Source organism: Micropterus salmoides, unplaced genomic scaffold, assembly GCF_014851395.1.
Source record: "Micropterus salmoides isolate LMB-PRFRI ecotype aquatic unplaced genomic scaffold, ASM1485139v1 Ms_hic_scaffold_15, whole genome shotgun sequence".
In the NCBI taxonomy this organism is placed as follows: Eukaryota; Metazoa; Chordata; class Actinopteri; order Centrarchiformes; family Centrarchidae; genus Micropterus; species Micropterus salmoides.
In genome coordinates, this window is record NW_024040596.1 from 22,185,176 (window position 1) to 22,329,354 (window position 144,179).

General features: G+C 40.3%; 6 protein-coding genes and 1 long non-coding RNA gene across 15 annotated transcripts in view; 3 read left to right on the plus strand and 4 right to left on the minus strand.

Moving 5' to 3' along the window:
- Window positions 1–7,618: 7,618 nt before the first annotated feature.
- Window positions 7,619–10,303, minus strand: LOC119904413 (protein DVR-1-like). Its single transcript, XM_038721053.1, has 2 exons — window positions 9,959–10,303; window positions 7,619–8,752 (listed from the first exon to the last, which is right to left on the minus strand). The coding sequence occupies exons 1-2, from the start codon at window positions 10,245–10,247 to the stop codon at window positions 7,899–7,901; spliced, it is 1,143 nt and encodes a 380-aa protein (XP_038576981.1). The 5' UTR covers window positions 10,248–10,303; the 3' UTR covers window positions 7,619–7,898.
- A 1,005-nt stretch (window positions 10,304–11,308) lies between these two features.
- Window positions 11,309–37,775, minus strand: trappc10 (trafficking protein particle complex 10). Its single transcript, XM_038721052.1, has 23 exons — window positions 37,603–37,775; window positions 33,115–33,196; window positions 32,262–32,397; window positions 25,439–25,638; window positions 25,139–25,334; window positions 24,903–25,014; window positions 24,543–24,790; window positions 24,155–24,301; window positions 23,680–23,794; window positions 23,360–23,436; window positions 23,049–23,140; window positions 20,815–20,955; window positions 20,083–20,192; window positions 19,039–19,571; window positions 18,675–18,816; window positions 17,774–17,932; window positions 16,835–17,064; window positions 16,295–16,395; window positions 15,824–15,947; window positions 14,950–15,114; window positions 14,476–14,656; window positions 13,727–13,921; window positions 11,309–12,978 (listed from the first exon to the last, which is right to left on the minus strand). Exons 1-23 carry the CDS (start codon window positions 37,661–37,663, stop codon window positions 12,731–12,733), a joined length of 3,795 nt encoding a protein of 1,264 aa, XP_038576980.1. The 5' UTR covers window positions 37,664–37,775; the 3' UTR covers window positions 11,309–12,730.
- Window positions 37,776–38,744: 969 nt separating this feature from the next.
- On the minus strand, window positions 38,745–51,935 carry cnga4 (cyclic nucleotide gated channel subunit alpha 4). Its single transcript, XM_038719913.1, has 9 exons — window positions 51,929–51,935; window positions 49,132–49,208; window positions 48,949–49,064; window positions 43,587–43,688; window positions 43,376–43,482; window positions 42,061–42,641; window positions 41,703–41,948; window positions 40,432–40,597; window positions 38,745–39,645 (listed from the first exon to the last, which is right to left on the minus strand). Exons 1-9 carry the CDS (start codon window positions 51,933–51,935, stop codon window positions 38,813–38,815), a joined length of 2,235 nt encoding a protein of 744 aa, XP_038575841.1. The 3' UTR covers window positions 38,745–38,812.
- A 7,528-nt stretch (window positions 51,936–59,463) lies between these two features.
- Window positions 59,464–87,674, plus strand: fam160a2 (family with sequence similarity 160 member A2). Of its 2 annotated transcripts, none has more exons than XM_038721054.1 (12): window positions 59,464–59,797; window positions 66,102–66,560; window positions 68,472–68,876; window positions 69,798–70,028; window positions 75,709–75,954; window positions 76,520–76,687; window positions 78,030–78,109; window positions 78,713–78,882; window positions 79,265–80,656; window positions 81,578–81,756; window positions 81,878–82,040; window positions 82,536–87,674. In XM_038721054.1, the coding sequence occupies exons 2-12, from the start codon at window positions 66,432–66,434 to the stop codon at window positions 82,844–82,846; spliced, it is 3,474 nt and encodes a 1,157-aa protein (XP_038576982.1). In that variant the 5' UTR covers window positions 59,464–59,797; window positions 66,102–66,431; the 3' UTR covers window positions 82,847–87,674. The 2 variants fall into 2 exon arrangements, with proteins under 2 accessions (XP_038576982.1, XP_038576983.1); XM_038721055.1 differs by lacking the exon at window positions 59,464–59,797 and adding an exon at window positions 62,346–62,424.
- A 14,582-nt stretch (window positions 87,675–102,256) lies between these two features.
- ankrd50l (ankyrin repeat domain 50-like) lies at window positions 102,257–121,590 on the minus strand. Of its 8 annotated transcripts, none has more exons than XM_038721061.1 (5): window positions 121,261–121,590; window positions 116,445–116,503; window positions 115,732–116,328; window positions 108,297–108,514; window positions 102,257–106,924 (listed from the first exon to the last, which is right to left on the minus strand). In XM_038721061.1, exons 3-5 carry the CDS (start codon window positions 116,178–116,180, stop codon window positions 103,368–103,370), a joined length of 4,224 nt encoding a protein of 1,407 aa, XP_038576989.1. In that variant the 5' UTR covers window positions 116,181–116,328; window positions 116,445–116,503; window positions 121,261–121,590; the 3' UTR covers window positions 102,257–103,367. The 8 variants fall into 8 exon arrangements, with proteins under 8 accessions (XP_038576989.1, XP_038576990.1, XP_038576988.1 ...); XM_038721062.1 differs by having other exon boundaries at window positions 116,445–116,566; XM_038721060.1 differs by lacking the exon at window positions 121,261–121,590 and adding an exon at window positions 116,662–121,238.
- A 10,220-nt stretch (window positions 121,591–131,810) lies between these two features.
- Window positions 131,811–138,533, plus strand: hpxa (hemopexin a). Its single transcript, XM_038721065.1, has 10 exons — window positions 131,811–132,001; window positions 132,100–132,137; window positions 132,277–132,354; window positions 132,526–132,683; window positions 133,570–133,723; window positions 134,359–134,571; window positions 135,420–135,515; window positions 136,144–136,274; window positions 136,371–136,518; window positions 137,979–138,533. Exons 1-10 carry the CDS (start codon window positions 131,826–131,828, stop codon window positions 138,206–138,208), a joined length of 1,422 nt encoding a protein of 473 aa, XP_038576993.1. The 5' UTR covers window positions 131,811–131,825; the 3' UTR covers window positions 138,209–138,533.
- Window positions 138,534–142,879: 4,346 nt separating this feature from the next.
- LOC119903698 overlaps window positions 142,880–144,179 on the plus strand; it is a 1,331-nt gene continuing 31 nt past the window's right edge. The window contains exons 1-2 of the long non-coding RNA XR_005444550.1: window positions 142,880–143,039; window positions 143,695–144,179. The exon at window positions 143,695–144,179 is cut by the window's right edge and continues 31 nt beyond it. This is a non-coding gene — a long non-coding RNA (uncharacterized LOC119903698). The remainder of the gene's footprint in view (window positions 143,040–143,694) is intronic.

Genomic DNA, 144,179 nt, shown 5'->3' on the forward strand with positions numbered 1-144,179 from the left:
TATGTAGTAACCCGGAAGCAGTATAATGAATGATCCAAGTGGAGTTGTATCTGACTGCTTCTTTATGTTTTTCAAAATCAATTCATCATGTCTAAGCTCATTCAATACCTTTTTTTAACTTGTTAAATCTTTATCTGTGAAGTTAAAAGAATAGCTTTTAGAGTAATGTAGCTGAATAACAAGTGCAATAATCTCTGGAATGTAGAGAAGTTTAAGTAAAAAGTAGCACAAAATGGAAATATTAACAGTAAAGTACAAGCATCCCAAAAGTACAGTGCTTGAGTAAATGTGGTTACTTTCCACCACAGTTTTCTGATTTATTGTTTTAAGAAATGTGTGCCTTCTGCCATGTGGTTTGTCTTCAGTAAAAAAGAAAATAATTTAATAATACCTATTTCCTGGTTTTATGGGGATTGAGAGCAGCAGCAGATCCCAGTTGGCCCAACAATCTGTTGTGTCTTCACATCCTGTTCTGTGGGAAGAATCAGTTAAATAACAAGCACACACTAGTTTCAAAATTAAAAAATTTTTCAGTTGAAAGTTTTATGTTAACAATATGGTTTAAAGGGGATTTTTACCCAAACATGGGAACCAGATGAGTAAGCTACACTACATGGACATTGAACGTTTCGCTCACATTATTGCTGAGCATGTCATTCACAAACCATAGGCATTAATCTGCCACTATCAGCCTCCACTCTTCTGGTTTCAGGCTTTCCATCAGATTTTGGAATGTGGCTACAGGGATCTGCTCTCAAGCATTAGTGAGGTCCAACACTGATGTTGGGCGATAAGGCCTGTTTATCCCAAAGGTGATGGATAAGGTCGAGGTCAGGGCTCTGTCAGGCCGTCCCCGAACTGTGGCCACAAAGCTGGAGGCACACACTGAGGAAGGTTTTCCTTCATATTCTTCTCTTGTAAGGCCACAAGAGAAGACAGAAATGGATAGAGGGACTAGAGACAAAAATACAGACGGACAGAAGAGGCCACATCTAGTCTTGATGGCTGGCTCCATCTTGATGGACTTGATTATTCATTTCTCATGGACTGTGCAGAAGAAGGAAGGAAGGTAGAAAGCCAAGCGTTTATCCATTATGTCTGACAACATCCAAACTCTGGTCATAAAACCAGTCAATGAATGCACAGATTTAACAAAAGTGTGTGTGTGTGTGTGTGTGTGTGTGTGTGTGTGTGTGTGTGTGTGTGTGTGTGTGTGTGTGTGTGTGTGTGTGTGTGTGTGTGTGTGTATGGATCCATTTGGATTATTTGTAGTCAACAGATATGAACAGTTGGCCTACAATTATTTTACAAAGCAGAAATGCTACATTGTATTCTTTCTGGCCTAATCACCTACTTCCTGATTCAACCAGCTGTTAGCGTGGGTAGCTAATTCAGTAGCCTGCTTGTCGATTTAGGAAGGTAAATATGTAACTAATGGAACTAGTGATGACGTTAAAATAGGTGCCCTGCAGCTATACACTCTGCAGAACAACTCTTGTTTTTGCCACTAGAAGCTTGTTTTATATCAGTGATCTGATAGACCCCACTTTGATCTTATATATCTATATAATAATATCTAGTTAGAGCCACTACTTGAAAAATTTTCATGTGTTGCTTTCAAACTGTTTATCTCAGGGTAAACAATACAGCTGAGGATGATGGGAGTGTCATGTAGTTTGTAAGGTATTTGTCCAAAAACCAAAAGGCTTTTCTTTAAGATAAACTGTTATGGGATCAAGGAGGTTTTTAGAATTCATCCTCTGTGAACCTCATATATGTTCCAAATCTCATGGCAACCTATCCAACATTTGTTGAAATATTTCAGACAGGCCCAAAGTGGTGAACTGTTCAGCTGGCCAACATTGCCCCCACAGAGCCAGGCTGCTAGCGAGGCTAAAAACAGACTTGTACCCTTTGTCCCAGACCCAGTGACAAAGGTTCAACCGTGGATCCTGTTTTCTAAGAGTGTTGAAGACGCTCAGGGTGTCCCCAGGCTTTGCCACTGATGTGAAGCTTTAATATAATTTAGTAATAATCTTAGTAATCTGAGTGAAGATTCATTTGGGAGGAGAGAGAGAGCGAGTGTTTTAGTTTTATAGACAGGAAGACCCACACTTAGTGAGTCTGACTGTTAGTGTGTGTATTGTGGGCCCCAGAGGGTAAAGTGAATATGACTTTGTCTTTGACAGCAAAGTACTGTTGAACAGCCTGAGGCTTCTTCCTTTTCCTATCCATCTCTCTACTTCCATTCATCCTTTGTGGCTCTCAGTTCACTTATGTTACACATCAGAGGAGAACAAGAAAACAATATGATTAAGGAAATTGGCGGAACAATAAACAGGAAGGGATAAAGAAATGGATGCAAAAAACAAAACCTCCTCATGGTAGAGGAAATACTTCACTGCTACTAGACAACTAGAAAACTGTACTGGGCAGCTCCCAGTTTGAAAAATGTCCCACATTGCTGGTTAAATAAAGTATATAAACATAATAAAATGATTATGTTTTTCATCACACTCACCCTAGTGAAACTAATGAAAACTAAAAACATAACGAGCCATTTTGATGACTATATTTGAGTGCGATTTAGGTCCTAACTTCATGTTGAAATATTGCAATTTAAACGCTGTTGAATCAATTATATGTAAAATACACGTGTAAAAAAAAATGGACATCCATGCATTCTTATCACCTGTAAATGATTAAACCATGCTTATACAGGCACTTTACCAATTTTACACATGAAGGTCAGTTCGCTGGTCATTGTTAGTCTTACTAACCCTCTTTGTTGCATTATGGGCAATGTGGGATCCAATGTTTTTGGAGCCTGACCTGTACTAGGGACAAATAATTGGGGACATTGGCCTCTACAACACAAATCTGGAGTATTCTTCCTTAAATTGGTCCCTTGCGAGCCTGCCAACTTTATGAAAGTGCAATGTTAGAACACTGGAGCTCTCCTTTATTGAGTTATGGGGATGTGAAAAAAAGAAGGAAAAGGATCATTATTTTAATTTCTAAACCTCTACAAATAAAAGTATTTGATTCCTGCACACTGTCAAGTATATTGGAAATCCATTGTACAAGGTGTGCATCAGACAACACTTAATTCAACCTCCTAAACTCTACCTATAGTGTTGGTGGTTAACATGATGTAGGGCCAGGCATTGCAGAACTTTAATTTTAACTATTTGTCAAGATCCCCAAATGTACCAAAAATGTTTAAACTAAGTTGTACTGAAACGTGGATGAAATTATGCTGATGTTTACACAATATTTCTATTAGACAGAGTTACAGCAATAAAAACATTATCTCCTGTAAACTGAACGTTAACAGTGTTGGAAGGTATCAAGAATGTTCAATAACAGGACTGGTCAATAATGTTCTCATAAACTGAAAAGAACAACAGTCAACAGAAAACCTTTTAAAAAAAACTTTACGCCAAACATGTTTTTCAAAGTAACATTATCATAACCCACTGGGGATGCTAGGGTAACATTTAGGGAACCTAAACCTGATTACTGGGTCTCTTCCTCTCCTCCTTCACACCCTAAACTCTCGCCATCTCTCTCACTAATTACTACAACCCGTCAGCCTCTCCCGGTTGCTGTGGCGACCGGCTGTCGTCATGGCAACCCTGGTGGTCTGTCTGGCTCCGTGAGGGAGGCGGTGGTGGGGTGTTATCAGCCAGGAGGGTGAGATAAGAGAGTTAATTTATCCTTTAGTAGATAAAAGAGTGGTTGGTCTCCGTCAGTGAAGAATTTAAACCACAGAATAAACAGTGGTGACACTGTACCTTGAGTTAGGTATGGCAAATATTACATTCTAAAACTTGAGGATGCTGATACTTTGATATATGTTATAGTAAAGCAAATGCACAGTTATTTGAGCATGTGTTTTCCAAGAACATGCAAGTTTTATCTTCAGGCCACAATTACAATTGAATAGTTGATTTATCAGTTAGTTAATCAACAGAAATCCGTTATCAGTCAAAAATGCCAAACATTCTCAGCTTCTCAAATGTGTGATTTGCTGCTTTTCTCAGTTTTGTGTCTTTATAACCTGACCATCCATAGGTTTTGGACTTAAATGCATTTCTTTGGACTCTTGGAACTCCTGATGGGCACCATTTTCTGACCGTTTATAAACTATAAAATCGACTAAATCACCAGAAAATTGACAATGCCAAAAATCGTTCGTTGCAGTACTAATTCTGCAATTCCTGCAATGAAATAATCAGATTTGATCTATGAATGACAAGTCTACCATAGTGCCTTCTTATTGTTATAATTTTAAATGGTAAATAATTACAATATTAAGTATCTAATATTTGCACCCTTCTTTTATTCCCTGTCTTTACATTTCCATAGAGTAATCACTTACTTAAGTAGCATTACTGTACTAAACATGCCGAGCAGTATACTGAGTACAAGGGATAGGAGAGGGAAAGGAGAGTTGCTCAGCTTTAGATTAGCCCTCATCTAACTACAGGTGCTGGTCATGTAATTAGAATATCATCAAAAGTTGATTTATTTCAGTAATTCCATTCAAAAAGTGAAACTTGTATAATGTATACATTCATTCCACACAGACTGATATATTTCAAGTGTTCATTCCTTTAAATTTTGATGATTATAACTGACAACTAAAGAAAACCCCAAAATCAGTATCTCAGAAAATTAGAATATTGTGAAAAGGTTCAATATTGAAGACACCTGGTGCCACACTCTAATCAGCTAATTAACTCAAAACACCTGCAAAGGCCTTTAAATGGTCTCTCAGTCTAGTTCTGTAGGCTACACAATCATGGGGAAGACTGCTGACTTGACAGCTGTCCAAAGGACGACCATTGACTCCTTGCACAAGGAGGGCAAGACACAAAAGGTCATTGCTAAAGAGGCTGGCTGTTCACAGAGCTCTGTGTCCAAGCACATTAATAGAGAGGCGAAGGGAAGGAAAAGATGTGGTAGAAAAAAGTGTACAAGCAATAGAGATAACCGCACCCTGGAGAGGATTGTGAAACAAAACCCATTCAAAAATGTGGGGGAGATTCACAAAGAGTGGACTGCAGCTGGAGTCAGTGCTTCAAGAACCACCACGCACAGACATCTGCAAGACATGGGTTTCAGCTGTCGCATTCCTTGTGTCAAGCCACTCTTGAACAAGACACAGCGTCAGAAGCGTCTCGCCTGGGCTAAAGACGAAAAGGACTGGACTGCTGCTGAGTGGTCCAAAGTTATGTTCTCTGATGAAAGTAAATTTTGCATTTCCTTTGGAAATCAAGGTCCCAGAGTCTGGAGGAAGACAGGAGAGGCACAGAATCCACGTTGCTTGAAGTCCAGTGCAAGGTTTCCACAGTCAGTGATGGTTTGGGGTGCCATGTCATCTGCTGGTGTTGGTCCACTGTGTTTTTTGAGGTCCAAGGTCAATGCAGCCGTCTACCAGGAAGTTTTAGAGCACTTGTTTTTTTTTTATGTTTGTCTCAATTGTGTGTCACACGTTTAGTATGTCTACTTTCTTCTGCTTAGTTTTGTTGTAAATATAATTGTAATCTATTTTATAGGATGTATGTCTATTGACAACTGGCCGGGGACAACAGTTGGAAATTATCCGTAGAGGCTAAAGCTGCTCTTTTTATCAAAAGGGACTGTCCACGATATTATAAACAAATAAACTAAACTTCATGCTTCCAGCTGCTGACCAACTTTATGGAGATGCAGATTTCATTTTCCAACAGGACTTGGCACCTGCACACAGTGCCAAAGCTACCAGTACCTGGTTTAAGGACCATGGTATCCCTGTTCCTAATTGGCCAGCAAACTCGCCTGACCTCAACCCTATAGAAAATCTATGGGGTATTGTGAAGAGGAAGATGCGATACACCAGACCCAACAATGCAGAAGAGCTGAATGCCACTATCAGAGCAACCTGGGCTCTCATAACACCTGAGCAGTGCCACAGACTGATCGACTCCATGCCACGCTGCATTGCTGCATTAATTCAGGCAGAAGGAGCCCCAACTAAGTATTGAGTGCTGTACATGCTCATACTTTTCAGTTGGCCAACATTTCTAAAAATCATTTTTTTGTATTGGTCTTAATATTCTAATTTTCTGAGATACCAAATTTGGGATTTTCATTAGTTGTCAGTTATAATCATCAAAATTAAAAGGACACTTAACACTTGAAATATATCAGTCTGTGTGGAATGAATGTTTACATTATACAAGTTTCACTTTTTGAATGGAATTACTGAAATAAATCAACTTTTGATGATATTCTAATTATATGACCAGCACCTGTATGTATCATGGTTCTGGATAGAGGTCTGATAGAACTGCAACATTTCAGTTAGTTTTTAGTCTCTACATTTTGTTTGGGGAAAAATTTAAATATAATCTCATTGGATGGTAGGCAATCTTAGTGACAAAAAACACAGAACATGATTAGAGTTTCATAGTGTTGTGCTGCTGAAGAGGGCAAGGCCTCTAACCTTCTGATGTAGACGGGCAAGAACAGAGGACAAAGTCTGGCAATACTTCAACATGTCATTTTCACAGTGACATGTTTCAGGGGTACTCTGCTCACTGCCTCTATCCCTGTTTGTAGAGGGCGCCCAAAAAGAATCTCAAATGGGCTCAAACCTTACCTGGTTCTTGCCTTCGTTCTCATGTACGTCAACACCACCGGCAATGCTTTGGTTCATGGTCTCACTTAGCTAGCTTAGCTTTTAGTGTCCTATTCCTTCTCCACTGGTCTTGTTTTGAAGTTGGAAAAACCTAAATCTAGTTGGGAAACACTACTTTTTTCCTTTAGCTAAAAATCTCCCTCATCAGGTGATCAAATGGTTTATCTGGTGGTGGATGTGCTGCTAAAGGAACCTGTAATCCTCTATGTTGTTCGTTAGGCAGATTGAGCATGTTTGACAAAAGTTGTGAGCATACGCTGTGAAACCTTTCATGAACCAGTGTCTTGCTTCACCACAATATTTCATTAGTGATACAGTTAGTTTTACAGCACCAGCCCTCTGTAGTTTTCTAGGACAGCTAAAAAAAAATATATAAATAAATGGCTCTGACCGCTGCTCCTGTTTAGGAGAGGGAAAAACTATGACATTAGATCAAAATGTAGATTTTATTTTAAAAGCGTTACAACAAACAAAAAATAAAATCGATGACTCTCAGATGTGAGTTGAGTTACTTTTGTTTTGGAAACTTTGATTTCCCCCCTCCCCCTTTTTTGTTGCCATTTATGACACTTTCATTGCAAGCTACTACAGTCTATTCCCCCCCCCCCCCCATATGTAGAGTCATTTTACTTATTGTCTTATCCTCATATTTGGGTTACTTTGCCTTTTCTTGTTTTACTGATACTGTGTGATTTTAAATTGTTGTTTGTTTTTATGGTTTTTGTGTGGACGCCAGGCAGACCTTCTTCCTCACTCACTGGATTGCTGCTCAGAGCACAGTCGTGCTTCAGTAGAAATTACTGTGTAGTTTACATGTACTGTTGAAAGAAAAAAAAATAAATAAATAAATAAAACCCACACTGGATTCTTTTCCACCAAGCATCAGTAAAGAGAACTCCACCAAAATAAGTGACTGAAGAGAACTTTAAATCCAGTCTTAAAGTGTGGCTTTACAGCAATATTTATTAACATCAGCCTTCATATTAAAAGAGGTCTACATTTCTGTGAGAACAAACAAAAACATATTTTAAATTCTTTAAAATCATTGATTGCAAAGAACAGTATGAAAACCTGAACTGACAAATCAAACATCATGAAGTCACATTAAGAAAGTATGACTCAACTTTGGGCATAGCTGCTTTAAAAAAAAAATAAAAAAAGGACACTGGGTTTTTGAAAGCCAAGGGCCAATCAGAAAGGTCCACCAACCTCACCGACACCCGCACTCATTCACCACCATGTCCTGGTAATGTCGCAGCACCACGTTGTCGTTGTTGTCGTAGTAGAGCATGGAGATTGGAGAGAGGCGGATGGGGACGCAGCCGGGTTGTGGCGTGCCGTGTGGGTCCAGGGAGTGCACCAGGGTCTGCAGGATGGCGTGGTTGGTGCCGTTCAGACTCTCGCTGAGCGGGAACGGGCACTCGCCGTGGCAGTAGTTGGCCATGTAGCCCAGTGGGGCGATGATCCAGTCCTGCCAGCCCACATCTCTGAAGTCAATGTAGAGGCGGCGGGCCTTGCACACTCTGCTGGGTGTCACCGGGAGGTGGACGGCGCTTCTTCGCTGTCTGGAGCGACACTGGTGGGGGTTGAGGGACACGGCCACCAGTGAGGCCTGGATCAGTGGCAGGGTGAAGGTTAATTCCAGTGGTAAGGAGTTCCCAGGGTGAAAAGGAAGAAGGTCTTCTGGACCTGTGCTAAGAGGTAGCAGCTCTAAAAGTAAACCATAGTTGCGTCCCGGTTTGCGCCAGCTCTCCGACAGCGAGGTGAGGTCCATGGTGATGGAGGTGGGCTCAGGCTGCAGCTGGACTGACTGGGACAGCAGGAGTCTGCGGTTGGCGTGGGGATTGGCTCCCCTCAGCGTGGCTCTAATCACTTTATACAGAGACACGCTGAGGGCCCGGGGGCCCTGCAGGAGGTCTGCAGAGCTGAAGGGCTTCCAGTGGAACTTGATTTCCAGCTGAGCCAGAGACAGCAGCTCCACAGGCTGCAGGACGGACATGTTGAAGAAAAGCTGCTTCTCCAGACAGGCCTGACAGCTGCTGCTCCAGCCAGACACCAGCCTGCCTGCAACACACCAGCAGGGAGAGGAGAATTTTAACTGGGACATTAACGTTTGGCAGGGGTTCATCTGTTTTTTTTTTTTTTTTTTTTATTTAAGTGGAGACGGGAAGCATGATAATCTAAATCAGGGAGGAGAATAATTTGTCATGACCAATTACTTCTCTCTCAAACACACAGTGGTTGAACTCACTGCATTTTTAGCCATGAGCACATTTGCTGTTTTAAAAGAAATTCTGACAAGAATAAATTACACTGATGTGCTGTTATTATTTGCTCTGCCATGTCAGTGAATAACACTTTGATCAATAAATAGCCTAAAAGTGTGTTCTCTTTCTCTCATACCTGTGTGCAAATCTTGGCTGAACTTGCTTTTTTATGAACAAGGATGTGCCCAGCTTTGCAGAAAAGCACAGTACAGAACCACAGCACACAATAAGGCAGGTTAAATTTTTTTTTAACAGTTAAAACATTTGTTTATTTAAATTGATTTGAAAATGTGCCACTTGTGCTAGTCCCAAAACCTTTGAATGTTATTGGCCAAATGGAAAGGAATATTTGTGGTAGGCTACATGAGAATGATGAAGTCTGTCCAAAACTCCTCAAATAAATTTACTATTTTCTATCCACTTTACTTCTTCACACTATAGTATGCAACCAGATGTACCAGGGTTGTCAACAGTTCTTAAAGCGGTTGGTGCTAGTGCAGTTTCACACATACTACTATTCAACCAAAGTTGAATATGTTTGATGTACTAGATTTTTATTTATTTATGTGGAATAGGAAACAACATTTTAGGTGATGTTTAAGTCTGGTTTTAGCTAAATACATTAATTACATTTATCATTTAAAGATGAATCGTGCAAAAAAACAAAAACAAACAAAAAAAAAACAGCATCTTAAGTAGGCTATAATTTTAATTTGAGTAACTTGTACTGTTAATCAGGGAAAGTAATACACTGGGGATTGCACAACCAGATTTGATTGAGTAACTGTAATTGATTTAAAAAAAAAAAAAAAAAATCAGAATTCACATTTGATGTGTTACCATCATTTATATGCAGTCTATGGTTACCATCTGTGTGTTGAGGTCATGCAGAAGCAACTCAATTTCACAGGACTTGTCTAGTTGCTGGGTTTATGAGCATATTGGGTTTTTACACCATCAACATTTTACACTACCATACAATATGATGCCTCTCTCTGCCTACCTTGGTCTTGCACGTATCGGATGATGTTGCCGCGGACTCCGTACTCTGACACCGTGCAGGGGTCGCTCTCCTGGGCCTGGATGTTCTCTGACCTCCGGAACATCCTCCAGAGCGCGGAGGGGACGTGGCGCCGGGACTGGTGGCTCCCTGCGGCTCGATGTCGCCCGGAGAGCCCCAGGGAGCTGAGGAAGAGTCGCTCCCGGCTCTTCATCTCCTCCACATGGGAGAGAGCACACACAACACCGAGGGAACACACCACTAAAAGCAGCAGAGGACTCAAGTCTTGCATCGTTTTATTGAGCTCAGCTCTGCCGGTTCCTCACCTGTAACGTTGCTCCCGACGTTTCTTTTAACCTGTGAAACCTCCCGGTGTGCAGCTGCATAATTATGTTAATGAGAAGCAGGCAATCAGGCCGGAGATAAGGTGAGGGGGCAGGAACACATAGGCCCTGAGATCAGATAGGCGCTATATATATATATTATATATTCGTGGTTACTAAGTATAATCTAAAGACCTCGCTGTAAGATAAGACAACTGTCTAAAGTCAGGCGAAACAAACATCATTAGGACCACATAAGTACACCAGAAGGTCTGTCCCAAGTTTCTCCTCTTTTTCACCTGCGTTTTACGCAGAAGCTATCTAAATGAATTTGTTTCACCACTCACTGCACAAACACTGCTCAGAAATTACTACACTTTATGTAGGATACATGCACAGTAGTAATGTGCCACAACTCGTCTACCTGGTGTATACAGTACACCCATGTAAGATGAGGAGATTGTAGCTGTGGATACACAAACCAAACTGAAAAACAGAAAAAGGGCTAAACTGAGCAGGTCTGCTCCAGCAGTGACTTTTTTACACCATCTACTGTCCATTTTAGGTACTTCCTTAATGTAATTCTACATATCTTGTAATCTTGAGACTGCTTGGAGGGTCCTCACCCCAGTGTTGGAAGCAACAGATTTTAGTATCAAGCTCATTGTTGGCAAGTCAGTGTTCCCAAACCTCTAAGCTGATTTTTTTTTTTGCCCGACTCCTACTTATGCCACACAAATTTGCAGTTACACTCTATGGCCAACAGTTTAAAACCCCTGTCCAAGATGGGGTATACAATTCTAATGCAATACACGTCTTTTTGTCAAATACAGCACATATCTCCTCCTGTGTTTGTACACTGCCCTGGCTCTGTAAATGGAAAACTAAAGAAAAAGTGTCTGGGACTGAGCCACACCACACTATTCCAGTTGTAATTAGTGCGTCAGGTAACTTAAAATGCCTTGCTCATTATAGCAGCAGATTAATGCTCATCTTCCAGCTAACATGCTGTTATAAACACCATTCATCAGTCAGTTCCAATGATTTTTTAATATAGCTGGCAATCAAAGATGATTTTGATTTGAATCATTATGTACAGATTACTATGTACAGTGGTCAAAGAAGAGCAGGAGGCTGTAATTACACTGTATGTGTGAGCCGGGGGGAATAAAGAAGGGGGGGGGGGGGGGCAGCTGACATTCATCCTTTCAAATAAATGAATAAATAAATCCAATAAATGACTTATTTCCTTCATCTATTCAACACCTAATGGTACGCGTGCATAGCTTGGACACGGATTTGGCGACACACACACACACACACACGCACAGAATAAATATGCACACACTGTAGATGAACAATCCACTGATAGGTCAGACAACAGATGATGCATGATGCTGGCTGACCCTTATTTAAAAGTCTCACCTGATCTCACACGCTCGTACAGACACTAAACACAGACCCTCACACACAGACCCACACACACCCACACACACACACACACAGCTAGACTCAGTCTGAGCCTCTCAGGTCATCAATGGTTCTAGATTTGAGAATTTTGTGCTGATGTTTGATTCGAGTCAAAAGGAATAAGTCACTGTTTTTTGTCTCACTGCATTTTTGATAGATATATCCATAATCACCAAATATGTTTCTTTCCTGCAGGCACAAACACTATTGTCTTTACTGTAAACTTGTGATTAAACTGATTCAAAATATAGAACAGTAATGGACATTTCCAATATGTTACCTCTAAGGACTTATTACCAGGGGACCGGGGGGCAACATTATTTAGATGTTCCAGTGCTTTATCGAAACAAAACCTCATTACAGGATGGATATATCTCCAAAGACGCATTAAAGTACCTGCCTGGTTTTGACTTTCTTATATTATTATTTTTCATGAAAACAAGCAGCTTATTTTAGCAACTTCAATTTAAACATCAAGGCAAAAGTCTCAAACGTAAATACGAGGACTACTTGAGAGGCACAGGCACGTCCAGCTGGACACACTCAGTCATAGTTACAGTACTTGAGTAGCTGATCGAGGCCTACACACATCTAGGGCTTTGGTGCATCATGGGACAATCAGGACTGTGATTCTTCAGTTCGAAGGAGCATGACAGGCGCCGATCTGATTGATCAGTCCATATATATTTATATATTTATAACTATAAATCCATCCAGTGAGCTATGTACAAAGTATGGCAAAGAAATTTTTTTTATTTAAATTGTATCAGCAGATGTCATTGGCTCTTCACTGCGTCTAGTCTGAAATGTCTCCAGTGATGTGAACGTTTCATGCTTAGGGGTGAGTCTATACCGGCAACCTGCAGAGGTCTACGACATGGACTCATTAATCCGATCGGCCCCAGAGAAAAAGCTCAGCGGGGTCCATCCAGGGCCTGGGTTCAGTTCTCTAAGAAGGGGGCAGGCGGTCTCGCCACCAGGGTCATGTAACGTTGACCTCCATAATGTGGTCGTCAGTGGAGGGCAGCACTAGGACCTGCCGCGTATGACTGTGGTTGAACACCTGTCCGGGGCAGAAGGGCTCCAGACGCGGCATTGCCAAGCCCTTCTGCTGCTGGTCGCCGCTGCCCACAGAGTGCACGCTGCCCCGGCTGCGGATGCTCGCCGTGTCCCCCTGGTCGTCCAGCGTCTTGTCCAGCAGGGACAGGCTGTCGTTCTCCACACAGCTGTCTGAGGATGGCAAGAAACAAACTAAGATGATCAACCATTTGCTATAATGAAAATATAATTCTGTTGTTTTTCATTTTTAGTTTTACATCCTGGCTCTTTCTAGATTTGGCCATTAACGAAGCGGAGTAACTGGCTTATTCAGGTAACTTCGGGAGTAACTTTGTTACGTCGGGTGTAACTTCCCAGTTAACCCGTACTAAGGTGGATAGGTGTTACCCGAGGTCTGTTGCCACGGCAATTTACGCTGCATCTCTAAACCGCTCCGCGCAGGTTTTGTTCGTGATTATCACGAGGTTACCCTGCACGTGGACTACACACCACATCTGTACTCCGTGTTAACAATGAGAAGTAGGATATTATAACACACCACTTAATAAAATATGTTTAGATTTCTTCCTGATTTGTTCCACTGCGGTTGAAATGACAACAGCATAACGTTCACACAGCGAACCCTGCAGCCTCAGGGGAGTTTAGAGAGGAATCTTTATTAATTAATGGGATAGTTTCTTAGATGTAGCCCATCTGTAGTCTATAATTGAATTATCCTAAGTGTTTTCACATATTTAGATAGATTATTTTACGTGTCCAAAAAATAGGGAGCCAGGGTCGGGGTTAATAACCGAGAAAAAAAAAATTCCTGAACTCCAGTGTAGGCGGTCAGAGTTTGTCAACCCTGAGTTTGCCTGATAACCCCGAGTTAACTCTGAGTAGGTTGAACTCCCTTCGTAGTACAAGCTGCAGGTCTCACCAGGGTCTGGTTGAATGGCCACAGCTGCGGTGTGAGGCAGGTACTTCAGCACTTTGATCTTGGGGAAGGGCAGGTGTCCCGCAAAGAGAGGCATCACCTCGATCTGCACCTTGTGGGTGGCGTCGGCCGTCATAGGCATCACGACCAGCCCTGAGCTCTTCCCGCACACCGCCCAGTTGCTGCTGCTGTCAGCCACTGTGGACGCACACAGACTGACACATGAGCTGAGGTCACAGAGAACTGATTCTGTTCAAGAGTTTGACACAATTCTACACAACAATAGCCTATCAATATTGTTTTTCATTTAACTGCTAAATATTTAGTCTATTAAATGTCAGATACAATGAAAGACTGAAATAAGAACTAAGGGCTTATCAAAAGAAATCAAACACGTGGGCGAAGCTAAACTTACAAATGTTGGGCTTCTTCATTGGAAAATTTGTTTAAACAGGTTTTTAGGCTTTTTTGTCTCAAAATGGTAAAGTATGTGGTTCACACAATAATCATTACATCTGTATCACAAATTACAAGAGCTTAAAGTGATGTTTTGCAGATAATCTTTTTATTCACAAAACACTAACATTTTCCTGGATAAAAGACCAATTAATATTTTGTTTTTCAGTGCCACTATAATCTCCATTCCCTCCGCTTTTAATTATTTATTAATATATTAATATATTAATTAATCTCAGATTTTGTTTATCCGTCTTTTTCGAAAACTCGGATGATAAGTCGTTCTCCAGACATACCTTCATACATGAGTTTGGTGGTTTTGAGGCCATCGGTGTCGGTCTTGCTGTCCTCTCCCATCTCTCCCTCTGCAGGCTCAGTCAGCCGTGTTATACACACCTCCAGCCCACAGAGGAGACCAGAGCGGCAGTGCTGCTCGCCAGCAGGAGGTGAGATCTCAGCTCTCACGCTGTACAATGTCTGACAACATCAAACAGTGGTGGGAAACTCTCTTAAAGTTGTATGAGTGCTTAGATAATCTACAACTCACAATTATAAGTATATGCATGTTTTCATACATTATCTTTATCATACCATTTGTAACATTAACCAGTTTCTCCTGCACAACATAACATGAACAGCTGTGCCTTGCTAAAGAGATGTTTTATTTGCCTGTCTAGATGTATCAAAAAGATCTATATGATTAAGCTGCTGACAACACAATTGCAGCTTCATTTATCAAAGGAACAAAATAAATGTTGAAGTGGACTTACAGTGACTCTCTCGAGCTGGAACTGGTAGTGGAAGGGTTTGAAGGCAGAGATGTCTTGCTTGAGAGGAGAGAAGTTGGCAGAGAAAACACACTGGAGACAGGAGGGCAGGTCGTCCTTCCACCGCACCTCCCACAAGCAGAACAAGCTGTGCTTACTGCACAAAAGCTATATATGCACACAAAAGACATACCATTCATAAATATAATAATGGTTTAAACACATAGACATATATTGTGAGCCAGTGTCCTCACTCGTGTATCATTTTGAATATGCTGTTTATATGACAAACGTGGCTCCGTCCACATTAATGTTTTCAGATTGTTTAAAAAAAAATAAAAAATACCCAAACTTTAACCGAAGCAATTGATCTACTGTAAAACCCCTTCCTCCTGTTTCTTACAAAATGTAGATATAGAACTGCCATCACATTGTAAAGAGTATGGCTGATTAGATACTTTTACTCTGCTTGGTATTTGTCAATTCTGGAGGCATCCTGATGAGTTGGCCACTTTAAGATCCCACTGGTTAGCCGAGCTCTTCACCCTCTCCCTCTGCTAAGAAAACTCACTTTGGTTGCTTGTAAACACATTCCTTATTTCTGTAACTACCCAGAGTTGCAACATACAGTAGATCAACTGGTAAATCAAGAGCCTGATCTTCAGGCTCAGCTTCCTTTCGGTGGAAGACTGAAACTAAGGGAAATAAGATGCTATTTCATATGTATGCTAATAATAATATATATATCATATAATAATATTTCCCCATATTAACCATAAATATTATTAAATGTATGATTTTTACAAACACTAAACCATTTTTTTTCAAATACTGGAAGCAATCGAGTGAGTTTCTGTATTTATTTATTTCAGCTCACCTGTTGTGTTTTAGTGTTGAGGGACTGCAACTCCAGTGATGCATGCTGCTTCTCTGTCAGCTTCACTTCAGCCAGCGTGAAGTTCACATCTGACACATTTTGCACACACACCTGGATGTACTTCCTGTAGGGTCAAGTCAAACGTTGCAGGTCAGACATGTATAAGGGAGTTAGGGGGTGTTGGGGAATGCAATGGTTAATATTAAATAATGTAACTAAAGGTTATTTTATTTTGAGGACTGTATGTGGAAATGTGCACATTTCCTAAAGGCTCCCACGGATGAAAAAGTTGGTTCAACAAAACAAAATGGCCACATCTTGTGAACACGGTTAGGTAAGACTTTCAGTGGCGTCATTTTTGAGTTTCACTTTCATATTTTTCTTACTATGATGAGATCACAAAATTTAACTTTAAATGTAAATGAGATTTTTTTTTATGTGATAGGAATTTCTATGAGAACGGAGGCTCACCTGCTACCAGCAGAAAGCAGTGAGTGTTTGGTCTTGAAGGGGATGTAGAAGGTGAGGGCAAGCAGCGTGGAGTAGATCGACCATGGACAGTCGATGGACATCTGTGGACATACACCAGTGAGAGTTCACTATCAAAGGTCTTTAAGTATCATGTGACAAAACAATACCCGAAAGCCCTTCTTCAAATGTCTTGTTTTGTCCCACCAACAGTTCCAAACCCAAAAATATTCAATTTACTCTAATGTAAAATCCTTATAATCGAGAACCTAATCCTTATAATCGAGAATCACATTTTTTGCATTTTTGCTTGAACAATTACTTAAACAATGAACTGATTATTAAAATAATTAGCAATTCATTTTCTGTCTGACTAATCAACTAATGTCGCGGCTTTAAAAAATGTACAATTTACATTTTCAACTACAAATCCTAGTTGAGCAGCGCCAACAGAAATGGGACATGCCTCCATCAGTATTTCCTCCACATAAGCTGCAACTCATCTCACTCTTTGAAAAGTGTATGTTTGTTAGAAGGCCTCACCCTCTGGTCGACGGCGGTCATGGGCGTGTCTGGGTGACTGTAGCTGCGCGGTCGGTGGCGAACCTCCCCGTTGGTCAGCCTCTCATTGGCGGGCCGGTCGGACCCAGACGGGATGATACACAGAACCTCCAGCTGGAACTCCAGAGTGTGGTATGGAGGGGTGGGGGGCAAGCTGATGCTGGTCACTTTCTCAGACGACTGGATGGACAGGACGCTTTCACCCACCAACTCTGAACACAGGACAGGGACAGAAAAGTAGGCGTGAGAACATGAAAGCTGTATATTTGTAAGTCACTGTGTAAGTATGCATGCGGTGCTCCGACTTTTTCAGTCCTGATACCGATACCAATACCAGGGCTTTCAGTATCGGCCAATGGCGAGTGCCGTCCCCATACTGGTGTAAAATTAATAAGCTACATGTGTTATATTTTGCAGTGCTACTTGACACAACACTGGCTTTTCAGATATGGCAAACTGCTGATGCATCGCGTAGTACACACGTTATTGAGTTGAATCCAGCTTTTTGAGTCAGTATCGGGCCGATATCTAATATCGGATGCATGCAACCCTATTAATAGGCACGCAAATACCTGGTTGTGGTCAGGTTTTTATAAACATATACATAAGAAGCATGGCTTGATTAAGAGAAAAACAGCTGGGAAAGGTAGATTTATGGTGAAGAAATTTTTATTGCCATGTCAGTGTACAACCAGATTTCGAACATGGTTTTTACACATGGTCACGTGCAGAACCAAGCCTTCAGATAGGGAAAGAACGATAGCGGAGAGATGACTTGTCAGGAAAGCCCAAAACACTATACTAAAAAAAACTAGCAAGATAAATTTAATTTTAGGTGTCAAAGATAATCCCTTAAAATATTTGAATCCTCTTTACTTCAATGCAATTGGTTAAATTTAAGCCTTTAAAATGTGTACCGACCTGCAGCAGGGTTAGTGATGCGGGCGGTGCAGCTGGCGGAGGGCAGGATGGGCATGGTGTCTGTGTTGCTGAGCTGCAAGGCATCTCCTTTCTTCACAGCGTAGTGACCCGTCAACAGAGTGAACTTCACCATCTGAGGCAGCCCAGCCAACAGTGGCTCTGAAAAGACAAACACAGCCACAGTGAGCACAACCACACCACCAGGCTGTACTGTTTATATATAATTATAAATGTCTGATGCAAGCTCAGGTGAAACTTGATTTCATAAATATTCACTGTGCTCAGTAATATGTAGAAGCACAATTTATCACTGTCATTAAAACCAGACATTTTTTCAAATCTAAATCTATTGCTAAATAGAATGACAGTAGGTTGTGTATTAATCAGTAGGTAAAATACCTCCTGAACTACCCCAATACTAAAATTCATGCATGATGCAGAAAGTTGGAACTGTAGTCACAAATCAGAGAAGCATCAAATATCACATTATTTTACCCTCACAGCTTTTGCAAGTGATATCACAAACAATTAAATGACAGCTGATCGAGATTCAGCCCTGCATAATTATGTAAAATACAGAACGCAAGCCACTGAGGCTTTCACAGAAAAGAAAGAGCTGGTACATGAGCTTAACTAACTTATTCTGGTAAACCGAAGAAGCTTCGGGGCTTGTGTGTCATGTTTTGGTTTATTTAATAAAGAAATCTACGAGCGCAGCTTCTAATGTAAGCATTGCAAGTGATTTATAATAACACATTTTTAGAATGTCTAATTGTCAAGAGAAATCAATGTGGTTGAGTAAAAATGTGTCATTTTAGTGTTTCATGAAATTAACTTCACAATGTACAAGCTGGAAAATTGCAACCAATACCACAACCTCAGATTTATTCAAAAATCTGACCTGAGAGAGGCTCCACAGTGAGTTGGGGCTCCTGAGAATACACTTCATACTGGACCGATGGGTAGATATGAGGCAGCACAAACTGCACCTGACCCACCGTGGCGTACAGCTGACGCAACGTGTAAGTACCTGGTTGTCCACTCTACAGAGAAAAAAAAAAGATGGAAAGCAAGAAAATAAGAGGTGAGTTTTATGAACTGAGCAAAGGGTTGAGAGAGAGGGAGAGTGACAAACATGTAATAAAAAACTATCAACATATACATTTCCGACCACCGTCAGGTGAAACACCAATGAACTACTTTACCATTTCAAAAGGGCAAATTTTAGTTTTTTTCATTTAAGGCAGAAGCAAAGTGTCTCTCACTGGTGCTGTGAACATGATGCTGTTGTTCCCAGGCTCCAACGTTACATCCTGCACCTTCAGCATCTGTGCTCCTTCCTTCATGGCAACAGCAGGAGGGCTGACACAGTTGGGCGTGTCCGGCGGCGAGTTGCTGTCATGACAACGCATGACCAGATGAGTGTTTTTACACACCACGCCTGTGGAGTTGAGAGAATTGTCCGAAGGACTCCTGTCCTGAATCTCGTCTAGCTCTAAAGAGGGACCAGCAGCTGAAGAGGAAGTGGGACCTGCTACCGAGTTACCCTGGTTAAACTCTATAGTCCCTGGGTTTGTTTGTCTCTGAGCTCCCTTAGACCTTCCATTAGTCCCTCCACGCTCCAGGTCAAAGTGAATGCTAGCAGCTAGTTGCTGTATGCGTACTGACACGGGCATAAAACACTGCAGAGTAAGCTCCACCTGCAGGACGGCTCCAGAGTGCACAGAGGCTGTGGCTGGACGGAACTGTAGCCGTGTGAGTTGGGAAAAAACACCCATGCTGAGAGTCACCTTGTGAGCTGTGGATAAAGAAAATTACATTTGGTGTTACTGAAATAGTTTTTTTTTTGCAGTTTATGACTACAAGAACAAGACTAGAGCTGGACCATGTATGGTCAATGTGCTCCTGAGGATTTAAGTCAAGACTGTCCGCACCGGTTAGTTTTGACAGAGCAACGACCAATGGGGAAACTCCAACATTCGACTGGCCAACAGTTTAACATCCCTCCCTCACTAAAGCCCAACCAACTGAATAAGTTGGCTATGTAGCTTTATATGTCATGTTCCACTATTGAATGAAAGCAACAAGTTGTACTCAGGTTTTTCAAAAGCATTGTCTCAAATATTGTCAGCTGAAGTAGAAATAGAAATGGAAGCAGAAGGAACACACAATAAACTTAATGACCCTTAGAAAGCACTGAACATCACAGAATGATGATACAGAACACAGTACATAAAGATGGTTTTCTTTTCCTTTAAGTATTGTGTTGTAAAGGTAAACTCGTACCAGTAATGAATATGATCACTTACACTGATCTCCAGTGTTGCCGGCAAAGGTCAGGATTTCTTGACAAAAGTGCTTCCTCTCCTCTGTGGTTAGATTCACATCACCAGCCAACAAGGCACTGGTTTGCAGATAGCTGCAGTGGGTTGTAAAGGAAACCAAACACTACACCGTATCACCAATGTATCACCAATGGGCCAGCCTACTTAAATCCTGACAGAAAAGATGGCACATTATTCAAAATGCCTACATGTCCTCGCAGGGACAACATTTAACTTACATTAGTTTTGACATATGTGTATTTTGCTGAAATATTCCCTGGTTGGATACAAGGAATGTAACATTAAACACGGTTAGTAATAAACAGAATGTGTCATAATTGGCAAGAAATAAATTAGCTTTTATTTGTCTGCCTGGATTGTGACAATGCTAATTCCACAACTTAAAATGCATGTGGCACCATATTCGATCTGGTTCATTTTGATCTCGGCTACACACCCGTAAAGTTTTGTGACTGCATCTTACACGGTTGTGACACTATCACGCTAACAAAATCTGCCCACAGACATACAAGCACCTGGCACTACCGCTTCTATGGTAGTGCCAGCTACAGTAGGTAGGTCTCCGGGATCACATTTTGCCATGACGACACACACAAACTCACCATGTGAAAACAACACCAGTCACGCTGCATGTGGGAGGGTTATTTCCTCTTACAATTTTATCTTGGCACTACTGGCTGGTGATTTGAAGGATACTCTTCAGTTCTGCCCAGCAGCTTCTGACACTCAGCAATCTGTTTCCTGGTGTGAGTGACAGGGAGGCTCCATCCCTCCGAAACATATGACTTCAGAGCTTCCTGTAAGAAGGTTTCTGCCCGCTCAGGGTCCCCCTTCCTCCTAATAATACACACGCAAACACACAAACATATTGCCCCGTTTTTCATATCTATAGAAGCAGAGATAATTTATTTTGTCTGTATCATCCATTTACAGTATCTCACAAAAGTGAGTACACCCCTCACATTTTTGTAAATATTTGATTATATCTTTTCATGTGACAACACTGAAGAAATGACACTTTGCTATGATGTTAAATAGTGAGTGAGTACACCCCTTAGGCTCTACACAAACACAGCTTTTTTCAAAACTGTGACTTTTTCTATTCGGTTTGGCCGTTCGTCCATCAGGTCACTAAAACCGAACATTTTTGAAAACACCTGCCAGGATGAGGATTTTCAGAAACGCCGGTTGCAGTGTTGTCGATTTTTTTGCGTTTTTATATAGACAGAGATTTTTTTTTTAAATGAAGGAGGAAAAACTCCGGTTATAAAAATACCCGTGTATGTGTGGACTAGGCCTAAATGAAAAATGTCCAAATTGGGTCTAAGTAGCCATTTTCCCTCCCTGATGTCATGACTCATTAGTGTTACAAGGTCTCAGGTGTGAATGGGGAGCAGGTGTGTTAAATGTGGGGTTATCGCTCTCACACTCCCTCATACTGGTCACTGGAAGTTTAACATGGCACCTCATGGCAAAGAACTCTCTGAGGATCTTAAACAAAGAATTGTTGCTCTATGTAAAGATGGCCTACGCTGTAAAAAGATTTCCAAGACCCTGAAACTGAGCTGCAGCACGGTGGCCAAGACCATACAGCAGGACACGTTCCACTCAGAAGCGTGTGTGGCGGCAACCAGGTGAGGAGTACAAAGACAAGTGTGTCTTGCCTACAGTCAAGCATGGTGGTGGGTGTCATGGTCTCGGGCTGCATGAGTGCTGCCGGCACTGGGGAGCTACAGTTCATTGAGGGAACCATGAATGCCAACTTGTACTGTGACATCCTGAAGCAGAGCATGATCCCCTCCCTTCGGAGACTGGGCCGCAGGGCAGTATTCCAACATGATAACGACCCCAAACACACCTACAAGACGACCGCTTCCTTGCTAAAGAAGTTGAGGGTAAAGGTGATGGACTGACCAAGCATGTCTCCAGACCTAAACCCTATAAAAAGCATCCTCAAAACGTAAGGTGGAGGAGCACAAGGTCTCTAACATCCACCAGCTCCATGATGTCGTCATGGAGGAGTGGAAGAGGACTACAGTGGCAACTTGTGAAGCTCTGGTGAACTCCAAGCCCAACAGGGTTAAGGCAGTGCTGGAAAATAATGCTGGCCACACAAAATATTGACACTTTGGGCCTAATTTGGACATTTTCACTTAGGGGTATACTCACTTTTGTTGCCAGCGGTTTAGACATTAATTGCTGTGCGGTGTGTTATTTTGAAAGGACAGCAGATTTACACTGTTATACAAGCTGAACACTCACTATTTTACATTGTAGCAAAGTTTCATTTCTTACGTTTTGTCACATGAAAAGATGTGACGGGTGTATTCACTTTTGTGAGATACTGTATTTCTGACACTGCCCTGTCATTAACAATACACAAATCCTATACTTTACTCTTTATTAACTAACGTAAAGGTAAATGCAATTTCAAACATATTTAAAAGCTCATCTCTACTCATATTATAGAATAATGAACTATTCATTGGCATCAGGTGATCTGTATGAGTGACATTTTGCATCATCAAAGATTGACCAATAGCAGAGCTGCACCTCACTTCTGATTAGAGTCTGATTACTCTTTAAAGCCACTTCAATCTACAGCAAGTCTACATAGCAAAAAGAAATCTGTCACTGCATGATTAGTCAGAGCTCTAACAAACGTGTCCGAAATGTTACTTTCAACTGCACTTTTATGGCTTCACATTCATTTCAAAACCCTGTCACACCCATCGTACCACATTAGTGTTTTCATTTATTCTGCCCGATTATACTTCTCCGCAGGAGTGTGTGGGTGTTTACAAGCAGTGGCTGACTGACAGTTCTGGAGAAGAGGCCTAATCAGCCAGAATAACTCTGTAGATGTGCAGGGCCTTTAAGACAATTTTGAATCCCATGTGTACCCCAGTGGAACTAGCAGGCTTCCTTACATGTAGAACTCAGCCAGGCTTTTCCCCACCAGTCTGGCAGACCTCAGCCGGCCGATAGCCCTGTACATCTCCATAGCAGCATGAGAGAGTTCCTGATGCAAGAAGTGGCCGACAAGGTGGAGGAAGAGGGTCAGAGGGAAGAGAAGAAGAGAGGGGAAAGATAATCAAATGAGCGGCTTGCACTGAGGTTTCCAGGAGATTACATCAGAAATATTTAAAATTTGGGACAGGAATTTAGAGAATGTGTGTTAACTTCCTGCTTTGCAAACAACTGGAATACAACATCAAGCTGTGGAAAGAAATTGACTTACAAGATAGTGCCTTTCAAAAGCTTCCACTGATGACAAGGCTTCTTTCAGCTTTTTGTAAGGGCTCTGCAAACTGTTGACTGTGGAGGAGGGAAAATAAAAAAAAAAGCACAGACAGTTATTTATTGTCTTTCAAATAAGAGTCCCATTAATCACTTAGACACAAAAACATGGTAACAAAATATTTTAAAATACGGCCAATTTCCAATCCAAAAAACAATGTATGTTGACTATAACGTATATGTTTGATAAAAATGTGGAATTGGTGCTGTACAGTTTTGCACTGCTGATGTTTTCAGCCAATGATCAGTCTGAAAACTCACCAGTCTCAGGCCTCTCATCCCCCAGTCCGGCCAGCAGGTCCACAGTCCTGTTCAGGTCCTCAGATGTGGGTTCCTTCTCTGACACCAGGCCACAGAGTTCACCCAGGGACTTCAGCTGGAGAAGGCAGATAGGAAAAATAAAAAAATAATTTTATTTGAGAAAACTATTTGGAAAAACTGCTCGCTATTTAACTCCATGACCATATAAATTCATTAATCGTTTTCTAGTGCTCTAACTTGAACAAACTGAAATGGACAGACAAGGGATTTGCACAGTCGAAAAAATGCATACAAATTATACGTTAACAGCTTGAGGGTGACAGAAAATGAGTGAAGACAATCAAAAATGTTTAAATTTGTAGTGAGAGCTCCTTTCTATCAATGCCTGTTTCAAATCAAACTGGTATTGTGACACAATGTGGAAGTTACACAAGTGATCAAAGCCAAAGCTACGTGATTCAGTTCTTTTTGTTACCTTGTCAGTCGCGTAAGCCCACAGCCCGACAGTATGGGAACAGTTTGCGGCTAACTGGGCCTGATCACAACAGCCCTCTATCCTGTGCAGCACTTCCAAGCAGCTGAGAAACACCCAGCAGTCAAGGGCTCCCTCCAAAACTGACACCTGATAAGAACACAATGACGACAGTTTCAGTTCAGTTTTCAATGTAGGGTTGTCGGCATCTGTCACAGTATGGATAATGATGACTTCAAATTATTTGGATAACTCCTCGTCCAATCAGGTCCAAACATTTTCAAAGAGATGAACTTATGTAACTTGTTCAAGCCAGAGTTTGAAGAGCTTACATTTTAGTATTTTGCCTGTATAAAGTACACAAAAACTGGCACTGTAGGAGTCGGTTTACCTCCAGCAGGCGTAGCTCCTGGACACAGTTGTGCAGCAGCTCCAGGGCTCTCTGGGTGACCTCCCAGGGCCTCAGGAGGAAGATGAGTAAGGTGCACTGGCGGGAGAACAGGTAGCTCCTCAGATCTAACAGGCTGGCCTCCCCACGCTGGATTCCATCCCTCTTCTCCATGTCAATGGGTCGCCGAAGAAGCAAGCCGCTCCAGCTACGCACTGGGGCGCAGAATGAGCCGAGCCAGTTAGCTGTATCTGTGGACAGAAACATACTAGTTAGATAAAAGCTGACTTGAAGGTCAGAAAATGCTCATAGAACTGCCATATTGAAAACAATACTTACAGTACTTAGGAGTAAGTTCCTTACCTCCAGCTCCGAAGTTTAGGACATATTGGGTAAAAAGAGCATCTAGTTCATCATACTGGACCAAAGCATCTTCAAACTGCTGCAGCATCTCAAAAACAAAGGCCAGCTCCTCCTGCACAATCACACAGAGTCACATGTGAGACAGTTAAGTATAATCTGTAGTAAAAGTGATCTCTACTACGTCTCTTTACTTGCAGACAATCCAAAGTCCACATGGATGTTCTTTTTCTAGGTACCTGGACCATGAAGTATTCACAGAAGCTCCAGCCTGGCTGTGTGCGTTTCTCTCGGAGCGTACGCATGTCGTCTTCGAAGCGTCCCAGGTTCTTAGTGAAGGACATGAGGAGGAGGGTTCGCAGCTTGAGCAGCAAGGAATTCCACGATTCCTGAGACCGAGACGAGTCCTTCAGGGGATCAGACAGCACCACACACCTGTGTCAAAGAGAGATCACCTTTATATACTCAACATAGCTTCTTATATTCAGCTGATTTAGTTCACCTAAATCAGCTTATTTACAGGGAAGTAGTGTCCTCACCTGTCATTCTGCTTGTTGCAAAAGTCACTGCGGATCTTGTCCACGATGGATGATCGAGGCAGGATGTTGGTCTTGTTCTTTTTCTTAGTATCGCTGGTCTCCACAACGATGATGACCCAGTCTGCTGATCCATGAGCCCGCAAGCTGTTCTGCCAGCGCATCATGTCCTCTTTCACAGAGCTCTTATACATTTCTGTATCCTACAATAAAGTAAAATTTATTCATTATTCAGGCAAACTAATTATTCTTTAGAGCGAAAGGCTGGCAAAATCATCCTCTCACTCGGGTTGCCTCACGTTAATCCATGAAAATTATACAAATTGAAGAAATACCGCATGTAAAGCGGAATCATAAAGAGACTGAATTATGAAGGAAAAGGAAAATATGCTTCTTCTTTAAGTGACTTGCATGTTTTACTGAATGAGGATGATGAAGAAGATGGAGGAGAGAAACTGCAAGAATAATGCTGGCCAGCAGGTTCACATATTATGATGACTAAACTTCTTCTAAACATAGGCTCATTAATGTGACAGGGATTTACTGAAGTAAATGAACGCTAGTTGAGGGTACTATTTGAAATTGGCTAGAACGGAGTAGAGGTGGGATGTGATATGATGAGTCAGTTGTTATGTAACAAGTGTCGACTGGCAGGGAGAGGAAAGGAAGCCCTGGGGTGGGGCACAAAATTTTGAAAGTGAACTAGTTACAGTTTGTAGAATAGTTTTTGGATCTTGGTTTAATGACTGTACTAATGAATTGCACACACATTCAAATAAATGTGATATTATTACTTTACTTAGCCCTCAACACCTTTGGGGTGTTTTCTTTGAAGCATTTTTTGTGTCACTGAAGGTTTGGATTGATTTTTTGATCATTTTATAGTTTGCTGAAGACTGTACACACCCATGAAAAACAGACAGTTGTTTTCAGTTTTACTGACTGATCAGCTCTGTCTGACTGTCCTCTGTCAGACAGAGCTGATCTTGGGACTAGCAAGTTCCTAGTCAGCTGATTGTGGATGCTTACTTCCACGGTTGGTGCAGCTTGCATTTACAAGTAAAACAGGTCAGTGCAGAAGCTGCATGTGAACAGGGTTTTAAAATAATTGCCTGTAATTTACATTATTAACATACAAATACAGTTACTGTGTTAAAAGTTGGTGACCCGTGGTTTTATAGCATCTTCAGGTCACAGCTCACTGTTGTGAACTTTGTATACTGCGCAGCCCACCGCTCCTCACCAACTGCGATATTGTCATGCATTGAATATGGTATCTGCCGCTCCTTGTAGAAAGAAAAAAGGAGGGGAAGCTGCAGCCTTTATATGGTACCACTTCCAGTCTGCTACTGTTAAGACTGTGTGGGCATGTACAGACTGTGTTTGACTGGCATCTTCCTGAATCTCCATTAAGCTTTATTACACCTCTTCCAGCAGAACAACCTGCACATTTTTACATCCCAGAGTTTACCTCTTTATTTACACCCTCTCCCTTTGAGAAGAAGTACCCCCTACTGCTGCGACTGTGACATCAAGGTGTGTAAAACTGGGTAGTGAAGTGCTACCAGACAAAACAACACAACTAAACTGTAAATTTCACAAACTTTATCGCAAGTATTGAATTGTGATACTGCACAGGTGCCAATGTTACTGTGTCCATACTGCACACACACGCACACACACACACACACACACAGGTTCACCACTCCCACACTAGAGGCATAGGCCTTAAGAAATGTCATGAGTCACAAGCTGATGACAGCACTTCCTTAAACACAACAGCTGCTCAGTCAGCAGCAGCAGGTTCCTGCTTCCCTTCTTGTTTTTCTCCCATCTGCTATCCTAAGCAGCCTTGCTAAGTAAATGTCAAGTTCAGTTTAGGCTGGTGATTCCAGGCTCCTAAAAGAGTATCAAGTAAAATGGTTTCTCTTCTACAGCCATCCACACAAAGCTGATCTTTTTCACTCCACAAAACTGAGCTCATCAAGATGTTCTACAACTTATATATATATATATATATATATATCTCATAATATGAGTTTGCATAACTTACAAAGCTGAACTGCCTGGGACCTATTTTTGCCAAGATAGGACGCTCATATACACTTGTCTATTCTTAGAAGGAAGATAAGCCTATCCACCACCGCAGACACTGCTCTTGTGACTTCCTGGGTAGAAAAAGTCAGATAGAAACATCATTAAAAAGCAGACTTTGTGTTGCCACCGCTCTCTGTGGTTAATCAATTTGTTAGTGAAACCATTGTGTTCTCATTGATGTGTCTTTATATTCATGGTGTCAGGCAGCTTCATGAGAATGACCATAAAACAATAATTTAATCTAAAGTCTCACTGCAGCAGCATATTAGTCATGAGTCGTTAAGTGTTTCGACTACAAATCAAATCATTATTTGTGCAACTATCTGACATCAATCTGCACTGTGTGTTAGGCTATCCTGAAACCCAAAACAAGTGTTCACAGAGATTCATTATATTATATTATTTTGTTATGGATCTAGTAACCAACTTAGCTGGATAGGCTAGGGTTGTCAGCACAATAGCACTCAAGTTTTTGCATCTGATCTGCTAGCAGGATAGAGTTGAATTGAATAGGATTTAATACAACCGTTCTTAATTGTCCCGCTGGAGCAAGAAGTTTGCCTCTGGGAGAGCTGTGAGCTGCAAAAAATTAAAACATCCCTTTTATCGCAACAGTCTGATAATGCACAGTGCAATAATTAATGTTTCCCAGTATTGTTGATGAAATTACAGAGTGGCTGCATGTGTGTGCATGCGGGGACGTACTGCGCAGCAAATATTCTAATGTTCATTTAGCTCTTTAAATCTGAGATTACAGAGTTGAACTTGTTGAAGTAAACTGAAATTCACTTAATTTTTTACATTGTAGGAGGAAGCGCATTTCTGTCTCAGCCACATCTGTCCAACAGTGACCACATATTCTGCTTTTTGAGATGTTTATTTTTACTGCAGGCACTGGTAAAAGTAAATACACTTTAGGTAATAAAATTATGTCCAATAGAACATGTTTTTTGTTTGGTCTCCATGTGATGATGATTTCTACAATTCTAGAAATTCAGAAATATTTTTAATTTAAGTAATTTCAAGTTCACTACATGTCCAAAGAAAAAAAGAAGAAAATCGTATTTACGATGGAATCAAGGTGCAGGTACATCTACAAAAGTACAATAAGAATAAACAATAATTTGAATATTAAAGAAATAATATTACAAAATTGAAGTTTCATTGGTGTGATGTAAAAAATATAATAAATATCACATCTTTCATTGTTGTCCTACAACTGCAGTTCCTGTACACAGCAGACGTCTTCAGGCCTGGAGTCTGACATTTATCCGAAATGTTTGTGATTGTAAAACACAGTGGAATCTATAGTGTCCAAGTGACGCTGTGTCAATGTAAATGCTACAGGGTCAAATAATTGTGGAGTTGTCAATGAGGCTGACAGCCTCAGGGTAATAACTCTTATTAACACTTGAACCATTTATAGTGAGGAGCTGCTGCACTATTGCTCTCCACAATCCTCAAAAATCCAGCTCTTTATTCTTATCTTTATTAAGATTCAGCACAAGCAGGAGCCAGTAGGGATTAGTGCAGCCTGCAAAGCACTGCAACTCAAAGTATCAAATGTGCCTGTGAAGAATGACATGCTGTCAATCCCAGCCTGATCTAAAGTCATCAAATCTCATTTTTGGACCCAAACCAACAACGTGGTTCCTTATAAAACTTAAATAAACCCTCAGAAATATATAGTTTACAAAAAAGGTTCTGTGATTTTCTAAAACAGCTTCTCACTGTAGTTTTAATCAAACAAATAGGAGGAAATAGAGCATTTGTTGGGGACTATTTTCAGCAGCGGTTGAATCCACATATCCACAGGCTCTAGTGAGTATTTGGGGCAGCAGGACGGCGTATGTGGGACTGAATCAAAATAAACTACAGTTTATTCTCTAGTATGTTATTTCTTATTTCACCATTTTCTATTTAATTTTCTACATTATTTCAGTGTAACGTCTCGCTCTCTGTGTTAGTCTGCAAATGCTAAAATGTGTTGCCAAATATACTTTGGCTGCTAATGCACCTGGGCTGCCTGCCCAAGGTAAGTCTATAGGTGGGAAACACTGCACCCAGTGCAACAGTGTGGGTCATTAGTGTGTTTTTGGACAACAACGAAGCTCTATGGCACAGAGGAATAATAGGTATCAGGCTGTAATATACACACAATACTTGTCAGGAGATACATTCACTGTTGCCTTGAGTCTGATATAAAATATATATAGAAGATCACCAAACTTTTACTTTAACATGTCTTTGTCACGATAACAAACGCTTCACTGCTGTTATATATATGCGATAATAATGCGATGTCTTCTGGAAGCTGATATTTCTTTTTCTTTCCCAAAGACTCAGCTGCAGTCTAACATCCTGCTGGACTGTAGTAAAATTCAACAAAGAAAAGATGAGAACTCCCAACAGTCCAGCCTGGCTTAAACTGGAAGTGCACCTGAACTGGTCAGCAATCCTGCACCACAATCCAAATAAAGGAACTATTCTGCTTTACCAAGACCAGACCAGATAAGAGAGCTGTCAGATCAAAACTGAGGCGCAAAAGTTTCTTCAAAGCCGTTAAAGAAAAAAATAAATAAATAAAAATCTATATATTTTAATCATGCCTTAAAGTGAAGATTCAGGCATCAATAATACTCACCAGAAACACTTGAAGCACAAGACAGATTTATCCCAATGTCTAAGTTTCCTGTGGTGGGTTAAATCTCTATGTCTGATACCTCCTGCCTGCCTGACTCTCTGGAGCTCTGATCATCTCCAAAGGGAAGCAGAGACTCCTGCAACCCCAGATATGATGCTCGGTCTTGGGTATGTTTGTGCGTGAGAGTGGGAGTGTGTCTCTGTCTGCTTGCTACCGTGGAGCTTCGGCATTGGCTGTCTGTACTGAATACCTGCTTGCCGGCGAATGCATTGGAACGGACACGCACGCACACAGCAGAGAGCAAGAGAGTGACTGAGCAGTCGAGGGGCGGGGGGGTGAGACGCAGAACACTAGATTAAATCCACTGATGCCCGAGAGGAAACAGAGTCACTGCAGCAAAATAAAAGAATGATTTCTAGAAATTAAAAAGGCAATAAAATGATAAAGATATTACAGTAATTATCTGTAGGTGCTGCTGAATTATTCTCCCTGCAGAGGCTGGCAGGTTGTACAAAAACCGGGAACTGTCTGAATCATGCAACAGAGCTGAAATGATACTCCACTACAGTATTTAATGATTTCTGATTAACCGATTAATTGTTTGGTCTAAAAAAAGGAGTTTCTTGGAGCCCAGTGTGACAGGACTGTTGCATTAGACTGCATTAGTTTTAGCTAATCAGGTGTAACTAATAAACTGTTAAGTGAGCCGTCTCTTGCTGGTTTCTCCAATGTTGCATAACCAGCTTTAAATAAACAGACATTTCTGAACATGGTTTGTTACTATTTAGATTTAAAGAAAACAAATGAAGATGGGCAAATATTCACACAGTATCTGTTAAGTATTTGTAGCACATTTACTTACTTTACTTTCCCCATTCTGTACGGAACCAATCACAATGTTTGTTTACAATAGCATCAAGGAAGAACATACTTTTTAATGGCAACATACTTAATGTTTTTCTTTATGCTTTGATATCTCACATTGACTAACAGAAAATGAAAGTAAACCTGAAACTAGTCAGACGAGAAGTGAATTGTCACTTTTGGATACATTTGGTTAATCAAAGATGCTAGCAAAGCAACAGTGCATAAAATTAGCACAGCTGTAATGTCAGATAGGTTGGACCACTGTGTTTACTACATATATTTGTAAATGTTACAGTTACAGCTGAAAAAAATGCCAATTTTACATATCTCCGGAATTCAAATCAAATGCCAGTTGTCTACCCAGAAGTGAGAAGTTGTTAGCGCGACAAGTTTATGTTCTTGTGGGGGAATATACTTCTCAGGCTTAATTCGGGTGAGATACCAGTCAAATACAGGTCACGCTCAGGTTCAATAACTACCCCAAAACTAACTGCTCTTTGGCCCAGTCCCTCTCCCTGACAGCTCGGGTGACAGGGAGACACTATAGGCTCAAGGCTAACACAAAACTGTTTTCTTACATTCTCATATGTTGACAGACTCACTGTCTCAACTTAAAATGCAATGCCTAAGACCTCCAGATTTCAACGTGACTTACATAATGCATTTTAGTCTGACATCCAGCAGACTGGCTTTTCATATTTAGGCCGGTTAAAGAAAACCTTGTGGGGAAAGGGCATAGACACTATGGGATTGCGGAGCGATAAATATTATGGACCTAGAGGGGTACTTCAGATTTGGTGTTGGCTATGCATTGTGTTCACACTCTGTTTGCTGATGCTATAATCTCCTGGGCCAAGATTCAATAAAACAATGCTGTGTAAGACATCCTGAGTTTTCTGAAACCTTCTTCTGAAATAACAGAAAATGACCTGATCCAAGAATTTCTCTACAGTTCTAACCACCAGTTTAAATTATTTTTACTTTCTTGGAGGTTTATTTCAGCTTGTTGGACGGATCAAAATACCAATGACCCTCGTCCGCCATTGCTATGGAAAGGAAAGTGTGAATCAGAACTCTTGGATTAACTAAGTAAAAAATGACTTTTAATAAAATAGAAAAAAAGTAGACTTGAAGAGAACTGCATAAACACTGCAACAATTCTTATTATTTAAATTAATGTAAGTGTGTGTTTGTATGTGTGCGTTTTCAGCTACTCACACAGCAGTCAGTCCAGTAAATGTGGAGGAAGGGGAAGGTGAGAAGAGCCTTGTTGCCCTCCTTGGGAAGGAGCTCCTCTTTAAACTGGACAAAATTAGCTTCAAGGTGGATCATTTTTGGTGCACGGCCGTACGTCCTGCACAGAAAAGAAAGCAGAGAGTTTTAAGGGATCAATTATATGGTATTTATGATGAATATTATTTTCATTGCCCCATCACTGAAAATACGGGTATATTGCTATATTATAGCCAACCTACTTTTTAAATTTATTTAAACTCCATTCCACAAGTTCTAAAATACATATATCCACCGACCCCTGAATCAGTCACTGGATGAGCAGCTTTCTCAGAAGCTTAATTTAAGAGTTTAAAAGGAAATTTAAGTTGGTCTTATTTTTTATTAATACTGTCCTTCAAATCCCTCACCTAACGAGAGAACAAGGCATTTCTTTGAGACAGACTCTCAATTGAGAAATAATTTGGAGTATTTCTAATATCATCTGTCAGTATATTTCTTGTTTGATGAGCATATTATGATGAGCATATGAACAATCTGTACTGTACAACAGTGACAATAAGCCCCAGAATGTAAAATATCCATTTTTTCTACACCATTACATCCTTCCCTTTAACTTTCAGTGCAAGAACCACAGGAAATCTGTTAAAATAACAAAAATGCAAGGTGTGATGAACATAATTTTGGACCACGTGTGCCAAAAGCGTACCCCCTTAATGGGAGTAGACAAATGTTCAAGAGCAGCAAATCCGTTACTACATCATCCAAAAAGAGCATAGACCTCTCTGACAAAATTTGAAATGTTTTTCTATCATGCATTCACCAGGCCAGTACTCACCTCCTCCACTCCATTGGCTCCCTGGGAAGTTGTTGGGCCAATGAGGTATAAAGAGACGTAAACAAGCTCTGGTCTCCTGCACCTGTGATGAAAGGGGCAGGACAAAGAGCATTTAAAAATAAGGTCAGAAATTAAGCGTTCAATAGGCTCACAGAGAAATTGAGATCCTTCCCATTCTCATGTCCTCGTAAAAATAACTCTGGGGAAAAGATCATTCTCTGATTTTGTGCCTCAAATCTTTCCAATTTTTCCAGTGTAAAAGGACATGGATGATAATGAGTTACACCTGACAAAGTGCAAAGTCAAAGAACTGAAAATAAAAACAATCTGACTGACTAAAAGAAATAAGATCAATTAAGAACAAAATGGAGAGATCTATACATCTAATACTCTGTATTGGAACAGTTTTGTTGCGGCACTGCACTCTAAAGTGAAATTATGACTATGAGATTAAAAGGTACTGACGTTCAGCTTTAAGACCGAGGGAGGGCGAGACCGAGTCAAGACCAAGACCGGTTCCCCACGGTTCTCGTTATTCTCAAATTGTTCTGAAAGATCCATTCCCATTAAAACACCCACATACAAACACTAAGAGCTGAAATCAACGTAAGCATCTTTATTCAACACTCACACTTATCCATGCTTACCATTGCAGGTAGGATTGACAGCAATACGTTTCAGATCCAATCAAAGTTAGGATGTTAACAACTAAATCAGATAATGCAAAAGGAATTTCTTGATATTCCCAAAGTAACACCATTTCAGCAACAGCTATAAAAGGTTCAACTGCCAGAAAACAGAAAAAGTCAGGGAAACATCAAACAACAGTTTTGTTGTGGCACTGCTCTCAAGCATATTCTATTTTAAAGTGAAATTCTAACTATGAGACTAAGGTGCTGACGTTCAGTTTTTTCTTTTCTTTTACATTGTAGTACCTTGGCTGGTGACTTGGCAGTCAGTTTTCTCTCCCATATACTCCCGATCATAAATCAACAAAAAACACAGTTAAAATAGACAAAAAAGAACCATTTATCTACTTAATCATAGAAGAAGCACAGACATCAAGCACTGATTACCAAATCAACAAAATCTAAACACGTCAGCAAAATCAGGCAGGCAAAAAGCTCTGATTCTGAAATGCTCCCTGTGGGATATGCAGCCTGCAGATAACCGAACAAAAGCGGGTCACAAAGAGCCATTGCTGGTAAGTAGACTAGAAGGTAGAAGCACAAAAATGACAAAATAACAACAAGCCAACAATATGCTCAGCTCCTGAAATGCGACACTTCCAGTGAAAGTTAATGCTGTGCAGAGGACGGGATAAAACCATGGTGCTGCAGTAGCCAGATTCAGTGGACTTTCCGGGTAAAATGTTATTTGTATTTTGCTTCAAGGAGATGATGCACTTTAAGGACCAGTCTTATTTTGGTGCAAAGATTTGTACATTAGCACAAATGCAGCACATTGTGGATGTGAAAACAGTTGCCCGTTTATTTAAATTTGAAAGTGCAATAAAAATATGTTGATTGGTGATTATCATTTTGGCCATAATCGTACAGCCCTATTCCTAAGCTGTGCAGATCCACTTTTGAGGTCGGCCCATCTTCCAAATTATCACCAGTACTGTGGACCAGGCCCGTCACCTTGCCAACTATGATGAAATTTCACAGCTGGTGGCCCATTTCAGAAATGCTTAAATTGTTTTGCATGGTAGCAGTGTGTGTTTTGATAAACAAAAACTTGTAAGACTGAGGTATTTGTTCATGTTACACTAGAAGTGGGTCACATCCAATGAACCGCATAAAAAACCCTTTTCATAAATACCCCCCAAGGGTACACATGACTACTACTAGCCCCACGCTGTTCAGCCAGTGTTAATGTAAACACTCTCAGACACCCTTCAAGATGAACGTCAGCACTGAAACCTCATAGTGAGCTCTATCTGAATCCAGTGTGCTGGAGTTGGGCCAAAATATTTCCCTGTGCTGACAGTTTGACTGCACTGTAAATCAATTAGCCTGGCTCCTCACTGTTTAACACCTGGACATATACAAATCATTACTGGATGTGGAGCATAACTATTGCTCCATATGCCCAAGTTTATCTATATAGCACATTTCATACGCACGACAGGCATCCCCTCAATGTACTTAATGTGCTTCAAAATAAAAATAAAAAATACATATAAGATAAGAAGGTAATACATATATAAAACATATACAAGATAAAAAGCTATAATTATTATTATTAAAAGAAAACATTAAAAATAACTAAAATAAAAACGGAACACACTTAACTAAAAGCTTGCGAAAAAGATAGCCTAGTTTAAATGTTTTTATGGTTTTAGAAGAAGACACTGTTGTAGTAGACCTTAGTTCATGTGGTAAAGAATTTCAGAGAGTAGGACCATAACAGCTGAAGGCACCACAAGCTGATTCAGAATTTATTCTAAGTACAGTGAGGAGACCTTTACTTGATGATCTAAGGCAGTGGTTCCCAAACTTTTTTAGCTCAAGACCCAAAAGAGAAAACTGGTGTCTCACTGGGACCCACATTTACACAAATTAATCATGAATTGCTGTATCATCTACATTTATACAGATAAAAGACACAAACCAAGAATTTAAAATGTATATGAAATGTATTTATTTCTATATAAAAACAGCAATGGTCTGTTCTACTTTCTGTGTCTCAACTCTCATTTTCTTTTCCCCACCCATCATCCCTCAGCATCAACACCAGCGTGTCTTTTTTTAATGATGCTGACATGAATTTAATGAGAGGTATGTGGCTGGTTAAAGTTTTCAACCAGCTGATCTATACTCTGGGCTCTGTTTTTTAAAGTTCCATTCTGAGGTCGTGCTGAGCATTTAGTCTGTTTCTGTGTTTGTTTTTCAGGTTTGTTTTTCAGGTTGTACTTTAGTTTGGACATCATAGGATCCACAGTGACTACGGACATAAATATTCTGTATGAATGTGAACAGCAAATCAGGTTAGAGAGAAGGGAGAGCAAAAACCTGCCATTTGGCAACCCAGTAAAAACTGGTCTGCGACCCATTTTGGGTCCCGACCCAAAGTTTGGGAAACATTGATCTAAGTGATCTGCCCCGTGTGCATTTAATGACCATGTCAAAAATGTAGACTACAGGTCACTCTTACAATTCATGGCAAACACTCTAATGTGGTCGTCTTTTCAATTTGGCATGAACCAGTGTGATTTAGTGGTACTGATCTGAAACCGGAAGATTTTTAAAATTCAGTGTGCATTAACACTAGTTGATGTCATTAATCTTTCCAAGGTTTTAAGGCTCCAGTCTAAACTAGACTTCGAATGCTCACGAAGGCTATCAAAAACTGCTATCAAATACAACCTTGCAAAGCAAACACCAGTATTGGGTCTCTCGTGTGATTATCAGTTTTACAGTAAGAATTTGCATTGATAATTACACTGGACTCTCAGAAATAAGCCACAGTTTGAAAATCCAGACAGGTGTTTGTTTCAACAGACCTTACTTTATGTCCATAATCTTAACAAAGACACTCCTGACTCATTGTATTCCCTCCACAATAAAGCAAATAAGACTTTGAACCATTCCTTGAGCGAACAAAGTTGACAACTGGAAAACATAACTGTTTACTTGTCCTGTTGCCATCTTTGCGGGTCATAAATGTACCAAATAAATCACTAATGTTTGCTTTACAATGTGTGAAGTTGCTTATTTCTGAATGTAACCATCAGTGCAAAAGTCACAAACGTAACAAGGGTTATTTCAGAGGTATACACGTGAGTTTGGACACCTGGCATCCCCTCAAGAAATCCAGGTGCACCCTGGATCTCTCTTGGGGCAAGCTTTTGAATCCACCAACAAATCGCACTGTTTAACTATTGATTTCCCTTTCATATTCCGATTTCCCTGTACTGGGGCAACTTTGGACCACTGTGTCCTAAAAATGGGGCAACCTGCGGTGTGAGGTGAAGCTGACACCCAGTACCACAGTCGGCTCTGAAAATAACCCCTCCAAGAAAGCTTCTTCAACATTAGGACTCCAACAGATTTATGAATGGCAAACTGACCCCGATGCCCAAACATCATGTGGAGACTGTTGCCTGAGCTGCTAACAGAGGAAACGGTGGATGTCCAGCAAGGAAACAAGGTGATATAAGGATATCACCCAAAACTGCAGCAACTAGCCGTGACGTTTTATCGTTAGCTAGGCCTGTTAATCAAGGTAGCTCCTAGTAGCTGAGATATGCTGTTTTCAGGAAGAACAATGAGGACAGACAGCGGTTTCATATATAAGTATGGAAATAGTATAGCATTGACAAGTTGAAATTAAGCCACAAATCGCCACGCACACAGCGTCTACAAGCTGGTTAATATAGGTACCAGCTAGCCTAGCTAAAACAAGCTAATGCATATAGCTAGCTGGCTAACTGTCAAGACCAGAAAAAATAAGACTGAACGTCTCATTTTAATAAACACTCACATGTCACAATCGGCTTGTTTTCCATAGTGTAGATGATCGGCTTTTCCTCTTGACACTCCATATGTGTTAGCGGTAGTACTCCATGAAAATGACATACAAACGGAGCTTTATTAGTAGTAAATGCTTATGTATGCAGTTGTGTTGAATCGATGGGGCCTGTGTCCCCTCTGCACTTCCGGGAAGTGCGTAAACTGTGCGTCATTAAAGGGCCAACCCGTGTGTTTTACACACACATAACAGGTGTTTTCATAAAGAGTTTTACTTGGAGGTGAAAAGAAGTGAGCTTGTAAGTGTTTGTTACTTACACTAATGGAAGACGTATTCAGATCATTTACTTAACTAAAAGTATGAATAACACATTATAAAAGCCCAGCCATCAAACATTTACAAGTAGCCTACAGAGGTATGCCTTTTATCAGTAAAATCTCAACTAGGCTTCAATCAAAAGTAAAAGTAGGCTACTTATCATACAGAAGAACAGCTCCTGACAGTGTTTTATTATTAGATATTATAATATTGGATTATTACCAATGACTGTATGTTCCTTTTATGGTGGGGCTATATTTGTTTCCATTTGACAATACAGACTACAGATTGTGCCTTTAAGAAGTTAAACAAGATTTATTTTAATTTTTAATGTGATGTAAAATAACCGGTTGAAATGTATTTTTATGCTAGATCATTAAGACAGAAGTCTCAGCAAATGATCCTGCAGCGAATATGGTTAACTGAGGTATTTTCATTGGAATCAAATTATTAATAGACTGGTCAAAAATACTTTCAGCTTCCAATTGATCCCCACCAAACAAGCAACTATTCATTTTTTAGTTTTACCCCTTGGACATAATGCATAGCAATGATTTCACCTGCAATATGTATAGTCACATAGGCTACAGTAACAATACTGAACTTACAACAGTGTAAGTTCAGTATTGTTACTGTACAGTGAAATTAGAAACAAAAGTGTGATTAAATAAATAAAACATTAAAATACTGTACCATCTAGTAGCACCTTGTTCCATTTTGAATGGCACGCACTAATCTACAGTGATGAAAATACAATGCTTCCACCTAGAGGTAGGACGTTGGATTGCATAAAGTGTGTTAATGAGATGTTGAGGTTTTCAATATTTTTATTAATATAGAACAGACAAACGCCTACAGACAAAAATACACAGATTTTTTTTATGAACTTCACTTTCCCTTTCAGTTATTTGGGTTTTTCATTAATTTCTTCTGCCCTCCCTCTTTCTGGCTCCTCTCTTTTTTCTGAGTCTTCTTCAGTCTTTTCTGACCCCTCTTCAGATTCTTTCTCTCCACTTTTCTCTTCTTTCTCATCTTCAGGTACAATCTCAGCTCCATCTGCTTGCCCAGGTCTATCATCTCCTTTCTCTCTGTTTTTGTCTCCATAGTCTTCTTTTTTCTCTTCCTGATCGTCTGGGTCTTTCAGTCCACATTTATCGCCGTCCAAAATCCTTTCCATTTCCTCTTTTGTACTTTTGGTGCTCTCTCCATCTCCTTCTTTTGTCACATCATTGCCATCTTCTCTCTGTCCCTGCTCTTTTCCTTTTGCATCTGAACTCTCCTCTTCCTCTCCCTCTGCCTCTTCTCGCTCCCAATCAACCTCCCCTCCCACACCTTCACATCTTCCCTGTGCTCTTTCTCCTTCGCCCCAATCTTCTGGCAGCTGAGTCTCCAGTACTGCCACCTCCCACTCCAGCTGCTCCACCCTGCCCTGCATCTTCCGGTTGGTTGACTCTAATTCCACCATAAGTCGAGCTAGTTTTGTTTGCATGATTTCCAAGTTGCTCTCCAGCCTTTTGATCTTGGTTTCTACTTTCTCTGCCTCCCCCTCCTCTCCTTCCCGACTCTCCTCCAACATGCCCATCTTGGTGAGGATCTGTCTGCCTTTCTCCTCCAGGTGACGTTTGGCTGCAGGGAATTCAGATAGCACGTCTGTCAGGTCTTCTTTGGACAAGCTGAACACGTCAGAATAGCCGATGCTGCGAATGTTGGCAGTGCGACGATTTCCTGATTTGTTACCTAGAAAGAAAAAAAATCCATATAAAGGATATGATGTTCAATTATCCAAGGCAAATCCCCATTTCAGAATTTAAAGACACATCAGGGAACATTAGGGATTATTCTTGTTGCCGTCTTAATAGCATTCATATTCAAAACACTCAGTTTACAGAGTCTCTCAGTTTTGTGCTGCATGTTTAGAGTTTGATTCTGAACTATTAACATTTTATTAAGATTAATATTACGGATGTTAACACACTGTATCTACAGTTTGTCTTATTAAGGCTGCTCTGCATGGCTAATTTGTGCAAAATGTCGTTATTAAAAGCATTGCTCATTTGTGCTTTGCAGTAAATAATGAACGTTATTATATTATTGAGGCAATGTTTTGCTGCTTTCTGTTGAAAATAGAATAGCCAGCTGGTTTACACCGGCACATTAACAGATGTGTTTATTAGTGCAGGTCATCCAAAATAAGTGAAAATGAAAATAAATTAGATTTCATCACATCCAGTGCAGGGAGAAATTCAAGATGTGTTTAATTTCAAAACTGCATTTAATTGTTGTTGATAGCTTGAGTCAGCAAACTAACTTACTGAAGCATATCAAGCACATAGAGTTTTAATTATAGAGGCTAAAGAATGAATCCTTCTGGGACTCCACACGGAGTTTTGCAAGTAAAATTAAAAAAAAAAGCCATTCAGCACCACCATTTTTCACTACTGTGTCAAGAATTGGCCAATTTTCATCTGCATGAATTAATAAATGTCATATGAACATGTGCAAAGTACTTGAAACTTGTCTTACCTTTGATGTTCAGGATACTAATTTCCCCAAAGAAATTCCCTTCACTCAGCACAGCATACTCTGTGACCCCATCATCTGCTACAACTGCAAGTTTTCCATCTTTGATGATATACATTTCATGGCCCACATCTCCTTTCCTGCAGACGTACTCTCCTGGACTGAACACCTATAAGACAAAAACCATGAGAAACCTCTAATGCATGAGAAAGTAAACTAGGCGCAGTCACTGGGTTGAATTTGAATCTATATCACTAGAATATGCCTGTAGGTGCCATTTCAATGTTTATGTCCAGGTTTGGCCAGTAGGTGGTACTAGGGTCATGGCATAGCTAAGTGGGACTCATCTATTTAGGAGGGTAGGTGTAATTAGACACAGGTGCTGCGGCTGTATGTTTGATATTGTGACAGTGTCGATGAAGATGGAATATTGTTCCATTATGGAAAATGAAGACCTTGTGTAACAATAAATCATATCTCTCACGACAGAGAAGAAATCAGAACTTCTGTTATATTATTTCTGAACCGAACAAAGCGGCCACGGTAAGCGCATCAACTAGCCTACTTCAACCCTCTGCTTAGCCCTCAGCTGCTTTAAGCTTAGGCTTAGCGGTTACTATACCATTGAGTAGTAGGTTCAATACAGGTTGCTATGTGCACTATAAACAAAGCAGCATTTGTTAAATATAAATATACTGTCAGGTGAACTCCACAGACTCTCTTGTCCAGTCCCGAGCCTTGGTTTTCCCATGCCAATCCCATGATGTGTTAGTCCTATCAGAAGCACCTATCATAAGTACCATAACCACTTTTTCAATTAGACAAAGAAGCCCACAGTATAATCGGGACAATGGTCAGAGACAATATGCTCATAATTGTGGGAGGAATGAATCACAATTAATGCTGTGTTACCCAGACCCCTCATACCCTTCATTGTGACCACTGCATCAGTGCAGTGAGGATGCCAATGTACAAGATCCTGAAAAAATGAACCCAGCTCAACTTTTGCTGCAATGCAATGTGATGTCATGTGTCATGTGCTACTCACTGCTTTGGCCAATCAAATCTGAGCAAACAACATTCCTAGCAGATTAATCACTGCCAGAATGAGTCTGATAACCTTTCAACTTCTGGCATTATATGTAATTTTCTCTCTGATACCTGTAGCTACATGGTTACACACCCCCATCAAAGTGCAGCCCCTTGCATTTTTTTTTTTTTTTTTTTTTTTTTAACATAGTGCTTTTCCTTAAGGCACCCCCCCACCCCCTGACCTGAGGTGTTAATTTAAGCACCAGCTCCTCCAGCAGACTTTTCTCACAGTTCTGGAAGATGGTGACTTTGGAGAGTGTGGGAAGGTGAACGCTGACAGCGATCTCGGTCCTAAGGTGTATGGGCAGCTGCTGCAGGATTTCATTCTCTCGCATGATCTTCTTGTTGATGTGAAGATGCTGGTACCAGCTGTCGATACGCTGTCGAAGCTCCTTGGTAATGGAATGGCTACGCAGGTATGCCTTCACCTGAAAGATGAAAAGTAGTATTGTATTTTCTACAATACAGATTACATTAGCACCTACCCAAAGAATATTATTGACATGAAGCCATCTTCAATTCCCTTCTTTCCCATCTTACCAACTCATGGTTAGGGAAGAAGACATTATCACGGTCCCTTAGGTTTGTGATGACATTGCCAACATTGCCAACAACTGATGCAAACACCAGCACGGCAATGAGAACGTCTGCAATCATAAACAAGTACTCCTCTTCCCTTGTTGGCAAGGGAGTGTCTGCTATTGTAGTGAAAATGTCGGCTGAGAACCAGAAGCAGTAAATGTACTGACGGTGCATTGGGGCAAAGTCATCGGTGATGTTGGGGTAGACCCAAGGATCACTTCCGAAGCCAATGTAGCTGGACAGTGCAAAGTAGAGACAGGCATTCCAGTGGATCAACACAAAGATGTAGACCATGAGCTTGGAGATGCGGAAGGTGTTCGGGTAGGAGGTCCTCGTCTCCATGCGGTCCAGGGCCTCATTGAGTCGTGGCATCCGCAGAAGGCGGTTGATCCTCACCAGCGGAGTTTGGATGCCAAAGACAAAGTAGAGGAAGTCAGTGGGCAGCATGGAAGCCAGGTCCCATAAGAAATGTTTAGAGCGCAGGTAGCGCTTCTTCAGCTGAGTTAGGTCCTTAACCAGGATGCCCTGATCCAAGTAACCTAGAGAGGGAAAACCAAGGTGTAACAAAGAGTACACTTCACACAATGGTATAATTACCTACTCAAAAGCATAGGCTGGCACTAACTATAAATAATATGAAATTTCTCTGACTTGCAAGAGTTAATAATGCTTTCACATCATGAATGGAAGATAGAAATGGGACAGAATTGTGAATTGAGTTTATGAATTGTGAGCTTTTTCATCATCTGACAATTCAAGATGATTGTTTGTGGGGGGTGAAATCCTGTACATGGCCAATATGGCACAAAATCCATTGATTGTTAAATTAAATTCATTATCTTGTATCTCATCTTTCTTGCAGTACTTACTTAGGCACTATACTGATGATATTTGGAACTTTATACATACTTTTCTAACTTTTATAATGTAGTTATGTATTATAATTTGATGAAAATGAGCTATTTAGCTAACTTAATGTGCACTGTCCCTGTTAGATAAAAAAAATAGCTAAACAATGGACTAGGGTTGATGTGAGGCATACATGCCCATTAAAGTCTGGTAGTTTGTATCTCAGCCAGAAAGGTGTAAGTATAACTTGTAGCTATATTTGTTATGGTCATATTGTTCTAAAGCTGCTTTATTACCAATACTGGTTTATGTGTAGTGTTCCTCTATATTTCACATTTGTATGACGGCGTATGTGACAAATAGAAGTTCAGTTTTAAGAGTCATACTCTCAATCAAAACCAACAAAAATAAAGAAAAAAATTACCTGTGTGAACAGTGATAATCATGTCAAGAATATACATGAGGTCTGACAGATAGTCCAGTGTAAGCCACACAGGTAGGTAGCTCAATGCTATTTCATTGAAGCATGTTCTGAGAAAACATAACCAATGGATTTCAAATCAAAGATTACTGGTTATATGTTTTTTTAATATATATGTATATGATTTGATATTCATCATCTCTCAGGCATTTACCTCAAAATGATGATCAACCAGTTGTAGACAATGGGGAGGATCATGACCTGGAGCCACATGTAATAAAACTGTTCTGCCGGATCAACCAACCACTCCTTCCAACTGGTAAATGATGAAGTGAGAGGGAAATGAGATGTAGGCTAATCACTACTTTATCAGTCAGGAAAATTGTCATAGATTTTTTCCACCATAAGTCGAGCTAGTTTTATTTGCATGATTTCCAAGTTGCTCTCTAGCCTTTTGATCTTAGTTTCTACTTTCTCTGCCTCTCAGACTCTCCTCCAACATGCCCTCTATCTGAATAAGTTAAATAAAAAAGGAATTACAAATACAAGATACTTGAAATAATACATCTGAAATGTATGTTTATTCTAAAAAGGCAGTTATAAAATGCGTTGCTTAATTTGTATTGCCTATACCCTTCATGTTTTTAAGTAAATACCTCTCTGTAATTTAAATCAGGAGTCTCAGAAAAAAGCATTTGATTTTGCAGACCCCTCTTTTATATCCCATAATGCATGAATATACTGAACAAGAAGAATGCTGGAGGATACAAATGTTATGGAACAAAGAAAGCTTTCTGCAGCAGATTACAGTAGAGTGCATCAACTGGATTTTGTCAATCCTTCACCAAGACAGAAATTATGAAGTGTATTGAATACATCCATCCATCCATAGCCAATAGCTTATCCTGCGTACAGGGTCGCGGGGGTACTGAATAAATTCCTTATATAAATACAATGTCACTACTATGATAGATTTACTATGACGGAGACTGTTCTGGTGATCAAAATTTTTTTGCAAACACATCCATCCCAACCATTAATTACTCACTTAACTTTCAGCTTCAAATCCAGATTGAGGTTTCGTTTCCCTTCATCCTCGACTCCATCTTCTCCTTCCTTGTTCACTTTCTGCCCCTGTTGCCACCTGAGCAGTCTCTGCCATTGGTTGCCTCTAACGCTAACATCACCTGATTTATCCATTTTGTATAGTCTTAGACTAACATTTTTCTAAATGAAGATGTGCTCTCGATCTTGTTCCCTCCTATATGAGCGTTGCACTTTCTTTGCCAATAATTCAAACAACCTCATTGACTAGCATCAAGCAGTACTGCGTGGTTCAATTAGCAACAAACCAGGCCTACCTGAGCGCTGCCTGGTGATGCAGATCTCTATGGAAGAAAACCACAACAGATGTCATGTGTCCCCTGGGAATTCTTTCCTTTAGAAAACCAGAGGGATCTTCCTCTGCACATCCCAGAGGCTGAGACAACAAACAATGACTGCAGTATAGAGCCCAAACTACAGAGAATGTGTCACTTTCAATAAACGTACAAAGTGCACTGTATGTTCTTAGAGATGATATAGGCCCAAGTATGCCACATTAACAGAGAAAACTGAGACAACGGTGCTTTTTTAAAATTACATTTATTCATATTAGTTCTTTTTAGTTATTATTCTTACTAGTTTAAATAGGAATAATCTGGGCAAAATTAAATATTTGCAAATAGTGACTTTTGAAAGAAATTGATGTAGATACTGAATGGCAACTTTGAAAGTGAAACTGTGAAAGTAAAATTTAAAAACTTGAAATGGGAAGCTCAAATGGGACACATAAGAGTTGCCTATTATGTTGATTTCTACATTTGTAGAAATTAAAAAATAGGCAACATGAGAACCACCTCCCTTCTGTATTACTAAAAGCATTTTACTTGTACATCAAAATCCAAAACCACAATCCTCCTCATTAGCCTAAAAGGACTAACGTTAGTTTGCATCCCTAATTTGCTTTAACGTTACTAACCTCAGCTCCTCCGTGGTCAACTCCCTCCTCTCTTTTTAATTTAACTATGAAGATGTACAGTAGAGGACAGAGCTGTAACCTGACAACTTAATGCTGATCTTATCCTCCACTAACTTACATACGCTCATCATTTGAAGAACGAGTAGAGGAAGACAGCCATGCGTTGAGTGTTACCGTAGTTTAGTGATCACACACAAAACGATTGTGTCAAATTTTAATAGAGGAGCTCATTGATTAAGCAGCGACAGTAGGCTTCAAATACGTTGCTAGAGACTGGTTTTAAGACCTCCCCATAGCTGAAGAGTAAATCTGTTTTATATCTGTGGTACAATCCAAAAGAGACTTGCGGCAATAACACAAAAGCTGCCTGTTAATCTTTGTAGCCGTAATCAGGGTTCTTGGACCATTTCAAATTTAATGCTTTTTAAGACCTTTTAAGACCTCAACAAATATAAATTTAAGACTTCTAATTTTGAAACAATTTCTTTGACAGAAGAGAGACGCACGTTTGATCTCTTAATGAACAATGCAATGCCATATTTGGCAGTTTTTCCATCACAGGTGAATGACTTTGCATATTCCGAATCGGGGAACAGAGGCTGTTTACACCTGGCATTAAAATGTATTTTGGGTGATCAGATTGTGATCGGGTAGCACTTGACCACATGAGTAGTCTTGTGTGACTCCGTTCTTAAGCCACTTAATGTTGTTTTTAACTCTGTGTAGATGTGTTCCAAGGTGTCCTTTTAAAAATCATTGTGTAAAGTATGCATCACTAAATTGGCTTCAGCTTAATTCAAGGAGACTTTCACTGGTTTCCATTTTCAAATGTGCCTACTTCGATTGTCCTCCATATCTGAAAGAACTCTTGGTTCCTTGCAGTTCTATGTATCCACTTAGAGATATGCAATATCTTGTCTTTACTGTACCAGGAGTCTTTTCCGTTGTTGGACGTAAAGCTTTTCATTATAAAGCTACTTGTGATTGGAACAATCTCCCTCTTTCCTTGAGATCCATCTCATCTTTTCGCAGATTTAGGTTATTTCAATATCTTAACAATGTGTGTGCATGTTACTGATGCTGGACTAAACAGTATTGCTTGTAATAGTATTTTGCTTCATGTAATGGTTTAATTGATTTACCTCCTATGGATTCAACCTCTGTCTTCTTATGATACCTTTTTGCATTGAATCTCTTATGTATTATGGGTTCCAATTGTGTAATGAGGTAAATGAGATGTACTTATTGAGCTAGCGATAACATGTCTGAGCTATAATCAGTCTTCGGTCTGGGGTGAGGGTGTAAGCTGCCTAGTAACAATTGTTTTGAGCATTTGTTTTATGTTTGTTTTTCCTGTTGTATAATGTGTGTATTTGGACCATCTTGAAAACGAGATGCTGCATCTCAAGGGGCTATCCATCAATAAATTGAATGAAGCCATTGGAAGACCCTAAGCAGTAGCCTGACGTGCACCTCCTACTCAGGCTAGAAGGAGCACGTACTGGTACACCGGCATCCTCTGCCTTGAAAATCTGCATCTTTCCACTGCAGAGGTTCTTTCTACAACATGGAGTATATTAGTATAATGTTATAACATTAGATATATATATATATCTAATAGTATACTGCTAGTATGTTAATACATTATTTAATTTACTATATTTTCTGTTGTCATTTTATGTTAATAGTGTACTATATAGCTCACCACTAGCATAAGATTAATTCCAGTTGGACAAAACAGCAGTCTGTTGTCATTAAATGCTTGTGCAAGAAAGATGGCCCACTTAATTTATTAATGCTACCATCTCATCAATAATCAGAACCATTCATGCAGGAGGAGTTCAATATTTTAAAGTTTACTGTAGCACGTCAAACCATATTTATGTCCCGCCCCATCCAGGCTGTGATTGGTCAGTTGACGAAAAGTGAATTGAGCACATCGATTTTATGAAAAGTTGAACACGTTTCAACAAAAAGCACTTGATATAGTGAAACCCACAACTTCCTTATCTTCTCCCTAGTGTCTTCTGTCTCACCACTCCAGCTGTTGACATCCGTCTTTGTTTTTATAACAAGCTGGCTTTTCCCCCTCTCATTTGACTGCAGGGTACCCCCAGGAGTAAACTCAAAGTTAAATTTAAGACTTTTTAAGACCTTTCTAATACCACCTAGGATGAAATTTAATATCAACTTCACTGCCGTTTAATGAAAAATCTGTATTAATTTTAAGCCCGAGAAAATTTACGTAGTTAAATGCAAAACATATACATAATATATTCATATTTAACACACTATAGCTTGGGGTGTGTTCGTACTTTGATAAGATAAAATGAGTCAAGGACGTCACTTTGTGTTAAAAAGTGGTGGGGACATAAGGGTTCAGATTAGGGGTGTGACGATACACTGAGCTCACATGCACAATTCACAATATTGGGTTCACGAGAACAAGACAAGATGATATTTTAACACTATTTGATGAAATATTCAATGTTGAAATATATTTCAATTGGAGTCTGGGGGTCCCCTAGTAATTTTTGAGCACTAAACACTTAATTTCCTGCTTTCTGGAGACATTTTCTGCACCAGTTTATGGTAGAATTGTCTTTATTTAAATAAAGTGATTCAGATTTTTTTTTTAACATATTTAACACACGCTTTAAAAAACAACAAAAAAAAGTGATGGAGACATGTCCCCAGTATCTACAGTGTAAATGACAACTATGTAATGAATACAATATTTGTGCACTAAGAACTCTTAAGGGGTGAAATCAAAAATACAAACAAAGTGTGGTATGAGTTGTTGCAATTAGTTACACCTTGGCTAGATATGGTAATGTAATATTATATGCCAATTGCTTCAGTGATTATTCATCCTGTTCTGTTTTCTAAAGCATCTAAAGGCTGCTTGAAATATAGCATTATATGGTATTGGCTTGAAAGCAGCAGGGATAAGGAGTTGGCCTCCGGTTTGTTTTTCCCTCCTTCCCGTGATATATCTGGGTGATGTAAGTTTAATGTGCATTAAGTTTGATGTTTCCATTCATAACGTTAGCCTACAACAGTTTCTCCGTTGCTGTTGTATCATTCACTGACCAGAAACCTGCAGCGGGTCTTCCAGCTCTGCTGTTCCATTAGCGCTCGCCACAGTGTGACTGGCTCGCACGCCGATCAGCTTATTGTGCTAACCTCAACGACACTGCCCTCAGCCTCATCCGCCAACTTGTACTTATCTCTGGCTTTCTGAATTTAGACACTTGCCCATTCTGAGTCGTCGAGCTAACGTTAGTAGCACGTCAGACGTTTTCTTTTCTAACAACGGACTGATTCGTGCAGAGCTGGATGCCAGAGCTTGTGCACCGCGAACACTTCACAGTTCAGAGCGTAAAGCTAAACAGTGACATAAACGGGGGGTTGGTTACTCGCACATCTTTTTTCCTGTTGGCACGTATTGATTTTTAGGGGCATATGCGAGCAGAATGGTTGTACTGTAGAGCCCTGGAAACGCAGATTCAGGTTGTCCTTACACAGAGGCCCAGGTGGAGGTGGGGTTACGTACCTGCTGGAGGCGCTCGCCTCCTCATTGTTGGGCAGTGCTGCTACTTTCTGGGAGTGAGGCGAGGAGGCCAGAGCCTTACGGCAGGACTTTGGAGGCTTGGTCTGGGAGTCTTCCTCCTGCAGGAGGAGAAAGTGATATCAGCCACCGCAGTGATTTCACCCGTTACTGTGTATGAGTTCGTGCCTCCCTCATCTTGTGGATCTCGTCACAGTTGGCCTTAACATGCTGCAGAGCCTGAAGGATCGGGGGCTGAGTGAAGACTGGCAGAGACAGACACAATCAGTTATCAATCCCTCCTGAAGCGATCAATAAGCCTGTGTGTGTACTGACAGCTGTTCTTGGTGTTGCTCAGCCTCAGGTTGAGGACAGAGACACAACCTTAAGTCTGTGTCGTGCAGAAGTAACGCAACAGAAGAGAATATTGTGTACATGTAAATATATAAACTGGCAACATAAAAATATACAACAACAAAGAACAACAATCAAGAACAAATATGTGCGACATGCCAGGTCTGTGCCTGACACAAGATGAAACAGTATTTACATGTACATGCAAACTGTTTTTGTGCGAGAGGTTTTGGTCCTGATGGACTGCAGCCTCCTGCCAGAGAGGACAGTCTGAAATAGTTTGTGTCGGGGGTGGGAAGGGTCAGCTGCAATCTTTCCTGCTCGCCTCAGAGTCCTCAAGGCGTACAGGTCCTGGAGAGAAGGAAGATTGCAGCCAATCACCTTCTCTGCAGAGCGAATGATACGCTGCAGCCTGCCCTTGTCCCTGGCAGTGGCAGCAGCGTACCAGATGGTGATGGAGGAGGTGCGGATGGACTCAATGATGGCGGTGTAGAAGTGCACCATCATTGTCTTTGGCAGGCTGAACTTCTTCAGCTGCTACAGGAAGTACATCCTCTGCTGGGCCTTTTTGATGATGAAGGTGATGTTCAGCTTCCACTTGAGGTTCTGGGAGATGATGGTGCCCAGGAAGCGGAAGGAGTCCACAGTGGTGACTGGGGAGTCACACAGGATGATGGGGGAGGGTGGGGCTGGGCTCTTTCTGAAGTCCATGACCATCTCGACTCTCTTCACAGCGTTGAGCTCCAGACTGTTCTGGCTGCACCAGGTCACCAGATGGTCGATCTCCCACCTGTAGGCAGACTCATCCCCACCAGAGATGAGCCCAATTAGGGTGGTGTCATCCGCAAACTTCAGAAGCTTGAAAGACTGGTGACTGGAGGTGCAGCTGTTGGTGTACAGGGAGAAGAGAAGGGGGGAAAGAACGCAGCCTTGAGGGGATCCGGTGCTGATGGTCCTGGAATCAGAGAGATGTTTTCCCAGCTTCACTTGCTGCTTCCTGTCCGTCAGGAAGTCAGTGATCCGCCTGCAGGTGGAGTCAGGCACGTCAGCTGAGAGAGCTTCTCCTGCAGCAGGGCCGGGATGATGGTGTTGAAAGCAGAGCTGAAATCCACAAACAGGATCCAGGTGTAGGTTATTGGGGAGTCCAGGTGCTAGAGGATGTAGTGAAGGCCCATGTTTACTGCATCATCTACAGACCTGTTGGCTCTGTAGGCGAACTGCAGGGGGTCCAGGGTGTCTTCTAAAGACTTATTTGTTTTCTTGTAATTGTCCACGGGGTCACTGTATTACCTATATAAAATATAAAATCTTGATAATGCACACCAAGATGATTTTCATATGTTTACAAAAGGTATTTGCTGTTATGTTTTTATGCAAATAAAATGGCAATTGTATTTGTAGTTTAATATAAAACTTGTTGAAATGGTTTCAGTGTGTGTATCAGTACATTTTAATATTTTATGGCATGTTTTTACAATACTGTTATAATACTAATAACCATGATAATTTTGGTCACTATAATCGTGATATGAAATTTTCATACCGTTTCATCCCGATGAATCACTGAGATGGACAATGACATTGACAGGCTACATAATTAACAAGCTGGGATGTGGTGCACCTGCTGCCGTGAAAAAGGATCACAGGTGGAAATATCCAGAAAAATGAGTTCTGTGTCTTTTCTGCAACTTTATAAAACATAACCTACTGCTTATGGAGAAACTCAGGGGAGCAGACAGGGAGAAGGAATTCGAGTGAGTTGAATATTTTCATGATGTTGCATGATGCATGAAGCCTATCAGCGTTGAGATTGTTTGTACGTCACCAACGGTTTCACAGCATTGTGGAGAGGGCCAGGCAGAGCGTACAACTGAAAATCTGCTGGCCGGCTGAGAGCTGTTAAACTTGTGGGAGAGGAGCAGCTTTTGGACAAATAAACGCCCGTAGTCTGACTGGATTATGCTCAGCTCTGTTGGACTACTACTTCATATTTATATAAAAACCAGACAAAACTGGACTACCTGGTGAGTTCAGAACACAAATTTATGTAACTTTATTCGAGCTATCGTTGTACTTTACTGTGACCAAGTTAGCATAGCCCTGATCGATCTGAACTCCATTCAGAAGACAAACATTTTAGAAGTTGTTGTCCTGCCGTCTTGCTGACAGACCTGACAAAGCATGAATTCATATGTTTAACAAATCTGCATCATATTGTAGTTATTGCTATTTAGTCACAGCAAAATGTTTACAGATGTAGTAATGGCGAGTTGTGTTTATTCGCGTTATCAACGCGAACATAAAACCCCGCGTTTGGTCTGAATGCTGCATAAGAGACATGCCTTTGGTGTGAGAGACCTGCATTCAATTTCAACTGTGACATCAATTAATGTGTCTCTGAGCAAGACATTTAACTCCTAGTTGTTCCAGAGGCGTGCCACCTTTAACATATATAGTACTTGTAAGTCACTTTGGAATCTTTAATAATTTAGCCCTGGGGCTCATTTAATACTCATTCCTAAATAATTTTTACATTTACTCATTTGGTAGATGCTTTTATCCAAAGCAACTTACATTTCAGTAACATACAAGCATTAACAAAGCAAGATTAATTTAACTAACGTTAACTTACCTAACATGACTACCAAACACACTTTTGAAAGGGCTGTGAAAGTAAATCAGTAAGGTAACACTACTTACTAGTTACTTACTCATGCGACACTCATTTCCGACGTCCTTGTAGGAATGCCCGCTAATTTTTTGCCAGGGAAATCTACAGTACATCAAGCTAAAGTTAGCTTGTTTAATCTTAGCCAAGTCCTCACACGTGGACTCCAAATATTACAACAAAATTACTCTTCCACGATGACAATGTTAACGTTAACTCTTGCCAACACGGTCTAGTTTGACATTAACTAGTAAGTTACTTAACGTTAGCTTCTCAATTGAGTGGCACATTTAAGCTAGTCATCAACTCGGGTCACGTTAGCCCTTCGGGATTCTGTTTAAAGATAAAACCAGCCAGCTGGAGTTACATCAATACCAAGTTATTCTACAACACTGCTTCTGTTAAAATACAAAACAATGGTTTAATAAGGTGGAGAGACTTACCCTAGGGATGGGACGCTGGATACTGACGTTTCAAATAGTGATGTGCGGTTCGATCCTAAAGTATCGATATTTCTGATACCAACGTTTCATGCACTAGGATCGATACTCATATAATAGGATCAATATCTAAACTCAGCAATTTGGAGTGAGTGTGTGTTTTATCATAAGTATCTTACTATCACAAGGATGGTCTAATTATACTCGGTTGATAGGAACTACTTTTCCTTTCGCCTGTCAAAGTCATGCTTGCACTACGGCTCTGTGATGGAGCTTCTTTGAAGTGAGCTGCTGCAGCCCTTTACATTTCCCGCCACTGAATACTGACTCTGGCTGACTGTAAAAGCAGTCACGCCTGGCTGTATTTTAGCTGTGAAGGTAATAATGTTGCTCTGTGTGATGTGTGTGCAAAGACAGTGAAATACTTTGGCAACACTGCAAACTTCGCTAAACATCTGAGATTAAGTCAAAATAATAGGATGATGTTATGAAGCGGCGGCAGTTCTGAGCAGGATATTTTTTTTTTTAGTTTGATGTCTTGTCGTTATGCAGCTATTATTTTGAATTGGTAATGCTACAGCCTACTCCTTATTTCTCTAATAAATATAGAAACGGGAGGAGGGAGGTCACATTAAACTAGAAATAAAATATGTAAAATGTATTGGTATCGGTATCAGCAATACCAGCCTGCGTATTACTTGGTATTGGATCGGATAGGAATTAAGTGGTATCGCACATCACTAGTTTCGAAACACTGCTCCAAAGCGTGGTTCAAAACGTCAATGTCACGTGACCGTAGTGAAGCGAGGCTTCGGTGCGTTTCACCCCTGTTTCGACAGGTGGCACACCTGCCGCCTCTACGCTTGATTCACAGTCTTTGGAACAAACCACACATCAGCCACTAACTCTCAGAAGGCTTAAATTTGACATGTTGTTTTGGTCCCAAGGACACACGATCCTTTGATTTATTGTAGTATATCCGCACCTGTAGGCCTGTGATGGCAAAAAAATACTTCTTTGCCAGCAACAAATGTTCCATGATGTGACCAAATTTTTCGAAGGCTGGGGATGTCACTTATGAAAAAAACAGACTCAGCCCCAAAACAGCTGAATATTTCTGAATAAAATTCTTGACATATAACAAATGTGAGACATTGTTCCCCTTTTCTTTTATCATTCTTGACTCAGTTACGGATTTTTAATCCATTACACCTCATTACTGCCAGCGCTCATTATTTATTATTACACTAGGGCCTATATCTTTCCTGCTATTAATTAATAATTATTAACACAGGTGTAAGCTACTGTATCATACTGTAGATATCCACATTTATTATCATTTATCATTATATTCTTGGATTTGTATACTTTATTAAATTCTCTACCTATTATTTCTATTCCTTTTATGCCTTGCATGTCTAAAGTAGGCCTATTCCGATTCTGAAAATGAATAGGTTGTCTCTATGGGGTAGTGGTTAAGACATATGCCTAGATGTGAGAGACCTGGGTTCGATTTCCCCTGGGATACATGTGTCCCTGAGCAAGAAACTTAACCCCTAGTTGCTCCAGGGGGGCGACTTCTGACATAGCCATTGTGATTCGCTTTTGAGAAAAGCCTCAGCTAAATGTGTGATTACTTAGGAAACAACACACAGATGTATTTTATTTAAACACACTTTTAATGCAATCCCCATCTGCTGTCTCTGACAATCTGAAAGCGTTTGTTTGTTGTATGGTGATTTCGCCAAAATCGTGTTGGTCATGTATTGAAGACGTTTAGAATTGTAAGAGCGGGTCATTCATTGTTTCAATGAAACCCCTACCAAGATGTGTCGATATCAAAAGTGACCAGTAGGTGTCACTACATTCCATGTGACCAATGATGTCCGAGCGTCGTACGTCATGAGATTTTGGCGCCAAATGATGCTGAATTATGAAGGGGGCGTGGTGTGAGCGAGGACGCAACTGGAGGACCTTGACGTCACCATTGGATCCAGGCTGAATTCAGTGGACAAAACCTAGCAAAACATATATTTTTAAACAGAAACGGTGGTGCCTCGAACATACAGTTGTTTATGCAAGCGCACTGATTTTTACTTCATTTTTAACCACAGCTATGTTTACAAATGTGTTGCAGCTGATTGGGTAAAACCTCTGACTCTCCCACCAAACGTGAAGCCCCTCGCCAAAAGTTGCACAATGTTGAAAAACTGTTAATTATTAACTAATTTACAAAGTTCGAGAGAACCCAGCTTTCTTTGCAGCACTGTGAAAGTGTTTTTTCTGTTCTGTGACTTTATTTTATAACCATACACTGGGATGACCAGAGGCAGTATGTGGAGTCAGTTTGCTGCATTCCTGTTATGCTAACGTTAGCTATCGTACGCTAACGTAACTTATCACCAGTAGCTGAAACCTTTCCAGACAGTCGTCAACACTTACGAATTTTCATCTTGGGCTGCTCCTTGTTACATGCGCTTTGGTCTGGTAAGTGAAAAGGTTCTGTTTTCGGGCGCAGTAATGTTACCAGAAAGACTAACGGTAACTTTAACTTGAAGTTAGCTGGCTAACACAATGAGGTAACGTTAATTTTCACTTTGTGCTGAACTCCTGTTACTTAGTTAACGTTACTTTAGTCCTATAACGTTACTGTGGAGACAGTCATGTTATGCCTTCATATAAGTTAACAAGCAGTCTCTGAACGCAGATTTTCAAGTCAGATCAGTTGTAATTATTATGTTTGTATGTATGTAAGTATTTAATATGTTTATATTTAACTTATATGTGTTGTAATCTGTTTTAATAGATCTGTCCTCTTAAGTGTACCTGAGTACTGAGTAGTGTTGCCAACTTTGTCACTATGAAATCAGGGACAAAAGGTGGCACTTCTGTAGCAGTGCAGGTATGGTTTTGTGTGAATATACAGTGTATTTGTCATAATGATAGCTACTCTCAATTAATTATTTGGTTGCTTTAATAATAGTTATTTACAGCTGGTACATTAAGCACAGCCCTTTAATTAAACCACTAGTCTACCTGTTACCTTTACTATTTGTCTAATACTAAACACTTGTGACTCTTGCACTATAGGTTTAGAGAAGGTTATCCCCTTCATGTACATATGACACACTAAAAAGAACATATCTACTTAATGTGTTTTATTTCCAGTTCATGCTTTTTCAGGCAGTTCATCAGATCTTGACCAATACCATTTGCAGTTTCATCACTGTCTTCATAAAAGTCAAGTAACTCGCACTCCATCAGACACAGAAAAACCTGCGTTAGGGGGCGGACAGACTGTGATTCTTACTGCTGAATCATTAATATCTGCAAGCAAGTAGGCCTGGGGCTGACTGTAAAAGTATCAGAAATGTTTGTCTTAGAATTATTATCATCAGCTGCGGTTGTGTTTGCGACCTGACCTTAATTTCCCGCTTTCCCGTAGTTCGCACCCTGAGCGTAGTAGTCATAAAACGGGACAAGAGAGGTCACGTATGGGACAACTAAATTAGGCCCAATATAAGGGACATCCCGGCTAATAACGGGACAGTTGGCAACTCTAGCGCTGAGTTTCCTCGAGCTTCAAAGACATTGTTCATTTTGGCAGATGTAGATGGTCTGATGAACTGTATTGCGTTATAAACAGCTGAGTCCCTTTTATTTAGCATGGCATCACTAATATAAATGGGATAGACAAAATATCAGAAACTCCGGTCCATGTGATCCAAAACGGTACAGTTGCAACAAAAACTGAACATTATCATTTTTATGAAGGGAGGATTTATTGCAGAAATGTTGGATTAGACTGCATTAAATTTAGCTAGATGTACCAAATAAACTGGTAACTAAGCCTAAGACTAAATACATTTTCACAACAATAAACTCTGCCCATATCACATGTTTGTGAGAAGTGTTTAGCCTACATGACCTTTATTTTGTAAACTAATCAAACGTTGGTGTTCATATATTGTGTCCCCATTAATTTCATAATGCCCATAATCACCTAATTTACGAAAGCAGCTCTGATATTGGTGAGTCAGAAAAATTATAAAATATTATCGATTTGCATATTTCTGTGTCAATTGCTGGCTTGCTAATCAGACATACTGAGAATATAAAAAAATACTACATTGCTAGAACTGGAGTCAGCAACATTTCACAGTGGATGACATTTTAACATGAAAGAAGATATTTTAGCCCTGACTTGAGAGGTAGGGGGGATATTGTACTGTTTTAGAAAAGTGCATTAGTCCAACTGTAACTGTGAAATTTTATAATGAATATGTATATTTAGCAATTTAAAATTCTGATTTCTTTCAGAAATGATTGGCAGTGATCAAAAGCTGAGAAAACTGTAGATCAATTACAGCATTAAGTGTAAACATTTTTCACTGTAGGCTCTGTTAAAGGCTGTTATAAACCTATGATGAGAGGGTTGAATGACTCCTTTATGCAGGGCTCGACAGCAATGAGGGCCCGATGGCCCGGGGCCAGTAAAAAGTAACGTCGGGACAGTTGAACTATAGCAACTCAAAAAACAGCCTATTTAAAAAATAATAAGAATTAGAAACTCTACATCCTGCAGTTGTTTTGCAGCTCTTGGCGCGCACCATTGTCCAATCCAGAGTTGTAGTTACGTGAGTGGTTGTCAAATGTTATTTCTCTAATCTCAATCATGCTGCAACCTCTGGGTCTGAAAGTGAAACCATGCAGACGGAACTTAAACCTGCATTCTCTCTAACGGCCAGCAGGGGGCGAGTCGGCTGGTTGCATAAAGAAGTCCTGTTCCATTAGAAATAATGGTTAAATGTTGCTATTTCTCAACCGAATTCTTACCTCAATAAACACTTTCATAACGAGTTTATGGTCTCAGTCGTTAGTTTCAAGTATTCTTCAACACAGCGTGATTCTCGTTTAGTAAATGTTGGTGTAGCTGTCGCAGTAAAAGGTACTTGTTTACTGTGTCATGTGTTCAGAATTATGTTTTTTGAGTGTAATTTGGTTTCTCTTGAGTAATAGTGACACCTACTGTTTAACTTGTGAATTACACCAAATGAAGCGCATGCTGGGCTCACATGATCAATTAAGTATAATTGATTGTTAAGCTTCGATCAGAAGCAAAAAGGGAAGAAAAGAGAGTTTCAGAAGGCTGTGCTGCGACATTGGAAAATTGTAACGGCTCCTAAATGTCTGTGCAGAAGGCGCACATGGCATGTTCTTATTTTATTTTGAACTGATGATATTTTGTGATTATATTTCATACTGAAAGTGATTGTGTTTGTGATTATATTATTTCAGTTTTTCACGGTGTTTGCTGGTCAAAAGAAGATTATTTGTGAAAAGGAAAAAATAAATACTGGTCAAACATCAGTTGGAGCGTGGCTTATCTGTAGCAGAAGAAAAGCTTGGGAGCAGTTATAGTTGGTCCTATTTAGGGAAAAATACCTTGTGATTGACATGTCGCTACCATGGCGACCTGTCAATCAGGAGAGAGCCGACTGGTGTCCGCTGCTCTGTGTCCACTTTCTTTATTAAATGGCTGTCAGCAGGAGTGAGAGCACGTCATGTTTGAGTCTGTGTGTTTGTTTTAAAAGTAAATTGTTTTGTTAACCTTTTTATTTTTTTTATAATTTTAACTGTGATTACATTTTAGTTTAGTTTTTTTATATCCAGGATGTATTTAATAACAGATTAAACATGTTATCATAATAACATAACTTAAGTCTTTGGTTTTGTTGTAACACTGATAAATAACTTTTGGAGGGAGGGCCAGTAAAAACTGTCTTCGGGCCAGTAAGTTTCCAACCCACTGGCCCGGTGGGGCCAGTTGCAAAACAGTTTAAGGTTGAGCCCTGTTTATATAAACTATTTAGTACCTGACTGAAATTCTGTCTCAAACTTGGTCAGACCAAAAATGGCACTGTTGAGAGAAAACACAAGGGTCTGTGTTGGTGTTTGTTGCTTCATATAGAAGCTAAATGATGAAATATTATACAATTAGTCTAATTTAAAATATATTTGATTGGCTTACTCAATTCCTAGCCACATAATCTTTCATTTTGATACAGCAAACCTAAGTTAGGTTAAAGAAATTTGCAGGATGACCCTGCATTTTCTTTTCTTGTCAATGCAGTGGTCCATGTCCATTTCTCAGGTAAAAACTGTATTCTTTTTGCCATATAGTCAGCCATCCTGCTTAAAACAAGGAATTGATGCATTGTTTTTCAGTCAAGGCCCAAGTTGGAAACCATTAATCTGCATACATTTATGTGTTTGCAGGTGTTTGCTGAGTTCATCACTTTACAAATGTTGAACCTATGCAACCAATTCTACTGCGAGCTTGAGAGATACACATCACAACTGATTGCCCTGTACAGGCAGAAGGCCAAGAGAGCAGAGGCCCTGCAGAGATCCTCAGGATTTATGACCTTCAGGTGAGTTTAAGATTACCTTTGCCATAGCAACAATGTTTATCACATAATGGCCAAACGGAAATCAAATCCTGGTTCTCTTGCAACTTCCTCAGACTTAACAGTGACAAAACCGAGGTTCTCCTCATTGGCACCAAATCCACTTTGACTACATCTGACAGTTTTTCTCTCACCATTGACAACTCCACAGTTTCCCCCTCCCCTCAGGTCAAGAGTCTGGGTGTGATCCTCAGAGGACATTCAGTGAAATTCTGTTTACTTGTACTTTTCAACCTATATGATGTCTTCTAAAGTTTGATCCAGGTGATGTCATACTGATGGTATCAGGGTTACCTCAGCTTGAGCTCGAGACCTAACATTTTTAACAGAAAACTTGCAAACATTACGAAGTGTGCGCGGTTTGAATTTAAGAAGTGGGCATTAAGGAGGCAAGTGAGACTCTAATAAAACATGTATTAGCGGCCCATCTTGAACCCTTATCAACAAGCACACAGTGTACAGTTAAAAGTGTTTGTATGGAATTAGGTCACAGTGTTCGCTCCTTAATTCTGGCACTTTAAACCCTTCATACAGCAGTGGAGCGGCGTGGAGCAGCGTCGGTGTGGTGGGTGTGAGTCAGAGAAGTCGTGTGGGAGGAGTTAAAGTAAGATGGCTGCGGGAAAGGGAATACTGTTTGAGAAATCGTCAAATGGGATGTTTATCTGTCGCTAACAGGATGCACATCAGCCCGAATGAAGGAGTGGTTAATTTGTTAGCTTCCCAGGCTCAGTGTGGTCTAGCTCGCCGGTTGTCTCCAGGTTACTTGCACGCTGATCATCCGTTTACTGCTCTGACATTGTGGAATTCATTAGCAGCTAGTCGTTAGCAACCCACCAGCGCTAAGTTACTAGCAACCAGCTAACCAGGTATCTGTGGAAATCAGCGCCTCGCAACCACTGTTAAGACTCCTACAAATATCCAAGGTGAGTAACTTCGAATTTAACTTACATTAAAGTGCACTAGCGCTTCAACGCGATATATGAACTATATACACGGTTGACATGTCAAAGCTGGCTAATCTTTGCTGTATCAACTAGCTTGCTACATCATCTCGCCGTTGACATGCAGTGATTGTTGTTTTCCGGCGGACCTCAATGTAACGTTAAGCGGCTTCGGCTCGCTAAAATGAGATCTGGCACAAGATGATTACTTCAAGATCAGATGTAAAGCCCAAATGCCGATAAGATAACGTTATGTAATTAATAAGTTTAAAGACAAGGTCGAACTACTTGATGGTTGCGTTCAAGAGCTGGGTGCGCTAACAGTCTGTCAAACTGAAGGGGACAGATGACCCCAAAACACTGCAGTGACTGATGTCTGACTTTGCATGATAAGATCTGTCATTTCATTTCAATTAGATTTATTGACATGAATGTTTAGGTAAACAATGTTGCCAAAGCACAAATTCACATATAAACAATAAAAAATGATGTACTTAAATAACTCAAACAATAAAATGACATTTTAAAAACAAAAGAGAGAAAATTCTAAAAGTAAAATATGTCATATGTTTTCTATGAAACTCAGCCACAAGGACTGAATTAGTAGCCATCTTAACCCTTGTCAACTGTGGCTAAAGCATTTAAAGGTGGGGGTATGCCATTCTGGAGAATACCATGACGATAATAATCACTTCAGAATAATACTAACAGTAATCTGTACTCACAATGCATCTAAAGATTAAGTAAATCAGTTCTCTTGATCAGTTTTAAATGACAGAAGTTCACGGCACTGTATATCAGGGAAGACACGCATCATCTCACACCAGTTACACACAGAAATACAACTAACGGCACACAACAATGACAGGCAACAATAACATGAGATCAAGGATCATCGTTCCCCTGCGAGTGACTCTGTTTTGGACTGCTATTGCGGCCAAAGCGGCAGACGGATTAAATTATGATGGACAAATGTTCTCAAATGTAGGGCTGCATTTTGAATATCAGTACTCCGAGTATTGGCTGAAATGTGTCTGTAGCACATTGTATTAAACAACTATATTCAACTACACTTGGCTTGTTGTGTATTTCACTTTTTCTAACTTATTTTTAAATCTCAATATTTAAAAAAAAAAATGGACAAATGGAACTCAGTGTCCTCTTGCTAGCCTCTTCCTGTGTTGTTGTTTTGTTTTTGTTTTTTTTAACCTTGTGGCTTCCATTAGCAAGGTCAAGCATGAACTTTCATACTCAAATAATTCAGCAAATGTTTGACAGCATTAGATCTGAAACAATTAATTTTTAATTTAATTATCAATCAGTCTTTTTATAGACAAAACGCCATAAATTCACTCGTTTAACCATCTCCAATGGGAATATTTGCTGCTTTTCGTCTTAGTCTTGATACAGGGTTGTTTATTTGTCACATGTGCTACACACGGAACTTAACGTGTAATTAAGTTCATATTAAAAAATGGTTTCATCAAAAATAAAACTCAACAATATACACAGTTATTTATATACATATATACATGCCGAACATTCACCTTCTCATTAAAAAGTCAGACTTTTGGGGAACAGTGTCAACCTCCTCCCAGAGTCCACCTCCTGTCATCGGGCCGGAGTCTTGCGCTGACAGCTCGGTACATTTAATGTCTTTGGGTTCTGGAGTGTTGGTTGCACAAAACAAGCAATTCAGAAATGCCACCTTGAGCTGTGGGAAATTGTGATGGACAAGTTTCACTATTTCACTTTATCAAGAAAATAAGACTGATGTTAATTGATAATTAATCTGATTGCATTTTATATGGGCAAAGTTCTGCCTTGCATTAAGACAAAATGACAAAATGATGCATTTATAGTTTGTTCTGTTTCACTTGGGTACAGTCACTGACATCAACAGAGAACTAACTGAAAGTGACCCACATGACAACATTTGTGATCAGTTCTCTTTTAAGGCTAAAATCTCTCTTTTTTTTTTTTTTTTAAGAGCTGCACATTAGCCTGGGTTAGGGGGAGTCGGGATCAGCTCTGATCTAAATATCAGCTATGAAAACAAAGAAGTAGTCAGTGAAGTTAAACATTAAAAACAGACAGTAGAAATGGGAGGAATTTGAAGGACAGAATTAGCGGAGACCTTGGAGCTCCACCTATTTTCACACTAGTGTACACCTGGACAATTCCTGCAGAAAGCAGGTGTGGCTGTCAGGTTGTCCGTTGCAGGAAGTCGCAGAAACTTTGGAAGTAAGCTTTTCTAAACTTTTAGTCTGTCTGAACTGAAGTATATCTTGGCCTGTAGACTTTGTAGTGTGAGATTATAACAGTCAGGGCGAGCTGAAAGCGTTTGATCACTAACCTTTGACAAATTCTCTTCAGCTTTATAAAGGCAGCCTCCTTTTAGTGTAATCTGTAGTTGAACTTTGAACTCATTTTATGGGTGGTTTTTATGATGCGGTGTGTGTGTGTGTGTGTGTGTGTGTGTGTGTGTGTGTGTGACCTGAATATAAAACATCTTGAATTTCCGTATGTGGTTTACTGCGTATTAACCGAGTCCTGCATGTCACAGTCGGCAAGTTTTGTCGCTGAAGACTGGCTTACGTGTGTTTAAGGTAATTGCTTTTATGGTGAGCTTATTTTCAGTCTTGCTGTAGATGCCTGTTTTGACACCTTGTGGGTTGAGTTTCTTCCCACTTTAATGTCTGGATATAGATTAATTTAGTGCATTTAAAGAAAATTTGGTTTTGTTTTTTCAGAGCAACATGAGTATCATTAACTTCGACTAACCTGCTGAGGGCTGGTGAATAATTAAAAAAAGTGTGGACATTACATTTTACCTGCAGTTTTCAGTGCTGTTTGTGTAAGGATACTCAATAAAGAAAAGCATTACCTTAATGACTTAGGGAAGCTGAGCCAGAAGAGATCAAATCTGTTACTTTTGTCTGACCCAAGTCCACATCATGTGGCCACAGTTAATAACCGATAAGTTTGTAATCTACTTTAACTTTATTCATCTACACTTCCTTAACAATGGTGTTACCCTCAACTCAATTACTGCGTTGAACCTTGCTGTTGGGGTCTTATGAACTATCTTTTATTCAAACACTTAGGAGATAAAAGAAAACAGCTTCACAGAAATAGGTTTCAAACTCCATTAACCAGTGCTTGTGACATTAACTGTGAGCTAAATGCATTACAGTCAAATTGTGTTTCTCCAGCAGCAATCTATCTCTGATAACTTGTGTTTCCCTTAAAGGAATACGTCAAAAAAATCTATCTTTTAAGTATCAAATAGGCCTGTTGGCTTGAAAGGTGAGTCTCAAATGTTTAGAGTTTGCCCCTTCATTGATTCCAATGGCGACACAGAGCCACAGCAAAAAAAGGCATCAAAACCACTTGTGCAGCATAATCCACTTCTCCACTGTTGATCCATCTGTTCAGTCATTTCCAAGTAATCCTCACAATAAATCACTTAATACACTGCTTCCGGCAGATATTTTTGGAGCTATCAGGATGTGATAGCCCAGCACGGAGGTAGTGTATTTAACTATATTCTGGAAAAACTGAATGTTTTTCAGTCATAGGAGTTTTTTGTTATTATTTGATACTCTTACTGAAAGTCAACAGTAACCCCATTACTTAAATGCATGTTTTGACATAGAGAGAAGCACCTTTCTATTAGATGAATCATTATAGCAGTTAAATAAGGGCTTTGGGATGTTGATGATGATAATGAATGAATACGGTAACTAGCAGTGCACAAAGGTGGAGCAAAAGGATGTGTTCAGCCCCAGGACATCAGAAATCCGAATCCGCTTTTTACACATACAAGGAGTAGGTGCCAGACATAAACAACATGTATATATGCATTAAATCATGGAATAAAGAAGATGTAAAAGTTAAGAATAAATAAAATAAATAAAAGAGACTATGTGCAATGTGGCAGTTATTTACATGTGCTATTTAGTTGGATTTGTATTGTAGAAACATTTACAGGGGGAGACGTGGGAGGGGGTTGGGGGAATGCGAGTCAGACATTAGTTCAATCCATGCAGGTGTTTTCAACAGTTAGACTTGCATGCTGAATTTCCATCTCTTCAACATAACGGCAAAGATGTCACAGATAAAAATGACATGTTGGAGGTTTGAGTTGTCAAAACTGAAGAACGAGTGCCTGTTCCCTGGAACTCTTTATAACTTCACCGTGGCTGCTTTCTTTTTTATCTTTGCTTTTTGCGATATTATGCAGAATGGATCAACCTTTTTTTAATATCAACAAAGACTTCCAGAGAACACACTTGTCACACAGTGTAACTCTGAGCATGTTAATCCTCTCATGTTCCCAAATAAAAACTACTAAGACTTCAGTTTGTTGTCAGGACATCCTATTTCTTTTTCTTGATGTCAGCATTTGTTAGCTGGATCCTTTTAGTTGATACAAGAACAGATTATTCTTTGTTTTAAATAGAATTTCATCTTATTTATGCCCATGAGTACAGCCTCTAAATTATACAAATTTTTTTGTTTAACCTTCCTGTCTTTCAGTTTGATGTATAATGGGCAATTTTGATTCAAGTTCTGAATTTGCTATGGTTCTGGGGCAATAATCCCTCAACATGATAAAATAAAGCTTTCACTGATGAAAAGCATATGTCATTACCTTGACTGATGATTGAAGCAAGTTAATTGCTTGGAATGTGCATCCATAATAGAGAACAGGCAGTTACTCCCATGTTGAGCAGAAGGTAGATGGGCTCTAGCTTTTCCACAGAAGGACTGAATGGCTTCCCCACTAACTACATACTGTAGGAGCTGACTTAGGTTTATTTAGGAAAACACAGAAAAAAAACACAGCCGGTCTTCAGCACAGATGATATACACTCAGCCAGAACATTATGACCATCTGCCTGGTATTGCTGCCAAGTCCTGACCCATTGAAGCTTGGACCCTACTAGACCTCTGAAGATGTGCTGGTGGTATCTGGTACCAAAATGTTAGCAGCTGATCATTAAGTCCTGTAAGTTACGAGGTGGGTCCTCCACGTATCGGACTTGTTTGTCAAGCACATCCAACAGATGCTCGATTGGATTGAGATCTGGGGAATTTGGAGGCCAAGTCAACACCTTGAATTTACTAACCATTCCTGAACCTTTTTTGCTTTGTGGCATCGGCATTATCGTACTGAAGGAGGCCAGTGCTTTCAAGGAATACAGTTTCCATTGAAGGGTTTACATGGTCTGCAGCAATGCTTAGGTAGGTGCTAAGTGTCATAGTAACATCCACATGAACTGCAGGACCCAAGGTTTCCCAGCGGAACATTGCCCAAACACACTGCCTCCGCCGGCTTGTCTTCTTCTGCTCCGTGGTCCAGCTCTGATGCTCATGTGCCCACTGTTTGCACTGGTCTGCAGATATGCAGACCCATACGCAACTAACTGCAAAGTACTGTGTGTGCTGACAGCTTTCTATCAGAACCAGCATTAACTTTTTCAGCAGTTTGACCTACAGTAGCTTGTCTGTTGGATCCGACTATACAGGGCTAGCCTTCGCTCCCCACGTGGATCAGTGAGCCTTGTCTGCCCATGACCTTGTTCACTGCTTTTCATTCCTTGGACCACTTTTGATAGCTAATGACCACTGTAGACCAGGAACACCCCACAAGGGCTGCAGTTTTGGAGATGCTCTGACCCAGTCGTCTAGCCATCACAATTTGGCCCTCATCAAAGTCGCTCAAATCGTAATGCTTGCCCATTTTTCCTGCTTCTAACACATCAACTTGGTCACTGACAGCTACCATGGTAACGAGATAATCGGTGTTGTTTACTTCATCTGTGAGCGGCCATTATCTTATGGCTGGTCGGTGCTCTATTTTATGTTTGGCTGTATGGGACCATTTCACGCTATACAGGAAGTAAATGAGTAGGGCTGCTTAAAGGGAAAAACTGAATTACATTTGATCCCATTTGTGTTTAAATATTTAATTCAATTCAAATTTAGTGTCCTGATGCAAAATTAAATATACTGTAACTGAATATTATATCCATAATTCTCACCTGAACTGCTGGCACGAATAATATGCTTTCAGAATTTTATTGATGTGGTGGGCTTCGGACGTGTAGAATTTTAGGGTAAAACAGGAAGAAATTCATGTAATATGCACTTAGAAAACACACAAAATAACACAGAAATATTTTAGGAGCTTTAAAAGAATGGTTTGGAAGGTTGTGAAATGTCTTATAGATTCAGGTTTACATATTGATGTGTATGTCCTGTGTTTTTGTTTACACAGTGCAGAGTGCCCGTCCTGACTGGCTATGGAGTGGTGTTGGCTTCAGACTGGATGACAGGGTCTACAGGGAGGAAAGGGTCACACAGATTCTGAAGCAGTGGCAGGCTTTGCCTAGACGTACACTGACTGGCAGTGACAGCGCGTTTGCAGCTGACCTCCTTCCCCTCCGTCTCTCTTGTTAGATACACTTTCCCTCCCCTTTATCCCCCTCTCCTCCTCCCCCTTTCCTTTTCTTCCCTCTTAATTTCTTTTTGCCCTCCGTTGCTTCTATTTTTACTGGAACTCCTCTCGTCTTTGAGTTCTTGTGACCTGCCTCTCACTGGGTCCAGTATGAGCTGGCTGAGCAGGTTGAACCCACGGGGTCCCGGGAGTCGGTCCGGCCGGAGTGCCGCCCCCTCCAGCCCCTGCACTGCTGACCCGGAGACTTGCCTCATGGTGTTTGAGAACCACTGGAGACAGGTGAGCCAGAGACACACCAGGCCTGTTCAGTTTGCACTAGAGCCCGACCGATTTATTGTTATTTTATTATTGGCCGATATAAGCTACTTGCAGGTATATCTGCATCAGCGTTTATAACAGTCATGGTATCTTGGTATTGTCTCAACAACAAATGTTATAATCTTTGGGATAATCTTTGTTTATATCATGTGTTTCTTAAAATAAGGGTGGAAAAGAATATTGGCCGATATATCGGCATATTGGATTTTAAAATCCTCAAATAAAATGACAAAATAACTAACCAAATATCTTTTTTATTATTAACAGAGAATTCATTTTCCTGTTGATTAATCTGTTGCACCTCTGCAATTTACAATAGTTGAGAAAGTATTTGCACATTTTGTTTTCTTTGTTTTGTCTTCAACAGCACACAAATGAAAAGTATGTGTTCAATTTTGGTCAACACTGAATGACAACAAGATCAGTTATGATGTTAAGGTTCTTTTAGTGAATGATTATCTGTCCAAGTGTGAATGTTAACACATTCAGTTGGCTGTGCCAGTGCTGATGAGAGTAGTCAGTCAGTCGACTTTAATAGTGTGACTGGCTCATGTCCAATCTCTGGCTTAACGTTTTATAGGTTACAGAGCCTTGCCACTTCCTAACTGTTGAATTGAGGCAACATAACTCAGAGGCTGTGTGTGTGTGTGTGTGTGTGTGTGTGTGTGTGTGTGTGTGTGTGTGTGTGTGTGTGTGTGTGTGTGTGTGTGTGTGTGTGTGTGTGTGTGTGTGTGTGTGTGTGTGTGTGTGTGTGTGTGTGTGTGTGTGTGTGTGTGTGTGTGTGTGTGTGTGTGTATGTAAGCTTTGCAACCATACTCTTTCTAGACAGACATTTTGCATGGAGGCTTATTTTATTGTTCAAGGAGGAATCCATTGTTAAACAGTAGTCTTAATAGGTGGACATGTTTCAGCTGAATTACAACATGATGTTACAGTTACCCCTACATATAGCTGCAGTTGTTCTAGTACTAAGTACCTAACATGCATGTGTTCAGGGTGGATGGAAGCTGGGGAACCCTGTCAGTTTTTTTGAATAGCAATCATATGTTCTCATAGCTTTTAAGAGGAAGGTAGAGGTATATGTCTAGATTGTCGAGCTATGTGTAAGTGGAAATGAAATAACAAGTGGTTTTGTGGGAAGGCGTGTGTGTACAAACACAAATAAGCGTTGTGCAACATTGCAACATTTACCGCACTCTTCTAAAGCTGCTAAAACACAAGAAGCACATCCCTTATCTGAATTATCTAAAATTCATCATTGCTGTAGTCATGCTGACTGCTGGACCTCTTGATAAATGTTGTGAGACCTCTCTGCATTTGTCAATTTCTTTTTGACACCACTTTTATGCTATTATGTTACATTGTTATCTATAAAAAAAAACAGCGTTGCAGTGCCAGTAACAATTTCTTACTGCTTTTATAATATCTGTCAATGCATTTAAAAGTTCAGTAAATTAAATAGTTATTTTGTACAAATTTCTTTTAAATGTTTATATAACACTTAAGTATATTTTTAAGGGCAGAACATGCAGCTAACACATTAAAAAGGGGCAAAGATCTTCAGATTTGACAGTGCATTATATCTTAAATCCATGACAACTAGGCCTTTTTCACAAAGATTATGTGTCTGTATTGACTCCAGTGTTCACTACTCCCCATGTAACAAATACGGTTTAATCTGTCGTGAGCAGTAAAGTGAGGCACTTCTGTGTCATCTGTGACAGCTGTTGTGGCGCACAACTGTAATTTTCATTATCTGTATAAATGGCATGAAACGCCTTTTAGAGGTCACACTTATTTTTATATGTTCTCATAGAAGGACAATAATTTAAAAACGTAAACATTACACTACAACACTGTTCCTTTATTCAGGTCTCTTGGGTGTTGGAGCAGCACGAGCCTTCGTCCTCCAGCGATGACCTGACGGCAGTGAGGAATCACACCGACCAGATGTTGTGTCTGCTGGCGGAGGAGCGGCCTGCTGAGAGCTCAGAGGGCGGTGCCGGCGTGGCACTTATGGGCCCCATACTGGAGCTGGTGGTCACCGAGAATATTCTAGAGTGTCTGGTTCAGTGGCACCTCTGCCGCGGCCTGGACCCAGACAGCCAGGGGGCGCTGCTCAAGTTGTTTGAGATGCTCATCGGCCAGTCCCAGCAGCCTCTTCTGCAGCACACAGCCGTCCTCCACCCCCTATTGAGGCTACTGGGAGCTTGCGCTGACCCAGAACTTGGTTGTCCTTCAGCCCTGGAGAACAGTCTGGTACTGCTGCTCAACCAGGTATATTCACTTGGAGCCTATATACCTCTCTAATGTAGTTACCTACAATCTACATAAGAACTTTTCGTTGTTAGCCTTTGAGACAAATTTGCTAAATTTTATCTAAAGCTGAAAACAGATCATAAGACCTACAAGGACTAGATACCCCACATGTAATGACTATTTTTACCAACATTACACAGATTTTTTAGTCTTGACGGTCAGAAAGGAGAAATGACTGAGGAGGACTATGATAATTTTGGCAACTTTATGGGGAAGTTTTCACTGGAACACACAACTGAACTTTACCTTGCTAATTTAACTGCAAAAGGAAAGAAAGCGCTTAATTTCAGTGAAATCAGCTTTCCTAAAATCAGGAGAAAGTGTTAAAAATGTTTGACCCATACCTGGCGTGCTTGTATCTCTAATTTATTTACATAGTGGCCATGGCTGTTTTCTGATTGACTTGTGGCTTTCTGTTAAAATCATAGTACAGGACACCACAAACATAGTTTCACTAAGGAGTTAACCGGTGTTCAGAATTTGAGAATAAGGTACAGTGTATTGCAGGCATCCATTATAACAGTGCTTGTTACTTGTTAGTGCTTGTTAAAACTGGCTGCTGACTCCCCTGAAACATGGATGATGATTTGAAAATAGCTTTTTTTTTGTGATCAAGGCATACGAGCAAGTTATGTGACACTGTAATCCAACACTCTGACATGTCCTGATCCAGAACAATAAAAATTTGGCCGGGGCTGAAGCTATAGAAGTTGGTGGTCTGTTCCATTATTTTTATATATCAGGTTGCCTCAGAAGGGATTATCTTTCATTATCAGACATAATTTCCTAAAATTACAATCAAATAGAACTGATTTTTCATCAGTGTTTTAGACTTCTATGGTTCTGTTTTTAATTTTGAGACTGTAAATCCCCCACCAGGTCTGTGTGTCCATGGCCCGGCAGCCTGTGGTTCTAGAGATGTTGTTCCAGGCGGCACCGGCCCAGCAGGGCTCCACCAATCTGCTGATCTTCTCCCTCCTCGTGCCATTCATACACCGGGACGGAGCCATCGGACAGCAGGCGCGAGACGCGCTGCTGCTGGTCATGGCGGCCTCGGCCAGCCACGAGGCTGTGGCACGTTACATCGCTGAGAAATCCTACTTCTGCCCAGTGAGTGATCGTGTTCATAAAAACTATGTTGTTATAGGAAGCATCATGCTGAATTTATCGTTAGTATTGTATAGTAGTGCAGTTTTTTTTTTTTTTTTTTTTTTTTTTTTTTTTTTAATGTACTCCCCCCAAGTTTTTATCAAACTGCAGGCAACCGTAGCACCGGTAGAGATTTGGCAATACTGTTTACACCGTGGGAGCTATCTCTAGTATATAGTCGGGACAGCTATGTAGCAAATCATGACTGGATTCTCACGATTTTCATGTAATCTCGTGAATCCAGCTGCCTTGCAAGGTAACTTGATTTGATTAGCAAAACTGCTTACTAAATTCTCAAGTGCTGTCAGAGCTGGTAACAGTTGGTAGCGTTAATGCATCTCTAAGCTGGTTTGCCAACCACTGCAGAAGAAGAAAACATGGAGGAGGTGAGTGAAATTGTAAATACATTGCAGGAGGAGTTGGGAAAGTGGAAGGTTCCAAATAAAAGAAGAAGATAATCAAATGTGATGAAGTTATTTTTAACCATTTCTTAATTGAATTTACAGAACAATATCGTTACCATGATTACCATGAAGTCTTTGGCCATATTGCCCATCTCAATTTAGCAACACTAATAGTGTTGATACTGATAGTTGACAGCTGAACTTGTAAGGGCAAAATCAAACTTGCATCTAAACCCCTTACAAAGCCAGTGTGGTAGAATGTCTTGACTCATATTCAGGCATTCATTATGTTGTAAAATTGTTAATAACTCACGACTGGGTTTGACAGTTTATGAACATGTTCTAGCTTATTTCCAAGGGAAATATTTGAAAATATAAATATGTCTTCCAAAATCTTTTCCCCCCACCCTTAGCTGACTTAACTGTAATTCACATTCATATACAACAGTATGCATAAAATGGCAAGACCAACTCTATTATTTATAGTCACTTTTGGCTCAGAGAAAAGGGCCATCAGTATTACATACACATTAATATGACCTACTCTTTAATGATATGATAGTTGAGGACAGCTTTTGATGGATTGCTTTCAACACTGCTATTAAGAAAGAGGTGTGTGTGGGTGTATGTGTGTGAGAGTGCCATCTACTTCTGATGCATCAATGATGATGTGTGATTATGGAAGGGGAAGGACATGACTATGCACTCTTATCTGCATCCTCTCAGGTCCGTCTTAACTTAGAATTCATCCTGCAGACATCTTAACACATTTACCACATTTAAGATCAACAGATTAATCTGTCACAGGCTCTTTAATGCTGCTGCTGCTTTACACACATCAATAATGTCTTAAGTGTAGATGAAAACAAGACAGATCTCTTATTAACTTGTGACCTCATTTTACTTTAATTTTAGATGAAATAGCAAAAAACAACAAGGCTTTTTGAAGTCTGTTAACTGAATTGTCATTTACAGGATAAACATGGACTATGATAACTAATTATATTTATTGTGATGGAGACGTCCCACCAGAAGTAAAATGGTAACAGCTACGAGGCCTGAAGTATGGAAGGATAAGTACTTAGTTAATGCAAAAAGCCAGACTGTCAGCAGGAAGATTATTCAGAGAAAAGAGGAACGACAGGAAAAGGTCCTTAAGCCAACTGACTTCACAGAATGGGACATAAGGTTTAATGAGGTCTGAGATGAGAAGGGGCGAGTCCATTTGATTTTTAGTCATCAGAAGCATCTTAAAATCTGATCTGACATGGATAGGGAGCCAATGAAGTAAAGCTAAAATTGGTGAAATATGGTCTAAGGACCCTAGAAATATAGATATATAAATATATATTTTTAAAATGTGTGTATGGCATATTCAGTTCGGCTACAGCGCTGTGAGAGGCTAGATGCTCATGTTGCAGCCTAATTTTGTTAAGGTTGTGTATTTTGTTTGCTGCTGCAGAGGAAATAAGCTTCCAGTTCACAGTATGAGCGCCAACATAACATCACAATGCGATCCTTTATTAGCTGAGTGGTACAGTCTGGGGGTGTCGTAAAAGAATGGTTGAATAGTTCCCTGTGACTATCAAATTGTATTTTTGCTTGAAATGCCCATCCCTAATATTGTCAAAATTTCTGTTTTTTAATTAGCATTCTGAACCATTTGAAGATGTTTAGTAGAAGTGCTTAGTAGGACGGACAACAAAACGTTACAGTAATCCAATCACATTTTCAAGTGGCCTTTTATTGTGGCCAGCCGAAGGCACACCTGTGCAATACCCATGCTGTCTGACCACACCTGTGAGGTGGAGGGATTATCTCGGCAAAGGAGAAGTGCTCACTAACAGAGATTTTGACAGATTTGTGAACAATATTTGAGAGAAATAGGCCTTTTGTGTACATAGAGAAAGTCTTAGATCTTTGAGTTCAGCTCATGATGAATGGGGGCAAAAACAAAAGTGTTGCATTTATAATTTTGTTCAGTGTAGATGAAATAAAGACATGAGGATCTCTGCATCAGACAAGGACAAAAATACCTCAATTTAGCTATGTTGCATAAGTAGAAAAGGGCAATCTTCATGTTTTCTTTGTGTGTGATCAAAAGAGAGGGTAGGATCAAGCATGACACCAAGATTCTTGGCTATTTGAACTTTTAGACATAACGTAGTTGTCAGTTACTGTTACTTGATGAAACTGGTGTCTATGTTGAGCATAGCCAATGACCGGCATCTCAGTTTATTTTACATAATATCCATTTCCATTTCACAGCAGATAAAACAGGCCTCTAGATTTCTAATTTGAGGATCGTCTTCTGTCGTTACAGGCACGTACAGCTAAATATCATCAGCATATCAGTGGAAATTAAATAAAAAAACGGCATACAGCTAAATTAACAATATTCAGAATTCTAGGTCCCAGAGATTGTGAGAGAAATTTTAGCTGTAAGAAGGTCAAGGAGACAAGTAGTTTGTTTTGAAGTTTAGACAATGTCTCGAGCGAGAAAATGTGTAAGAACTGAGACTAGCTGGGATTCAGCATGTGAGTATTGTATGGCCGATTCTGCAGAGGTAGCTGGAGAGGAGGAAATAATTTTGTGTCTTATGTCATTTATTTTACTACAGAAAAAATCTAAGAAGTCATGAGCCGTAAAGGATGAGCAGCTGACAGATGGCTGCTTTTGAGTAAGTTTAGCTACAGTATCAAAAATAAATCTGGGATTGTGTTTATTGTTACTGATTAAGCAAGAGAAATAGGTTTTTGTTCTTGCTGCAGTAAAACACCTGTGAGGTAGAAAACTGGTGAAAGTTTCTCCTGTCTCTTCCAGGCCTGCTTAAGAGCACCTGTTTTATCTGTAAACCAGGGTGGTCATCTATTTTTCCTTTAAAAAAATTTAATTAAGAAGCGGCCCGACACCACGGATGAGACAGAAGAAACATTCAGGTCAGACACCTCTGTCCCACAGGAGAGAATAAAGTACAGGGTGTTACCACTGCTTTGAGTAGGTTCATGTACAAACGAAGTGAAACCAAAAGTATCAATAAGTGCCAAAAAGGCTTTACTTAGAGTATGAAAGGCCCTATTTAAGCGAATATTGAAGTCGCCAATAATGAGATCTTGTCAGAGTGAATAATAAGAACTTAGATACAATCACCAAATTAGCCTGGGATAGACCACGACAAGGTACAGGCAAATAATTAATTAAAAACAGCCTCAAATGAATTACATTTATTTTGGAGTTTAAGTTGAAAATAGATGTAAAGATTACAGCAACACCTACCTGTTTAGTGGCCCGAGCAGCAAGGGAGTAGGTGAACTTATGTGTGGAAGCTTCATCTAATGGTAAGAAAACATTTGGTTTTAGCCATGTTTCACATAAACCAATCATATCCATATTTTGATTAAAAATCAAAGTATTTATCTGTAAGGCTTTGGTAGATAATGAGATCCATAAATTCAAATTTGAGGGTCTTGTTTGGGCTGTCGTTGTGCTGCTAGTAGATAATGTCTTGATTGGAATAAGATACCTTTTGTTATCATAGAAGTTTTTAGAGGCTAGTGTATGGGACGTTGGAGGGATACAGTTGTGATTTTGTTTTTTAAGAATTTCCCAGGTGCTTTCTCAGACGTTTGATCACTGCCAGTGATGGGGATGCTAATTAGATTATTGTGATTCACATGTTTAAGGGAAGTCTTATACTGTAAATGACAAAAAAACATGTAGAAGATTGGGAGCTGTGGCTGCCTGTATTGTTGTAGTTTTTCCAGCTGCCACTAGGTGTTATTAAAGAGCCATATTTTGCTGATTGCACTTTTAAAATGTATGTCTACTAAATTCGATTGTGCCTGCTGAATTTCATTTTGATAGTGACTCAGAGCGAGGAGAAGGTGTTTGTGCATCCATTTGAACGTCAGGACCACGGTTCTAAATCCAGTCTTGACAGCCAATATCTGGTCACAAGTTACAGCAAATGAGCATCAGTTAGCTTTTAGCTAAAACTGCATTATGAGGGTGAACGGTGTTGCGTGATGAGTATATCGGTATACTATAGTTTATGCTGTGGTCAGTGCTCTTTTTCCTCTGCCTATTCACTCTGGCGTTAAAGAGCTGGCTCAGCTATTTTTTGCTCGTCCTACTTCCAGCAGCTTGAGTCTGACCTACTTACAGGCTAGAAGGGCCAATGGAGGTAGAATCAAGAACCAAATGTTCCCCCGCTTGAGTCTCACTATTTTCTGCCTGTGCATTCTCAGAAATTCAAATCAGCTTTCGACATGTTTGGATGTAGCAATAGTTTCTTAGACAACTGTAACAGCCCTCTTAATATGTGGTACTGTTAGCTCATCACAAACACACTACTCTTTTCTCCCATCCTGCAGTTTCAGTGCATAGCTCTTTTTTGATGAATTTGGATTGAGTCGTTTGCATTTACTTAGTTTGGCGAACAGGTTCAGGTTTCTTTATTGTGTATTTTCACTGGTCCAGCAAGCAAAAATGCTAAAATATAGTTTTATCAATGTTATCGGCTGTCGTTAAAATCACCAAGCTAAATGAGGGCTTTAACTTCGACTGTAAAACTGGAACTTGTCCATCATGTCTGCACATACTGTGTGGTCAGTTTGCTTATCCAACTCCGTTCTCAAGAGTGCAGTAGATAAGTGAGCTGTTGTACATATCCGTAGAGTCATTGGTGGTGTTATGAAAACGAAATGTGTTTCAGCCAAGGTACAAGAGAACACAACCAAGTAATGTGTACATTATAAACATGTAGGATCTATTATAGGCTGCACTTCACTGTTACTTGAATTATTATTAATTTTCTGAATATTTTCTTGATTTAGTCAAGAGTAAAAATCATAACGCCCATGGTGACATCTTAAAATTACTTCCTTAAATTACTTTCTTTGTCAGACAAACGGTCCAAAACCCCAAATAGTTTGCTTTAAAAATGACATAAGCTACCATCAAAATAGGCTCTGTTCTGTTTCCATCAATCTACTAATCAATGAATTGACTAGTTGTTTCAGCTCTAGTTTTTGTTTGGGTTTTTTTTTTTACATTGTTACAAAATCAAGCATTTTATCTGTGAAAATCTCCAAAAAACAATTAGTATTATAATAGTGCTTTAAGGAGACATACAGATTTTTACCTGAGAGCTGGCCAGCACCTCAAGTCACCTACTGGCCCACTGGGGCTGTTGAGAATCAGCCATTTTATCTGAAGCCTCTCTGTTTCCTCTCAGGTGTTGGCGACGGGCCTCAGCGCTCTCTACTCGTCTCTGCCCAGGAAGATTGAAGTTCGAGGAGACGACTGGCATGCCCTGCGGCGGGAGGACTGGATGGGCGTGTCATCACTCGTGCTTTTCATGAACTCGCTGGAGTTCTGTAATGCTGTGGTGCAGGTCGCTCATCCCCTGGTCCGCTGCCAGCTCCTGGACTACCTCCACAACGGTTTCCTCGTACCTGTCATGGGCCCCGCGTTGCATAAGGTAGGAAAGGCATCAGATATTCTGGATAATCACAGACCTCCCTGAATCCAATTTACATTCAAACCAATTTTATTATTACAAAATAGTTCCCAAGGTTCAGTTTTGCAAGGCTTTGAACAACACAAACTATCTGCATGGCCAGATACCATTATGGTTATGTAGGAAAATTATATTTTTATTTTTTTGAGATTTGGGCAAACTTGTCCTGTAAGAAAAACAGGATAAGGTGGACCACAAATTGTCTACCAGATGAAAATTGACCACTCTGTTTTGGGTACTTTTGAGTTACTGGAAGACAGTTTTTATTGTGTGTTTGAAATGAATCAGCAGGAGACTTAAAACAATTGTGCAAACTGGTTTGTTTGCCGAACTTTCTTCAACAGATGAGTCAGATTGTGAGTCAAACAAAAAGTGATTTCACAATATTTAAAGAAATTATCTCATCTCCTGTTTTTAATCTTAGACTTATTCATAGGACAGTTGTCACACTGCCCTCTTTTGCAGTTTCAATACGTGTGTGTGTGTGTGTGTGTGTGTGTGTGTGTGTGTGTGTGTGTGATTGTAGTCGTCAGTGGATGAGATGATCGCCAGTACCGCCTACCTGGACCTTTTCCTGCGTAGCGTGTCAGAGACTTCTCTCCTCAAAACCTTCCTGCGCTTCATCCTGCTGCATCGCCACGACAATGACACCATCCTGGACACCCTGCTCACACGCATCAGCAGCAATTCAAGGGTATAAAAATACATGTGTGTCTGTGTGATAGAGCCTCAAGGCACTCATATGAACTCAGTGGTGTGGGTGGTGAGTGGGCTGAGAGCAAAAATTGATTGAAAGTGACTCCAGCAGAATACAGAAGTATTGTGTTACACATTGTTTGTAGTTGGTAATTCAGTCCACAGTCAAAGGTGTAAATAATCTTAAATTCCCTCCAAATAAATACATTTCATTCACTCTGAGACATTTGTGGTGTTTAGAAAAAAGAAACAGGATTTCATCACTGTTTTGATGTTGCTTTGTTGTAGTTTAAACATTTCAGAGGGATGCAGAGAAAGAGAGAGACTTCTGATTTAACCCTTTAAAAACAGTCCTCCTGGTCGCAGGAGATTGTTGTTTGCATGATTTTGTTTAAATCAATCTAAAATAAAATAGCCTGAGCATTCATTCTTTTTTGCAGCAGAAAGGCTCCTGCCATTCTGGTCATCACGTTGTACTCTTGTGATGATGTCATGACGTTACATTACATGCGGTGAGATATCACGTGACAAGTGATGGCCAGATGAGTGGTGCCAAAGGAGCAGCTAAGCAGCTCGATAGGAATGTCAAAGAGATGGAGAGAAACATTAAGAGTTAGTAGTTTAGCACAGTTAGCATAGTTTAGTTTATAGTTAAGATAGTAGGCCTACGTATAACATACTGTAGTAGTAGTAGTTGACAGGAAGTACCATGATGACGATGTCAAGTGAACATACAGCACTTGCACAAATTAAGTGCCTTTACACTCAAAACAAAACAAAAAAATGCACATAGTTCAAATAACTTATGGAGTGTTAAGAAACAGAGAATATGTTTTGTGTGTTTATTTTGTAAGTTTATGAGGAAACATGCCCTGATTTTTGTACTTTTATCAATTATTATGTTTATTGACTTACATAACCTTTTAGCATAGGTTGTACAGATTGTATGGATATGAAGCATTTGAAGATACTCCAAGAAATGACATCACAATAAACAAAAATACCAATATAGGCACTGGCAGACTATTTGTATTACAGAAGTGTTAAAGGAAAGCTTTGGTTTTTGACAACTTCAGTCCTATCTTTGTAGTTTTGGCCATCACTTACATGAATACATTTTAATATGGCAGCACTACTGAACACAAGATTCCCACATGTCCTGGAAAATGCACAGTTCATTCCTAGAACACACCTTGAAATTTCATTTGCGAACAAATTACAAAAAAACAACAACAAACATCCATTTCATTTACCATCGTATGCAAGTTAGCATACAAATATATTATCTCTCCGAATAATAACCGTTTCCTAACTAGTTTCCTTATCTGTGTGTGTTGCAGCTCTGCATGGTGTCGTTGAGCCTCTTCAGGACTCTTCTCTCTCTGAACTGCGAGGACATCATGCTGCAGCTTGTTCTCAGGTACAGTCTGCAGATCTCAGCATGTCTTCCCAAGTGTTATATTTTTAATGGGCTCATTTAACACGCAAAACACAGATCTACTTTTTTTTCCTCCATGCTCAGTCATTCAGAATTCAAGGTTACTATTGGTCCTTAGTGGTCATTGGAATGTATTTTAGCCCCTCCATCATCTGTTTTTAGACATACAATCTGGGTCCTTTGAAATATAATTACATATTGGCATGAAGCAGTTTGTGTCGCTGAGATGTGTGCCCTTATTTCAGGTTGTTGAAAAAAAATGAACATGGGGATAGTTTTGTTTTCCTCTGTCCCCAAACTGTCATTCATGGAGAACATATTGTGCCCACATTTCAAATCTTTACAAGCTTTTTGTGAACTTAGACAATAATATTGTCTAAAGTACTAAAACAGCACATCCCGCTGTGACTTTGTACGTTGATTGTGGTATCAAAAATGACTTGAATGATTTACATTGATTTTACCACTACACAAACCAGTCTGTTAAGGTTTCCAAAATATTTATGGTTTACTGCCTGAAAAGGGATTAACTATGTGAAACCAGATTAAATGGTTTGTTCAAACATGTGTGTGGTTTGCTCCCAGGTATCTACTACCCTGTACCCATGTAATGCTGAGTCAGCGTCGTGCCATCAGGGAGGCTGATGTTTACGGAAAGTCGGCAGACAAGTTCCTGTCGCTGATCCCAGAGTGCTGCCGGCTGAATGCAACGCCCCCTGGTGAGCGGGACGATGACAGTGCATTCTGGGGCAAAGGTGAGCCAACACCTGTGGAAAAGAAACAGTTCACACTTGGGAGTGGGATGGATATGTGAACACTCAAAACGTTTTTTATTTTTTCATCTATTGGGTGAAATTATAGTTTTTCATGACAATAATTATGCAACCTCTTTTTGCATGCTTTGTGAGGACCATTAGGCATAGACCGAAAAAGGTGAACTTGCTTATAGAGCCCTCTAGCATATCGGATTAATATTACATATTATGCAGTTGTTGTTTTTTTTTTCTACACAAAATTTTAAAATCAAATTAACACAAACTTGGGTAAAAGTTCTCTGTGTGCTTTTTTTAAAATGTGTAAAGCCCATACATTTTATACGAACTCACCCGTGGTTAAAGTTATTCTGTCAACCTGCAGTACTGAACAGTCCCAGCACAGAGGCTCCAGCCCCACCCAGACCCAGCACCCCGTCCCGCTTAGCCTTCTTCATCCGCCAACAGAGCAGTGGTGGTGGATCAGGAGGAGGGGCTCCCTCTACCCCCACCAGCATGGAGCCATTGCAGCCTTCCAGCTCCCGCTCCCTATCCCCTGACAGCCCGATGCATCATCAGCAGACTCTTACAGAGAGTCTGGACTGGGATTCGGGTTACCTGGAGTACCTCAAGGACGCCCGGCGAGGCATCGAGCTTTGCTCCTGGGCCTGCCGTGACTGGTCGGCGCCCTACGATGGAGAAAACCCCTCCCCAAACACAGCCCCTCCACCCCCACCTCCCCCTACCTCCAACCCCTCCATGGCTATGTTCCCTGAGCACTTCTCTTTCCAGCTGGGAGGAAGCAGTAACACCCCTCCAGGCCAGCAGAGGGCAGCCATTGTTGCTGCAGCACGGTCCGAGTGGAGCAGCTCAGAGCGGGACAGCGGAGAGTGGGACGTTACAATCGGCAAAAACAACTGCATCAGCCTCACACCACGCTCCAAGAAACGCAGCCTGCAGAGAGAGGAGCTGCTGCCAAAGCCTGTACCTCGTCTCATCCCCTCCTCTTCGTCTTCAGACACCCCTTTATCGACGTCCCACCCCGCCTCATCCCCAGCTCCTCACATTCCGGCTTCTCCCATCACTGTTAGCTACGAGGCCATGTATAACGGAACGATGGGGCAACAGGACAGGTGCTCAGACAATCGGGACAGAGGAATGGAGGTAAAGAAAGTGAAGAGAGACCTGGGGGAGCAGCAGTATTTGGATGAAAATGCAAATCAAAATGGATCCCTTGTCACCTGCCCCTCCGAAAGCTGCACCACTCTCCCACAGTCCATTTTTAGCAACAGTGAAATAAGTGATGCAAAATCTCTTAGCCCTAACCAGATTCCCTCTCAGAGCTCCATCACCCAGCCAACGTGTGACACCAAACTCTTGAACAGCGACACCTCAAACCCACACAGTGCATCCTCAGATCTTCCAGAAGGCAACCAGATGCAGCAATCTGTAGAGAGTCTAATCCAGGAGCTGCTCGAGCAGGTACCAGGAGAACCACAGCTCCCTGGAGACTCCAACGGCCAGGGCATCAGCATCGAGGCTTTCACACAGGAGCTGAGGGAGCTGGAGGACCGGGTGAAGGAGCGTAACAGAGGAGCGTTCCAGCCGGAGGAAACAGCCGGAGAGTCCTTGTTTGCTGAGCGACAGGAAGAGGAACAACAGCTGTCCTCGACCCTGGAGGTGAAGCCGACAGGTGACGCAAAGGGAGAAGGGTCTGTGGTGGGCTTCTGTAGTCCTCCTAGACCACTAAATCAGCCTTCCTCTCAGCCGTACACAGGTGAGACGGTTGATGTCATTCTGTTCCTGCATGTGTGTTTTCAACCTAGACTTTTTATTTGTGTAGGGGCACTGTTAGAAGTGTGATGACTTTATTGGTTGTATTTTTTGTATCTATGTTTACTTGTGCAGCATGAGGTCATTGTTAAGGGGGGTAATTGTTTTTAATTTTTAGTGGGGGGTGTGTGTGTGTGTGTGTGTCTCTCTTTCCGACTATTCTATGCCAGGATCCAATACAAAAATGACAGATACATTTATACTACGATTCTAAACCAATTGCAAAAGATATAATTCAGTCACAATTACAATTTTAAATTTTTACTTCTCTGATAATAACAAAAGTGTCTAAAATGGATAAATTATTTCCTTCATTGTTATTTTAGGTTCTGCCACACAAATAATACCTTTTAGCTATAATGGCCAAGGAGATCAGTCTGATCCTCCTGAGTTTGGTCTTTTCAATAACACTGTTCACGCATGTCCCTGTTAATAAAACAGCACATGGCTTCAGATGGATGACTTTAGAGGCCAGTTAGAAGTAGCAGTTGCTGCTAACGCTAGTGTTACATGCCTTGGGTTAACTGCGTCTCCTGGTAACTTTACTGTCAGTTGCACATTTGACGATTGCTTATGCTTGGCAGATGTATGTGTATTTTCAGTCATCCAGGTCATAGTTATCCTAAGCTAGATTTACTCTAGGCAGCGTTATACACTGTAGTCTGATTACCAGCTTCATGCTTCAATAGCAGTTTCAATAGTTTAACCTCTACAAGCTGTTAAAGCACCCTGTTGCCTTTTCTTCACAGTCACTGCCTCTTTGCCACCTCAGTTCTGTTTTCATCCCTAGTTTGTTCACATGCAGCTGAGCTAAAGTTGTCTCGTATCTTTCCAGTCAATGATCCATCATCGTTTCTCTTGGCAGGTCCATTTATGGTGGTTCTGTTTGCCAAGCTGGAGAACATGCTCCAAAACTCATTGTACGTCAACATCCTGCTCACGGGCATCGTGGCCCAGCTGGCCTGCTATCCTCAGCCCCTCCTACGCTCCTTCCTGCTCAACACCAACATGGTCTTCCAGCCCAGCATCAAGTCACTGATCCAGGTACACTGCTACATGCAAAACCTGTTATACATATGTTGGTATGGAATGCTCTCTTGACCTTACCTGCATTGCATTTTTAAACCAGGTGCTCAGTACAAGTTTTGTCCCCAACTCATCTCAGGTTCTAGGTTCTGTGAAGAACCGCATTGAGGCGTTCGCAGCCTCCCACGATGACTTCCCTGCCATGCTGAGGAAAGCTCAGCAGTACCTGGTGGCCCGAGGAAAAGTGGACTGGACTGATACGCCTGCAGCAGTTCCTCCCCTGCGGCGCTCTGATTCACTAGGTGAGCACTGCGTGTGTGAGCGCGTCGCAGGGTTTCTGGAATCTAATCTGGCAAAGTAGAACTGCTTTTATGCCTTTCATGTGTAGCTATTAAACTGGAGAAGTGTGTGTACAAAATTTAAGGGAAAAAAGTAATAGAACACATTAGAATGCAATCTGCTAGTGTAATGACATTTCCTACAATTGTATGACTTTTGTAATATTAATTTCCTTATTTTGTCTTGTTTCAAGATGCTGACATTCATGCAGAATTGTTTTTCATTTAGAAGGTTTAAGAGCAAAATACTTATTCTGTGTGAACATTCATGAAAACAGTAGTTTTTAATAATTTAAACTCACAGTCCACTTAGTATCTTTTGTCTTTATGGAGGTTTCAGTTATCTTTCCACCTGGAAAAACCTTGTAAGTGGACCTTGAGTTCAAATAAATTTCAAGTCACATATCCTTGTCATCACTGTGATGACTTTTAAACTTGTAAAATGTTTCCTTGTTCCAGTGAAGAGTCGTAAACCATCTCTCGGAGACCTGATCCTTCGTCACACCAACAGCCCGACCCGGGCTCGACACGCCGCTCAGCTGGCCCTCGCACACGTACGGGACGGCGGCCAATCACTGCACAGCGCTCTGTTCAAGGGCGGCGGAGGCGGAGGGGCCTCTGGCCTGGAGAAGCAGGCCGAGGCGCTCCGAGTGAAGAACGCCGTCTACTGTGCCGTTATCTTCTGCGAGTTCCTCAAGGAGCTGGCTGCCCTGGCTCAAGAGCACGCCGTCACTCTGCCTTTTCCCCACAGCCAGGAGGCAGAAGAATAGACAACTCCTCCAATCTAGCTCTTAGCCTCCATTTCTTTTTTAAAAAGAGTTATATAGGATTCTCCTATCACCAGAGGACAGACTGGAGCACTGAAACATTTCTGTCACTGAGGTGGGTCGTTTGCAATGACACAGACAAAAAGCAAGATGGAAATAGTGTCATTTTTGTACCAAAATCATTATAGGATAACTATAGGACTGGAAGAATTTTCCTCATCTGTAAACTTATATGATATTGTGCATATCATGTGTTATATTTACATTCTATACACAGAATATCTCGGTAAATGCTTGAGATTTGGGAGGTTGTACATACACATACCACGTGGTATAATGTGACACAGTAAAGCCACAGATTAAAGAAATAGGTGCACATATTGGTGCTAGTCAATACTCTTTATCTTTTAAGTTGGAAGGGTGCTTTCAGGCAGCACAGAGGAAAAGACTGTTTTGTCCTCAACAAAATTATGACACCAACACCAAAAATTGTTTGGCAGGAAAACACTGAAAGTTTAGACTTGTCAATCAACTATAAGGTGATCCAGTCAGCTTCGGCCCTTTCTGTACGACAAGCTAGTCTTTGCTTTTGTCACAGAGCTTTTCATCCTATATCAAGGACTGGCCAATAGAGAAAGTTCACAGAAACACAGCAGGGGTTCCTAGTAACATCTCAAGTGTCCATTTTATTTTTAAAAGGCTGCACTGCTGCAAAGACTAGTCATGAATGAACGAGCTGATAACTGGAACACGCAGGTGAAGGAGAGGGTCACTTTCTCTCCTGTGAATCAGCACGACCACCACAAATGTACTGGAAAACTTTGGATAATTAATGCCATTTTAAAAAAATATTTAGTTTTAAAACGTGTTTCTTTTGCATTTGCACCATTTTCGAGACATATCAGCAACACGCGGGAACAGGTGTCTGCCGTCGTGTGTGCGAGTTTATTTTAACAAATGGCTCCTTTCCAAAAGGTGATGCCAACTCTTCAGGCCATCGGTAAGCCATTCACCTGTTGCCATAAAGGAGAGGCTGTGGGATTGAAACGGCAGCACTGCTTTACGATTCGTACCTTTTGTGTGTCATTTAGTTTTTTTAAAAGACCTCAGAGTCTGCAAGGAAAAGGCGAGAAGGGACGTTTTTTTGTCTAGGGAGAATTTGCATGATTTCCATTTACTTTGAACTGACAGTTGAAATAGGTCCTCATGAGGCATTCACTGACCCTTCTTTAACAGATCTTTATTTAAATGGATCTTTATTTGTGAGCTGAAGCTGAGGCTTGGATGAAGCAATCTCCATTTCAGTTTTTCCATTTCAGCTTTGAGATGTTGTCTCTTTGGTGAGACAGACCAAACTGAACATACAACTGTTCAACTTGGAACTTAACATGCTGCTATTTTTTTTTAAGTAACACCCATTTTTTTACTAGTGTAATAGCTACTTTCTCTTCATTTCATTGTTAGGTACCAAGTATAAAATGTGTATTTGGGGATGTGGAGGAATCTTTGCCAGCGTTGTGATCGGCGTTTAATTTATTTTGTTGTGTCTGAGGTTAAATGAAGTAGCAGCCACACAGTGTTAAAAGCTTTTGCCAAGACAAAATTCTCTTTCAACCTTTCCCCTCAACATTAAGCAACCTTTTGAGGGGTTTAAAGTAATTATTGGCAGTTTGTTAGAAGATGGTAATTCTTCATTTTACAGGTCTCTAATTTCTTAATAATTTCCTTGTTCTTCTGTGAAAATGATTAGGAAATGAAGAACCTGGAAAATTAAGCTTTACATGTATGACTGCAATGCAAAACTCATCTTTCGCACAGCTTTTTTGTGAAATGATTTGGTTGTCTGCACACACTAGCCATTATCTCAACTTTTAGCAGTAGAGAAACTGCTAAATGTGCCTGCCATCCTGCAAAGTCTTCAATCTTTGAAATTGAATACTGCATAATTTTTTGACAACTGTTCCGTCTTTCTCAAAGTTGAAGCCTTCTCAATTTGTCAAAGCCATATCCATGGTCGTCATGTTTGTAAATGTAGTACTTCATCACTGCTGTAACTCACTTTTGTATGGAATTTCTAGACACATTTGGTAAAACCCCAGTTTGTTTTTTAAGTACCATTAGTTAAGAGTTTTTGCATGCCAGATAAGGCCGGGTGTATAGTTAAGTAATATTTAAGTAGTATAGAGTAAGTTTTCTTTGGTTTGTGCAATAGTGCTGAGCTCAACTTAGGTTCCATGCTGTAGGTTTTAGTGGTTAGTGAGTCATCCTGGTGCCTGCAGAGATCAGAGACGGCATTTCACACTGAATGTTTGCTCTCGCCTAATCAAATTGGTAGAGAAATCACTTCTGTATTTTACCCACTGCCATCCGTCCGTCCATCTGTTCACCTAGTCTGCTGTACATCCGCGTGCTTAGAACAAGATTAATGTTTCCCTTGCACAGAAAGAAAAGGCCAGGTTGCTTTAGTTTTCCACTCAAGATTGTGTTTTTTAACTAAACTATTTTTACAAACTGTTTCTGTTAAAGATAGGTCGAACACTAAATACTCAGCTTCTCAACCAAGCAGTTTCAGTCAAGTTATCTGTATTTCTGTGACACATTTGTGGACACCAAAGACAATCTCTCTGACAGTACCTGAAACTCCAAGTGTCTCTGTTTGAACAGTGGACAGTTTCATGGTACATAATCCGAACACTAATAAACCATGTTCATGTAGCACTTTTTAAATGCTAAAAGTGCTTTCAAATAACCCCAATGCCTAATGTAATACACCTATAGTAAAAGTTACATGGCCAAATACAAGGAAAATGTTAAGGACATATGATTTGTACTCACTGATGATAGAAGTGATGGCCAAACCTATGAAATAAAACCTAAGCTGTAATTGTCCTTAAAAAGATGATTGTTGCCAGCTGAAGGTTATTGATAAAAGGGAGCTGCTCTGTAACCCTGAGCTGCAAAACTTAAGTTGTTTTCATCGGTCCTCCGCGACTTTTTCAGATTTGGGATTTTAGCCCATGCACATCATGTCTACGCTTCCTGCAGTCATTTTTCACTCCTTACTGTTTGTATTTTTATTTAAATATACTGCATATTTAATTGTGTTTCATTTTTAAGAATACAAAAGACATACATTTGACAGAGATTGTATTTGAGCGTTTTTATAAGGGTTTATTTCCTACTCGGGACTTTGACTTCTTCCTTGGGTTGTCATGACAGACCATGAGCTGAGCTTAATTTAGTGCAGCGCTGATATGGAAAAACACAACTCACACACAGTGAAATAAAACATCTGTAATCAAGGGTGTACCGGTTACTGTGATGGATTTCCTAGCTCTATGGAAGTTGTTTTTCATACTCCACAAGAATGAACGGCAGCAAATTGCTTCCTGGAAAAGTGAGCCCTCCCAACTGTTCAGACACCAGTAGGGATTGTGGAAAGGAGGACAGCCTGTTTTAAAATACAGAAACACCAATACTGATTTAAAATTTTTGAATTTACTGTTGGGAAAGGGATTTTGGCTTTTGACTATGCAGCAACTACCACGGCTGGATGCTGAAGCCAATGCACAATTGTCTTTAACTGCAGTTCCTGTAATGGCCACCAGAAACTGTCACCCAAAAAAATCTTCCTGTGATAAAGTGACCGAGAAAAACAAATGAATGAACTCTCTAAAAAAAATAGTTAATGTATGGATGTACTTACCAGAACGAGTTAGGGCCTCAAAATGTATCCAGTCTTGTTTGTGAATTTGGTGGATTGATAAGCTGGCATCTCAGCCGTGGTGGTTTCTGTTTCCGACTCTGTTAACTGACAAAGCTGATGGTGAGTGGTAAACCCAAAGCTAAGCATCACAAAATGTTGTGTAATGTCACAGGTATTGTTTTTTTATTTTCTTCTGCTGTCTGTGTTTCAGACAGATGTACTTGAACACTACAATTGATCTGTCACTGAGTTAAAAACTGAATATTTCTGAATGTTTTAGTTATGGCTAAATTCAGAGCATGTTATGTTTTGCGTTTCTGCATTTTGTATATTCATGGTGTTACAATGGAAACACTCTGCAAACAGCAAGCCAAAGTGTTCAACTGTCGCTGACTTTCATTTGAAATGAAATTGTTTTGTTTCAGGATGGGTTATGATTGGCTGTTCCATCACCACAACACATAAGTGGGTGAAAAACCTTCATACTCACATTGCAATCAGCAATGCAACTCACATCAGCTGAGCTTTGCATAGCAAAGCTGTGTGGCGGATGAGACTTCCACTTGCACATATGGTTTGACAGTTTATTCTGCAAGTGACTTCAACTGAAACAGTTTTGGCTATATAGCTTTGTTTTCACATCAGATTTTTTTTAACACATCACACACACTCTGTGCCATGTTTTAAATAGATTTTCCATGTGTTGATTTGTAATGTGTATCACGGGATGTACAGCATCTTCTCACTTTACCTTTTTCTTTGAAAAGCTTTGACTTTTTACCCCTGACTTATTCCTCCCCTGTGATCTATGCAAATCATGCTCTGGTGTCCCCTGTTTGAAGCTGAAAGATGACGTGGACAGATTTAATATGTAAATAATGTAAAAAAAAAAAAAAAAGAGAGAAAAAAAAAGTGATGGGTGGAAAATGCAGAGGTATATGAAATAACCAACAGGACAGAATGAAAATCATGCTAAGAATGATGAATGTTGTCAGAAATATTTTTCTATATTTTGAAATCATTAGGGGAAAAAAGGACAAAATACACAGTGGGGAAAAGCTGTGAGAAGAACACTACAAAGGGAATGTTTTTATTAATTTATAAATTCTTTGCCTAGCAATATCATATTTGTCATGGTGTCCTTTTCTTTGTTGTCTTGTGACTGTATGAACTTCACCCTGAGTGGTGGAGTGTGTGAATCTGTGTTCCATGTAAACAGCGTATATCCAGTATGGTAAAACAGTGGTTCCCAACCTTTTTGGCTTGTGCACTAACTATTATCTACTCTGACCTCTTGTCACAGCTTACACATGGCTTTAATGTGGACTTACGTTCACCTGAAGACAGATTTTACTTTCAAAGATTTTTAGAGGCCAGAAAAGGTGAAACTATCCAGTACTTAACTAGAAAAAAAACAAACACTAGACGGGCAAAATCTAAAATGTGCCTTATTTAGTGTAAAAGATGTATATGACCCCTCACATCAAAAACACTCAAACAGTGTGTCGCTAACTGGCTCAGGGAATGTGACAAAGAGGGAGTCCACGCAAAGTACTTACTTAAAGTATAACTTAGCAAACTAAAATAAACACAAGTACAAAAGAAGATGCCACAGCATGGATGTAACCTGCTAGAAGGGAGAGAGTGAACTGAAGACATGGGCCAGCTTTTTGGCCAATTGTCTGCTGAGGTTGGCAGGACAACCTCCAAACAGTGGTGGGGGGGGGGGTCACACTAGTAAGCATGTTGACATGCACGCTGCACAAATACTAAGCAACATTTATTATTTATCCATTTTGGGGGCTGGAGCCTGACCTGGCATGTATTGAAAATGTTTACCTCCACACTAGTATCTCAATTGAGACACCTGGAGAAGCCTATAGCCCTCTCAGATAGAAACCAAGACACTGCCATTAATGCCTTAACCAGCTTTCTGATCTTTGTCTGCGTCTTCACACCGGTAATGTGATCAATTATTTGACAGTCTTCACTTTCGTTCTCATCTTCTATTACTGGTGAAGAGCTGAAGAAAACAGCAGTGCATGTGGATGTCGAGATGTCGAGGGGCCAAAGACACACCTGCACTAGTGCACATATGATCAGAAACCTGGATAATGTTAAGAGCTACAATGATTAGTCAATAACAAATATTGTGCGACTACTTTGATATGCCAAATATTCCAGCTTCTCCAATGTAAGGATTTGAAGCTTTTCTGTGTTTTATATCATCTTAAATTGAAGATCTTTAGGTATCTGTAAAACAAGAAATTTTATGACATCATCTTAGGCTCACTTTTCACTACTTCCTGACATTTTAAAGGCCAAATGATTAATTAAGAAAATGATTACGAGATTAACTGAGTATACTAATCAGTAGCAGATTATATAATGTTAGAATCATGTATACAAGGATATTCCAAGTGAGACTTATAACCAAGATAAATATGCACACTAAAACAACAACAACAAGAAATGAATCTGCAACAATTCTGATAGGCAGTTAATCATTTGTCATTTCTTAAGCAAAACTGAATTGGTTCCAGCCTCTCAAATGTGATTATTTGCTGTTTTTTTGTGATGATAAACTAAAAATCTGTGGGTTTTGGAGATATTTAGAGACATCGCCTTCGAGTCAGGGAGCTTATGATGGCCGTTTATCACTATTTCCTGACATTTTATGGACGAAACGATTAATCAATCAATTAAGAAAATGACTTGCAGATTTACTGATAATGTAAATAATTGTTAGTTGCAGCCCTAGACTCACCAGTACACCACAGAGACTCAGAGCAAATAAAGTCAATGCAGGAAGAACTGGCTGAAAGCCAGAACTGAATACGTACCAAACAGTATTCCTGTCTTCGCCGACCTTCAATCAGTGTTATATGCAGATGGCCAAGTAAATTACCCAAAACAAGAACACACAGCACATCTATACAAAAGATCACTGGTGTATTTCACAACATAAAGTGTTCCTTAGTGCTCCTCAAGCATCACCTCAGGTGGTTTGTGTTATTACTGAATTTTCTCCCCACTCTGACTCTTAATAATTAAAGTGGTATCCTCTAAAACACAGCAGGATTCCAAGTAAAGTATAAAGTACACAACTTGAAAGCCAAAAAAAAATCTATTGAGGGTGTACATTCTGAGTTTGCACACAGAGGAAACTGGAGTCGGCTTGGCGGTCTCCTAGCAGCAGCCAACAAGAGGGGAAACTGCACAAAGGGAGGGCCAGAGGGTGATGGTAAAAGTGAGGGAGTGGGGAGATGTGGTGAAGAAGAGCAGAGCATGGGGTCGTAGCAGCGCTGTTTTCTGACTACAGGTAAGCCACAGTGATGGTGTTGTGTTTTTTATTGTTCTACAAAACCAGATTTCATTAGTTTTCATCATAAAGTACAGTTTGATCACTATTCTTTTGTGTGAAAATGCAAACAGAAGTGTTCGGCAAGGTAACGTTTTACAAATACTTTAAGAAATGTTCATATGTTCATCACAGTCATTTAATTACTTCTAAAATTTTGTCTTGTTTTTTGAGACAAACATGCAGTAAGCAGTAAGATTGTTTTGCTCATTGCTCATTCCTAATGTGACCCAGTTACCCCACAGCACTCGCAAGATGAGCAACTGGACCCTCTTCATCTATAATGTAGTTTGGTAATATGAGTGGAAACCTGGTCTGTGACACAAAGAGATGGGACAGGCAGAGTGCCTCAAATACACCTGTCACTTATCTCCAACATAAATAAGTTCACTGGCACTGATGGTGGAAGGAAATCTCAAAATCCATTTCTAAATACAAGCAGCTACACCACAATGAAAGAAAAACAGCCCATTGCAAGTAAAAGTTCTGCATTCATCATTTTACCCAAGTCAACAACAATGTCCTTAAGTATCAAAAGTACAGTACAAGAAACTCATATGAAGAACGGATTCTTTCAGAATGTTTAATTAGTAATGAGTTAAGAAACTTCAAACTTCAAACTGCAGCAAGTAGACAGTAGGCTATATAAATAATTAAACTAGTCATACCCCTGATACAAATGTCACACTAATTCAAATATATTAAATACACTCCCTCAACTACAACATCAACTGCTACTCCGACAGCTTTTTAGTATTGCTGGTATTACATAATCTGTTATAAACCCTTTAATTGAAAATATGTGTATCCATATTACAAATGCTGCAACTTAAAATATCAAACTCAAAACTCTTAAGTTGTACAGTGCATGACCATTACATGATTGACATGTGCGTCTCTCCCTTTACACCTCACGCGGATAAGGCTGGTGATAGTCAATACTTAGTTGGGGTCTGCAAATCCCATGAAATTCAAAAAAACAAGAAATGTGTTAGTCCACTTTTCAGTACTTTCAGACTTCCTTGTCTTGTCTGTGACACTCAACCCCAACCACAATGGTTCCGGCTGAAGACTTGACCTTTAAAAAGACACTGGTCACAGTGTTTTTTCCTTTTACAGATGAAAAGGCTCAGTGAATTCCAGCTGAGTCCTGCAGTTTTCAGCAAATGTTACTCTAACAGGTAGAAAAAGTATATTTGTTGAGGACTATTTTCGTCTTCAGATTAATACACATATACATTATACATTTGGTGCTCTAGTGGGGCAGTAGGCCGGCTTGTGTGGGATTGAGTCAAAATTTATTATTAAATTACAATGTGCATGGTAAAGCAGAATATGTCAGCCAGTGCAACGGTGTGGCTCACTGATGTGTTTTAAAAAGTTCTGGGACAATAGGCTAATGGAGGTCTTTGGCAAGATTATGAAATGATAAGTCAGTAACATTAATATTTGCTGCTAACTTTTACCATTACAATAATAAATGTAAAATCATGAAATATCAAATGAACTACCAACACTGGCTATATATAATGTTATTAATTGGACAGTCTCAGTAGTGTTAGCTGCAAAGTTTTGCCATAACAAGGCTAATACTAAGGTAAAATGAAAACAAGAATTTCAGTAGGTGCCTATTGAAAATTTACATTAACTTTAATTATAAAAAACTTCTCTTTTTCCAGTGGCTGCAAGGTTTGACCATCCAAAAGCTAATTATTGTATCACAAATAGCTTATTGCTTTGAAAATCAATGCTTCAGTGAGGTGTAAAATGATGGTGTCAGAGGTGTAAGAGTATCTACTAACTGGTGAACGCCAGTGTACAGCCTTTTGGTGAGAGTACATGCAAGACATTACATGGCAACAAACCACAGCTACAAAAAGAGATTAGAATTACTCAGAACGCAAAACACCAATTTTTCCACACTGTGAAATTGCTCAAGTCCATACAAGCAGAGCCTGATAAATGATGGGCTCATCCCTGCTCCTCCCTGTCCCAAGGTCAGACCTGCATCGATCAAGGTACCCAAACTAACACCTTACCCAAATTTTCACCAAGCGTTACCCATTTGTTAAATGTCTTTCATGCTCACTCAACACTAAACTAAAACAACAAGCTAAACAGGACACAAACTCTGAAAGGAAGACGATCCAGATTTACACCTAAGGAGACTTTAAGGAATTCTTAGCAGAACTATCCAAACTCAGAGATGGCACTTTCTGTGACAGTACAGTCAATAAATTATAATAAATTAACGTATAGATTAGATATGTGGGTTATGTCAATTCAAGTGCAAGAAATAAAGCCAAGAATAATAATTACCCAGAATGCCATTTGCATCTTTTTCTTCTCTAACATATTCTCCCTTTGGCTAAAAAATTCATTGTCACTGAATTAAGATATGGTTAGACCCGTTTTCCAGTTTTTGGAACACTGCTATAATGTGTTAATATTAATAACAATACTTACTGTATTCAAACTGAGCAGTATGGCATAGTTATTAGCTTATGTTACACTACATGCACCTCACCAATTGGGCTGTATTTTTTCTTTAGTTTGATGAAACAAACTTCTCATGGAGCAAATATAAAGTACAATATGTTGTTTGCCCTTTAGTACTGGCCACATATTAAAACATGTATGTATGTTGAAGCTACTTTTGAGCTTTAACATACAGATTAAAACACTTAAGCCCTCAGTAACATGAAAAGAACCAAACCTATAAGAATGGGTCTGTCTGTGATAATTTTTGAATACTCGTGTCCAAACCAGTGAGTAATAAAAATTGTGACAAACCAAAAGACTTAATCATTGTCATTTTTAAACTGATATTTTTCAATTTGCTTATTTCAGACTGCATGTATTACAGACAAAGAGCTGAATTAAATTCTCATAAGTAGCTTGTTTTTGTCCATTTTAGAAATAGCATTATAAAGCACTCATGCATAGAACTGGCAACCATAACCATTCCGCTAAGTGAAAAAATAGTTTGGGGCCATAAACTTACTAATGTATTCCCTGTAAGAATGCTACTTTCTGTTTATTTTATGATGGCTCCCTGGGGTTCCAGTATTATCACAATACATCACACAAAGGACAGAAGTCTTTCAATGCCATTTCTCTACATCACTTTGTTCAGCTCATGAATAAAATATCAAAGTGGGGTCTGTTGCAGACTGGGGAGTTGGGAAGTATTGTTGTGTAGACACTTGGGCTGTCTCTTCACCTCCCACTCTTGCACTCACTGTGGATGCTTCTGGCTGTCTGCCGCCATTTGAAATGCTAATAGGTTTCTCAGTGTAAAACTCAAAACTTTCTTCCTCCTCTATGCTAGTTATTTCTGCACAGAGCCTTGTCTCTCTTATGGCCTGCCTTTAAAGCTGTATCACCTTTCCATACGCATCTGTTCACTTAACAGCATAGAAAAAGCTCTGATAAAAGATCTAGTGCAAATAGTAAAATAAGTGGTTGCTCAGTTGCCTTTGACTGGCTGAATTAGAGTATGCCAGATTCAGCAAACTTCAGTAAAGTGTGTGTCACCCATTTCCCCATAAAGAGTCAGAAATCATGTCTGATGAAATCATACTTTATAGATTTGTGATGCACAGTGTTAAAATGACAAGAATAGGAATAGCTTACAGTACATCGTATGCTATTTTAAAACATGTAATTTTAAAAAGATATATCAATAAAAAAATTTAAATAAAATTAAAAAATATATTAAGTATGGAGTAAGTATATATAAATATGTATATATACTGTATGTATATATATATGTATATTTACACACACATACATACACACACATAGTATACTGTATATTAAATATAATAGTAATTCATTTTAGCCTAATGGATTCGGTCAAGAAGGTCCAGGGTCGTCCCAGGCCTTTCTGTGAGGAGTTCTGTAATGAACTGGCAACAGGGTATATCCTGCCTACTGCCCCTCTTTAAGACCCTGCACAGATAAGCGGTTGAAGATGATAGATGGATGGATTCACTCAACAGATCTGCTGATGCAAATGTTAGCTAGCTTACTATTTACCTCTATAATTCTCAATGTTGTGTTCACACAGAAAGTGAAGCAAATTTGTCATGCGATTACATACAAAGGCAATGCAAAGACACAAATTTGCGACTGGCAAAGCAAATAATACTTACGCAAAATATTATTATAAAATATTATATTATAATCATTCACATATTTGCATAATTTGTCAGGTAAAGATCCTACACAGCACAAAGGTACAGGAATTTTATGTATTAATTATAATTTCAGGGCGGTGCAGTAGTTAACACTCACAGCAAGAAGGTTGTGGGTTTGAACCTTGGTCGTCCCAGGCCTTGTGCATGTTCTGCCTGTGTCTGTGTGGGTTCTCTCTGGGTGCTCCGGCTTCCTCCCACCGTCCAAAGACATGCTGACTAGATTAATTGGGGACTCTAACTTGTCCTTAGTTGTGAGCATGACTGGTTATTTGTCTATGTGTGGCCTTGCGATGGACTGGCGACCTTTCCAGGGTATACCCCGCCTTTCGCCCTGTACGCAGGATAAGCGGTTGACGATAGACAGATAGAATTAAGATTTCACTTATGTTAAAATCTTAATTACCTGAGATACCATGGTTCATTAGGCATTTATTATGTATTATGATTCTTTTGTTTGCATGTGTGCATTTATCTTCCCGTTCCCTTTATGTTTTCTGCAGAAAATAAAGATCCATCCATCCATCATGATGTTTGTCAGAACTCCTTTGGGTAGCAGTCCCACCTCCCCTACCCTAGCCCACAGCCCCAGTCCCGATCGTCAGTCAGAGGGTCCTTCTCCTGCTCTCCTGCCTCAGTCCCCTCCATGCTGGGCAACACAAGCACGTTGCGACCTTGCCCAGGCAGAGGCAGAACTGCGTTGCCTACAAGAGCGACATGCAACTGAGACTGAATCTGTGAAGCGGGGTCTAGAGCGAGCCATCCTGGGTGCACGCAGAGAAGAGCAGCGCCTGCTCGAGAGGGTCGAGCAGGACCATCGGGACGCTCAGCAGCGACTGGAGCAAGTTCTGAGGGAGAACATGGCAGCAGCCCGGGTCAGCCAGTCCCTGTTGGACCAAAGGCTCCGTAAACTTGATCAACTTCAGCAGCGGATTCAGGAGGTGGGTCAACAGTCAGGTCAGAATGAAAGTGGGTCACACCACAACCTGCTGCTGAAGGAGGTTGCAGAGTTCCTACAACCCTGGGAAATCTCAGTTTCCCTAAAGAAAGTGAACTTCAAACCCAGCTCCCAACCTAATGCTGTCGCCTTTGGAGATATTCGTGTGCAAGAACAAAGCATGTGCCTGCATGTCGGAGGTTGTGGGCCACAAGGGCAGCGATGTGCTCTTCATTCACATGGGATGCAGTGTGAAGACACAAACCATCATGATGCTGGGGGAGAAAATAGCTCTGTAGGACAGGGGTGGACCTCACCAACAGGCAGGGTTGTTAGAAAGATCAGCCTCTCTGGCCGGAGTGATCTGGAATCAGAGGATGAGCAAAGGTTATCCTCAACAAAGATGTGTCAATGGCTTCCAAAGTGTGAACAGTCTGACTGGGAGTCTTCACAGGATGAGGAGATGGAATCAGCCTCCTTTCAGCCACAAAAGGAGGACATATTTCTGACTGTCCCTACGGCACTTAGAAACATGGATACAGAAGGCAAGAGGCAGGTGATCAAGATGAACAGTAATGGAAAACACTACTCTCCCAGGAATCAGAGGCTTACTGTGGTCTCTGGGAGGAAGCAGTCCCCCTCACCTGAACGAAGACGGGAGAATGCTAAGCTGAGTCGCTGCTTGAGTTTAGACAACCCGGATAGTGAAAAAGGAAAAGAGAGTCAACATTCCAATAGTAGACATTTGAGGTACAACAACAAAGCCCTAACATCTCCGAGGATGACTCCAAGAGAGCCTCTGACCAGCCAAAGCTGCCTAGACCTCACTTCCAGGGGCCGACCTCACTCTCGCCTCAGCCAGTCCTCTGATGAACACTCTGTAGGAACCCACGATGACTCTGGCCGAGCTCCATCCCCAACAGACAGCCTTGACTCTAGCTATACTTTCATCGTTAGCCAATCACATGACTACATCGTGAACAGAGGCTCTTTGAACTACAATTGCCGTCTATCAAAGTCTGCAGTGGACCTGACACACAAGACACGCCCACTGATCAGTGGTGGGACGAATGAGCATGTAGGAGTTCGGAGGATGAAGTGTGGCAACTTCAACTCCACGTCAAGCTCCACCTCAACCTCACCAACTCTCAGTAGGGGACCTAAGGTCTCTGACATGGGACAAACCCTCTTGTACCCCACATATAGAAGTCATAATATTTTCCACCAGCCACAGAAAAAAATCACAGTGGCTGGTTCAAAACAACCTCTGGTGGCTAGGTCTTTATCCATGTCTGTCATAGATGGCTCCTCTCAAGAGACAAAAAAAGTCAGAGAAGAGAGAGGAGAGCCAGCCCTGGTGGAGTTGGAGGAGGAAGGAGACCCGTCCTTGACATCATTTAACCCCAGAGGAGTCCATCTGATCAGGCAGTTTGGGAAGCAGGGTTCTGGTCGGGCTGACTTTACCCTGCCAAGTGGTATCCATGCCTCACCACAGAGCCAACTCTTTATAGTTGACTGCGGAAATGCACGTGTTCAGGTAGGTATTGTGTGAAACGTCTTTCAGACATTTACAACATACAGTATATGTGCTAGGAGTAGCAAATTAAGTTGCCACCAATGTTAAATCTAAATTTAAACTCTGAAACAGGTGACTGACCCTCGGGGCAATGTCCTCCAGCAAGTGACCTCCCCATCTTCTGATGGCTCTGCCAGACGATGTCGGAACTACTTTGACATTGCTGTCAATGCTAAGGGTTTGATTGCACTTAGCTGTGCAGCTGAGAGAGCCCTACTTGTGTTCAGCCGGCATGGTCGCTTGCTCCAGACCTTTGGAGGGTCAGGATTGGGCTCCGCAAAAGGTGAGCTTGAGGCTCCCAGGGGTGTGACAGTAACCAGACTGGATGAGTTCTTGATAGCTGATATCCGGAAAGGTTCCCTCATTGCCCTGAAGCTTGACCCTAAAACAGGCTCCCGTCTTGAGCGCACAGTGGTGACCGGATTCCACCGACCTTACTTAGTAGCAGCTTGCTTGAGCTCAGGCATGGTAGCTGTGTCCGAAAGGGGAAATGAAACAGGTTGTGTGCCTTGCATTAAAGTGCTGGAGCCAGGATGGAACACAGTGAGAGTTCTGGGGGTATGTGCTGGTATGGGACCTGTCCTGGCCTGCCCCTGGGGCATCTGTATAGATCCAGATGGTAATGTGCTTGTAGCGGACTGGGGGGAGCAGCACAGAGTCCTTTTATACCCAGCACAGGGAGTGGGGAGGTCCATGGTAACTCATGGACTGAGTAGTCCACGTGGGCTGACCCTGCTACCTGAGGGCCAACTAGCAGTGTCTGACAGCATGCACCATTGCATTAAGATATACCAGTACAAAGCGACCCGGGACTAGAAAAGGCGAGATAAACAATAACACTTGAGACCTATCTGAGAAATGTACCAATGTGACTGAGAACAACTGCATTCTATATGAAACACTGATATATATGAAAAATCAGTCACATTTCAAAGATAAAAGTTCATTATATTTACGTAATGCTTCCTGTTGTTAGTGTTTTGTAGCTCAGTGTGTTATGAGTGACAGTGTGTGCTTTCTGAGTTGCCAGTGATTTGGTTGAACGAGTTTATTTTGAGACTTGTATCAAGTGTTTTGGGGGTTTGAGTGACTTTTGGAGGAGAGCATAACTGTTTGGCCAAGATGCATGTATGTAATGCAGACTGTGTGAAGAGTGACTGGCTTCAGTTTTGACCATTGCATCATAGCAATTGAAAAAATACTGTAACATGAAAATGAGAAAATGTTCTCGCATGAGGCCCAATGTTTCAGTTGAATCTTGACATGATTAGCTTCAGTAATTCCTGCAAATTCTACAATTTTTCACGCTGTCTGATCTTTACTGTTGAGTGGAGCTCAGTGGCTTTTTTCAGTCCTCCCACTCCCTTCTTTCACCAGCAGTGTCTGTCACATAAATCCACCACTCTTTCATGGATTCTGTATTTAACTCGTGGGTTGGTGAATCATCAGCTGTGGAACCATAATGTCATCCAAATTCTCCTCTGTGAAATGTGTCTGTTTATAGCAGATGTTTCATTCAGGGGACCATTGCTTATTTGGGATCAGGCAGAGGTGTGAAGTTATTATAATGTTGCTTTACTGCTAGTGTTTTTGATGTTTGGGATACTTTTCTACTCCTTCACTCCACTACCACTCAGAGGCAATTATTTGCTACTTTTCTGATTAAGACTTTACCTTCAGTATGAGATAAAGTCACATTACTACTTTTGCTCCATTAATGCATTTCTTAAATGATCCAATTAGTTTTGGAAATGGAAAGAGGCTAGACAGTTTTCCAAAACTTTGGAGGATCATGTAATCCTTCACCTGATATGAAAGTAGCCCATTTCAATCCTAAAAAATGAGACATGTTTTATTTAACGCAGACAGCAACAATATGACACATTAAACCCCCTAAACTGTATAATTAAATAGTAGCTCAAATACTATACTATACTGTTCAAATGTTAATGCATCAATAATTTAACCCTGTGACAGAGACCATCCTTCAGTCATTCCTTTTACTTTTGATACTTTTTGCAGCTAATACTTTTTACTTTTTCTTATGTCCAGTTTTTAATACAATACTTCTACATGTTATGAAGTTTTTAGTTTTTCCATTGTAGTATTGCTCCTTTCAGTAAAGTAAGCAATCAGAGTTTTTTTCTTTCATTTGGGTTACATCCAAAATGTTCCCATGTTCTCTTAGATGACATATTAATATGGAAATCTGGGGAAATCTTAGTAGTGCGTACAGTTGTGGGTGTGAGCCATTGTTTGAAAAGAAAAGCTGGTTTCATGTGTCGTCATTTTTGTTTTTATGACTATAGAATGAAGAGTGATTATAGATATGTTTATTCCTGGAAAATCTACTGTTGTGATGACTGCAAGTTAACAGTAAATAAGAATAAAATGAAAATGTTGGTTGAAATTGTGTCTTTTATTTTCACTTTTCCTCACTTGGCTTTTTTCATCTCAAATAACAAAAAAAATTAAAAATAAAACCTAGTAAATCCTGGTAATATGAAACTGATTTGCCTTTCCAGAAATACCCTGGTTGAGCCACCACATAAAATATAGCTTACAGCTACAAATTAATTTACAGAATGGAGAATGTGATTATCTTTTTAATAAACTATATCAGCCATTTTCCAGTACTATTTGACATTAACTTACCAATCATTTGCGGTGGTGTCGTCTGTCATTTATTTGACACAATATACCAGCCATTTCTTGCACTTGTGGGAAACCATGAGTTAAATTCTGCAGTACACTGACACAATCAGAATTGAAATGCTGATGAAAACGAATAACCACAAATTGCACACAAAATTACTGAAGGAGGAATCTCTTGAGTCTAACACCCACTTACTCATATTTGTTGCCAAGTGAAGAATAACACAAGGGCTTTGTTTGCATTTTGAGTCAATTTCCTGCACATCTAAGAGATTCATAGCAACCTCTTCACAGATCAAATAGTTTGTTCAGACATTTTCTTTCCATCATTCACGCTGGTCCCTTTAGGATCTGGGCTCATGCAGTAAAAACATGGGTTTATATATCAATACCACATAGCCAAATGTAAAACAGCTTTTGTCAAAATGAGATTTGTGCTGGGTACTTTCTGCACCACAAGACTTCCTGAACTACCTGGCCCAGTGCTTCTGGAATTAGTCTACATCTCAGGCTGCTAGAATAAACTAACTAATAACAGTTTGCTCTTCACTTGATAGAATTGACATTATGTTTGGTGGACAGGAAACCCATGATGTAAGCAGCTAACACAAGCTCGCAAGCTATTTTTTGTACATTGCTGTATTTTTCTGCCACTGCCACTAGATGTTACTAAAGAAACGTTTTACTAATAGTACCTTTAAAACCAAGCCTGGGGTGACTCCCTCCCCATTTTTTTGGTCTTTTCACAGTGAACTTGATCTCTGTCTCTACAAAGTGCCTCTTCCTGTTTCTCGGTCAGTAGGTCCACCTGTTTCCCAACGGATGAACTATCTTGCTGCTTCATTGTTCTTCAGTTAGCAAGCCTTCTTGTTTCCCAGCCAGCTGGTCATCCTGTCATCCAGCTTTCCTATTCCTCAATTAGCTTACCCCTATTCCCAGTGCACTGGCCCTCTATTCCCCCTTTCACTTGTCCAACTCCATAGTCAGCTCTTGTATTTTATTTAACAGTAAATGGTTCACATGCTTCCAGACAATCTAGATATTCCCTAGAAACATTCCATGTCCAGCAGCACATAGATCAAGTTGACAAATGATATCAAGCTTATCTCACAAGCTGCCTAAATTATTAGATTTATTATTATTTTGCACTAACAAAAAATGTAACTGTCCAACCAGTACATTAGAGATAATGTCTTAAAACTTTATACTTGTTCAGTTTGTTAGGAGCAAACATTGTTTAAATTACAGATTATTCAATTTATATAAGAACATTGTAACCTTGTGCTCACTGTATTCATTGATGAGCTGCGGAGGAAGAATTATGGAAATGACTGGGCTCCTACGCACAAGATGCCAACATAAAATGACCCGATTATTTACAGAGTAACACACATTTGTACAGTATAAGAGGCTCATAGTCTCTGATTCTCACAGTGTAAAGCAAATACCAATATTGTTGTATTCCCTCAGCACTTTGTTTTATGTTTCTGTACACCTGTGTATACCTGGTGTTTAGCTTTGGATCCTTTTCACAAATATCACACAAACACATTTCCAAAACAAGTTGGCTTTTGTACTTACCTTACGTTACAGACCATATAGACTTATGTTTCTTCTAGAGTGATTAAAGAGAGGTAGAGCAGTGGAAAGCCACTGCTGACCTTTCCAGCTTGTCCTTATAAAAGCAGTAACAGAGCTGTCTGCACGACTTGGGAGTAGCGTGACTTGCCTATGCATACAAACATCATGTTAGTCACCTTGGAGACAGTGCTGAGTATGGCACTAAAATAAAGTTCAGTAGTCTGCTGGATGCCCAGTACTACTTACGAAAATACTAATGTCTTCACTGATGTGTATGATTTCAAAGACCATCTTTTTCTCTTAGTTGGCCTTTCTGCCACACCAATGAAATTGACTTTTTTCACCACTGAAAATTGAGCTTTTCAAAATGTTCTTCAGAAGTGGGAGAAAAAAGGGAAAAGGAATAGATGCTTGGCTGTCAATCGTCATATACATTCTTGAGACATTCTAGGTATATCAAACAGAAACATTCTGCCTCCAACTGCATCCTGTGCTCAGCTACAGAGAGCTTAAGTCCCACCCCACATCTGGGTTAGCATTTATATGTAGCTTTCTCAAAGAGCAGTTCCTTCATAAATCTTCCTGAAAAACAGAATGTTTCTGTCTGGGTTTGTATCCATATTCTAAGCTATAAGAGTATGTATTGCATATGTAACATAACAGCTAACATGAGCCAATTTGTAGGACTCCTAAGGAGCTGAAAAGTAGCAAAATATTAAATATTAAAGATAGGAGCCTGGTCTTGTCAGCCCAAAATAGCTGGCCAGAGACATTGCCAAGATGGTGGCCGAGTGGCATGACTTGCCAATAAGGACTTTGGCTGAAATCAAAGATCTAAGACTTTCTCTATGTACACAAAAGGCCTATTTCAAGTCTGTGTTAGTGAGGACTTCTACTTTGCTGAGACAATCATTCCACGTCACAGGTGGCATATCAAGATGCTGATCAGACATCATGGGTATTGCACAGGTGTGCCTTAGAATGGCCACAAAAGGCTATGCGAAAATGTAGACCTTCATCAGGGCAAATGTTGACAGAAGAGCTTATAATAATCAAATAGAGCACACATGCTTTTTCATTGAAGTGCACATGTAAAATTTAGATCAGAAATGTAGTTCAAATACTAAAAAGATTTCACAGATACAAAATATCCAAAAAATGGAGGAATAATCACTAGTGGACCTGTCTGCAGAGCCTTCCTTTCTCCACTTTCAAAACTGTCCAAAAGTGCTTGGTTTTATTAAATCTTAGGTGGCCACCATCGGCCCGCTGCTAGTCTTTCATCTCTGCATGATGCTACCACATTAGAAGCTCTCAATGACATTTAGTTGTAAAATGCAAGAAATAAAACATGTACACACACATTCACAAATAAGCAAACAGAGCAGAGGTAGACAATTTTATGGCACCGTTTGTCATTTTAATGAATTAATGTAACTGAATATTAATCCAATGAAAAATTATAAAGAACTAGGCCATTTCTTTAGGCCACATACACGTTTGGAATGAACAACCCTCCCACATCCACCCTCAGTCCTTAACGTCCAGTTTTCACTTTCCTTCCTGCCTGCCTGCCTGCTCAGACACACTGTGAGTGAGCCAAGTTGATTCAGTAAACTTGGCTGTCTTTTATAGTTTGTATCATAAACCCCGCACTCGGGTAGGCTTTGGAAGACTTGCTTTTCTGCAAACTGGTTTGGTTGTCAGCAATGGACCTATGGGACATGAAGGCCAGTATATAGTAAATATCAAAGGCTTCAATAAAGGTCAAGGCCACAAATTGAAATCTCTAAAACAAGGTTGTTTACTGCCTAAAAAAGGGATCTTTACTTAATAATTTAAAACATAACCCAACCTAGACACTTGTGTTCCATAATAAAGAGTGTTTTTTACTGTGGAGCTAACACGGTCCCCAGTACAATGGTTTACATAAAATTAAATCAGCTTGATCTTGTCTGTGAGAGCCCTGCTCAACACACAACAGGAAAGGCAGGAATGTAAAGCTTTGATGTCATTCAGTTGGTTGTTCCTCTGGTTTTCTGAAGGGGGGTGGAGAAAGTGATTACTTCCTCTCTAATCTGAACCCAGAAAGTCATTGTACATGGTGAACATGTCTTCTCATTGAACTGAACAAAAATGTCCAACTCCCCCTAAAACAAAGATATTGTCATTAGAATTTAAATATTTGTGAATGCCCTAAATGCATGCCACCTGGGGCAACTATGTTTGTTTGATACCACAAAATAACCTGTTAATTTCCAGATTGGGACCTCTGCAATATATAAAATGATATTAAAAAGAGAAAAGCAGCAAATCCTCATATTGGAGATGCTGGAACCAGAGAGTAGGCAGTTTTGCTTGATAAATTACTTTCTCTAAATTATTGAATTTACTGTTGATGAACTTTTTGTTTCAGCATTAACCCACATACTCTAACAAAGTAAAATAAAAAGTTTTAAAGAAAGAAAGTGTAGCAGTAGATAACTTTGGACACGTACTGAAGCACCAATCAGAGGGGTGTCTCTCTCTTGTATAAGGCTGCACTGGTGGGACCCTCAAACTGCAGTTTGATGGCTTGTTTCAGATTAAGCTGCGGGTCTGTGGTTGTCATAGTGACCATAACATCCTCTGGCAAGGCACTGCAAGGTGGGACTGGGGTAAAACTGTAGCAAGCCGGTGACAAAATGTTCTTCTGGGGTAGAGAATCCCAGGCTTCCCCTTGAAGTGGGCTTTGTAGCCCATATGGGTAACCCAGAGGAGGACCGTCCCTGTTTTTAGGACCTACTGCAGGGCTGTCTTGGCCAGGCATTATCCCAAGGGAAGCCATGACTGTATGCCATTTGCCACCAGCATAAGTAATTCTGTCTGCTTTTATTAAGTTTGAGTTTTGTTTGTTCATTTTGTCATGATATTCAAGCCCAGACGACAGGTCATTCTGAGACAGTTCACAGTCGTGCACCATGGCAGTGACAGTGCAAACAGTGGGAGGAGGGATGCCTTTGGGATGCCTCTGGCTGCTTCCATGGTGGCTGCCCATGCCTGAGCTCCCTGGTGGGGGGAGGGTGGAGTGACGGCTACGACTACGGGGTAGTGAGTGCTGTTGGATCTGCTGAATAAAGCTGAGGCTGTCAGCTGGCACTGTCTGCACTGTCGCCAGGGAGTGGCAGGTAGATGAGTTTTGGGAGCTTTGCATGGAGTGGAATCGTTCTGCAGTGGAGCCGGGAGAAGATACTGAAGAGGAGGAGGTAGCGGCTGTTATGTCACCTCCATTACTCACTGAGATGCCTGAGGAGGGGATCCTGTTGGGTTTTGCAGGGGAAAAAGTACCGGTGCTAGACAACAGGCCTACATATGGCTTGGCTCCGTAGCTCTCTAAGAGCCTGACAATGTTAAAGTGCCCGTGTTTCCCAGCCACTTTGACTGGACTACGGCCATATCTATCTACATGATTGGGATTTGCACCTCTTTCTAGAAGCATTGAAACAATGTCAGAATGTCCCTCCTGGGCAGTGATGCTCAAAGCTGTTGCCCCTTGGTGGCAAGCAAGGTCTATATTGACACCACTGGCTTCTAGGAGACAATGTCCTACTTTGGCATGTCCCGTCCAAGCCACTGAATGCAATGGTGGTCTCCCCTCTGTGTCCTGTGCATTGGGGTTTGCCCCATGCTTTAAAAGTAGGTCTACCATCTCCACACATCCCTGCCAGGAAGCCACATGAAGTGCTGTGCGGCCCTCAGAGTCTCGGGACTCCAGAGGCACCCCCCCTTTCTGTATGAGGAGAGTAGCCATGTCAAGGCGACTCTCTAACACCAGGAGGTAGAGTAGAGGCCTTCCTTCTGCATCCCGGACATCAGTATCAGCCCCTCGCCTCATAAGCAGCTCTGCGACTTCAGCATGGCTCCCCAGGAGGGCGGCACTCAAGGCAGAATGTCCATCATACGCCCTGTGGTCGATGGGGGAACGTCTGTCCAACAACAGCCTTACAGTGCTCCAGTGACCTTCCTGGGCAGCCAGTATAAGAGGGGTGCGTCCTTCAATGTCCATATCTCCGACACGTGCCATGCTGCCTTGCTCTGTCAAAGCAGCACACACAGCCCGATGACCTTCACAGGCAGCAGCGTGCAGTGGAGTCCAGCCAAGGTCATCCTTATGGTTCTCGTCCAGGCCTCTATCCAGCAGGGCACGGACAACCTCAACACTCCCTCTTGCTGCTGCCAGGCAGAGTGCCGTCCTGCCTTCACAATCAATGGCATCCACAGCTGCTCCCCAGAAAAGCAGCCGTGACACTGTTTTCATGTGGCCCATTGCTGCAGCTGCCAGCAGGGGAGTAACAGCGGCTGCAGCAGGAACATTGCCATCAGGGCCAGCAGTCTCATCTACATCAGCACCTGCTTCTAACAGAAGCTCAACTACGTCATCATGGCCCTCATAGGCTGCAAGAAGCAATGGTGTCATTCCATCATGGTCTCTGTGTCCTGGATCTGCTCCACGCTCCAGTAACAGACTCACTACCGCACCATAACCTTTCAGCCCTGCTGCTGTAGGGACACAGAGGGCAGCGACTGACAGAGCAGTGCGGCCATCTCCATCAGCTAAGTCAACTTCAGCATTGTGGTCCAGCAATATCTCTACAGCTTCATGATGTCCCATATAGGCAGCAGCAATAAGCGGGGTGCGGCCGTTGCTGTCAGCTTTGTCAACCTGTGCCCCATAGTCCAGCAGGGTCAGAACAATTTCCTCATGACCCCCCCATGCAGCAGCTCGGAGAGCAGTCCGGCCCTCACTGTCGCATCCATCCACAACTGCTCCTGCATCAAGCAGAAGCCGGACAGCCTCACTGTGTCCTCCCCAAGCTGCAGAGCGCAGTGCTGTCCAACCTTCACTGTCGACATGCTCCATCATCCGTGTTGCAATTTCTGGCTCCTGGTTCTTTGCCCATTCCAGGAGCACAGACAACACTTTCACATAACCCTGCCTGGAAGCCAAAGTCAGTGGTGTTTGACCCTGATGATCAATTTGCAGTGGATCATAACCTTGTGTTAAGAGAAGTTCGGCTACATTTGCAGAACCCTCGTGGGCTGCACTGGCAAGCAAAGTCTTTCCATCTGTAGAACCAGGCTGACTTACAGACACCCCGCTGTCTAGCAGCTTCTTCCCAGACCCCTCCGATTCAAATGCCTGTTGTACAGTAGTTCCCTCATCACCTATACAATGTAATCCAGCACTTGGGCCTGCATCTGAAAAAAAGTCTGCAGGAACAAGCCCACTCCCCATTAACAGCTGAAGAACTTCTTGACTGACTTGAACAGGAGGCTGGGTTAAGGATGTGGTGAGGGCACTACTGCTGCCAGGAGTAAGTGCAGGCACCCCTGCCCACAGCATCCATAGTGCCAATAATGGGAGGTTATCTTTATGGTGACCTGAGCAAACTAAATGTGTGGCTAGCTGGCAAGTATCCTCAATATCCAGGTGGGGTCCCTGCAAAGTCAGTGCCATTGCAAGCATACCGTGACCCTCTGTTCTGCTACACAGGTACTTCTGTGTGCAATACTTAACATCTGTCAGCCACTCAGCAAAGCTGGCATGAAAGAGTAGTTTGGTGCCCTCAGGGCCATCAATCAAGAGAGGAGAGAGGGTTCGGAGCTTGTTTTGGAAGTCCTGGAGGCTGAGCAAGGTATCATGTGACCATACTGCTGTGAACAGCTGCTGGGGCGTGAGGGGCCTTGGGGCAACCAAGAGGACATTGAGGAGAGGCCTGACATAGACAAAGAGCCCCCGGGGGAACAGTCTCTGGCACAACCACAGATAGAGGCCATTGAGAGTCCCAGGGATGTCCCGAATCTCGCGGAGACCCACCAGTGCACCTGCCACACCATCCAGCACACGTTCAAGGAACAGAAAGCATCCGCCGCTCTTTATGTGCAGCAGATTCAGCATGTCAGCAGTATCAGGGGTGAGCTGACGGCGAAGTTCCACTTCTTCATCCAGCCGGCAGAGGATGTACTGCTGCACGTCACGAACAGGTGGGGGCTTCCGCAGATCATCCAGACAGAGTTTACGAAAACCTACAACACAGAGAGAGATAGGGCAGGTTTTTAACCCTAATATAGTTCTGCATATTTTCACTCATCAGTCATACATTATGTGATTTTGGTTCTTTTCTTTGTGTCTCCCACTGATCATCAACTTGCTATTAAATAATAAATTCTATTCCCTGTGGGTAATTTCTTACTTCACCATTTTAATTCTGCTACATATTCCACCTTATTTTAGTGTTTATTCACTTCTTGAATCTGCTCCCTTTCCCTTCAGTTCTCTTTTCCCCCCACACGCACCCAAATGCACACACACCTCTTGTCTCTTACTGCAAACCACATATGCCTCTTTCTGTCTCTTTCTCTTTTCCCGTATGTGTCTCTAAAGTCGGCCATTATTCCGATTCTGTTTTTACACAAGCAGGAGCGCCGCATGTGGCCTGTTAATGGCGTATCCTATCGATTCATTTAAAACGATGGTGATGGAGCAATGGATAAGACACATGCCTTTGGTGTGAGAGACCTGGGTTCAATCCCCCACTGTGACCCATCCACCAATGTTTCCCTGAGCAAGACACTTAACTCCTAGTTGCTCCAGAGGCGTGCAACCTCTGACATGTATAGCAATTGTAAGTCGCTTTGGATAAAAGCATCAGCTAAATGAATAAATGTAACAAGTACTGAATGACATCCGCACTGGTGTGTTACCTGGTCTGTGTTAACCACCGTGTCCGCGTCTTGTAACGTGATAAAATCTCTCTCTGCAAAATGCTAAATGGGTTGCCATATATACTTTGGTGTTCATTAATATACCTGTTCGGTCTGTCCAAGTAAAGTCTATATGTGGGAAACACTGAAAATAGGAAACAAGACAGATGGCCCAAATCACTGGGATCTGCTGATGTGATCTCATTTTAATTTTGCCTCCTCTTTCCTCTCCCCGTCTTGCCTGACCTGTCCATTCACTTCTTTATCGTTACATGTATTTTCTTGTTCTGTTTTGTTTTGTTTTGTTTTGTTGTTGCACAGGCACATCTAGTATTATTTTCCCCTCAGAATGGGATGGCTGACAACTGGCTGCTAGATTACTTAAAACCCAGATTTTGCAAGTAATTTTCATCTCAAAAACTAATTTCTCATCTACTATATGCCTTGGGAGTAATTTTGAAATGTTGTGTATTTATTGAATGTCAATCAGTGGTCATTAAAAGTGATTTGATCAGTGTTAAAATGTTAGATATAAAAACAATGATTTTAAATCATAATGTTTACCAGTCACACAAACAGTGCATTCACTGCCCAATCATGGCTGCTCAATACCAACTGCACACATGTCTAAGGTAGCAGCCCCACACAGACTACAATACATCACCCTTTAAGATGATTTCTTCTTTCTTCATACCTGAGAACATCTTGCACACAGCCTTGCTGTGGCGTCGGACGGAGCAAACCAGCAGCAGCCAGCCAGGCAGGAGGTGTTGATTAGCGGCCAGGAGCTCTGCAATAGAGCCACTCTTCCCACCTCCTTTGCCTGCCTCATATCCCACGTCCAGGGAGTCCACCAACACCATCAGAGTCTGGGCAGGAGGCGGAACATCTAACAGGGGTCTCAACACAGCTCTAAGAGAATGTGAGAAAGACAGACACACAAAGGAAAATATGAAAATTTAGACAGCCTTGTAAAAAATGCAGGAGTTGTGGGAAGATAAGGGAGTTCAAAGTGAGAAAGTGAGAACATTTTCTTTTTTATTGACTGCAGTGCAATTACATCACAGATAAACACAGCAGGTCAAACTCTTTTGCATATAAATTCACTGACACTGAATGAAATAAATGCCATGACTTCAGGCAATTCCACTTCAAGCACAGAAATGGTTTGTTGAGGTTTTGCATTTTGTTTTCCATTTCACCTACATTAGAAAGAATCTAATTGTAGCCCCCAGGCTTTTAGACACAAAGTAAGCTCAAAACAGTATAAAAAAACAACTTGATATGTTTACCCGGAAGGAATTTCATAAGTAATATTGAGCTGAACGTTGTTTAACTTTGTTAAAATCACAAAAGGTTTTAATTCCCTTATAGCAACTGCTGTAGTGCATGACTGTTCGTGTTTTTAGACAGACTGATGAAAGAAATGCTGTTAGAGAAGCTAGTGGAACAGAGGCTAACCCGGATGTGACGTGATGATCATGGCTCTCTAATCCAATCAAACAGGAACAATAATGGCAAATATTGTATATTCTACTGTGATTGAACACTGAAAAGGATGTAAAACAGCAAAACAATGCTACAGTAAGTCAACTGTCCTTTAAAGAGCACAGTCAGCACCCACACCCGGCTTTGATCTGATACTGACTCAGGTTAAAGGAACTTCTGAAATGTCCCGCTCCACCCTGGGTGCACACTATCTTACACACACGCACACTTCTAACCAACCCAAGCATACTTGTACATCTCTCCTTCTCTCCTGAGGTCCTTCCACCGACTATATTCATTTCCTGATCCCTAAATCTTCTTACTGTAACATGACGGAGCTTTGATGCTAATGTATGTTTCTTCTTACCTACACTACTGTAAAAACCGTTTACTCCTGACCATAATAGCAACGATAATAATAGTAATAATATTTTCAGCATAATTCCTTCATGCAGAGATGCAACCTAAAGTGGCTTATAAACCTTAAAACAAACTATAGGTAAAAACTATAGGTTTAAAAGACAACATAAAAAACGTTTGTATATTAGGCATCAGATAGAATAAAGCAACAAATGTCCTGAACGAGGACCTGAACCCAGCGTGGGAGTACAGACAGCAAAGTTGTTTTGGACCCCAGCTATACCTCCAGGCTCTTATTTCTGAATGCAGACTTAAGACCTGAGACTGGTTTATCTGCATGAAAAAGTCAACATGAGGTTTAGAGGTGTTGGAGCATGAAAAGTTAATAATGAAAGTGCTGTTGAAAGTTGAGTGAGGGAAGGAAAATATGTCTGAGCATAAGACAAAAAACAACCCTGTTTTCTGAGGCATGTAATAATGTCATGGTAACTTCATAGTAATCCTAGTTATTATAGAAACCTATGTTCACCCTGACCTAACAAAGCCAAGCACTGCAGACCTGTGTTTAACCTCGGTCAGGAAAGGGCTGTAAATCAGTTATTATTAAATTACTGACTTACTATATAGTTGATATTATTTTCTGTTACATTTTTTTGCCATGGTAGCGGTATGGTTTTGGACATGAAAACACTTTAGCCCAACAACTACTGGACTCCCATTCATGAGCCCCAGGGGACTTTGGTGATCCCGTGACTTTTCCTCTAGCATCACCAAGAGGTCGAAATTTGTCCCAATACCCTTACAACCAAATGCATGCAAAAAATATTCCCATCAGTTGTACTTTGTGCTAACTAGCTAATATTAACATTAACAGTACATCAGAATCAGAAATACTGTATTGAAATTCTTTATACCTGTCTTGTTTAATTCTGTGTTCTACTTATCAGGGATTTGTAAAGAATAACACTTATAGGTGACAAACAGTGATTAACCTGTGACAGCCGTGTGGTTTGAATGGGTCACACGGAGGCTGAACTCAAGTCAATTATCCTGCAACAACCACAGGGTGTGTTTGTGTTTGTGCTGTTATTAGTGTTAATGTCTATGTTTAAGAATGACCAGACGGTCCAGTCACCAAACAGGTTTTCTTTGAACCTGAAAAACCTAAAAAAAAAACAACTTTATTCTTTGAAAATCGGCATCTTTTCAGCTTCAAAATGATCAACAGTATAAAATGATCAACAGTACGAGGCTTTTTGTTTTTCTGTTGCCTAATAATATAAAAAAGCAAGTAACATTTTCAATCTCGTAAAATCAGAATATGCTGCTACAGCAGTGTTTAAAAATGGGAAGAGGTCATACAGTCTATGAAAAGAGCCATTATGCCAGAAATGCCTGGATTTTACTCTGGCTAATTAAGAAGTTTGGTGAATTAACCAAACAGAATTCTGTTTAGTTGAAACAGTAACTAAAAGTGGCAGGGTCAACAACTGAACTTGTTGAGGTCAACCACAAAATATCCGCCTCAGGATTAAGATTTGTGCTTGTGGAGTATGAAATCAGTCATCTTTAATGATTAGACTTTGGTGAATGATGCATCCAACAAACCTGCTCTGTTTGAGCCACTATCACGAAATCGTAGTACTATGTTCTGAAACATGCAAATTAACTTTTAGCTCTTCCTTTAAACTGTCCACAAGTTAATAAATTGTCCCCACACAATTGACAATTTAACTAGTGCCAATTATTAGGAGGCGCTGCATTGTATATTGGTGCCAACATGTAGTTCAGGGTTTACACCAGGAAACTATTCAGTGGAGTTGATTAGCCACCCACATCCTGAAACATGCTGTGAGAAACAACACATCTGCTCTTCTCCCCCTGGAGGTTAATGGTACATAATGGATTTAAAGTGTTGTTTATTAAATTGATTTTGATTGATTGCTTGTTTCATTACTAAACCTCATTTATGAGGAACGCAAGGCAAGACAATACAGGAGAAATTTAATGATCAGTAGTAATTCTTCAGGTTCACATTAATCTAGTATCTTCTTCGGAAGATATTTACAGACCAAGCCTGTAATGTGCATGAAATGTCTCATTACCATAACACATTACCTTACACAGCAGCCTTGGTTGATACCACTGAACACATCCTACAGTTAAGCAGATATAAACCCTACCCTGGATGACCTCTACATCTGGGTTATAACAGGTTTATCATACCTCTGTGTGGTTTAGTCATCTGATTAAAGCGACACTCCCTCACTGGGCACACAATCAGTACTGCGGAGGAGTAAGTGTAATGAACCATTTATTGCTGCTTGAAGATTTCCGCTCCATTTGACTCACACAGCCCTGGACACCAGGTCTGTGGGTGGTCTTTAATTGGACTTGTAGAGAGGAGCATGCGACAATCAAACTTACAATAATTAGGAGGTTCCCTCAGAGCCTAATGAATTACTCCAGTACTTAAACGACTTCACTGTCCTTCTGACCATCTCATAGACTAAAATTCAGTCAGATCTCCATCAGGTGGTGGATTTCTAACTTAACCTACAATAAGCTCAAGATTGGGTACTTTTGTTTACTTTGGTCCTGTTCTCTGGCACAAGCAGTCTGATGACCATGCTGAAAACCAAACTGAAAAAATTTACTTCACTATTAGATATTGTACTATACTGTCTCTCTGTGTCTGTATGTGTCTGTACATGTCTGTAGTTTAGGTTTGTGGTCTTTTTTGTTATTCCATGTTTGGATGTATTATTTTTTCTCTTGTTACTGTTGCCTTTTCTTGCATCTCATTTATTTCATTCTTCTGTTCATGCTACCTGTTACTGCACGCATTTTAATGTAACTAAAACATGGTGAGTTTACTTGTAATGAAATGTTTGGTATAACATTATACATTATACATACATATAACATTGTGGTGCCTTCAAAGATCAGTTAGAAAACTTTACATTTGCAGCTCTTAATTTTTTACAGTCATGAACGACCTGGCAGTAAAAGTCCTTTCGACTAACACTACACTGTTAACTGGTGTAAATGTCCTCATTCATTCATTTCATATAATTTATTTAAACTTTACTTGACCAGGACAGCCTTATTTAGACAAAAGTGTCCTGGCCAAGATAGGTGGCCATAACAATGAGCTACAGACTTCTGGTTAAAAGAAAATTAACATCATCAGCTCACAATTGAACATAACTACAACAGTTTATGGCAAAGTGGGCCAACCACAGGATTACAAGATAATAGTAAGGAGATGTTGGACTGAATTCAAAAGCTAAGCTGCTATTTTATCCATCTGCTGATTTTGAACTGTCAAGCAAACTATTTCTATAAGAAATCTAAATTTGAATATATAATATTTGTATATATAAATATCCCATCAATAGCATTACAACACACAACGCTGTTTCATCCTGTTTACCTTTTCATCATTATTTATAATTCATTTTTCAGTAACAGTTTCCACTAATAATGCTTGTAATCAGTGATGTTCTCGTGAGCTCTGGCATCAGAGAAGACTGAGTGGTAAGGACATGTAAGTTCATATGACTCATATGATGATATGTTTACTCCTCTTGGTATGTTTTTAATAAGCAGGTGAGAACATGAACTGGACCAGAACTATAAAGCACATTGGATATTTTTTTCCCCAGGCAAAGTGAACCGAACTGCAGGTGTGAAACCAACCTAACAATATCAAACAATATAACATCCAGTTTTTTCTGCAGCTGCACCAAGACCAACTTTGTGAACTCTAAATCTGAGTGTTGATGGTTTCAGGCATAGGGAGCAGCACCACATAAAAGTTCACCAAAGAGTTAATGGCTTGCCGAGCAGCTGATTCAAGGCATACATGCCATGTATGCCCTTTCACTGCCAATTCAAGCCCATGTTTCATGGGTTTGTCAACGGCTGTTCTAACATGGCAGTGTTTCGCCCGCAGCCACTTTCTCTCACAAGAGCTACAAACACAAACAGCAACTGGCTGTGAGTCAGTCTGAGGGGAATGTGGAATCCAGCTTGGTACTTCACACCAGAGGTAAGCAAACACAGGAGGAGGGTAGAAGGGCTCAGACTCATCGCAAAGTAAACACACCGGCAGAGAGTGAAAAAAAGTCCTGGAGAGGAGGGTGACCTCGCTGACTGGTGCTGAGATGGTCACTGGGGTACTGAAGGCATTTTTCACTTCTTTGTTCTTTTTTCCCCCTCTCTGAAAGGATGTCATGTTGTAAATAACACTGTAGCATTCATTCACACTGGAGGCCCATTGTGAGTGCTGTGAATGGGCTGCATTATGAAAGGAGAAATAAATATAAGATGAGGAAGAATAGCTGCTGCCGTCATTTTCCTGTGACTGTCCGGGCCTCTCTTTGATTTAGTGATGGCCACATGGTTCTGCGTTTACAGGCTTTAAAACGCTTTTTTCCTGTTGACAGTCTAAACACCTGCAGAGAATCACCTCTATTTAGAAAGAAGCCTAAAGCTTTCTTGGATCCTTTTCCCCTCAACATGAGCAGGAGCTGATGTCATGTTTGACAGTCGCCCATTTTCCTAGGCATAGTGGAGAGCTTTATGTGTGTGGATGTTTAATGACAGTGTTGCTGACGCTGCAGCTTGGGCTGATAAATCAACATAATGGTTTATCAACTTCCAGTGGAATTATATCACAAAAACATAATTTATCATTTTACTAACAAAATCAGTTTTTCTTTTTTGTTGTTTTTGCACACGTCATGCAAAAGCATAGCACATGTACAACAACCAAACAATACAACATGTTTCTTTGTATTGAGCATCAATTGACTGCGTTTGCATTTATGGATCTCAGTCATGCAGGTTATAGTTTTTCAAGGAAGGTTGAAATCAAGGGGAAGTGGACTTGGTTGAAGATATCAGAAGATGTTTCGTCCCTCATCCAAGACAATTCTTCAGTTCTGATTGACCGGTGGGGAAACTCCGCTATTTAACCTCTGTGGAGTCTAGCCAAGATGACCAATACAAATATATCTGAAGGATAAGGTTTCCCTACCAGTCAGTCAGAACTGAAGAAGTCTCTTGCATGAGGGACGAAACGTGTTCTAGTATCAACCAAGTTCAGTTGCCCATGATTTTAACCTTCCTTGGATATCTATCACATATTGTGATATCCCTATATATAATATGGTACATTTTCTGAAAAAACAAAAAGTAAAAAAAATTATGAACTGTTAATGGGTAAAATAACCTGACAGAAGTCTGAGATTTTTGTGCAAGACTACTGTATTGTCATACATCCGCCCTGATCATTGATTTGCAACATTGCTCACACTGGCCTAATGACAAATATATTTAGTCTCATGGTATACTATAGGTCATATTAGCCAATTGGACTGATGGTAGAAAAATATTCTTATTGTGATACTGATTTCAAATATATCATCCAGCTCTAGTTGGAATTGTAGGTTATAATAATCAAATAAATGGGGTGAAAACCAGTCGGTATCTGGTGTCATCGCCATTTGCCTCACGCAGTGCAACACATCTCCTTCGCATAGAGCTAATCAGGTGGATGGATTGGATAGATTATCTCAGCAAAGGAGAAGTGCTCACTAACACAGATTTTGACAGATCTGTGAACAATATTTGAGAGAAATAGGCCTTTTGTGTACATAGAGAAAGTCTTAGATCTTTGAGTTCCGCTCATGATGAATGATGGCAAAAACAAGTGTTGCGTTTATAATTTTGTTTAGTGTATCTATGATCTCAAATCGATGCTTGTCTGGTTCACAAAAGACCAGATTACATTCTTATGACCAGCATTATCATGTCTAAAACACCTACAACCCGAACGTCTTTGGTTACCACAATGTTGTAACTGACACAAAAAAACAAAAAGTAACCTGTGGAGCAGGTTTACAATTCTGACTGAATCTGATAACCCATTTGTTGGCCTGCTGACACATGTTGGATGTAACTTTGTTCAGCTGCTCTTAATTTCATGAACAATACCACCATTTACAGAATGTGATACCACATAGATTTTGCTGTGTTGAGTTGGGAATGAGCCACGCTTCTGAACATGCACACACACGCCGAGCGCCTGGATGGGTTTCATGCTCTCATTTGACAACCTTGAAATCTCCCTCAAATCTGCTTCAACTAAGCGCAACCCTCTATATCTATCTATCTATCTATCTATCTATCTATCTATTCTATCTGTCCATCCATCCATCCAATGACACTTTGAGAATTTTAAAAGTAAAAATAGGAATAAATGTGACACAAACCTCTTGAAGGTGTCATCAGGGTTTCTTTGACAGGTGACAGGCTCCAAAGCAGAGGATACAGACAGGCTGTTAAGGATCTTTTCATACCCAGGAGAGAGGAGAGGTGAGGCCCTCAGCTGCTCCACCAGGCCCAGGACAAACCTCCACACCTCAGTACTTCTCTGGTCCTCCCTTTGGCAGAAGTGGGATGCCAGGCAACGCGGTGCCAGCCCGACTGCCAGCCCTGTCTTTGAGGTGGGCCACACCACCTCAGTGCACAGGGCAGTTTTCCCGGCGCCAGGGCCCCCAGTCACCAGCAGCCCTGGGGGCTGTCCCGGCACTGTGCGGGTGTCCAGGTAGCGCCGCAACTTGTCCAGGGCCCATTCCCGGCAGTAGAAACGCCGACCCTGGAGCAAGCTGGAGCTGCTGCCAAATCCACTGCTACTCATTTGTTCCTGGTGGTCTGACATCCAGGGGACAACTCACAGCTCTGGACTCTACATCCCATGCTCCTCCAGTAATTTTACTGTGACTTTTAGGCTGAGCTGAAGCTGGTGACACCTCTGGTTCCCTGACGGCTCTGGGCAATGCCTGAGTATTTCCTCACACTGCCAGTTCCTGAAAGTGTTGCATCAGGTGATAATTATCAGTGGCCGTCCTTTCCCTGCAGGTCTTGTGGTGTAAGGCTGACAAGAAGAGGAGTCAGTTAAAGGTTATGTCAGCTAATTGTTTACCTCTTCTTTATCTTCATTCGTTTTTTTCCTCATTCTTCTTCCGGAACGATATGAAACACCTACGCCAAGAGGAGGATTCATGGTTACCGTCATTCATAATGTCTAAACTGGAGATCATGGAGCTGTTCAGTCAGAAATCAATAAGAGGGAAAATTAATGAGTCAAGAGAGAAACTGACATGCATGTTTTTCACAGATATAATGACACAGTATCTCACCATTCCCCTGACTGAGTCGTCCTCCCTTCTTCCAATTACAGCTACAGTCTTGCCTCATCTCAGTTTCTGTCCCGCTACAATCATCGATCCCAAAGCTTCAGCATGAGATATCCTTTTCCTTTCTCATGCCCCCAGCTCTTTACAACCCTCTGTTCATACCTCACACCTCCTTCTCTCTCTGTCTCTGTCTCTCATGGGCTCCAGTTTTTCTTGTTTTTTTGTCTCCTCCCTCCCTTGGTGTTTCTCGGCATGTCAAGACATGTACAGGAGAGCAGAGAGAGAGAGGAGAGAGGGAGGACTCTTGTGGCTGTGAGCAATTTTACAGCGGATAGGTGGGAGGCGTTACCTGGGGTCAAGGTTCAGTCGCAGGGCAATACTACACCTCAAGCTTTAGTTTTAGGTGATTTAGTCTCATAAAAGCCACACCAAGCTATTGAAGTTTTGTTTTATGAAAATTATTTATGTTATTATTATATTATAATTAAATTCTGTAGTTTCAGAAGTTTCTGAAATGTAAGGATGTACTGCTTTTCCCTGTTTCCTATTATTGTAAACTGAATATCAAGCAATTACAAAACATCATCTATGATTTTGAAAAGTTGTTTTCACCATTTCTTAGACAAATTATGATGATTATTCAATAATAAATTATATCTTACCATCTAGTTAAGACATAATTTATTTTGTTTATTTGCATTTATTTTCAATTAATAGTTTTTTGCTGTAAGTTTTTTTTGCCCACTGTAGTGATTATAAAATATAAACGGTAAATGGACTGTAGTTGTGTAGCGCCTTTCTAGTCTTCCAACCACTCAAAGTGCCCGGGGATCAAAGCGCAGAACATGAAATCCTTGTTATTTGCCTTAATATGAAGTTGTACATATATATTTTCTAAACTTCTCGCAATTTTCCTTCTTACAAAGTAGACTGATGAAAGGCTAACTAAGCCACATTAACCCCATTGTACCATTCTGTATTAAATGGAAATTAAACTAGGCAACTGATATTTCCCCACTGTGTAAACAGCTGTGAGTAACTGTATGCAATTTTCTCATTGTGTAAAATTTTTAGGTAATACACAATGTGTTAATCAACGGCACATTCAAAATTCAGTCAGTTTTAGACTTCATGCTACCTCTTTTAAGTGTATTTAATTAATAAGTCACTTATACATTGTGCACACATTGAACACCCACACCCAACACTGAGCCCTGTCACCTGTGACCGAGTGTACATGGACCATGTGGTTATAATTGAGAAGATGTGATAAAACCCAGGCAGCACCCACACCACTCAGCTCATTCGGAGTTCCTGACAGTTTTATACTGTAAATTAATTAAATGAATTTAACTAGGAAAGAAGGAAAAGAAAATAAGAAGTCCATACAAGGTGGTTGGATAAAATCTATCCAAACGAGGAGTGTCAGAGGCTTCTGTGACAAAGTTATCACGGTGATGATGGTGCACACTGTTCTGCATTTAAAGTCAATGACTAATCAAACATAATATACACTAAGCTGAATCTGTCAGAGTACAACTGTTTAACACTTGAAGGAATTGAGCAGAAAGAAACTCACTGCTGCGCCTATCATTTGCAGCACGATAGCCTTGTGACAGTATGATTCAGAGAGCTAATTGGAAACATAATAAGTCAGAACAGCCAGCTGAATTTTCTCATGGGCACATTTCACATTTCGCCTATATGGTTTCAACGCCTCCTACAGGTGGATGACACAAGTTGTACACTGTCAGCTGACAAGTGCCAAATACTGAAAATGGACTGAAAAATGAAGAGCTGTGTTGTTTTAGACAGACACTGAAAACACTAATAAGGAGAACTGACACCAAGCAGTGAAGTTGTCTACATTCTTGTCATTACCTGTGGTATTTACAAAGCCCTCTAAACCTAGCATGTAGCCTGTAATGATGATGGTGCAGCCAGCAAAGCCTGCAGCAGTGTCTTTATAGTGCTTCACTGACTTACAGAAGTCAAATCATGTCAAATCAATTAAATTTATATAGCCCAACAGCCAGGCACAGTGAAGTCATATGGCCAGCATGCGCGTGAAAGAAACCAACTCAACAGAAAAGTTAGGTTAAGGTAGAAATGTGTAGATGTGTTGTACGTTTACTGTCAACATACAACAAGGCAGTAATCACATTTCTCTCCTGCCTGAGACCCTTATTTATTTTATTATTTACCTTATTTAGAAGCTATACTTTTAATTATTATATAACTGTGGTTGTTATATAATAAACTGCTTTCTAGTCCTTACAGTACTTATGTGTCTGAATTAAACAAATACTCAAATGTTAAGTGGTGGATTCTTTAGACTTTTAGAGGCTACTTTGTGTCAGTTTCCATTTAAGTCTTACTTCAGATGGATTTATTTGATATACAATTATGCATCACTACATGTACCGATCTCTACCTTGATTCTGCCACCCTGCTGTTATGGCAATAATACTCTCTTTGTCTGACCCAGATTTTATCAGGCACATGCGCACACGGACAAGCTGATAAGAAACCAGACTATGACAGACTCTATCTTGGCCAGGACCATTTACTTCCTGGAGTCTCTGCTGGTTACCTGTCATCTGGTCTCAGCCTAGCTGTTTCCCCCTCCTTCGAGTCTTTATGCGAACCGATAGGCCCATCGCCTCCTGGCTCTAGCTCCATATTCAAAGAAAAGGAAGTTTGACATTTTGGGAAAACGAATACCGTAAAACTTCAGTTAAAAGCCTAGTCCCAATTAGACGCCTGTCCATTTTACTGGCCTGGTGTGGCTACACATTTTGTCAAACAAATGCAGGTCTCAATAAGACGCCTGGTGTGGTTTTTATTGTCTCCGTAGGGCTGAACAATTCGTTGAGAAACTCGAGTAACTCGATTACTAAAAAGCATCTTTGTTTAATCCATATAACTATATACAGTGCAGTGTTTTGGACAGATGATTATTACTGTCACACAATGCTCTTATGCTGAGGAAAAATGCAGATGATGTGATTTAATGGTGTGAATAGCAAAATGGGGGAAGAGAGTGTCTAATGTATGGGATTACTTAAAAAAATAAAAATAAAAAAGATCACACACTGTCCTACTCTGTACAGTGTGTCTACTGTACAATGGATCTAGTGTACCACAACGGCACGACGGCAATGCTTCAGCATCTGAGCAGTAACCATCCAGTCTACACATCGAGTCCACAGAGCAGACTCCAAACAAGGTAACATTGCTACATGAGATGAATTCCTACTTCTAAATGTATAATTGTGTGTTTCTTGTTATTGTTCTCCAACTGGTTAGTCCTTGAGTTTGGGTTGTACAGTGATCCGAGTTACACAAAAGTATTTCTTACCATATTACTCAATGAATCGATAGAATAATCTGTAAAATACTCGATTACTAAAATAATCAATAAATGGTGGCAGAACACTAGTTCCCTGGATGTATAAAACCTTTTAAAGCCCACCGTGTTCCCTGCTTGAGCAATGGATATAAATATATATGTCAAAACTTTTGTCAATATGGACATGCTACACGTCATAAGATCGGTTAGATTCACTACAATTCAATCATTCATTTAATTTATTACCGGTATGGTAAACAAAAGAGATGAAAAAAGCCTAATTTTTGGAATATTCTGCTTGAAATAAACAATTTAATAGTAGCCTTTGCTGAGCAAAATTTTTGTGCGAAATGAATTAAAGGCCTGTCCCATATAGACGCATGTCTCAGATATTGGCAGGGTGAGTTCAGTGATCGAAGCAAATAAAAGCCCGGGGCTATTAATTGAAGTTTTACAGTATTCACTTTTTTACATGCAAGTTAGGTGGACCTGGAGCCAGGAGGGGATAAGCTTAGCTTAGCATGAAGACTGGTAGTGGGGGAAACAGCTAACCTGGCTCTGTCCAAACAAATACATCGACAAGCTCCGAAACTCACTAATAAACATAATGTATCATATATGTTCCTCCCATAAACAAGAAATGTAAAAAAAAAGACAATTTGTGGCTTCAGGGGGAGTTATGCTGGAATTAAATTTAATGGCAAAAAAAGCCAGATGCCAGGACTTCAATGTTACCAGGCAACCAGCGCTGATGTTACATAGAATAAACCAAAACTACAAAATGAAGATGTTTATATCACATTTTATTTTAAAAATTGATTTAGGGTCTGTTTAAAGAAATAAAGAGATTTTTCTCAAACTAGCAGCTGTTTCTTTTTTTCCTCTCACGTGTTTATATGCTGCTGTTCAATAGAAATTATTCATTTTACCATTAGGCTACAGCCAATCAGCTCACTATGATCACATTTGTCTCATTGAATCCACAAGTGATCGCTGCAGGCTGCCTCAGCTCTCCACCTGTTGGCTTCTACAGCAACTATATATTGATATCCTCTACAGGCGTAAATAATGAAACCATAATCTAGGCGCTAATGTGTTTTTTAACTGACCTCATTAACCAGGCGCTGTACGTCGACGCCATTGTAAACAAAAACACAAAGCGCTGCCCAAACACTTTGTCAGTTTGTTTCCGTCAAAGCTCCTTAAATCAGATTGGGATTGAGTTTTAAATCCAGCTAACACAATCTTACCTGACAGAAACATCACGATCTCCCTCCTTGACTCTCCCTACCGACAAACCACCGCGCTTGACCGGATTTAATCACGTGTGTCCATTCCCACAATCATCCCGTACCATCACAGGAAAGGTGAACTTATTGTTGTTTCTGGTGGGCTATAGATGCCTGTAGCCTACATTTCAAAGACTGTAATTTTCTCCCCTTCCGTCTCTCAGGGGATCTGCTCTCTCTGCTTCCTTGCACTCTCTCAATAAGGATGTTCGAGAGAAAAAAAAAAGGGAAAAGACAGGAGTGTGTGTTACAAGGACATCCTCTGCAGGGCTGGTTTCACACAAATATGTGGGACTGGACTGCAGATTTGTCTCAGTTTTACTGTAAGAGTATGAGTATGGAAGCCCATGTATGCCAGAAAAGGATAAAACGAGGGATAACAAAAGTTTAAATTGACTTACCAATATGATTTACCAGGTAAAACTTATAAAATAACATGTCAAATTTATGAGGTCAGTTAAGAATTATGAAGTCAAAATTGTGAGATAGAAAGTCTTGACCAGAGGGAAAATTGTGACTTAGAAAGTCACTTTTTGTATCTTATGATTTGTAATTACTCTTTTTATCATAAAATTGTTATTTAGTATCATAATTTGGATTTTTTAAGTAGACTACTTGCAAAGTGAAAATATTAATGTCAGAATTTTGAAAAACATGTCCACATTATGGAATACTTTGACTTTTAATTTAAGTCCTACTTTAAATCATCATCAGATATTAAGTTCTAATTATCGCTCAAATTTTGATTTACAGTGTTTGCTTTTATAATGATGACTGACTAACTTTTTAATATTTTTATTCTTTTTAATTATAGAAACTGACCTCAACAAATTACAATTAGACAGCTTTAGGCACACTATAAACCAAAAATTCTAACTAATACATTTTATTTACTGACACCTACTGACCAAAAAGAGAAAAATGTGTCTCAGTTTGTAATTTGCTTGTTTTTAGACCAGTTACATCTTGGACATGTGTGGCTATTCAGTCTTTATTGAATGTTCCCAGTAAGATGCTTTGAGTTTTTCCTGATGTATTCCTTCAACAAGTGCAGCAGATTTCACATCTTGAAGACATCGTGTGTTTTGTCCAAACCACGTTTGAAGCTACCAAACTGTCCCACGATCACAACCAAAATCACAGTGAAATGAGAAATGACCTTTTCACCTGGTTAGCCAATTCTCCACATTCTAACATACTTAGGTTTTTGGAATTTATTATAGACTAATAAATACCAAAAAAATTCTCTTCTCTTAAAAAGAAAACTCTAAAATATAAAGTACATTTTTAGAATACTTTCTATCAAAAATAAACCTCTGATGTGGAGGTCTATCACAGTTTCCTATTGTTTGCAGGGGAGACCTCTACTGGATATTTGTGGTACTGACATACTTTTGTCAAAACCTTTCAGGGAAGATGAATCACAAACACATTACATTTTATTATTTAATGCCTCACATAATATGCATTTTTATAAAGAGTTTGATACTTTATGTTGCAAAACAGTTTTAGTCATGAACAGACAGCATTCAAACAAAGTTAATGATTGTTACAGTTATCTCACGCACTTATACACTTTCTACAGTTATATTCATAAAATGAATGCACAAGATAGAAGAAAAATGCTGTATTTGGGGTATCTTTCCAATTCACTGTATGAAATTGATTTAAACAGTCAGAAATAATACAAATCCGACAGTCAGTCAAAAAACCAAACAAACCAACAAAAAAGGTAACATTATTTGTCAGAGCCTGAAAGGTTTGGTTTGCTCTGAGAAATATAAACCTGTATTCAGGTTGTGTTACAACATGGTGAAGGTCATTGAAATTTAATGAAACAACATTTTCACGCTGGTCAGCAGTGCTGTCTGATCTAAAACTGCTGCTGTGGCACAAAATTAAGTTGCACATATTGTAGACTCTACAGACTCTAAGTGCTCCTAAGTATGAAAAAGTCTCATAACACAGACAATTTTAATAAATCATGTACTATATTATGGATGTACATGTTGCTTCTTTTTTCTCTATAACTATGCTTCTCCTTCCTTCTAAACAGTATTTCTGCTGGTGTCTCATCATGTCTCAATGTATTGTTTTGTAATGCTGGATAATTTATTAATGTCAATAAAAGCTCTCTGCACCATCTCTGATGCACTTCAGGGAGTAGAGGAAAAATGTACCAAACTCCATTATGTAACAGTAATACATTAAATGCACATCCTGTCATAATAATGTGTGGATGATGTACATTATGAAGTGGAAAAAAACTTGTTTTGAGGTAAAAGATAAATGACAAAAAACATGTCATCCAGCATAATCAACAAAATGCATTGTGTCAGTGCCCTCATTATTACAAAAATACAAAATTACTGATGTATAATCTGCCATCAATAAAGTTTAAGGATTGTCTAGATTTCATTACTACTTGGTTATGGTTTGGGAAAGTAATCACAGTCATGATTAACAGAAGTCAATAGCGGTCTCCCAAATCAAAGCCATCCATCACCCCCACTTCCTTCATAAGAGGTTTTGCAACAACAACACGCTACATTTGCCTTGTCTTCTCACAGACAACATCACCTGTCAGGAAAACATAAACATGGGTTGTTATAAATGTTTGAAAAAACGACCAATGCTGTTGTTTTTCAACGTGAATATTCAGTGAAAGACTGGGATCCACATATATGACTGTGGGCACTGTGGGCGAGAAACAGGAAAAGAATAGTCTTTTTATTTCATGTGCTTACTGGAGGTGAGGTGTGGCACAGGACTTAGCCGAAATTTCAGAAAACCAAGCCCCACAATACAGTCCGTTCATCCATTCATCCATCCATCCGTCCATCCGTCCATTCATCCATGCGTCCGTCCGTCCATCCATCCATCCATCTATCCGTCCGTCCATCCATGCGTCCGTCCGTCCGTCCATCCATCCGTCCATCTATCGTCCATCCATCCATCCATCCGTCCATCCATCCATCCATCTATCGTCCATCCATCCATCCCTCCGTCCATCCATCCATCCATCCGTCCGTCTGTCCATCCATCCGTCCATCTATCGTCCATCCATCCATCCATCCGTCCGTCCGTCCATCCATCCGTCCATCTATCGTCCATCCATCCATCCATCCATCCATCCATCCGTCCATCTATCGTCCATCCATCCATCCATCCGTCCATCCATCCATCCATCCGTCCGTCTGTCCATCCATCCAATTCTCGTGAATGCGATATTTCAGGAAAGCCTTGAGGGAATTTCTTCAAATTTGGCACAAACACAAGGATGAACTGATTGATGAAGGTCAAAGGTCACAAAACAGGATTACCACCTTTCACAGTTGGTCGGACAATGAATTGGTGACAGTTTTGACTCACAGGTCAAAGTCACTGTGACCTTAAAAGGACCTTCACACCCCTTTGGCCATAACTCAAAAATATGTTATTAATTATGACACCATTTCACACTGATGGTCAATGTGGTACAATGATGAAATTATGAATTTTATTTACACAAATGGTCATAGGTCATCATAATGTCCTGGAATAACACCTTTTGGCCATTATTCAACCCCTTCACTCAGGAACAGAAAGGGAGATTGTGACCATATTTCACAGTTTGTCGGACGCAATACAGGTGACATTTTTTGACCTCAAAATAGGTTTTTAGCCATAATTTAAGAATGAATTGGGCGATCCCAGATTTCACACACTTTTACTGGGGCGACACAACAAACAATAACTAGCACAGTATGAGTCTTGTCCATTCTGCCTTTTACTACCTGTCATCAGAATCACGTGACTGCAAAAAACGTGCCTAGCTAATCGTGATGCTGTGAGTGAGTGAGTGAGTGAGTGAGTGAGTGAGTTTCAGTGTAAAAATGTCAGGAGAAAGCAAAAGCACCACATTTTGTGTACCTATATTCAATAAGAATCCATCTTTACATAATAATCAAGTACATGTGTCCCCAATAGATCTATGATAATCCTTTATTAATCAGTTAAACAATGTATTGTTTTTATTCAATTCGTTCTACATATTCACTACGTATATATGAGTTTAGATAGACATGGACGTAAACTGCAACTTGACGGTTGGCGAAGGCAGACAGCTGCGGGGTGGTAGTTTAAATCTTATTTTCAGTTTTCATTGTTTTTTCCTGCATCACAAGTAACAAGATGACCTTTCCTAAAAATAAAACAAATTAACCAATTTTAAAATCCACTAGAGATATTAATTCGTTTTTAATTTTTAATTTCTTAACAGATTCATATGAATAACTTAAAACATTGGCTTTGCAGATGGAAGAGACTCAAGGTTAGGTTAAATTCTGCAGAAATCCATTTTAAAAATCCATCTTGGTAATTATTTAACATAGCCTAATTTAACATACAAAAAAAACATGTCATTCTCAGAGAAGAGAATTGTGACCGCTGATGCAAATAATCCACTGAGTCAATAACTAATGAAATCTGAACTTGTGCTTTAAGGTCAAGGGAGCTTTTCTGAGCATGGACTCCAGCTCTGTCAGTCCAACTAGACAAGATGGTGAATAAAATTAATGAATGAACACACTTTCCCCAGACAGCTTGCATTTGTTTGTGAGCTCTCTGGTGCCTTGACCTGCCAGACATAAAGCTACTCTCCAATTTATCTGCTCCACATGAAACTGCCTTTTCACTGCTTGATTGCTGCTCTCATCTTTGCTATTAGATAGGTACTTTTCAAACATATTTTTTGGGACAAAATTGCAGTGTAATTATGTTACAAAACCCAACCAATGAGCCTTGTTATCACTCTTGTTTGTACATGAATGTCAACAGCAATGAAGGCCAACAATCCAGGCTCAATCGAGTTCACGTACAGAAACATAACAAACTGCATTGAACAACACAATGATTCACTGAACATGTATATAAAAATAAGATAAGAGTTTCTGAATGTTTATTATTCTCATTATATCATGGCAAGACAAGTACTTAGTGCTCATTCGTTTAAGCACTACTTTTTTTGATCTGTGTTCATGATTTTAAAATTGTATTATTCTCTTATTCTAGTTTTGCTTCTCCCTTCTATAAAGCCTGTTGTAAGTACTGCTTTGACTAAAGCTCATCCTTACTCAAACAGCGCATTACACAGTCAATCCAAAGAGCTTTACAGCACAGGTACAAAAGGACAGCTATTGGAAAAGAAGTACAACATGCACACATGTGTGACTATTCTGGTGTTGTATAGACCTGAAAGCCTGGAGCCACAAGAAAAATGTAAAAAAGAAAATAGTTTACTTGAATGAGAAAAAGATTCAGCAAGAGGCTAGATCATCAGTAAAAGCAAAAGTGTAGCTGTCATCAGCCAGTTATACAGTTTAAGTTCATCAGTAATTTCAATTTCATATAAGAATAATTTATGTTTAAAAATTATGTTTTTATTTGTTAAGCTGAGTATAATTAAGAACATACATGTGACAACAATCTATGTCTCTAAAGAGACATGTAACGTATTTTAATGATTATTCTCTATGAGAATGCTCTCTATTGTATTAGACTCTTTTTATGATTCTTGTATTTTATTTTGTCTAGTTCTCACTGCACGCTTGACGGAGTGAATGTCCGAATAAATGCCTGTAACCAAAGGAACGCCTTGAGTTCGTGATTTAAACTGGAGGGGAGCTACACAAATATTGAAAAGAGGGGGAAGACAAGCTGTCAAAAACCAAAAACTAAAGACAAACAACGGAACACTATGATTGAGTAGCAAGGCAGAAAATCTGGATAATATGAGCTGCTGCTGGCTGTTAATATAGTAGGAGGCTGTTTTGTGGGTGCACAGTTTAAGCGAAATCATAAACATCTGATTGTGCTCAGGATGCTGTGCTCACTCACAAAACGTCTGCGGTTACAAATCTGTCCCTTTGAGCTATGTGTGCACATTGATTTTCAGTGCCTCAGCGGTTCTGTCAATAATGATCTTTCATAAATTACTAGCTATGATGTTATAACCCTGTGTGGGAGGGGAGAGAGTTCTTTTTCTTGCCTTCCAGGTTTCTTTTTATTTAGTAGCTATATCATTTTTAAATAAAGCTCAAATGGAGGAATGAATGGCATTAAGGTACACCCAGACCAGCCCCCACAATCGGTTGAACACCCCCTACAAGTAAACCATCCTTGTGGTCCCCTGAAATATGCGTACTGTACTATTCCCCCAAACCGCTGAGTTTTAAGTGGCGTGGAGAAGTGAACAAGTGCAACTGGACCAGAGTACTCAATCGCTCCATACTCCAGTAGTCTACAGCTTCTTGTTCCTCACTGTCTCTCACTTCCACTGCTACCTCAACAACCTGGCTTTACTAGACAATGACAAAGGGAGAGATTATTACAATTTATTGCGTGAGGTACTAACATTGTTATAAATTCAGGTCCAGAATTGTTGGAATTCCCTGACATATATGCAAAGTAAGGTGAAAAACCTGTACAGTTTCAACAACATACTGGTAATGACCAAATTGTTGTTTACTCAATGAATGCATGGAGCTGTTCATCTTATTTCATTGGATACTAACTATTCAGTTCACACAGGTTTCAAGTATCCAAATATTGATGATGACTATTGCATAAAGTGTTTAATGATTAATAGATGACCTTTTTGTTTTGTATTAAGGTTCAGAGAGCAGCAACAAACAGTTTCAACATACTGTAGGTGGAGAAGGGTCTGGAGTAGATTACATGTCGGCTTACATAACCCATCACATATTAATAACAGTTATACCATACCATGACTGAAAATAAACATGTAATCACCCCCATAAAAGGCTAATAAAAAAACAGGCATACATTTAGCACAGTAGAGCTACAGACCTATTACAGGAAAACCGGGGATTTTTGTAACATTTTTAACATTTCTGTCTGTATCTCAGAGCTCTTATAAGAACGTGCGTTTAAAATGTGATACAAACTAGTTACATGTGTTTGCTATTAAATGGTGTAACTGTTATCTCTGCAACACAGGCTGAAAATGCATGGTTGAGTCTCAAACACAAGGAGTAAAATGTTACGATATACCCCATAGTCTGGGTCAATTACCCTGGGGTGAAATGCAACATTATGTAATAAGGAATAAGAGTAAAACAGTCATAATCGTCATCATGGCATGGCACACACACCACCTCCCTGAGAGTCCCTGCTCCCCTGCATGCTACTCCCTGCTTACGGCTTCACCTACAATCTCCTGCTGCTCACTCCTCTCTTCCCTGTCACTCGCCTGCTCCTCACATGGCCGGCTACCTCCTTCAACCTGTACTGCACAACAGTAGATGTTTGGCTCTGAGCCAGAGCCACGGCATCTGACATGAGACACGAGAGGACCGAAGGGTGATTGGATTCTAGTGTCACTATAGAAAATAAACCAATGGGCTGTGGTCGTGCCATACAGCACCAGCCCCCAAGGTGCCTCAGCCCACGGGGAAAAAATGCCAGGTATGCCAGATTACCAGTCCAGCACTGGGTCTATTGCATGCAAAATAATAGTCTTCCTGACTGAACTTTTGCTAGAGCTTTATATTCAGTTCAAGAGGACACTGCTCAACCTGCTTAAATATTACTGGCGTTAAATATTTCTTTGTTATATATATACATATTTAGCAAAAATTAAACAAAACAAGATGCACACCAGAAAAAACAACAACAATTGGAATGACTTAAATTACTTGAAGCTGCGTATGCAGAGAACAAAAATGTGAGTTTTGTTGGCTCCGTATGTCTGAATTGCTGCTCACATGTATTTGACCAGAGTCAGTCAGAGCTTTGTAGGCATGATGAGGAATGGGAACATAATCTTACTGTGTCACAGCCAGAAAAATAGTGACAGTACAGTGATAGTTTTCAACAGTACAGTTGAGAGGCCACACTTACCCTGACAGTATAACAGTTTATGCTTTTCATCCAGATTCTATGTTCCTATGTTTCCTGTGGCAAGAGGATTGTGGTAACTACATTGTATACAGTTAGCTCAGTTAATGCTTCCACTAAGAGACAAATAAAACTGTATTGCCAAAAAGCTTGACTGACAGATAAAAAATATATATCAGTGCAGCTCCACAGAAAATGTGTATGTCTTACCTCTTTTACAGTAATATCCAAAAATAAAAAATAAATTCTCAGATAAATAGAAAAATAAACAAAAGACCAAACCATGATTGAGGTCAACATGTGTCCTGCAGAGACTTCTCAAATATTAACAAAAAAGAGACAGTGTTGCTATTTATTTAATAAAAAATCACTCTCAAAGCTTTGCTATGCCGTACGTGCACAACATGACAGACCTGGAGTATTGTATGCCTCAGTCAAGGTTAAGGTCCTGGCCATAGACAACACTCTGATTACTCCTGTGCACAGTACTCTATACTACAGGCCTATCATTTCTCAACAGTGACTTATTAACAATTGAGTTGTTGTGTTTCTCTTAATATCCACACCTGTAACTAGTGGTAAGCACTTTTAATAAAAACATATCTACTTTCTTGGTGGGTACCTTGTTAGAAAAGGGTTTTACTGATTCTAAGCTTTTGTTTTAAATTGTATCCTGTAATAAGACAGGAGTTTATTACCTTCTTTGCATATTTCATAAATATGATGGATTCCAGAAGGTGGATTTACTTTCCATTGCAAGAAAGACCATTTTTGAACTCTTCGAAGGAAAAGAGAAGGAAAGAAATGGAAGGGGATGAGAGGGAAAGAGATGATGGAAGATGAAGACAAAGGAAGAGAGGGAAAACCATGGCGTGAAGGAATTATAGTTCTGTATTGATGCATGCAGAACAGGCATTTTGTCTACTTACATTTCCATCAAATAATAAGTGTAAGTGTTTATGTTCCTTCTCGGCCACTACGCTCCTCCAACGAACGCCACCTGGCTCTGCCATCCCTTCACACAAAGCAATCCCAGTCCCGGCTGTTGGCATTTGTGACACCACGATGGTGGAACAAGCTACCACACGCCATCAGAGCAGGGGTGTCCCTCTCTAACTTCAAGAAGCTCTTGAAAACTCATCTCTTCCGAGAACACTTCCTCTTATAACACCTCTAACTCCTAACCTCTAACATGCACTTCCTGTGCTCTTCTTCTTCTATCCCCTTAAAATGATCTTGTATTGATTGCACTTTTTGTTAACTCTCACTTTTTTCCCTAGGTATTTATCCCATTGATGCGATATGTGCCATTAGCGCTTACTAGTATTTATTGTTGCTTTTATTGATCTGTATTGTCAGTTGTAGATCTTGTGCTGTATTTTATGCTCTATTAATGATTGTATGTTGTTCCTCAAATGTAAGTCGCTTTAGATAAATGTGTCTGCCAAATGAGTAAATGTAAATTTAAGTGTATTTTTTGCAGCATACAGCAGGGATTTCATCAAGCAGCGGTTACTGAAGGTCATGGGTGTTGGGATGTTAAGTGTTTTCAATGTTATACCATCTTAGAGGGTTTCCTTTCATCAGTATTCTAAAACTGTACTTCTTTATTTCAACAAATATATAGCAGTGATTTTGTTAGCATTCCCAAACTACACCCCACCCTACTGGCTTTTATTATATATCATAGGAAGTATTAAGACAGGTAGTATTTCTACTGCACATGCAAACCATCACGTACGTGGGTTACATAAAGTGGAGCACGTTTAATTTCACTGATAAGTATTACATACAGTGAGGCCAACCCACTATTCTCGGTTAATGTTCACCAAACAAAGGTTATACAACAGTGGTTTTTGAGGACTGTGAAGGGCAGTGGTCAGCAGTTTTTATTTATTTTTGTTTGTGCACTAGGTTAGTTACCTCTCAAAGTTGGACCAGGTCCTGAATGTGGATCCTGCTTTGATTGGTCTTCTGGAATGTTCTGAGATATGTTTGTTACAGATTAGGCTGAATATTTCTATGAGCATATTGTAAACCGTAATGCAACATAATAAAATAAAAAGGTATGGCTACTTTTCAGCCTTTGTTAGAATAACAAACATTTGTTGATTTTAATCACAAATATCAAGCAAAGGGAAGCATGCACGTTGTCTGGTACCACCAGCAGGTCTTTCTATTACCACATATATATTTGAGGTGCAATGTATAATAATGCTTAACATTCATTAAAAATTATTTCTGCGTTGGTGTCATATCAAATGTTAAAATGTGACACCAGCAACAGAGATCACTGTGGAAATCAATGCTGCATATGCAGCTGCTGTATCTTCAGCAAAATGCTTTATTTTGAATACAACAAATATATGATGAAGTATGCACATGTCATTTAAAGTGCATAAGATACACATCTATTGATTAGATTTTCATGGTGAAAAGGGAGCCTTCCAAATTCTCTGAAGCTTTGCTGCCACAGGACTCAGTTTCCTATTAACTGGTCCAAGCAGTGGGATGACTGGGGTAGAGCTCTCTGGGGCACAGTTCTGGGGCACATCAAACATCGTGGGCGTCTTTGGTGAGCCTAGTGCGTCTGCACATTGTTTGCTCCTCCTCTTTTGGTACCGAACATGACGTGGCCCACACAAACTGGGCTAAAATATAAACAGTTGCTGCAGCAGCAGCCAGGGTACCTGTTGCCTAGCTCTGCTGTCTTTCCAGGCCTCTCCTGGATCAGAGGACTGCTCACCATGAAGCTGCTAGCCCACATCCTGTGTCTCTGCCTGCCTCTGCCGTGGGCTCAGTCGTAAGTATTCTTGCACTTAAACTATTGGACAACTATGATTCAGTTTGTAAACGACAAAATTATTTGAAAAATTTTCTTTTTCTGTTCTGTTCAACCAGAAATGACGAACATGCACAAGGACATGCACATGCATCAGGTGAGTTGACGGAAAGCTTTCCAACTCATTTTGATCACTAGTTTGACATCTTGGTCATTAGAGACATTTCTCATCATGAATGTTAACACTTAATTTAAAACTTTCTTTTTTAATCTCACATGACCATGATGTTCTGCAGCTGTCCTTGACCGTTGTAAAGGCCTTGAGATGGATGCTGTTGCAGTGAACGAAGAGGGAATCCCGTACTTTTTCAAGGGTAAGTGCCTAGGAATCCTGAGCAGGGACGTTTCTTGCCATATGTCCTCAAAATAAAAATAAACACACGTCAAGTGGAATTGCTAATTGTTGATTTACGTAAATCATACTAAGTTGTGGAAGACAATTTATATTGTTCAATCTAAAGGTTGTTTCTGGTATTTCCTATCAGGTGACCATCTGTTCAAGGGCTTCCATGGCAAAGCAGAGCTGTCCAATAATTCGTTCACTGAGCTGGATGACCATCACCACCTGGGCCATGTAGACGCTGCTTTCCGCATGCACTACGAGGACAACCCCACCGACCACGATCACATGTTCTTCTTCTTGGTATGGTCCAGTCTGATCTTTGTCAGTGCTGAGATTAAAAGTTGGGTAATGCCCCTGCAGTGGACCCGGAACATGTTTGAGATTAGAGATAAGAGATGAAACTGTGTCAAAGATGTTTTTCCGGGGGATCAAAATGTCTAATAACACCAATAATTCCCTGTAATTGAAGTTGTTTTGGTAAGGAAAGACAGTAGTTTCAGTAGATTCTGATCTCATCATAGTCCACTCATTATTAACTGTTATGTAACAGAGGTTCATGTCCTAGATTCAACCCTTCTCCCTGCAGAGATCACTTTGATGTCTCAATTGTAAGTTCTCTAACTCAAAATTAAGTTTACTCATGTTATATCAGATATTAAAATATGTATATATACAATTTTATGAAAGACTATCCCTTTGTGTGATGGTTAAGAGAAATTAATGCAAAATGGGATGTCTCTTAGAGAGGGCATGTTGTGTAAAATCTAAGTTTACAAGGTTGTCGAGTTTGGCAACAGGCAGGCGGTGAGAAAAGGCAGAAACCTGCTTAAGTGCATAAACTGGACTGCAAAAAATCCAAAGACGCACTCCAAAGCAAGTGGGTCAACAACAACTAGGTCAGGTGAGAAAGAAATTCTGAAAGACAGTGGGTACTACTATTGGACAAGTAAGGAATTGCAAATTCTGAAAAGAAATTTAGAGTGTGGCAGATCCAGTTGCAGAAAACTATGAACTTGCTGTCATCATGACACCTTTTTCATAATCAAATTTACTGCACTACCTCCTTTTCGTAACATATAAACTATATGATAGTGTCAGCATAGATTTATACATTTCTGCACTTTGATTGTGCATGCGTAACTACTTGTCAATTTTATCTGGTACTCACTTTGATCTTTTGATACAGGACAATAAGGTATTCAGCTATTACCAACACAAGCTGGAGGACGGGTACCCCAAGGACATCTCCCAAGTCTTCCCTGGCATCCCTGACCATCTGGATGCTGCCGTGGAGTGTCCCAAGCCAGAGTGTGATGAGGACTCTGTCATCTTCTTCAAGGGTCAGTGTAAATTATTACCTACCATTGTAAGAAAACATTAATCTGTAAACCTTCTGTTTGTTTTTTTCAGCAGGATTAATTAAATTTAGTAAAAAGGTTAAGCCATGAAACAAGTGAACAATGTTAGGTGTGAACCCTTTTTCTTTAAAGATGACTTAACATTGTAAGATTGGACATTTTTGCCTTTTCATCAACAACTACACTTCAGTGAATGTCACAATCACGTTGTGTATTTAAAGCACATCCAGATAAAATGTAAACATTTCTAAATGTTTTTTTATTCTTAAGATAAGAACCATTTTAGAGGCTTGAGAAGCCTTGGTGGAATCTTTTGCTTTGTGAGTGCTTCCTACCTTCTGTTTATTTCAGAGAACATTTTTCTTAAAGTACTTTTAGTTTTGGGCCTTTTCTGTTTTGCACATGTTTTATTTACTGTATAATTGCTGTAAAGCTTTGCTTTACTTTAACTGTTCCGCAAGGGTGAAAACGGGTAATAGCCCTACAAAACTCACCCAGTGAGGATACCTCAAACAAATTGACTGCTCAGTCCCCATTTTAACCTCATAGCCTTAAGAATATTTCTTAGCTTCTTAAACCAAAAACATATCTCTAACATCATGTGTAATTTTTTGTAGGAGACGACATCTACCACTACAATGTCAGAACCAAGGCTGTAGATGAGAAAGAGTTCAAGACCATGCCAAACTGCACATCTGCTTTCCGCTTTATGGATCACTATTACTGCTTCCATGGACACCAGTTCTCCAAGTTTGACCCAAAGACAGGCGAGGTGCATGGCAGATACCCCAAAGAGGCCCGTGACTACTTCATGAGATGCTCCAAGTTTGGCAAGTGAAAAATCAATGTCAGCTGATTTATCAATCAGACATGACTGAAAATTATACGTATGTTGTTTTAAGCCACTGATATATCAATGTCAAATTGATCTGATATCTTAGGATAATCACTGTTCACTCTTGAGACCATGAGGATAAATATGTTGTGATGTTTCAGTTGGTCTTTCACATCTTCTATTATCTTTCATAGCCAAAAACATTAAGTTTAAGTAATCATAACAAACACTTTGGTTTATCTCTAAACAGCATCTGTTTTTGGCTGTTTGGCAATCCAGTAGATTTACCTCCAAAAGTTAAAATCAGTGGCATATTAAAATGCAGTTTAAATGTCATTCAGGTTGTCAGTGTTCCCAGGAATGGTCTCATTTGTGTCAGTGTGTCAGAATAAATGAAGTGAATAAAATACTCTGCTTAGCACGTTTGAGCCATGCTAAGTAAAGAACAGGTAGACAACCTTTTTGATCCCTCTAGGTAAAATCTTTTTTGACAAAGCTGATAAATATGTACTTCAAGCTAGAGTGTGGGACTTTTACATATAAATGAACATCCTTTATGTTCAAGCCCTTGCCAAACAAGTTTAGCCTACACAATCCTGAGAAAGCCTATAACCGCCACGTAAATCTCTCTGTATTTGCAGTACACCAGAGTTTTTATATCTGGTTTCTGTGGCGACATTCCCGCGGCTTACACGTCATAAGCACGTGTTGACCTTTTTATATAAAGTCTATGGTGTTGCCAGTGTTGTGTAATTAGTCTCTGATTACTCTCACTATCAGACTCTGATATAATAGTTTTGCACTTCAGGCTTAACATTAGCATTATGCTTGTTTTCTGTTCAGGTGAGGAGAGTGACCACTTGGATAGAGAGCGCTGCAGCCGCGTTCACCTGGATGCCATCACATCTGACGATGCTGGGAACCTCTATGCCTTCAGAGGTAAGACCTGACAAAAGACTACTTCTTCGGAAATGGATATCAATTATTTTGGGATCGGGCATTGTAGATTTATGGTGAGTTATGTGCTGCAACAACTTCTTAATGAACAGTGGCCAGAGTCATTGTGGGCAGCACAAAAAGTAGTTACAGCACATATCCTGTTTGTGTACAGATTAAAGAAATGAGATACAATGTGTTAATTATTGAGCTTTAGACATACAGGTAGGTAGATTTATTTATTTTCACTTTAAACAGAGCGAGGGTAGGTGTTTCCCCATGCTTTCAGTTTTTATTCTGAGCTAAGATGAATTGCTAAGCTAAGATTCCCGGAATTACCGGTGGTTGCAGAACACCTGAGAGACATTAACAACAGTAACAACCTTATTCAAATAATATTAGGCAAGGTGAGCTTGGATTCACAACAGTTCCAACAGATTCCAAGAGTGACCCAGTTTCACAGTGATAACAGAAACCCTTCCTCCTCAAGCATCCTCTTATTTAGAAACCAAACTTTTGGCTATTCTTTGTCAATGTCTAATACCCAAGTACATCTGAACTGTGTTCATTATGCAATCATAAAACAGTGTAACTATTTGCAGCATTCCTAAGCGATTCGCTTGTCTTGCAGGCCACCATTTCCTACGTAAAGATGAAAGCAATGACACACTGAAGGCGGAAACCATCGAGAACGCCTTCAAAGAGCTGCACAGTGAGGTGGACGCTGTTTTCTCTTATGAGAATCACCTTTACATGATCAAGGTATTCTACATAGCGCACACACATCACATTGAACCTTTCATCACCTTCTCTTTAAGGCTCAAACACACACCATTTATTATTTTACTATCCCCTCAGGACGACGATCTATATGTTTACAAAGTTGGTGAGCCCCACACCCACCTGCCCGATTACCCCAAGACTGTGGAGAATGAGCTGGGTATCAAAGGTCCCATTGATGCTGCATTTGTCTGCCAGGATCATCATATTGCTCACATTATCCAAGGTAAAGACACAGATAACATCTAAAATAATGCAATAACTATACAATATTATAGGATCATTATGAAGAAACTAGCCTGCACATTTACAAGCACTGAAAGTTGAAATTATGTAAATAGACATGAGAACATGTATGAATGTGCATGTCTAAACAAGGTTAATTTCAGATTTTTTAAATAGTTCAGTTCAGGCGGGAATACTAAAGTCAAGGAACTGACCTTTTCTGGAAAATGGATATAAAGTTAAATTTGGCAGAAATAGCTCTGCTGTTTGAGGGAGCTCTAAAAACATCAGAGCAGGAACTCTGCTTAGAGAACTAACCCCCTCTTAATAAACACATAAATGAACATTTATTTTATCTTGTCTTAATCAGTGAGGGTTTCCCTTTCTCTGCATTTAACCCATCCTAATTAGTTAGGAGCAGCGGGAAGCCAGCCATTGAGCAGCGCCAGGGGAGTAGTTTTGGGTTTCAGGGCTCTACTCAGGGGCACCTTTGGCAATTGTCCATGGTGGACTTGACCCACTCCAGTTCTAACCCAAGTCCCCTTGGACTAAGCTAATGCATTCCCTTAAGTAAGTAAAATCAACAAGTTTATCAAGTAAGGAATAGGTTAGGAGGGTGGAGGGAGCTGCCGCACCAAATTAGTGAGCCAGATCTTATGTCTCTGTTCCTTTCTGAGAGCCGTTCATGGTTTTCTTTTTTAGTGGGTGGGGTTAGGTTAAACTGTGAGTAATCACTAAGATAATGGCTTGGATCAGATTCAAACTTACACATTGGCTCAGCTCAGCAATAAGAGCTGGTTCTTTCAACTCTCAAACAGCTGTTAATTTAGTAGGGTACCACCTCTGATGGTCACTGCCTAAGTTACATTCTTGCATAAATAATGCAAGATTCTTCATCTGCAATACATAATAAATTGGATATGTCAATATTATGGTTTATGACCAAATACCAACAAAATTAATGACACTGACATCAAGCCTCACCACAACTTTGTGTTTAGAGCTAATATGGTACATGTTTACATGCTAAAAATCAACATATTGCTGACGTTCACATTTAGCTCAAAACACGCTCTCACAGAGTTGCTAGCATGACTGTAGACTCTTGTTTAGAAGTTTAGCTTATATATAACTATTGTTTCAACAGTGTTTCAAGGACTGTATAATGATATGTACACCTGCTTCACATGAATGAAATAGTCCTTGAGATCCTGTTGAAACAATAGTTATATGTAAACCTGAGGTCGAAAGTTAACCCAGTTTTGACAGAGACGTCTGAAGTATTTCGAGCAGCAAATCAACAAATTAATGCCTACTGGGAAATAACTTAATTTTATTCACAAAAGACCAGGTCAAAGCGTCATTCTGGATTGATATATTACCCTTCTCAAGCTTTCCACAATTGTAAACTAGATACAGTAGCCTACCCACTCACATCTCTTCCTGCCTGTTGTCTTCCAGGTCAGCACATCTATGATGTGGAACTGAAGGTCACCCCTCGTGCTGCAAAAAACCAGCGTCCAATTTCTCTCTTCAAGAAGGTTGATGCTGCCCTGTGTGGTCCTGAAGGACTTAAGGTGATCGTAGGCAACCACTTCTACAACTTTAACAGCACCATGCAGTTTGTTGCTTCCAGGGCCCTGCCTGAGCAGCACAGGGTATCCATGGAGTTGTTTGGCTGTGATCACTAAGAGGCTTGCTTGACAGGACTGAAAAGTTTGTGCAGAATGTCACATACAACACGTTGAAAAATGGAAAAACAAGGCACCAACGACATCATGCAGGAGGCCCCGAACAACAAGTCACAAAGCTTTTGATTACATGTGCTTCCAGACAATGATACAGCATTTCATACTAGTTGTTTCCCTTCTATGTCGTACCTCAGAAAAAATAATTTTTTTTAACCTCAGTGGTCCTCTGTGTAAAGTGTGCTAACCAGAAGTTAAAGGGTTTTAAGTGTTTTTCTGTGATTCATTTTGTACAGTGTTGTTGTGAATAAAGAGGAGAAGCAACACAGAGGGTCTACTTTGTCTGGCAAGGAGGGATGATCAGAGCGTTATTCAGTGGTGTTTCATTTTACAATTTGATTTTGTAATTTTAACATATGGAAAATCAATAAATTAATAATAAATTTTAATTATATGGAAAATAGAGTCCGTTAGTTGAGTTACAACTAGATTGGAGGGTAAACTAGTTTGGTCATCCATGCACAGTGACAACCAACAAAAGATTGCTGACATGTTTTTCCAATGCCAGAACAAGTACAAGTTTTACCAGAAGAGGGCACAAGAGTTCCACTTCAGGAACCAACTTGATTGTCACGACAATGAAACTTTAGGCTTCTTCTGCATGTTTGTCTCTTTCTTGGTTTTCTCCAGCAGAGAAACACAGTGTAATTTTTTCCCTCTGCGGCATACACTGGGGCTGAGATTTGAGTTACCTTCAGGGACCTTTGGTATTAGACTAAAATGTGGAAGATGTAAATTCTTCTTCTTGTAAACCCCCATGGACCCCACTGTTGGTGGCAGAAACATGCACTTTTCTATCTGGTCAGTAGTCTCTGCAAAATGTTAATGATTTAATTACCTACACTCTCAGGCATCTGTGAGTGGCATTGTTAGTGTTAGAGCATCAAAACAACCGAACATTTAAAAATGTTCCTTTTATATTAATGTTTTTTTTGTTAGTGGTGGGGGTTTTTTTGTTTTTGTTTTACATAACTGAGACCAAGTCCTTTAAGTGCCCATGTCTAATAATACATATTCAAGCTTTGTGGCTATGCAAGGGCTGCCTGTTGCTGTCTTAGTATTTTATTGATACTCAGAAAAGTGAAGTCCAAGTCACTTTTTAAATCTTCATTTTTATGACTTTAGTCTGACTTGAGTCCAAGTATCAGGTGTCAAATGTACAACTATAGTCACAAGGTAACAGATTTGAAATTAAGAAAAATGATAAATCATTTTTCTTGATTTCAAATCCGTGAAACAATTCAATTTTCTTCATTTGCTACACATAAATTACTTTTCAGAAAAAGCCAGGCCTAATAAACAGAAGAAGACTTTGATCATTAACAACACAGGCTTTCCAGTGATTTTGGGGGTTCTCCCTCCCGTCCCCAGTGACCTGCTGTGCATCATGCAGCTCTAAACTGAGGCAATGGGGTGATGTCAGCTTCATGACCGGGGCTGAAGTCTCTGATAACAGCACGCTTCATTGGATCGCACAATCCCTTACTTCACCCCACTGCCTGCTGGGGTGACAATGGAGGGAGAAACACTGAGGCCCTTCACCAGCTCTGACATGATGCCACGATCAACTGCAAAGCTGCCAGCCCGGTAACACCCACATCAAATGCAATTAGTTCTTTTATTGTTAATTAACAATTTTTTTACTGCAGTTAGATTCAAGTATATCTAATCACGAACGTGCAATGCAGATGCCACTGGAGACCCAATAACACAGAATGCAACAGAAGAGGTAAAAGTAAGGTTTACTTGGTCAATCACAGCAGAGGTCAGCACAGGTGACCCGGTCCAAAAGGGATTAAGCAAGCAGGCAAATCTCCAAAAGGACAGGAAGCATACCAAGACAAGACGGCTGCAACAGTACAGCTGGGATGACACAGGCAATTTTCTGGCAATAGGCAACGACTAAAGGCCAGCTATAAACTTAGTTGTAAGGTTGAAACAAACAAATGCAGTCTGATTACATTAAGCTGACGCTTTTATTCAAAGCAACTTACAATTACAATATATGTCAGAGGCAGCACGCCTCTGAAGCAGTTAGGGGTTAAGTGTCTTGCTAAGGGACACATTGGTAGATATGTCACAATGGAAATTGAACCGGGGTCTCTTACACCAAAGGCATGTCTTATCTACTGCACCATCGCCACCCACAAATAATCAGTCATTTAGCTGGCGCTTTTATCCAAAGCGACAATAATACAACAGTCTTGAAATAGAGCGTTCTTCCATAAAGGTGCAAAAAAATACTTTCTATTATGCAATACAGTTTAACAGCACCACAAACAACATCCTCCAAAATAGTCATGGATTCATCAACCAACTCCTCTGTTCACTCCCTACTTTAACAATCATCACTAACTTTCACTTTCACTTTCACAGATCTTTTGTTGCAGCCGGTGTGTGACAGAATGTTTTATGCAATAAATCACACACACAGACCCCCCCCCCCCCCCGATGTACTGCTTTTCTGGCTATCCATGAGTCTTCGTGTTCTGCGTGTTTGTGTGTGTGCATGTGGAGTTGTCTCATTGCTGTTTGTGATGCTGCTTAATTAACTGGACTGGGAGGGCTGACGGACATCTGCTCTCAGCCTGTCGTTTAGGGTAGCTTGACCCCCAGTAAGTGTGTGCGTGTGTGTATGTGTGTGTGTGTAGAACAAGCAGGTATGGACATTGGCCAAGACTGCCAGATAAACGTTGGCTCTCATGACCAGATGGTGCCAGCTAGCGTCCCCTCTGTAGACTAGTGACCGCTAAAAACACTCCCTCTGATGTAACCCCAGTGCCCTGCATCAAACTGTCAGAGAGAGCAGTGAACCAGTCTGGTAAAGACACACAGAAAGGACCAAAACACACACACACACACACACACATATGCCTACACAACAAAATGATGTATATAAAGCTCGGGGAAAAGACCCTTTAAGCTAATTATTTAGTAGTAGTAATTTGGTGCACAACAGTTTGGCTGCATACATTTATTGTGGTAAAGAAATGGCTTTTGATGAGAAAGTGTGTATTAAAAGAAGCTATAAGTAAAATATGACTTCAAACAACAAAAACAAAAACAAAAACCTGAACAACACACTGATAGAAGTGACTTCTAAATTTGTGATCTGATTTACAAGTTTAAAATCTCCTCCTTGCAGATTACTGATGCAGCATTTTAAAGATAAGAGGCAAATGGTTATTCACAGGAATGCTTATCACAATGATTCATAACTCATCACTCAATCACTTATTTTGAGTGGCCAGCAAGCCAGAGGGTCAATATTGTAAAAAAATAAATAAATAAAAAGATATTGTAAGTAAGTGTAGCAAATGTCTGGCAACTCACAACAACAGCTCTACTTTGACTGGGTTTTAAGCTCCCATTGCATAGGTGTTGTTTGCATGGACCATGACACAGTGACAAAGGAGAAATGTGGACCTGAGGCATGACCAGATTGTTTTCACATGAAAACTGAGAAAAATCAGATAGCTTAATGTAGATGCAGTCTGAGCATTAAGAAACTTTACTACACAATTGTCAATATCTTCATAAAAAACAGACTCAGCAAGGTATACAAGTAAAAGCTAAAGTTAGCAGTCTCACATGCAAACCTTCATCTATGAAGCATGGTGTTAGTTCAGACAGAGCACAAAAGTTGTGCTTGAATTAGTTGTTCATCAACTGTTTCTTTCACGTGTCACAATCACTGGTGTATTTATCAGCTTGGTGGGTTTGGCTACCACCTGACAACACTGCATGCACAAATAGTAAGCAAGTGGGTATTTTGACCACATCATCATTTCTATGCATATTTTCCAACTCCAATCTGTATAAAGTTAAATGCTTATTGGATTTGAGTATATCAGGTGATATGTATTTGTGTGATGAGGGAGGGTTTGGCCTAAGGAGATAAATACCCTATATCAAGGTGTGCATAATTATTAGGCAGCTTCTTTTCCTCAGGCAAAATGGGCCAAAAAAAAGAGATTTAACTTACCCTGCGCTTCTTACGCCCCAGACTATTAGCAACAAAACGTTTAATTGTCCAGTGGTCACACCTCAAAAGCTTAGCTACTTCAAGAGTGTTGCATCCGTCTGGAAGGCATTTTACAATTTTTGATTTTGAGTCAAATCTCTTTGTCCCATTTCCCTGAGGAAAGGAAGCTGTCTCATAATAATGCATACCTTGACATACATAGGGTGTTGATGCCCTTAGGCCACAGCCTGCTCATTACACAAATACACATCACCTGATATGCTCAAATCCAATAAGCATTCAACTTTATACAGCTTGGAATTGAAAAATATGGATTGAAATTATGATATGGTCAAAATACTTTCTTGCCTAATATTTGTGCACAGTGTAATAACATCCAATTACACTGAATAAAATTATAAACGCAACACTTTTGTTTGTGCACCCATTCATCATGAGCTGAACTAAAAGATCTAAGACTTTGTCCATGTACACAAAAGGCCTATTCTCAAATATCAATCTCAAATATTGTTCACAAATCTGTAAAAATCTGTGTTAGTGAGCACTTCTCCTGTGCCGAGATAATCCATCCACCTCACAGGTGTGACATATCAAGATGCTGATCAGACAGCATGGGTATTGCACAGGTGTTTCTTAGGCTGGCCACAATGAAAGGCCTGAGTGTTTTGTCAGGCCATGCTGATATGAGCCATGGATATGAGTCCATGCTGGCCTGACAAAACACTATTTTCTGCCGCAGCTCCCCCCACGATCCAACTGCCAGCTTTTGTTCAATGTTTCAACTAAGATGTAAGTTATGCTTATTAAGGTGGGATTAGTCCTCTCAGCAAAATCCTTGTTGCTGCTCCATTTCCAAGGGAGCTCCATCAAAAGCAGAGCCTTTCCTTTCAAGTCTAATTGTGGAATAATTTGTAAATCGTATCTACCGTAAAGTATCTTTGACTGAAATGTATTTCAATCCTGTTTGAACCAAGAATCAGCCACAAAAACAAGGCAGAGTGAGTGAGTGCTGTTTATGTTTGTAAAACATTAGTGACTGCAATACTATGAAGCGAACGTTTCCTACATTTAATCAATGCTAAAGCTGCAATCTTTTATAGGACAAAAAGCAATTTATCCCACAGTCAAAATGATCATTCAGACAGGACAATACAGAACCCCACATCAGGGTTCTCTGCCTGGCTTCAAGATATATATTAAGGTTATTTAAAATTCAGAACTTAGAAACTGGATACACAGCAGCTAGAAACAGTGAAGACTAGAAATACATGGACACCAGAAAATATCTCTTCCTAATATAGAAAAATGTGCTTTCAAATAAACACCCCAAATGGACTTGTCTCTCTTTGTCTCTTGTCACCTTCTCTCCCCTTTTCTCTTCACCTTCTGTACTTTAAACTTTTTCTCTGCCTTCCTGTCTATATTAATCTGCTTCTCTCTGCAGTTGGCAGTGTGCCTGGACTTTGTGCTACTGCTGTTTTTGCTGCCTTGCTGTGAGCAGTCTCCCACTCCCTCCCTAAAGTTGCCACCACCTCCTATTACCTCCTCCTCTCTTGTATCTCTCTAACCGTCCTCCTCCCCTCTCCCCCTCCTCCTTTACCTCCTCCTCCTCCACAGTGTCTTGTGGATTGAGTGTGTGGAGCTGTCAGTCCCTGGCTGGGCCTGCCAAGCTGCACGTCCTGGTCAGAGGGGAGGCCGGGGCAAATGGTCGGGGCGTCGTTGTGGGTCCGGCCGACCTCCCACCACTGAGCAGTGGACCCCCTCAACAGATTGAGCCTCCAGCTGGCCGGCACGGGTCCGCCTTGGCCCCATGCTGAGGGCACACATGCCACAAAACACAAATTCCCACTTGCACGCTAACACTAACACTAACACACTCAAACATGCACAGACACACAAACACCAGTCTGCAGAGTACTCATTCACAGC

Excerpts from the sequence above, each read along its gene's own strand:
- trappc10 (XM_038721052.1), bottom strand. The coding sequence starts at position 37,663 with ATGGAGTGTCAAGAGGAAAAGCCGATCATCTACACTATGGAAAACAAG. Across the intron at positions 17,065-17,773 it reads CATCACTAACCCTGCTGCAG|AGTTGGTGGGTGAAAGCGTC; the intron begins GTCGGTACACAT and ends TCCTGTGTTCAG. Across the intron at positions 16,396-16,834 it reads TGACCGCCGTCGACCAGAGG|ATGTCCATCGACTGTCCATG; the intron begins GTGAGGCCTTCT and ends GTATGTCCACAG.
- LOC119904413 (XM_038721053.1), bottom strand. The coding sequence starts at position 10,247 with ATGCAAGACTTGAGTCCTCTGCTGCTTTTAGTGGTGTGTTCCCTCGGT. Across the intron at positions 8,753-9,958 it reads CCGATACGTGCAAGACCAAG|GCAGGCTGGTGTCTGGCTGG; the intron begins GTAGGCAGAGAG and ends GGTGTGTTGCAG.
- hpxa (XM_038721065.1), top strand. The coding sequence starts at position 131,826 with ATGACGTGGCCCACACAAACTGGGCTAAAATATAAACAGTTGCTGCAG. Across the intron at positions 132,355-132,525 it reads AATCCCGTACTTTTTCAAGG|GTGACCATCTGTTCAAGGGC; the intron begins GTAAGTGCCTAG and ends ATTTCCTATCAG. Across the intron at positions 136,519-137,978 it reads TATTGCTCACATTATCCAAG|GTCAGCACATCTATGATGTG; the intron begins GTAAAGACACAG and ends GTTGTCTTCCAG.
- cnga4 (XM_038719913.1), bottom strand. Across the intron at positions 43,689-48,948 it reads GAGGCGAGCGCCTCCAGCAG|TTGGAAGGAGTGGTTGGTTG; the intron begins GTACGTAACCCC and ends ATCATTTACCAG. Across the intron at positions 41,949-42,060 it reads TCTTCCCTAACCATGAGTTG|GTGAAGGCATACCTGCGTAG; the intron begins GTAAGATGGGAA and ends TTCATCTTTCAG.
- ankrd50l (XM_038721058.1), bottom strand. The coding sequence starts at position 116,180 with ATGTCAGACCACCAGGAACAAATGAGTAGCAGTGGATTTGGCAGCAGC. Across the intron at positions 108,515-115,731 it reads CCTGATGACACCTTCAAGAG|AGCTGTGTTGAGACCCCTGT; the intron begins GTTTGTGTCACA and ends ACATTCTCTTAG. Across the intron at positions 106,925-108,296 it reads TGTGTGCAAGATGTTCTCAG|GTTTTCGTAAACTCTGTCTG; the intron begins GTATGAAGAAAG and ends TCTGTGTTGTAG.
- fam160a2 (XM_038721054.1), top strand. The coding sequence starts at position 66,432 with ATGAGCTGGCTGAGCAGGTTGAACCCACGGGGTCCCGGGAGTCGGTCC. Across the intron at positions 75,955-76,519 it reads TGGGCCCCGCGTTGCATAAG|TCGTCAGTGGATGAGATGAT; the intron begins GTAGGAAAGGCA and ends GTGTGATTGTAG. Across the intron at positions 78,883-79,264 it reads CAGTGCATTCTGGGGCAAAG|TACTGAACAGTCCCAGCACA; the intron begins GTGAGCCAACAC and ends GTCAACCTGCAG.